The sequence below is a fragment of the Tiliqua scincoides genome, chromosome 4, assembly GCF_035046505.1.
Source record: "Tiliqua scincoides isolate rTilSci1 chromosome 4, rTilSci1.hap2, whole genome shotgun sequence".
Taxonomy (NCBI): domain Eukaryota; kingdom Metazoa; phylum Chordata; class Lepidosauria; order Squamata; family Scincidae; genus Tiliqua; species Tiliqua scincoides.
In genome coordinates this window covers 191,712,697-191,856,875 of record NC_089824.1, presented here as the reverse complement: position 1 = coordinate 191,856,875, position 144,179 = coordinate 191,712,697, and the positions used below count along the sequence as shown (strand labels likewise).

The window sequence follows — 144,179 nt, the reverse complement described above, 5'->3', positions numbered from 1 at the left end:
AAACTTTTTAGGTGTGCACCTTGAAGGTACAGTGTGAATCCAACAGACTCGTGCTTGAAAATGTGCATTATACAGATCCACTCGTCAGAGAATCGTGATTGGCTGCAGCTCCCTACTGAGCACACAGTAGTTGTCCAACCCGAGTTTGTGGATGTATCATGTGTGAAGCAGCCCTGAAAAGCAAGTGACGCTAACCGGCACAGAGATGGAACCCCTTCCCCAAGTATCCTGCATGTGCTTCTCTTCCTCTGTTACAGGCATTTGCCCGACATCTGTGGCAAGGCCTGACTGTCAGTCTCCTGAGCTTACAGCCTGACAGTTTTCATCAGCATTCAATTCATTTAATTTCAGTTTCAAAAAATGTGTCTCAATTTTCTCCAACATGTTGGACGCAGTTGACGGAGCCTGGTCTGTTTGCTGGAGGCTTAGCATGTAATTAAAACAGAGTGTGTGATAAAATGCGATTCAAGCATTCGCTCCGAATAATGAGTAAGCGCTACAAGGGCAGCCAGCCAGAGCAAGCAGAGAAGACACAGTCTGAAGTTTGCTCTGGGCTTTACAATGCTAGTTATACAATGCAGGCTGGCAGTGTTGAAGAGGTGCCCCCCCCCCATTTCTCTTTTTCTATGTGAGTATGGCATGCTTGCTTTAGCCACATGGGATGATCCTAAAAAGGAGTTTACACAGCCCTGGCCTGGTGCACTTTTTCTCTTTCTTCAACTCTGCTCAAACCACATTACAGACAGTGCACACTGTTGCACGGCTGATAAGCAACTCAGAACGACTCGGTACACAGGGATGAAGGTTCACAGGCTTTTATTGTATACAATTGGTCCATGGGACTCATGTCCAAAGCATGGACCCCGTCTGAATGCTTTATACCTCTTACAGCCCTTTGTCTTCAATTCTAGACTTCTCATTCGCTGAAGATTTGACATCATAGATGGGGCTAACTCTTAATAGGATATAGATAAGATACCATTTACATAAAAGATAGAAAATAGGTGGGCAATGAGTGGGCAAAACCATTGATTGGCTCTGATTTACATACAGGTGGGGTTTCACCTTAAAACTTAGCCAAAATTACACAATTTCCAAATGTTTTCAAAAACCAGTAGGGTACGCTATAATATCATTTTATCCAGTACTGAACTAGTACTGACCCTTGCTCGCATCCATCAAACCAATTAGGGACTTTCTTGACAGGTCTCTGTACCATCCTCATTAAGAGTTGACCATTATCTCTCTCCGCATGCCTTTCTCAACATATGCAACCTATGCTAATGTCAACATAGAAACACCTGTGAAGCCTTCCTGCTGTGTTAAGGCTTTTGTCTGTTCTTAAGACTTTTCTAAAATCAAGCATTTTGGTTCTTTAAAAACTACTTCTATATAACTATTGTGACCCTTTTAGTTTGGGTACATACCATACATTGGTTGGTCATCAAAGGTTACTTGGTCTCAATATGTATACTTATGCTCTTACAGCATGAAAGAATAGAATAAGTGAAAGGAATAGAGCACCACCAGGCAAGCATAGTGATGTCCTTGGCAAGATGTGTACTTCTGCCAAGATGAAGCCTCTCTTCATTGCCTTAGTTGCACTCTCTTTTCTCAATTCCATGAGGCCCCAAAGTCCCAGCTGCTGTGAAACTTCTGTGAAACAAACAGCTTCCAAAGTGATTCTTTCAAGCAGCTTTTCTGTGACACTAACAATTTGCTTTTTAGATACAGCCTTTGAGGTCCCAAAGTCAGTCAGACTAACCTTATTGCTTTTAAAATCAAGCAGCTCTTTACCATTGTGTGCATGCTATAGTATTACTGGGCTATCCAGTGGCTCTAGGCTCAAAGGTCACTGTGTTAGAGTTGCAACCCTTTGTCTGGTATAGAGTTGTATGGAACCTTGGATGAGCAGGCACACAAAACAGCATACACCAGCAGAGTTCTTTGAATGCAGTGGTTATATTTCAGAGCAAGGGTAATCACAGGTAGAGTAATCAGTAAACAGTCCTAGTCAGCACAATGAGCAGTCAGTCCATAAACAACAAATCCAAATCAGTTTTCCAAGATACACAGTCAAAGTTCATTCCATGGTCAGTAACATGTATATACTCACACCCAGCCTCCCAAGTTACTGGCAGCAATTCAGTACTCTCCTACTGCTGCACTGGAAGCACAACAGACCAAACATTAAGTAGTTGGAGTGGCCAATCAGTGTAGGCTAAGCCACACCCAGGGTGAGGCAGTCACAGGTGTTTGCTGATCCTGCTGACTCCAGCAATCTGCACCTGTTCCTGAACCACCTTGTTGGCTGTGTTTCTGCCTTATCCAGAACATAGACCTGACACACTGTGCCTCACACACTATAGGCTGAAATGTTATGCACATTTACCTAGGAATATACCTCACTGAACCCACTGGGACTTAATCCATTTTAGCTTTTGTTTGGATCCTGCTTCTTGCACTTCTGGCTCAATGCAAAAGCCACTCACAGGAAGTGCAGTGTCATCAAGTACTATCCATACTCAAGCTTACTTCTACAGCTCTAAGGACCATAAATGGCTGTATGTCCCATGTTCCAGCTGCAATCCTATACATACTTCCCTGGGAGTAAGTACTATTGAACTGAATCAGTAGACATGCCTGGGATTGTGTTGTAAATCACCCAGCCCTCAACATTCATAGCTCAACCCACTAGAGTGCCTCTTCCCATATGTTCCCTCAACTCAGATAGTCAGAAGGATTGTCTCCCTCCCCAATCTTCTAGATTTAAGTGGGGTGATTACAGAAAACAGTATCTTCTTCATAGTGGTACCTTCCATAGCCTTGTCTACCAAGGCTTGCCTTTGTCCTCATTTAACTGTGTTTCACAACCTGGTGGGCAGCAAAATCCCATGCCCCACTGTGAAGTACAGTGGCACCAAAATGGCTGCTGCTCTATCCTGTGGGGCCAAGGCAGCCACTAGAGACTCCTTGGGGTAAGGGAATTTTATTTCCTTATTCCATGTCAAGCTCCACTGGTGGCAATGGGTCTCCTTAGATCTGTGCTCACTATTTAGTGGGCACAGGCCCAAGGAGGCTTATATCGGGCTTTCAGATGCAGGAGAGGGCATAGGATTCTGTGGCAGACTCTGCTGCTGTTTCGCCTCCCTCCCAGGCCCAATCCTCCCCTCAGTCCACCCTCTCTCTGCCCAGTACCTCCATCTCCCTCCTGCCCCCCCCCCCAAAGCCTCACCATTAGCCTGTGGAAGCACTTACCACTGGTCGCGCCAGTCCGGCATCTTCCCAGCACTGAGGCTCAGCGCCAACTGGCACTGGCCTCTCCACCATTACAGAGTGTCTCCTGCTGGGGGAAAGTGCCGTACAGCATTTTTATGTTACCCAGTGGTGCAAGCATACTGTTGGTGCTGGGCTTAATAGGATTGGGCCCAAAGTCTTTTCAGGTTAGGATTTGGTTCCCTACCACTACTATGTCTGATTCTATCTTTGCAGAAATGTCATTCACAAGTTGCTTTCATTAATTTGGCTATCTTTTCTATTGGGTTTTAAACTAATGAGAAAAACCACCCTGAGAGTCTTCATCAGGGTATACCTTCAAGCCAGGATATACATTTATGAGTAAACAGGCTCAGATCTGCGGATCAGTTTGGCGTTTGAGGTTAATCCATATTGGGGATTTGCTTCCCAATTGCACACAGTGCACTTAGCCGTGGTGATCCCTCTGTTGTGTTCGGAGCTCCAATTTGGACTGCAGCAGAAGCCAGGCAAGGGACCCAGCCTATAATAAAGTCATGAAAATATTTCAGAGGGGAAAAAACCTGCATCCCTATAAGCCTGCAATTTGCGGAATATGACTGTTTCCCTCTAGCACCCTATATAAATCAAACACTTAACTGTCATGGCAAATTCTATTGGCTACTGATCTCATTTAGTGCTGATTTCCTAGGCACTCAGAAGCCTTTACAATTGAATTCTCTGCTCCTCTGAGAGATGCTCCATCAGACAGGATGTTGATGATACGAGGAATCAAGTATCCATTTCAGGTGAATATTTCTATCTCTAATGATTTTGTTGTGGCTGTTTAACCTGAGCTAGAGTTCTATGTGTTTCAAATAGCATCAATGCTGTTTAGGATCCATCAGACAGAAACCACAAATGGCAAGCAAGACTGGAGGGTGTCCATGTCTATTCTCTCTCTCCCTCTTATGTATATTATATAATAATATAATAAAATCATATTATATTATATAATAGTATAATACATAATATAGTATAATATAGAAATTATAATTATATTTATAATTTCCTGCCTTTCTCATGATGAAGCAAATGCCCAAGGAAGCTTACGAAGCTCTGTAATAAAGTAGAAAGAATCACAACAAGTAACAAAAACATCAGGCACTGAGGGTTCAATCCTATCCAATTTTCCAGTGTCAGTACAGCCATGCCAATGGGGCATGCACTGCCTCCTGTGATGGAGAGGCAGTCACAGAGGCCTCCATACAGCATGGAAACATTTGTTCCCTTACCTCAGGGCTGCATTGAGGCTACACTGGTGCTGGAAAATTGGATAGGATTGGGCCTGAAAACATGAATTTTAATATCACATGTAAACCAAAGTAGAGCCTGATCTAACAAATATCTGTGAGCCATTGGGGAACAAATAAGTCCAGGGAAGCAGTCAAGGCACAACCATATTTCAGAGGCACAGAGGGCAAATAGCAACCAAATGCCAGATGAAACAGGTATATTTTGAGCCTTTGCCAAAAAGCCATGAGGGAGCGAATAGTTCTCAATTCCCCCGGAAGTGAATTCCATAGTTGTGGCACATAAGAACATAAGAACAGCCCCACTGGATCAGGCCATAGGCCCATCTAGTCCAGCTTCCTGTATCTCACAGCGGCCCACCAAATGCCCCACGGAGCACACCAGATAACAAGAGACCTCATTCTGGTGCCCTCCCTTGCATCTGGCATTCTGACATAGCCCATTTCTAAAATCAGGAAGTTGCACATACGCATCATGGCTTGTAACCCTCAATGGATTTTTCCTCCAGAAACTTGTCCAATTCCCTTTTAAAGGCGTCCAGGCCATACGCCATCACCACATCCTGTGGCAAGGAGTTCCACAGACCAACCACACGCTGAGTAACCACACACCTAGAGAGTAGGCTTGCCCCCAGTCACTGGTGTCGCTAGGGGGGTGCGGGAGGTGTGGGCCGCACCGGATGACGCGCCAGGGGGGTGACGAGCCCTGGGGGGGAGGATGCACTAACTTTGCGGCCTTAGGAGCTACTGTGTCATGCTATACACCGTTGAATGCGGAATGGCCGGCGGAGTGCAATGCAAAAGTTAGAATTGAAATCGCTCCTTTCGTTCAAAGGTTATGGCCAAAAAACCGGAAGGAAAAAATGAATGGATCCCTATGGAAAATGAAAGTGAGCCGTATCGTGCGTTTACTCACGAGTAGGCGTACTTGCCATAGTACGTCAGAAAGGGCAGGCTGAGAGGAATTCAACGACATCAGAATGGTCCCGATCCAATGAATGCAGCCCAAAAAAAAACACCTGAGATTCTCCCCCCTCCCAGCTGTGAGTCTGAGCCCGAAATGAAGCCACATGGTCATGTTTACTTGCAAGTAGGCGGACTTACTTTAGTCAAGGCAGGCTGAGAGGACTGCAAAGAGGTCAGAATGGTCCTGATCCAATGACCATTGGATCACAATAGGACTCACTTCAGAGTAGATTCACTTGGTGGAACAGGACCAACTCCCCCTTATTTAATTATTTTATTTTAATTTAATTATTTATAATTATTTATTTTAATTTGCTTGATGATGTCACTTCTGGCCATGACATCACTTCCAATGGGTCCTGGACAGACTGTCATTCTAAAACGTGGGTCCCAGTGCTAAAAGTTTGAGAACTGCTGCAATAAGGTGTTAGTAAGTTGACACGGGTGTGTGTGTTTGAGACTCTACAAGTTTTCAAAATCACAAAAATCAGAATTTGGAGGAATAATAAGACCATCATGTTATATATCAATCAATGCGTAATTTCATGCAGAATGCAATGAAACAAACCACATGGAAATATCTGTGTTATAACAAAAGGTACAACCCAAAAACCGATGGGGGCAAGGCAATGATACATCACCATGCCCACCTGAGGCATTGCCCCGCCCACTACATGGGGTGATGCGCAGGCCTCCCTCAGCAGGAGACATGAATCCTAGTGACGCCACTGCCCCAGCTGCCAGCCCTCTCACTTGGAACAGAGGCAGCACTTGTAGAAAAGCCCCCTCAGATAACCTAAGAGGGCGGGCTGGAATGTTTGGAATCTACTTGTTTGTAGTACTACTTCAAGGTAATAACACTTAGCATTTGTGTGGCACTTTTTGAGTGTGCAAAGCATTTCAAGTGTGTGTTACCTTGATGTTGCATTATTATCTCCATATCACAGAAGTAGAGTTGAGGCTGAGTGAAAGTGCCTTGCCTAATGCAGTGGTGTCACTAGGGTTCGCATCACCCGGTGCAGAATGCCAGCGCGTCACACACACCCCCATGCAGTGGGCGGGGCAACACCCCCAGGTGGTGGGCGTGGTGATGTATCATCACTCTGCACCCACTGGTTTTTTGGCTGTACCGTTTGATAGAACAAAGATAGAACACATTCTGCATGAAATTACACATTGATTTATATATAACATGATGGTATTATTCTTCCAAATTATGATTTTAGTGATTTTGGTCACTAGTGGTGTCACACCCCCACCCCCAGGGTGTCAACTTACTAACACCTTATTGCAGCAGTTCTCAAACGTTTAGCACTGAGACCCACTTTTTAGAATGACAATTTGTCAAAGAGCCACGAGAAGTGAGGTCATGGTGGAAGTGACATCATCAAGCAAATTAAAATAAAGAAGTATAAATAATTAAAGTAAAACAAATAATTAAATAAGCAGAAGTCAGTCCTGTTCCACCAAGTGAGTTTCCTCTGTAGCCTGCCTGCAATAACACTCCCCCTCCAAAATGAGTAAGGTTTTCAGCCCTACCCAGCGCCGAGTTCAGTTGAGGAACTTCTGTTTAAACCAGATCACTGTCAGGATCCACCTGGCTTTGCAAGTCTCAAAAAGGTTCACCTTATCAGCTGAAGCCTCTGTTTTGATCCTTTTTAGTGGTGGGGGGGGGGGAGGCTGCCTTCTGGAGCATTTGTTGAGCTCCATTTCCATCAGATCAGGACCATTCTGGTGGCTTCACATTCCCCTTTGCCTGGCCTGACCACCAGCCAAGGCACATTTGCTTACTCGGAAGTAAACGCAACCGTGAGGCTTAGTTTCGCTTTCCATAGGGCTTAATACATTCATCCGCTTGGAGGGAGAGATTTCCTTCTCAGGTGTTTTGGGGGGTTGCCTTCATTGGATCAGGACCATTCTGGTGTCATTGGATTCCTCTCAGCCTGCCCTTTCTGATGAACTAAAGCAAGTTCGCCTAGTCGTGAGTAAACACGTGATAATGCTCAGTTTCACTTTCCATAGGGATCAATGCATTTTTGTTCTATGGTTTTTTGGCCATATCTTTTGATAGAAAGGACATATTTCACTCTGGCTTTTTGCATTGCATTCTGCTCTGACTTCCGTATCCAACAGTATATAACATGATAGGGTTACTCCTAACCACCACAATTTTAGCATGTCATCCCCCCAGTGCGTGTCACCCCCCATGCGTGTCACCCGTTGTGGCCCGCACCCCCTAACGACACCACTGCCTAAGGCCACCCAGGAAATTAATGGTAGGGGCAAGATTTGAACTCCAATGTGTTCATTAGAGTGTTCAACACCATTGTGGTGTTACTATCAAAATTAAGTCACTCTGAACCATTCTCAGGTCATGTTGTCTCTAGATGGTCATTACTGTTTTCCATTCTAATACACTGTTATGTTAGAGATGGACCCTGGGGTCCAGGGAGGAACCAGCATCCTTCTCCATTCGGCTTCTCTTTCCCAGTTCCTATGCTGTGAGAGGCAGCCGAATTGCATTTGTCTCTGTAAGAAGAACTACACCTGGATGCAAGTTCACCAGCAAACTGCAGTTTATTTCAGGACACAGACACAAAACACAAGACACAAGAAACCTGCCAGTGAAACTCTTTTACGGCCGCACAGGCATATATACAAACAGGCAGATCAAACTCTGATCATATTACCCAAGCTAGCTGTGGCCATAAAGGTGATGGATCATCCTGTCAGCCTTGAAGTTGGCCCCCACAGTGGATAGTGGAGGAGAGACCCCGAATCTAGGTGTGCAACCCATTTTCTTCGACCTCAACCTCTCCCAAGACTTGCTCAAAACCTCCCTCTTCCCCTGTGCCCACTGGCTCTTGTCTCGTCCAGGGTGACAATAGGGACAGTCAGGTGGGTGAAAAGAAGGGGCTTCCAAAGTGTCGAGGCTGATTCACAGGCTGGAATACACTGGCCAATTACCACATTCTTCTTTGGTCAAGGTGTACTCCTTTATCTCACAGCCTTGCCTCCTCTTACGGCCTCTGTGCACATACCATTGCAGCAATAGCTGGAGCTTTGTCTTTTTTCAGCATCCCCCTCAGTTCTTATCAAGGCGCTGTGGGCAGCTCACAAGCTACTGAGAAAACAGCATTACAGGCTCAGAGGAAAAGAATTCTAAAATGGCAAAGCTCTGGTTAAGTATGCTCAGGTCTTGCTTGGGTTCTGGCTGTTGGCTGATGTCATTTACAGACAGTGTTCTGCTATCTGGTTCCCCCCCACCCTGAACTCTCATATTAGGAAAACATCCCATTTCTGCATCTGTTTTCTGATTCTGGTTCCACTGGAGGTCCTTAGGGAAATCCATGGTGTTGCTTCCTTTCCATTCTCCTTTGAAACTCTAGCCTACTCCGCAATGAGATGGTAGACTCTGGAGGCAGAAGAGTGGTTTTTACCCAGACTCTGGGTGGCAGATGTTATTTTTGAATGCACTCCTATATTAAAATCCTCCCTTACAAATAAAAAAGCCTAGCATCTCTACAATAGGGCTGGACATCCTTCCTGATGTGCTAGATTTCTACCTGAGGAGTGTTTTTCCCCCCAAATGTGGAACATTCAATAACATGATCCCCCATCTGCGCTATGAAATGGTACAGCCAATCAACCACTTGGGGATGTTGTCATTTCATTCTTCTATAACTGCTATACAGTACGTGTAAAGTTTTCTGAGCCAAAGTCCTTCTCAGTTACAGTGGTCATTCATTCATTGAAAAATGTATAAGCAACAATCTTCAAACAATAACAGTACACATAAACAAAATCACATAAAAGAAGAAAGCAACCACAGAAATGAAGCCATCTAAACACTGACTAAAAGCTATCCAACCTGCAATCATCATATAGGACCATAAGTCTGGTGGAACAGGGTAGTTGCCCTTGTCTTCCTAAGATAGCGATCAGAGGAGGCTTCCTGGGGCATGGCTGCACAGAAGCCCCTGCCTTAAATCCACACCAGCTACACCTCAGATCCAGAGCAAGACCTTCTCCAGTGGCTTCAATGCATGGATAGACTTAGGCCCAATTCCAAGCTTCCCTGGCGCCCAAAAAGACAGTGGTGCTGAAATGGTCACTGCTGTATCCTATGGGGCCAGGAAGCTCCTAGAGGTCTCATCATGGTAAGGCAACAGTGGTTCCTGTATCCTGTGTCAAGCCTTGGTGGCCCTGATGGGTCTAATTGGATCTGCACCCACTTTTAGCGGGCACAGAACCGAGGACACCCGTGTCAGTCTCCATGTGTCAGGAGGGGCTATGGGATGTAGCAGCAGACTCTGCTGCTGCCCCCTCGGGCCCTATCCTCCCCTCCCTCTGCTCCGTTCCACAGAGGAACTTATCATTCAGCACTCCAGTGTCTGGTAAGTCCCAGCACCTACTACTATGGGCCTTTCCACCAGTGCAGCAGACTCACCACCAGTGCTGGAGTGCCTTATAGCACTTTTACGACACCCAGTGCCCTCAGTGAGGCAACACAAGATCCGGATGCCTGATGATGTAAAGCATTTCTTCAGGTATTATAGGCCCAAGCTTTATAGTGATTTAAGGGTAAAAAAACCTAACACTTCGGATTGAACCCAGAAGCAAACAGAGATTCAGCGCAGATCACAATGAATAATATGTGTTGGAAGAGCAACAGCATGTGAGTTGAGCTATCAACAGCCCTGAGACTATTCAAAAATCAGACAGTTGCTACCTGTGCTGCAAAGAACTGAGCTCCTGCAATTTGCAAGGTAGCTGCTAATTGCCCTGCTATCAGCTGAGCTCCTGCAATATGCAAGCTTCTGTAATTATAGGGAGATAAATGTTTGAGCATCTTTTTTTCTGGCGTTTCTTTTTTCCCCAAGTCCATCAATGACAGGTATTGGGAGCAGGTGAAAGCTGAGCCACATATCTACTGGTAACCCCTCAAGCCTTGAGGTTATTCATTAGGGCTATCTCTTTATGAGAAATGGATTGAGTTTTTTGTAAATAAATAAATAAAAATATTATTTCTTTCCAGATCACCTTTTTTTAAAAGTCTCGTAAAGCTAGATGGGTCCCAGTAGAGTGTGATTTTAAAATGTGGGTCCTGGTCAGTGGCAGACTTCCCATTCATTCTATGGGGTAAATGCCCTGGGCATGGAACCTCACATGCCTTTAGGGTGCCACAGAAGTCTCTCTGAGGTTCCTGATGGGATTGGAAACTGTGCTTCTGGTTTTCTGGAAGCACAGTTTAAGTGTCGGGGAACCTCAGAGAGGCTTCCCTGAAGTGTCCCTGAGTTGTGTGCAGGGTACAGTGACATCCCGTGGGGGCGGGGCGCCATCACAGACCTTTGCCCTTGGGCTCAGGGCTAGGGAGGTCCATCACTGGTCCTGGTGCTAAAATATTTGAGAACCACTGCTTTAATTCATGCTGGAACTATTCCAAAGTGGTTAGTCACATACCTATACAACACTATTGTGCATGTTTTTAGCACGAACAACACAGATTAGATGGACATTAACGTGTCCCTCAAATTGGCACTGATCCTTTGGCACGTCAAGTCCTCCATCAGAACATACGGTCAAAGAAACACTCAATGTGAGACGCTGAAGGGCTATGGGATTTCATGGTGGGAGAAACTTGTTTCAGAGTGCTTTACACTTGGAATCTGTTTACACAGGAGCATATGGCAGCCCAGGTGTTCTGCCAATGAATAACTGTTTTACAGGTGTCACATTTCAGGCAACAGGACACGGTTTTCTCATCACCATGCTGTGGTCTGATATAAGTAGAATTCAAACAGAAGGTGTAGGGTAGTGTCAGGTTCCAAACTGCATTGTCGGGGATATCTTTGGACATCCAGCATTTTACAATAGACACTGTCAGTTTCACCCACCCGCCACTTAATCTCAGACAAACACTGAGCACACCAAAGAGAACTGACAACTTTGAAAGGCTGTGTACTGATGATCTTCTTCAGTGTTTGTCTTGTATGGTGGTGGGATCCGCTGTTCTGGATCAGAGTTGCCATTTCTCTCGGTTGTGGGCTTGGTCCGGGTGTAGGTGGGTGATTTTCATGTCACCATGTAACATGTCAAACCAGCGCTGCTTTGGTCGGTCCTTTGGTCATTTGCCGTTGACCTCCAACTGAAGGCCTTCTGCACCAGTGTAACATCATCGGCACGCACAACATGCACTGATGATACTGCTAAAGAGTTTGTGCACTCACAATTGGTTTTGAGCTTTATTCTACCCTGCTAGGATAGTTGCTTGAATCTTTCTTGAGTGGTTTGTAACATGGGCTTCCCCACTAGCCAAGGTTTTCAGGCATTTAAGAACATAAGAACAGCCCCACTGGATCAGGCCAAAGGCCCATCTAATCCAACTTCCTGTACCTCACAGTAGCTCACCTGATGCCTCAGGAAGCTCACAAGACACCTGGATCCTGGTGCCATTCCCTTGCATCTGGCATTCTGAGGTCACCCAGCACTTCATGCAAATGTAAGACCTACTTGGGTTTCGAAATTCTCTGTTGCATTGACAGCATTCCTACTGATAGGAAATTTGTGTCCATTGCCTGCAAATTGCCCTATCACTGTGGTCTTACCTTATATCAATGCCTGGCCAGTATCTAGCATTTGACAAAAGTGCTAATGTTCCTTAATGGTTCATTGATGCTTCCTTAATGGGAGGTTTTTCCTGAAAGTGTTGTCCATGCAGCCAGGGCTTATAAGGTGACATCTCCTGTCCTGCCACTCAGCCAATGTGGGTGAGTGGGAGGCTAGTTTGCCAGCAAAGAGAAACCAAACAAAGCAACAAAGTGAAATCCAAAACATACAGTACATGTTTTTGTACAATGTGTAGCAAAGAAGTGGTAGGTGCTGTACTTGCTGCTTATCTGATCTCTAGGGGATGTTCATCTGGGACCTTCTGCATGCTAAAGATATACCACTGAGCTATGGCCCCATTCCCAAAGGTAGTAAAGATCCACTCTGTCTGCACCTGAAGGCTTCTTTAATTCTTGGTGGAACAATGTTACAATTGTACAATTGTACAATGTTACAACAATGTTGTAATGCATTACAAAGCAAATGCAGGAGAGCCCTGTATTTCCCTTGTAACACCAATGTGGGTACTCCCAGGGAGGAACTGGGTGGGAGGGGGTGCTTAACTCTTCCTATGCTCAAATTGCCTTCCAACTATTTCTACTGGTTTTCCTCACCAGCCAGACTCCCAACAGCGGAAGAAGTCCAGCTGTGCGGAAAAGCAACCTGGGGAAGCATTTGTCAGGGACAACCGATGGGCTCAGGAAGGGTTAGGTACTGTCCAGCCACCAGCCAATTCTCCCCTACCAATGCATATTCCCTCCAGCTGGATCATTCATGTTTACCAAAGAGATATGTGTTTGGGGAACATCAATGCGCAGGCATAGCCCTTATTGATGTAAAAGATAAGTGGACAGGCTGATACAAATACCCCAAAGAAACCAGCCAAGGCTTATTGGAAAACCTGCAAGGAAGGAGATTTTGCATCCTCCCTTGATGAAAAGTCCTTCAAGTTTAGACGCTTTTCCTAATAAGAAACCCAGGCTTCCTCTCCTCCAAAAGTGATTTTACTGCATCAAAGCCTAATGCGAAAATCAGGCAGTTACCGTAAGCAGGGCCCCCATTTTGGCTAGTCCCTTCTGTTTAAGGACAAATGCAGTCTTGTGCCACCTGGCTGATGTGCTTGAAAAGGCATAACTAGATTAGTGGACACTCAGCCATCCTGTGTTCTAAAGAAAAATGAGCACTGCGTGAAAAGGAGGCATATGTATGAAGAATTGCTCCTCCAGGTGACAGCTCTAAGGAGACACCTTATTGTACCTTTTATTTACTCCCTGGAATGCTACATGTCAAAGTGATGTTTAGGTTTGATGCTGGTTGGTTCTGCCTCAGGCAAGTTGAGGGCAGGCTGAATCACAGCACCAGGAGCTTGTAACTCACTCCTCTTGAAGACTGTCCCTCTGAAAGGGCTGTTTCACACATGCAGTTCCCTAGAGATGTTTCAGGCAAGCTGCAACAAGGTCTTCTCCCTGTGAGGAACGGGCACTGGAGACTTGTGGCCTGTTTGTAATATGGATTTATTTACAAGTACGCATGATGAGCACAGGGGAGCAAGCAAACCCCTTAACCTGCAGTCCTTGACTTTAAAATAGCATCAGTTCCTCCCAAAGCAAAGAGCATCTGCTTGAAGACACTGTGCCCACCCCAGTGGCATATCTAGGGTATGGTAAACCAGGGCACGTGCCCTGGGCGCTACTTGAAAGGGGCACCACTGTGAATGTGTACACGCTCCAGTCGCTTCCCAATTCAGGAAGCGAGTGTAGGACCAGGGCACTCACAGTGGTGGCTGGGACAATTTCAACCCAGATGCTGGGGTGAGAGCCCATAGGCTCCAGCTGCTTCAGACTCAGGAAGCAGCTGTGAGAATCTGAACATGATGTCACATGATATTGCATGTCATCACATGACTTCACAATGTTGCTTCCCAGGACACCACAGCTCCTGGGTACACCAGCGCCCCACCTACAAATTTCCTTCTTTCCAGTCAGTTGCAAAACTCTGACTTTTATCTCCTTTGCTAGCTACCTTGCAACCATTCAGTCGCAAGTGTTTTTCTAGCCCCCTCCCAGCACTCATGTGTGCCTTACTCAGTGCTCTTTCAAGTTGACAACATCTAGGCATCCAGGCCACCTTTTCTTGAGCTAGCACTAGAAATATTGACTGAATTAGCAAGCAATCCACTTTACAAAAGATGGTAATCTCTTTGCTTGGCACCACATGAGCAGTTCTGCTAAGGTTTTGTAGGGATGCTCTCTGAGGAAATTGCAGGCCTGAATCCAACCTACTTGTGAATGAATGGAATTCTCTCCACAGAGCTGAAGTGTTGATGAAGGCTGTATGAACAGCTGCCCTACTGAGCTGCTTGAAGCCAATATACCACATTGTCCTGTCATAAGAAACACTCTGGGAGGCTATTTCGGGAATTCTTCCAGCAAAGAAACTCTTTGCATTGTAGCGGCATGGGGAAATGGCCTCTTTCAGTGATGAGCTTGTATTTCAAATGCCTGTTTTAAAACCCCTGAGATATATTCTGTTCACTTGCATTCTGGCTAATGTCACAGCGAAATGCATTGTTCACAGCAGCGAAAGCCCAGGATCGAATTTCACTGAATAATAGTGCAAGGCCACACGCCACTGTGCTCCACTTGTTAAAGCATACTTCCACTTAAAATAGCATCTTTCATTACTTCTTTACTGGATCCTACCAATTTTGGTGCTTCTGTACCTTCTGCAAGATGAAATTCTTGGAGAGCTTTCGCCTTAGAAGTTTGCTGCTGGAGCAATTGGACTGCTATACTGTTCTGTAGAAGAGACAAAGATGCAAGGGGATTTGTGGGGATATTTACGTGGATCTGGGAAAATAGGGTAAATAGTAGGTGGAGGGGTGGACACAAGTCAATCAGAAAAATGGTGGGCGGGGGAGGAAGGGTTAAACTGCTCCTTCTATGGTACCACAGTCTTGATTCAATTCCCCCCCCCCCAACTACTTTTTTCTTATTCTAGGATGTAGGAGATCCTAACTATAGAATCTGTTGCACCTTCAGTTGCAGCACAAAGGTACATAGTTGCTGGAGAAGACAAGAAACAGCCCCTGGAATCTCCCTTCCCAACTCCTTTGTAAGTTTGACTTTGTGTACATTTTTTCTCGGAATAAACTGGTGCTGTAATTGGGGCGTAGAACCAAACCCACAGTTGGTGGCAAGCCACTCCCACTGCTGCCGAACAGAGTTTGCATCTAATCATGCAAAGCTTCTTGATTTATGACTGGGTTGCATAATCACGCATTTGAACTGCACTCTCATTTGCATAATATATTCTCCTCGTGGGAAATGTCAAAGAATTTTGACATATTGAAGATGCAGCAAATGAAGATTGCTGGACATCTGCAGAAGGATTTGTGTGACTTTTCATTATCCTGTGGATTTAGACTGTAATCTCCTTGGGACAGGGATCTGTCTCTTGCTTGTAGTACTCGGCGAAGAGCCACATACGCTCATGGCATCTCTTCTGTGTTGTTCAATTGGAACAAGACTGGGCTAGAGAGGCACCAGCAGTGAATCAGCTTCCTACTGTTATGGCTGCTGGCTGACTATTCTCTTGGTGGGGTTAACTGCTAGTTGTTGGTTGATGATTCTTCAATGGGAGTTAATTATTAGGTGATCCCCTGATACCTGGGATCTCTTTTGAGTATTTTGAAGAAGATGGCCATCACAGTGTGAAGGCTTCCCTTCTGTCCTTGGTAGGAGGAGGTATGCACTGCCCTTGCTAAGGGGAGGTTATGTACTACCTGTAAATAAAGCAGATATTTCAAAGGCACCTCAAGTTTCCTGTGAAATCAAATCCAGGTCATATTGTCCCTGGAATTTCTCATTGTTTGGGGTTGCAGAGAGTGCATGATATGTTCCCATAGTTTCTGGTGGTTTAAATCTCCAAGACGGAGGGCAAATATAGCAGGAATGGCAATTGGTGTAGGGGGCCACACGTGGTACCCACTACCCTTTCCCTTCCAGCCTCTAGCCACAGTGGCTTCTGCTGCTACCTGACTCAGACTCAGGGACTCTACAGAGATTGGGGGAAGGATTGCTCCCTGTGGGAAGAGAGGCAAGTTGGAGAAAAAAAGCAAAAGGAAGCAAGAAGAGGAGGGGGTGTTTCTGCCCACAGAGCTGGGAGCAGAGTGGCACAAGCCATAAAGTTGGGCTGGCTAGAGTGGGTGCTGGCTCTGCAGTGCTGCTGGCTGCCACAGAGGTGACCAAGTGTGAGTGGAGTGGGGATGCCTCCAAATCTGCCCAAATTCATAAGAAGAGCCCTGATGGATCAGGCCAAAGACCTATCTAGTCCAACTCCCATATCTCACTATGGCCCACCACATGTCTCAGGGAGCACACAGCACAATAAGACACCTGCATCCTGTTGCCACACACCTGGCATTCTGAGGTGGCCCATTTCTACAACCAGGAGGTTGCACATATCCATCACAGCTTGTAACCTGTGCTGGACTTTTCTTCTAGAAATTGGTCCAATTCCCTTTTAAAGGCCTCAAGATGTGCCATCTTGTGGCAAGGAGTTCCAGAAACTAATTTCATGCTGGGTAAAGAAATATTTTATTTTCTTGGTTCTAACTCCCATCACCTGAAGAAACTTGTTGCACTCTGCTGTATGGTACAGCCGGCCCTGCAGCTGCCCTTACAGTCACTGGATTTGCAGGATGGACAGCTGCAGTCCTGAGATTGAGATTCAGAGTAGCCATCCAGTCAGGCTCTTTCCAGGCAACCCAGGGATGCATTTTGAAAAAAAAATTAAAATTAAATCTAATAAAATGCATTATGGAAGAGCCGAAAGTGAAGTGGACACACTGAAGTGTCACAGAGCAATTAGCTGTGGAAGCAGGCAGGCTCAGCATAAATGATCCCGATTGCGAGGGCTCTAATCACCCTCCTGACGGGAATTCTTGTCAGTGATGAACTTGCACCTGACATTGATCGCTAACTGTTCAGACTTGGGCATCTTATTTTATTATTTTTTCAAAAGTGTGACACGAGGTATCGTTCCTCAGGGCCCGCCTAAGTGGTCCTCTGGGACTAAGTATCAGCAGAGTTCCTGGCAACGTTAAGTGAAGAGGACCCAGCTGCTTCTTTTGTTGGTTAACTTTTTCTTAGTAAGAGTATATCGAGAAGCGCAAATCCTTCAGCTCTGCCCCCTGGCAGTGTGAGAATTACCCAGGTTGCTTGGGTGAATCTGGGGCTTTGTGGAGAAAGAGGTGGCTTCAGGGGTGGCACAACCTAGAATGTTGCCTGATGCTGTCTTGGGTCCATGTCTTCTATGCTACAAAAAAACAACAACACCCTTACCATGCTCCTCATGCACTGTCATGACAGTGGATGTCCTGCACTCCCAGGTTTCATGGCAGTATGCAATGAGCACAGTAAGGATTGATCTGCATCTTGCTCAAGCCAGAGGGAAGCAAATCAACAAGGCTTGCATTGGCCGCAGGTTGGAGAGAGGTGGCAACAGCAGACTCAGGGTGAAAGGCACCCTGAATCCACCACCCCCTTGGACCCCTCACAATCTGCCACTGATATGCAACCCACTTTAGGTGGCCTCATGGATGGGCAAGCAGTGAATGGCTTATTATAGGAAGGGCAGGCAAGCCTGCAGGAGCCACCCAGGCACTGTCTAGGCTACAGCATATGGTCCTAACAGATCTCTAGAGGTTGCTTAGCTTGGAGTTGCTGACTGGGAACCCCTTGACCAAGGATTGTAAGGTCAACCTCCAAATCTGCTCAGCTTGGATGAGGTGGTGCAACCCAGATCTTTCGCCATCTCCGACAGGTTGGTGTTGATAAGCCGGGACCATCAAGGATGATCTACAGTTCTAAGGCAGGATGGAAATGATTAGAGGGGGAATGGCCAGTAGCTGGTTGTCTCTTCCAAGGAAGGAAACCTGCCCAGAAGGGAGGTGAAGCTGTAGAAAAGTTAGGACTGCTGCAAGTTTTATGTTACTTAATAAAAACAAAGATTGTTGCCTGTTTAAAATGTTTGCCTCGTATATTACTGTGGGGTATGTGAGCAATGTTTACTTCTCTGAGAACAGATTGGCTGTCTTGCCTTTCCATTCACAGGGCATCGACACTTTCTGTGCCAACGATGAGTGAGTGCTTATGCTCCCGTGTCGTGCTAAAAGCACTGCGAGGGTTATGAAGGGGCTCCTGGTTCCTTAGGGATGACAGAGATAAACATTATAATGCCATGATTAGAATTTATTTTCCACCAAGACTTTTGTACCAGTACAGCACCATGCATTGGGCAGTGGTGATCTGAGACCCCAGTAATGCTCACCTAGTTGGTATCAAAAGGGATGGCAAACATCCCCCCTCCGTGTATATACTGAACGTTGGAGGAATGTTGGAATAGGGCCATCACCCCCCCCCCGCCCGGCAGCTGCACATTCAGCATTAATATAAAAGAATGCCAGTGCACACAGTGGCGTAGCCTGGGTGTTGGACATCCATGGCAGGCTACTCAAAGTGAAGGGTAGACCTGGCCTCTGCCTTGAGATCCTCTGGTGGAGGCCAGGTCTACCTGTGGCTTTGAGCCATTGGTAGACCTGCCCTCTGCCAGGGATTGCAAGGTGGAGGCCAGCATTGCCCTTTGCTTTGAGCAGCCACTGAAAGCGAAGTGTTGAGCTCAGACGTGTTTGACACCCCGGGTATACTTGACTCCTGGGGCAGACCATCACCCTGCCCTGCCCTTGCTACGCTACTGCACGCGCAGGACCAAGGGGGACGTAGCCACCAGGTGCAGCTGCATCATGGCTAGTATCCTGTCCACTCCTGCCCTGTCAGTCTCTGAACATGCGTGCAGAGGAGGGAATGACTGAAGACGGTTGTACTGACACTTACCGGGGACTGAAAGAGTTAGGGTGCTATTTATTGATTCATTATAATGTTCTCCTGAGCTCTTCCCTTTCTAGTTTAGCATTTAAAACATGTTATCCCACCTGCCTGTGCATTCCAGACAGCATCCCACAAAGCAAAACACTAAGCAGCAACACTCCCCCCCCCCGCACACACAAATGTAAAATACAGCACTGAAAAGAATTAAAAATATTTTGCAACACGCTTTCTTCAAAGAGCTCAGGGTAGCAACATGCATTGTTATCTGCCCACCCCATCCATAATTTTATCCTCACAACATCCCTGAGAGGTAGGGCACAAGCCTAACCAGGTCTACTCAGAAGTAAGTCCTATTTTGTTCAATGGGGCTTACTCTCAGGAAAGTGTGGTTAGGATTGCAGCCATAGATTAAGTGGAGAGATCCTGCCCAGTGAGGATTTTTCAAATGTATTTTAGAACTTGGAGACCTCCTTTTCACCAACCCAGGCCCTCCAAGTGGCTACAGAAACAAAGTGCAAAGTGACTGAGAAAGGACAGTGCAGAAAACGGGTCAGCGATAGCAAGAACTCAGAACCAGAGCAGCACACCTCTTTTCAGGGATGTGTCTGCCTCACCTAAAGGCCCAGGGTAGTCAGGTGTCGATCCTGCTCATTTACATGGGAGCAAGTCCCAGTGAGCTGAAGAAGACTGAATCTGATCCTCTGGCCAACCTCTGCTGCATCCTATGGTGGGGGAGCAGCCCAGGAGGTCTTCTCTGGGGACATTTGTTCCCTTACGGGGGGGGGGGGGTTTAAGCCTCCATAGCATGAGGGGGGTCTACTTGGAACTGCAAAAAGCTAAATAGCTGGTGCAGGTCTGAGTGGATCCCTGCTGCAGGACTGGGTACAGGAAGGGGGTTAAGGATATCAGCAGCCCTGGTGCTGCCAATCTCACTACCCTCCTGGACTTGATCCACTCACCCCACCACACACCTCTTCTGCTGACTTGCATTGCTGGTGATTGGTGGAAGACATGAGGACACAGGCAGGGTTTCCCACTGACACTGCTGGCCGTACACTGAGCAGTGAACTGATGGAACCCCTTTTGCTACTGGCACTGACTGACTTTGATAGAAGTCAGATGAGAAGACCCAAGGATGTGTGGTGAGTATTGTTATGGTTATTCCTGTGCTGTTATTGTTTGTTCTGCTCTAAGCTCACTACTGTACTTCTGACGAACGTGCAGACCTTATAATTTCAAGAGCAGCCCTTAAATATGCCACAGACGAAACATGTCTGGAGCAAACTGCAATGGTTCTGAAAGGGTTGGATTTTCTCTCTTTTTGCTTCCCTGGCATTTAATGTTGAAAGACAGCAAGATATCAGTGCTGCTAACTGTTGCACGGATGATCAACCATGAAGTAAAAGAAGGTGAAGAGCAAATCTCTGGGGAAAATGAGCAACAACGAGCTGAGTACTAGTCCATACTAGTCTGGCTTGGTTTTAGAACTACTGGAAACCTGTCAGTGGCAGTGGTAGATGACCCATGTCAGGTAGGTAGAGAGGTACAAACCTGTTGATTCTCAGCAGTTTTGGTTGCTGTCAATCACGATATATGTTTTGGCTTGCTTTGCAGGGATGGGACTACGGAGCGTGTCATTCAGGTGGTTCCAGCTTGGCTGAAAAGTAGATCCCAGAAAAGGGCGCAAGGAGACTGCTATCCCAACTGTGCTACAAAATTTTGTCTTGTCTCTTCTGCTTTTCAACATCTGCATGAAATCTTTTGGCTGAGGCCAACTGGAGGTTTTGGCTGAGGTGCCATTATTTCTACCTTCTGATCCCAGGAACACAGGAGAGGTGGGAAATCAAGGTCAGTTGAGGAGTAAATGGGGTGAAGAGGCTGAAACCTAATTCAGACAAGACAGGTCATGTTGGCCAAGGATTCTGGCAATCTAGGAGAAGATTTACAATCAGGTCTAGATGGGTCTACTCTCATTTGGAAGGGGCAAGTATACAGCAGGGGAAGGGGAAGTCTGGACCTGGAGTTTCTCCTGGATGCACCAGTGCTGGCCATAGCCAGGAGTGCCATTTGTCTGCTTCAGGCTGGTTAACAAACTGCAACTTTTCCTAGAGAAGACAAACCTGCCATCAGACACACATGCTCTAGTAATCCTATGGTCTTCAAACTTTTTCATGCCATGACCCCCATCAATCAATCAATCCATCCATCCATCAAGAGACTGGAGACCCACTTCTGATCCGACCTCCCACCCAGGACCCAATCTCACCACCCCTCACCTCTGTCACCACCCACCCTCTGCCCCTGCCCACCCTGTTCCATGCCCTCCTCACCCCCATTCCGCCACAACCGCCATATGAAGAACACTGCTGCACATTATTAAAATTCCTATTTTTATATTTTCTGTTCATGACGATACAGGCTTGCTCAATAGGGTCCTTGGTCTTGAATCTCATCACAAAGGGGGATCCTCTCAATCCACAGTGGCCTTCTCATACTGGGATGCAGACCACAGCGTGATGACCTGGAGCCTGCCCTGCTCTCCATGACCTTTGGCTCTGGCACCATCCCCTTTCTCCATGTCATCCGGTGTGAAATAAATGGCACTCAGCATACTCCATTCATAATATTTAACCCATCTTCAAACAGGTTGGTGGAGGAACGAGATGGTGTAGGACCTGAACACAAGGGGTGGGGGCTCCTTTCTTCACTGCCCTCTCCTTGCCCATGAGGATGGGGAAACAGCGGCAGCAGTAACAGTGGTGGTGGGGCACATGGGCAAGTGAACATGTGCATAAGGTTTTGGGGGTGGGTGGGTGGGGTGTATACTAGCAGAGGAGACTGATCTGCCCCAATTCAGGTGGCAGATCTTCTCAGGTTGCACTTGGCTAACAGATCCACCCAGGGGAAGCTAGCTTGTCTTCTCATACCATGTAAAGATTGCACTGCTGAGCTGTTCTCAGCAAAGTGGCTTTGGACATCTGAAGCACTGCACAGAATTGTTCTGGGACCTGGCCATCAGACTGTACGGTTGACACCTGTGGGCTAAAGGGAGTGACCAGCACAGCAGACAGGCTGACAGAGTAAAGCCGGATCACTCAGGCAGAAAAAGAAAATCTGGCTTGATATGATTGGATACCCTCCAGTAGGCTAAAAGAGACTATATTTGGTAGATAGATGCAGAAGGTGAAAATATGCAATGTGTGGGTCTATTTTTGTGTGTGCCTAAAGGGTCTGTAACAGAACGGACAGCAAACCTTAAGTATCATTGACCCGTTTCTTACAGGAATGTTGCTGAACCTCACCTTTGCCTGTGGATGACCAAACAATTCTTGAAAGCAGAGTGGCCATAAAAGTGTAAAGGTTTGGTGCATAGAAAAACAAACTGAGGTTTTTCTTTCCATAGAATCCTGGACCAAGAGGGAGGGAGGGAATCCACAAGTGGCTGACTTTGAGACTCAGGGCTGACCCATCTGTGAGGCTGAGCTGAACCACTTCCACCCATTCATTTCAGTGTTCCTCCTCTTCCCAGTCCCTGGATTAGAAAAGGAAAAGGTGGATAGAGCAAAGGAGGAGCTGGTGGGTTAGATCCCCAGCCCTCTCTTCCTTTTTCAATCCAGGAAGTGAGAGGAGCAGAGGCTGGCATTTCACCAGGTAAGAGGGGGCAGAATCTGGCACAGTGTCTCAGGTGCCAGAAGGTCTTTGGCTGGTCCTGGTGAGGCTCATCTTGGACTTGAATCATCAGAAGTTTCCAATTGTTGGGTGTTTGAGAGTGAACCAAGGAGGGTGTACTTGGCCTCTCTTCCCTGACCATTCTGTGCTACCAGGCAGGGCCCATGAGAGGGGGGGTGCAGGGGTACTTTGTGCCCAGACCCAGGATCAAAAAGGCAGCCCAGAAGCCAAAGGAGGGGGCCCAGAAATGTCCTGGGATCTTGCATTGGCCTATCTCACCTGGACTCACTGCCTGGCAGGATTCTGGGGCAGTACCATGGGTGTATGTTGGTGGCTGCTGCCGCAAGCCATATGAAGTGGGTCAAGGAGTGCATGCAGGACAACACAGTGTCAAATCTGGGAGGAAACTAACCTGCTACAGTAGACCTTTGGCTACTAACGCTGCTGCAGAATTAAGTTTTGGTAACCACAAGATGCTTTCCATTCTAGTGTGAGCCTAAATACAATGATGCTAATATTTTGCAATGATTTTCTCTATTTAAAAGATTTTAGAGAGACTTAGGAGTGTGTTTGGTTCTCTGTATTAGTATATAGCAATTTATGCTTGCGCTGGTGGGTAGACCTGGGCCCTGCATGAGGAAGCCTGGTAGACCTGGGCTCCAAAGACTTTTCTGGCTGACTTTTCACCACCCTCCCCCACCCTGTTTTGCCCACCCACGTGACCACCCTCCCCCTGCTCTCTTTCACCGTTCCCCTACCCCTTTGGGAAGGGACCCAAAAGAAACTTTGTACCCTCTGATAACATTACTTTTGGAGGTTCTGCTTCCAGGGCTGTCCCCACCATGCGGAATGGGAGAGTGAGGCACACAGATCAGGCATCCTGTTTGAACAAATACTTCCCTGACAAAAGGAAAGGCTAGGCCAGTGCAAGGATGTGTGCCAGCCTGCTGGTGCTGGATCCATTGCCAGAGGTGTAAGTTTGTGCTGGCCAGAGTAGGTTGGCGGTGCACAGAGTGGCAGGAGGATAGACTGGAGGTGGGGAGATGTTTTTGGGCTGAGGGAAGGTGGTCAGGGAGGCAGATCGGCCCAGGGGAAGTGGGACTGGCTGCAGCAACAGAGGCCATATCCTAGCCCCTGTCCTTGGCCCAATTTGCCTTATACAAGCTGCTTGGATTTGCACCAATGATTTTGCTGGCACAGAACCAAGTAGCCCCAGAGGGGTGGCTGGAGTGCTGCACAGAAAAATACTCTCTTACCCAGAGTTGCCCTCCAGTCACCTCTAACCTGTGCTGGATGCAGAGCAGGTCACTCAGCCTGCCTGTTCCAGCACGGGTGAGGATTGTCCTTCTCATCATCCAGAGGGAATAGCAGTAGGTGCTATTGTTGCTGGCATTGTCCTGCCAAAAACAAGAGCTTTATGTTGGAAAAAAGAAAAACAAAACAGACGCATGTTAGGAAAACAATACCCACAGTTTCTGTAACTGGTCCATATGTCTGCTACTGCAAGGACAGCAGGAGGGAGAACTGTGAAAAAAACATTGTATTTATTAAGGTTCTATGAGATGCAGAAACAACTTGTTAAAGAGCCCATTTCCTTGCAGCTCTTGTTTATGTTGGACACCAGCTCAGAAGTTTTAAATTCTCCATTTCTTCCTGGTGAAAGGATCTCTCAGCCCTTCCAAGTGTACCCGAATGATCTCAACTATGCTAGTAGGAAAGCTCCATCCTGAAGGTTTCTTTCTTAGGATAATCCTCTGAGTAACATTCCAGGTTATTGAGAATAAAATGAGCAAGATAATAAGATCATCTGAGAATTCTCATATGACACTATTGTATGCTGAATCAGACCATTGGTCCATGCAGCTCAGGATTATCTATACTGACTGGCAATAGTTCTCGGGGGACCCTTCCCTGTCTAGAGAAGTCAGAGCTTGAACTAGGGATCTTCTGCAAACTACGTTTGTGTGCTTCCACTGAACTATCTCCCATGAGAACAATGGAAACTATTTTTTTTTTCTCACCATTTTTGTGTTTCTTTAAAAAAAAAAAACAACTATGAAGTTATAAGTCACATTGAATTATTCTGAAAGGGGGACCTAAGGGATAAGGCCAATCTGTTTTGAGAAACAACCATCCTACTTCTGCATTGCAACAATCATCTCTGTCACAACCTGCATGGCTCTATTCACCAATACTTCATCTTCCACTGGAAGACCTTAGGCTGCAATCCTACACACTCATGTGTGAGTAAGTCCCATTGAACTCAATGATTCAGTGTTGTCAATGGGACTTTCTTCTGAGCAGATATACATAGTATTGCACTGTAGAATTTATTTTCTTTCTGAGATTTTTTTCGTACAGAATACTATGGGTTAATGGAGAATTTATCCAACTACGAGTATATTTATGCTAAGGAACTGGGCCAGGACAAGATGCTCTTTGCAATCTTGATTTAGCCAGTAGAGTGATATCTTGCCTCTTGCTAGTTGTGCATGGGAGATATGGCACATGGTTACAGGGTACCTTTGGTGTGCTTCCTCCTGCTTGGGTGGGCTCACGTATTTGTTTTCCTAACTCACAGATTTCTTTTATTCATAGTGGATGAGCAGCAGGAACTATCCAGCTGAGCGAGACCATGTTCCCCCCTTCCCATGTTCCTCCCTTCCATAGCAATGCCACATGGGCCATTATGGAGGGGAATCAAGGTGGGCAGAAGCAACTAGATAGAATTTATTTCTTTATTTGCCCCATTTTTATACCACCCTTCCTCCAAGGAGCTCAGGGTAGTGTACATACCTCCCTTCCTTTTGTCCTCACCACAATCCCCCTGTGAGGTAGATAAGACTGAGTCATCCAGGAAGCTTTGTGGCTTAGCAGGGATTTGAACCTGGATCTTCCAGGTCTAAATTCAACTCCAGAACCACTACACCATCCCGGCTTCTTTAATCAACAGATTACTGATGCTGCCTGCCCATGAAGAATGAAAAAAACCAACATCCACTGACTACCACCATGTATTTGCCACCCCAAATAGCTGGCAGCTGCCAGTTGCTAGGTGGGCTCAGTCCTTTGAAAGGGTCAGGCATCTGGATCTTTGGCAGCTGTCCAATGGAGTCTTGTGCTGATGCCCGCTTTGGTATAGCGCAAAATCTCTGCACGTACTCAAGCACATCATCCGTTAGTTGGATATGCTCTAGTAGCCACCTCATTGTGCAGGAGGAGATCTAAAAGTCTAAGCCATGGCACAGAAACCCAATTCACCCATTGATCCCCATGCATGAATGGGTTGAACTTGTCACCCCCTCTCCTGTCCATGATGCTATCCTTTCTAAATGAACCCCCGACTCTCTTTCAAACACATTTTCTTTGCTCTTTCCTCACATGGTTTGCCCTCCAGAGTTGTTTCTTAGAACAGTGGTTCACAAACCGTGGGTTGGGACCCACTGGTGGGTCACAACCTGATTCTTAGTGCGTAGCCAAAGGGTGATGGAAAGATCAGGTAACTGATTGCTTCAAGCCCTGAGGCTATTCAGAAATCAGATACTGTAGCTGCTAATGACCCTGCAAAGAGCTCAGCTGCTGCAGTTTGCAAGCATGTGAAAATACGGGGAGATAAATGTTTGAATGTTTTTTCTGGTTATGTTTACTTATAAGTAAGTAAGGGCGCAATCCTAACCAACTTTCCAGCACTGACATAGCTCTGTACCAGTGGGACATGTGCTGCATCCTGCAGTTGGGGGGGGGCAGTCATGGAGGCCTCCTCAAGGTCAAGCAATGTTTGTATCCTTACCTTGGAGTTGCATTGCCCTTACCTCGGTGCTGGAAAATTGGTTAGGATTGCGCCGTAAGTAAGCAAGTAAGTAAGCAAGCAAGCAAGCAAGATATTATTTCTTTCTAGATCTCCTTTTAAACCTAGGTGGGTCCCAACAGAGTGTCGTTTAAAAAGTAGGTCCCTGTGCTTAAAAGTTTGGGAACTGCTGTCCTAGAACAGTGTTTCTCAACGTTTGTCCTCTGCTCTACTTCACATGGTCCACCCATTTGAAGTACCACTGGAAGCAACTGGCAATGACGTCATCACCAGTTACTTCTGGGTTGGGAGTCCAGATATGACGCGACAACCAGTAAGAGACTCAGGGTGGACGGGAGGGCTTTTTGAGCGCGGAAAAGCATGCTTTGGAGCCTGGTACCACGTTAGTTGTGTTGTGGGTCCTGGTCTTGCTTCTGGGTGACGGGGCGCAGGGGCCCCACTTGTATCACCAGACACCACCCCAAGTACCACCGGTGGTGCCAGTACCACTGGTTGAGAAACACTGCCCTAGAAGCTGTGCTCTTGTTCATCCTTTCCTGCACCACCACGTCCTTCAGGCAGGCAGCGCGTAGTGTGTGGTGGCCAAGATTGGAGTCCCTGCTTGTGAAAGGGGCAGCCTGGGAAGGCGACCCTGGGCTGGCCTGAAGAGGCATCTCTGGCAGGTCCAATGAAAGGCCCGGAGCTGCGCCTGCCAGTCACAGATCCCGACCAATCTGAGCGAGCCGAGGGCAAGGCGTCGCGGGCAGCCCCGAAAGTTGCTCTCAGGCTAGCCAGAGCGTCTCTCAGTGGCTGCGCGTCGCCTCCAACCACCGCAGGGCAGCCTCGCGCCTGGCTGGCACTGATCGCAGGGCACCAGGGCAGCCCGGAGGGGGGACGAGGCTCGAGGACCGGACTTCCAGCCTCCGCGCGAGCCGAGCCGAGCCCGCTGCCAGGATGCTGGCGTGCGCCGAGATGCTGACGATGTGCCTGCTCTCCGCCAAGCACTCCTACAGCCCCAGAGCCCCCGAGAGCCCGCAGCGCCAGGGCAAGGGACTCGCCATCTTCCACGACGTGAGTACCACCGGGGGCTTTCTGCTTCTCCTGCCTGGCTCCACCGAGAGCCGTGTGCGGATCTCCTCCTTCCTCCTCACCCCGGGCGTCCCCACTGCCAACTCCGCCCTGGCTCGACTTCCAAAAGCTGGCGGAGTCCCAGCAGCCTGAAGGCTGCAGGCTGAGCCACGCTTACCTGGGAGGAAGCCCCACTGACTTGCAGTGGGGGACTTACTTCTGAGTGGATATGCCTGGGGCTGCGATCCTATCTGCACACTTTCTTGGGAGTAAGCCCCATGGAACGCAGTGGGATTTACTTCTGAGTAGACGTGCCTAGGCTTGTGCTGCAAGGTGAATAAAAGTCTCCCGGTTTCAGTAGAGAAACCCTTTGTGCTGTAGTTTTGCAGGGGGGAAAAATAAACTATGGCTAGGTGTGCATGTGGACAGTACAGTCCCTGGCAGTCACAGAGAGAGAGAGAGAGAGAGGACCTGAAAGAGTTGGGTGCATGTCTTCCATAATGGAGATGGGGCTGTAATTCAGTGGCAAAGTATTTATTTTGCATGCAAAAAGCTCCAGGTTTATTCCTCCAGGTAGAGGATCTCCAGGTAGATCTAAGAAAGACCAGGTGCCAGGTGTTGTAGATGCCACTGGTCAAGGTGGACCAATGGTCTGACTCACTATAAGGCAGCCCCATATGCCTCTTTAGCACATTATGTAGTACTCTATAAATCCTAATTTAGTGAGTTTTTTTCTGTCTCTAAAATGGGAACAAGAGTGCCCAGCATTTAAACACTTGTAACCTTTCAGCTCTGATCTTTGTTGTTTCTCATAGTCCTGGTACTAGTCTTTAGTCTGTTCCTCCCTCCTGGGATTGTGAACTTTGGTTTTTAACATATCTTTTCCTTAAGATGAGGTTGAATTGGCACTCATGCGGATAAATGACTGAGGAAAGTGGAGGAAAATTGAGACTGGGTGGTGGAGGACTCAGGTTGAGCTTCTATGAAAATAGATGAGCCATTGAACTGTCCTAGTGAGTGGCCATGGCCCCAGGGATGACGTGATGTACATTGAACATAGATGCATTGAAGGCTTCCATTGTGGCAGAGAAGAGGAAGAACAGTGTGAGATGTCTGTCCCGAGAGCAGCATTTTTCAACCATGGCACATCAGTGTGGCACAAATTGTCCACAGGTGTGCTGTGGGAGTTTGGGGGAGGGTCGCTTATTAGTAGGGCTATTGGGGGTTGTGAGCCCTCACCCCCGCAGGCAGCTTGGTGTGCCTTGTGAATTGTCCAAAAACGGATGGTGTGCCTTGACAATTTTAGGACCTTTTCAGTGTGCTGTGAGATGAAAAAGGTTGAAAATTGAGAGCAAGCTTGACATTGTTGCCTGAGAAGAACAAGCAGTGAAGCACTGAGCATGGATGACTCATCTCATTTTGACAAAATATAATCATTAGCAGATGGGGGGATCTTGTTAGTCTGGATGCATCCAAATAGCTAAATCATCTTATCATCTGCTGCCATGTATACAAGACAGATGTGCAACATTGCTGCGTGAAGGAAGAGCTGATGTGATGCCAGGGCAGTGGAAGTTGCTGTCATGTGACCTCTCAGGCAGCCTCATGCGCTCCCACCTCACACAGCACCACACCTCTCATGCATGCCACTCACTGGTGTTGCAGGTCCAAGGCAGCATCTGAGGATAAGCACACATTGTTCCCAATACTTACCTTATATTGCTGAGACTGTGTGGATACAATGAGAACCATGGAGCACTTAGGATGTTTTAAAAGCTCCACGTTTGAGACCATTGACATGATGGTTTAGGCCATTTTTAAACCACTGTTTAAAATGGAAACAATTCAAAACAACATTTAACTATCTCAAATCACACTTCTGAATTTCATCACCTAAAAATCTAAATCCGTAAATCAAACATCTGAAGATGACCATCAAGGGCCCAGTTCAATTTTCCAGTGCTGGTGCACTTGTGCCAGTGGGGTGTACATTGCATCTTGCAATAGAGGGGCAGTCACTGAAGCCTCCTCAGGGTATAGGAACATATATTCCCTTACCACAAGGCTGCATTGTGGCTACACTGGAGCTGGAAAATTGATAGGATTGAGCCCTCTGTAGGTGCAAATATGAATACAGGTCTGCCCTGTTCAGCTTTGTATCTTTTCCCCTTCGCCCCGTGGGCACTGTGACTGCATGATTTTTTAAAGCCCAGGTGGTATTAAGATGAACTTTAAGATTTTGAAAGGGGGGGGGGGGAAATGAAGCATCTGTTATCTGGACTGGAAATCTTTTTTCTTTTTTTTCAGTTAAGAAATGTGATTCATTTGATAAAGTTGTTTTCTAACAATGTGGCATGGCCATGACGTTTTGCGGGGTAGCATGGTTGTTCTCGATCATTCATCTGAGACAAAAACATCTCTCTGAAATGCAATCAAAAGCTCATTTCTTTATCAGTCATCCATGACAGTGGGATGGATCTTTGGCAATGAAGCTCTGGGCTGGAAAATGTTTACCACCACCTAGTTGTAAACTTTTCCTGACAAAATGAGAATTAGCAAGACTGGATAAAGAATGCTGTTGTCCCCCCCTTTTCCCACTACAGAGTTGTGTGTGTTTTTTTAAAAATAACTACCAGATGGAAAACATTTGAAAACATGTTTTTTTTCTCCCAAATGCACAAAATATATATTAATTTGCATGTATTACTCAACCACTATGCACATAGCATGTGTCATGTGTAAAGAAATGAAAACTATTCTAAATAAGGACTTTGTATAACGACTGTAGTTATAGGTATACTTACCTAGGAATAGGCCCAATTGAACACAGTATGACTAAACATGCATTGCATTCTACAGCTGCATATGAATTAAGTAATACTGACAGCTTAGAACTCGCAACACTTTTGGTACGGGGCGGGGGGGGGGAATTCTACTGATGTGTTTTATTTTTACATTTAAAGCAATCTTTTGTGTTTGTTTTTCTGTTCCCCTGAGTCTATTTCTATAATACTGTACAGACACTAATTTAACGCCTAGAGGCTGATTGCACAAAAGTAGAGTTCATAAAAATTTTAAGGAGTTGAAAGTGACAGCCTCCTTGTGTCAGTGCTGTGATGAAACACTCATCTTTTTTCTAGACTAGATCCTTTCTGAATGACCTGGGCAGCCTGAGGAGTCCATGTCAGCCTTGCAGGTTTGGGAGGGGGCATAGGATTCAGTGGCAGATTCTGCCACCATTCCTGCCTCCTTCCTGGGCCCAATCCTCCCCTCACTCTGCCCAGTTCTGCCTTCTCCTGCCTTTTCACCACCCTCCCTCTGCCCTGAAAAGCCTCACCATCTGCCGGCAGGAACACTTACTGACCAGAGTTCCCACAGCATGTTCTCCTGGTGCTGAGGTCCAGTGCTGACTGGCTCTGGCCTCTGTGCTTGCACTATAGGTTTACCACTGGCAGCAACATGCTTTCGGCAGTGGTTCTTACACATTTAGCACCAGGACCCACTTTTTAGAATGAGAATCTGTCAGTACCCACTGGAAGTGATGTCGTGACCGGAAGTGACATCATCATACAGGAAAATTTTTAACAATCCTAGGCTGCAATCCTACCCACACTTACCCAGGAGTAAGTTCCATTTACTATCTTTGTTAAAAGAATATACATAGTAGCTTGTAAAGTCCTGTAATATTTCCCCAAATGCAGTCACATTCCATGATAGCATCAGGTCTAATATATTAAAAATAAAATATTGAAATGAATGGGGACCCACCTGAAATTGGCTTGCAGCCCACCTAGTGGGTCTTTTATTTATTATTTATAGAGTTATTAAGGAATTGAAGAATGAAGTTGCTGATCTCTTGACTAAAATATGGCCATGGTTCCAGAAGATTGGAGGATAGCAAATGTCACGCCTATCTTTAAAAAGGGAAAGAGGGGGGACCCGGGAAACTATAGGCCGGTCAGCCTAACATCTATACCAGGTAAGATGGTGGAATGCCTCATCAAATAGGATCTCAAAACACATAGACGAACAGGCCTTGCTGAGGGAGAATCAGCATGGCTTCTGTAAGGGTAAGTCTTGCCTCATGAACCTTATAGAATTCTTTGAAAAGGTCAGCAGGCATGTGGATGCGGGAGAACCCGTAGACATTATATATCTGGCATTTGACACAGTCCCTCACCGAAGGCCACTGAAAAAACTCCACAATCAGGGAATTAGAGGACAGGTCCTCTCATGGATTGAGAACTGGTTGAAGACTGGGAAACAGAGAGTGGGTGTCAATGGGCAATTTTCACAATGGAGAGAAGTGAAAAGTGGTGTGCCCCAAGGATCTGTCCTGGGACCGGTGCTCTTCATAAATGACCTGGAGACAGGGTTGAGCAGTGAGGTTGCAAAGTTTGCAGACGACACCAAACCTTTCCGAGTGGTGAAGACCAGAAGTGATTGTGAGGAGCTCCAGAAGGATCTCTCCAGACTGGCAGAATGGGCAGCAAAATGGCAGATGCGCTTCAATGTCAGTAAGTGTAAGATCATGCACATTGGGGCAAGAAATCAAAACTTTAGATATAGGCTGATGGGTTCTGAGCTGTCTGTGACAGATCAGGAGAGAGATCTTGGGGTGGTGGTGGACAGGTCAATGAAAGTGTCGACCCAATGTGCAGCGGCAGTGAAGAAGGCCAATTCTATGCTTGGGATCATTAGAAAAGGTATTGAGAACAAAACGGCTAATATTATAATGCCGTTGTACAAATCGATGGTAAGGCCACACCTGAAGTATTGTGTCCAGTTCTGGTTGCCGCATCTCAAAAAAGACATAGTGGAAATGGAAAAGGTGCAAAAGAGAGCGACTAAAATGATTACTGGGCTGGGGTACCTTCCTTATGAGGAAAGCCTACGATGTTTGGGCCTCTTCAGCCTAGAAAAGAGGCGCCTGAGGGGGAACATGATTGAGACATACAAAATTATGCATGGGAAGGAAAGAGTGGATATAGAGATGCTCTTTACACTCTCACATAACACCAGAACCAGGGGACATCCACTAAAATTGAGTGTAGGGACAGTTAAAACAGACAAAAGAAAATATTTCTTTACTCAGCATGTGGTCGGTCTGTGGAACTCCTTGCCACAGGAGGTGGTGATGGCGTCTAGCCTGGATGCCTTTAAAAGGGGATTGGACAAGTTTCTGGAGGAAAAATCTATTACGGGGTACAAGCCATGATGTGTATGCGCAACCTCCTGATTTTAGAAATGGGCTATGTCATATGCAAGGGAGGGCACCAGGATGAGGTCTCTTGTTATCTGGGGTGCTCCCTGGGGCATTTGGTGGGCCGCTGTGAGATAAAGGAAGCTGGACTAGATGGGCCTATGGCCTGATCCAGTGGGGCTGTTCTTATGTTCTTATGTTCTTGTGACTCACAGTTTGAGAAACACTATCTTATGGCATTCACACAACAGCAGTTACTAAGCAGTGCACCAGGCGACAGTGCTGCCCTGGCTTAAGATCAGACCCTAAATATCACTAAACTAAGCACTCAAGGATCAATTTGATATAAAATATTTGATTTAAAGTACTATAAATATTTGATATAAGGTTCTACCAAAGCCAGCTATCCATGGGGAAAATTAAATACAGGGCGGTTTTCATGGAAACACAATGAAATACTAATTCAAAAAAGCAAAGAAAGGATAACATCTTGGAGAAATTAACAATTTTACTTTCAAATGTATGACAATAGAAATCAGTCTCGAGGCTCCATGTTGGAAAAGACACAAGAAATTGCTGAAGTGAAATGAAAAATAATTCATTCAATGATGATCTATGAAGAAGTAGAATTAGCACTGAAAATATTAGGAATTTAAAAAAAACACCATATTGAGATATCTTTGATTTATGAATTGGATTTTGAAAAGGATAACCAATAGGCTGGCTGGCCAATCAAAAATCAAGTACCATTGCCAAATTAAATTAAGAAGTCAAATGCAACAGAACAATTATGGAAAAAATGTATTATTTATTCCTCTTTGGCAAAACAAAGCATAGCCTTTACTGAAATCCTCCTAACTCTAGACAAGGCAATAAAAAACAAGCTGAATTCCCTTATTAAGCTATTGAAAATCATGGATAAGATTTTTTTTTTTAATTACCATTTAATGGTAACCCTGGTGTCCATAGGAGTTCTGTTCTGAAACTCCATGGATATGGAATTCGCAGTTACTGGGGCCCAATTTTAAATCCTTTTAAACACACAAAAAGTGCCAAAATAATTTCCTTTTTGCTGCCTTTTTCCTTTACCTTTTTTGCAGCCAAAACATGCCGTTTCCAAGCCTATTTTTAGCCCTGAAAGACCCACCTCCAGGTTGCATGGAGGTTCCTTTCTCCTCCCAGACTTGCCCCAGAATGCCCTGCCCAGTGGGGATTGTGGTAACCATGACTGGTTCTGTCCCACATGTTGCAGAGCTTGTTTCTGGCCAGCTTGGAAGTGGTATATGAGCAAGGAACATTTAACACAGCCATTTTCAACCTCTGTGCCATGACACATTGGTGTGCCGCGGATGGTTCGCAGGTATGCCACAGGAGTTGGGGGGGGGGTAATTTATTAGTACAGCCATTGGGGGATTTGAGCCCCCTACCAGCAGCATAGTGTGCCTTGTCAATTGTCAAAATACTGATGGTGTGCCTTGGCAATTTTAGCGCCTTGTCAGTGTGCCACGAGATGAAAAAGATTGAAAATCGCTGATCTAACAGGAAGGGTTAGCCTGGCTCAGACATAGTTAATGAAGCCTGTACAGTGAAAGCACTCTACTTTGTAGCAGTTAATTAATCAGTCTGCAGAATTATCTTGCTAATTAGCTCTGAACATCTTGAATTTTGGTGAACATCCCTGCCATAATGCAAATTATATTTGCCACTTTAGCAGGCAGAGATTCTAGGATAGTATCAAGTGAGTTTTGGATTGCATTTTGATACTACGAGAGCATGTGTGCATATACATGAAATTAATAAGGAGAAGACAAAGTCTGTGAAGAATATTGCATATTAACAGCACAGTCCTATGCACATTTACGCAAAAGTTACTTCCATGGGGCTGAGTGGGGATTACTTTTCAGTTCAATGTGCATAAGACTGCAGCCTAAAAAATGATAGAAATAAGCAATAACATTTAATATTTATTTAAAGGTTTATATCTCACCTTTCTGGAGCTCAAGGTGGCTACACCAATTCATAAAATATCATCATAATAACATAGAATAAATGCATACATAACATCAACAATTAAAATCAAGTAAAAAACAATTACAGTCAATCAACACCTTAAAACATCAATGTGCTAGCCCCGTTAGTCCCCTGGGAGCACCAACCAGATGGGCAGCCCAATCCTGAGCTGCCCGGAACTGCGGGACCTGGCGGGTCCACGGAGGGCTCCCGCCGGATCCAGCGCCTTTCACGATACCGCGGGAGGCTCCTTGGGAGAAGGAGCTGATTAACATTCGTCCCCTTCCCCCGAGTAAGGGAAGCAGTCCCGCAATGCGACTACTCACTTTAGCGGCGACTGTTTGGTCGCCGCTAAAGGGAAGGCGCTCGTGTAGGGTGAGCAGCCCTGCCCAAGCACCCTGGATTCTGCGGAACTTGGCTCCATAGACCCGCCTCTCCCCCGCCCCCGACACACCTTCCCCATGCCCCCAGCCATGTCTCTCCGGAACGCCTCCCTCATGCCCCCAACCACACCCCCATCTCCCGTTCTGCAGCCCGGCAGTCATGGAGACTGTCGGGCTGCGGAATCTGGGTGCCCGCTGTGCGCTGGCTCGGCGCCGGCCAGAGCTGAGCCAGCTCCGTTGGGAGCCCAACAGTAAGCCCCGCAGAGGCACGGTGCAGAGGCACAGAGCCACAGAGGCAGGGTGCGGACCAGAGGATCAGGCTCTCAGTCTGCTGTTCTACACACACATACCTAGCAGTAAGCCTCATTAAGCTCTGGGGTTTCCTGCTGAGTATGCATGCATAAGATTGCACTATACCAATAATGTAGCCAAAGGAACAAACATCAGCATTTTAAAAAGTGATGCCTGCTGGTTCTGGTGTAGTTGAGATGCTAAAATATTTACATACAGCCTATTTTATCTGTTCCAAAGATGCAGCATAATAAGATAAGGAAGGGTTTTAGCTCAGTGGTACTACATGTGCTTTGCGTGTTGAGGGTCTCAAGTGCAGTCCCTCTTGTCTCCAGGTAGGACCCAGAAGAATTCTTGTCTGCAATCCTGGAGAGCTGCAGCCAATCAGTGAACATTACTGAGCAATGGCAACTTCCTGTGTTCTTATACACTATAACATTCATTCAGAAGAAGCTCTATGCAGATATTACAATACACATGTAGACTCTGTACATCCAATCAAGAACTAGGATTACACAGGGTTAATATCAAACAGAAGCCCTTACGCATATATCTGCATAAACACAGAGCCCAGTGCATACTTCTTTCTGAACAGGTGGAGATGGTCCCACTTCCAGTGGACATGGTTCCACTTCCCACCTCCACATATTCAATTAATGTTGTTTGAATGTGATAAGAGAGCTTATGCTATATCAGCTTTCAGTGTCACATTTTTATTCATCTGTGATGCTCTGGGAGAAGGGAGCCCTAGTGCTGGTGTCTCCCTCTTTTCTGTTGATCTTCCTCCATGCCTGATCCAAAATCAGTAGATTCCAACTACTGCCACCACAAAGACATCCAGTGCAGAGGTGGGACTTTTGTTGGGATTAGGCTGTTACTATGGACCACTACTCAGAACCTACTCAGAAACACTCCATTGTGTTCAGTGGTGTTTACTTCCAGGAAAGTGCATATAGGATTACACCCTTGCAGCTCAATCCTAAGTAGGACTAGGTTGCCCCTTGTGACAGCAGAACACTGGCTGGGGCATGGAGGGGGAGGAATGGGTGAGTTTCTGGGTGGGGAGGGGGGAGGCAAGGGGCAGAATGGGAAAGGGAGGGGAGGACATTAGCAGCATTGGCATGTGCTAGATCCTAACCCCTTCTCTCTCCTTACTCTCCTTGGACTTGCACCAGCAAAATAGCTGGTGCAGATCCAAGGAGATCCATTGGGGCAGCAGAGACTTGCTCTGGGGTAAGGGAGCAAAATACCTTGAGGAGGCCTCTGGACTGCCCTCCCCCCCCAAAGGATACAGTACACACTTCATTAGTAAGACTGCACTGTCAGGGGAAGATTTAATTAAGATTGGGCTTTAAGTCTAGACCAGGGGTGTCCAAAGTTTTTGGCAGGAGGGCCACGTCATCTCTCTGACACTGTGTCAGGGGCCGGGGGGGGGGGGGAAGAATTAATTTACATTTAAAATTTGAATAAATTTACATAAGTTTACATAAATGAATATATTAAAGATGAACTTATATGAATGAATGAAGGTCTTGCAATAGCTCTAGGCCTATAAAAGGCCTTGTGCAAAGCAAGGCTGGCCTTTCCTTTGCTGCCTCTGCTGCATTACAGAAGTGAAATTGCAAGCAGTGGCAGGAGCCCTCATCCCACAGCTCATGCAGAGGTCAAACAGTTGCCCTCACGCTAAGAGCAGCTGTGTCGGGCCAGTGGGGGCTCCAACAAATCTCCGGAGGGCCAGAGGCTCATTGGAGCCTGGGGGCTCCCTGAGGGCCGCATTGAGAGTCCTCGAGGGCCGCAAGTGGCCCCAGGGCCGGGGTTTGGGCACCCCTGGTCTAGACTCTTGATAGTATCATTATGAAATCAAAGAGTGGAAGGTAGAAAGCAAAAACTGTACATTTTCCAGCTGTAGGTTTGGGTAAACAGGGTGCAAACAATCACTTGGTCCATTGTTCACTGCCTCTGGTAGCAGATTGGCAGGGGTACCTCCTTTGCTGCTCTTTCTCACCCCTGAAAAGGAAGACAGAAGTAGACTGGAGAAGGAAGTGTGGAGGGTGTGTGTGTGGTGGGCTAGAGCACCTCTCACCCATCTCTTTTCCTCTGCACTTTTTCTTTCACTCTGCTTGCCTCTTTCTTTTCAAGGAGGAACTGGAGGAAAAGCAGAAGGGCAGCTGCAGGTGCATGGCTTGGTGAGCTGGAGGTGTGCAGAGATGGAAGAGTCTCCTTTCTACACAGTTCTTGACAGTAGAAGATCGTCTTTAAGGTCTAGGATCAGCAATCCTAGTGGCAGGCTAGGAAAGATACTGAATGACTCATCTTAAAGATAATGTATACTGGCTTCCTTTCTCAGCATTTATTACCCCCTGACCTTCTGTGCCAGCTCCACATCAGCTTCCTCAGCACTTTCCCATTATTGTGGACCCTCATGTGCCTTGTGCCTGGAAGCATTCACCTGTCATTCCTTGATGCATTTGTGCTTCTTGGTAGAGAGCACTGAACACTGGCAAACAAAAACAGTCCTAGAGCTGGCAGCAGGTGTGACAGCTAAGCAGCAAGAAGGAGGTTAGAGGAGGTAGCAAGGCTGCCAGGGGACAAAGGCAGAGAGGCTTGTATTGTTGAGATGTGATCAATGTTGTGGTTGTGGTGCCACCATTCTTAGAGTATAAAATGCTTCCTATTCTTGTTTGTTCCAGTGTTGCCAGCTCAGTTGGAGGGAGGGGCAGGGAGTTGTCAGCTTGAATTTGGGGCAGGACTCCTGTGTTCATAATACAGGTGCAGGAAGGAAAAGGTTAACATGCATCTTCTAGTATGTGGCCAGAGAAAAGAGGCACATCTCAGGTTCCCTGCCTTCACAGCTGTTAAGAGGCACAGGGACCCATTTCAATTGACAGCTATGCTTGGGGTTGTCGTGGACTTCTGATGTAAAGGTGACAAGTCTGTTCCTGGGAATTATTTGCACCTGAGAAATATTGACCCACGTTGCTCTTATACTGTTGTTTTGTTTTTCGATATGGTGGGAAACAATTCATGAATCAACTATTATAAGAAGGAAAGAGGCACATATATGCAGCAAAGTATGATTTCAGGCTTTTAAAAAGTGCCACTGAAACCAGATATCAAAAACCTAAACCAAAAGATCAGCTTCCCATGTATATCTAAGGTGCTGGTGTCTTTTGAAAATCTGCCCCTTCATTAGCCTACTATGTTGTGAATGAGCTCTTGGGAATAACCCTCTGACGATACTCGATATGGTGCCTTTTGTCTAGCTATGTGCTGTCAGCTCTGCTCATGGTGATTTTGTCAGTAGTCCAAGCAGTTACACCCCCAAGACGAGCGGAACAAATGCGTGGGTGCCATGTGCTGTCTTTCTCCAATCTGAGTGTTGACCGGAGCGTCGCTACATCTTAAGGTCAGCCTCTTTGGATAGCCCCGGCACTCACTCTGTCGGTCTGAGAAACCTGCATCTTTACAAGCAAAATGTGAAAGGTGTCATGAGACTGAATGTTCTGCCTCTTGCTTTGAATGCTTTTGAAGTTTTTGAAGTGTTCAAGGCACAGCTTTACAGCTGAAGGATCTTGCAACAATGGAGAGTGGAATGGGCACGAAGTGTTTCCCTTTTAGGAAATGGCTAAAAATGGAAAATTGTCTTTCTGTATAGAAAACTGCTATGGCTGCAACCCTAAACGCCCTTGTAGGGAGTAAGCCCACCTGAACACAGTGGGACGTACTTCCAAGTAAACATGCAAAGACTTGCCCTGTTTTGGCATAATCTTCAACTAGCTGCAGTCCTAACCACACTTTCCTGAGAGTAAGCCCTATTGAACAAAATAGGACTTACTTCTGAGTAGACCTGGTTAGGATTGTGCCCTAATGCGGGTGCAACAAATGCTGTGCTGGCCTAGGGTATTGCAAAAGTGCCAAAAAGCCCTTCACGACCCCCAGTAAGTAAGCAGCACCAGTGGAAATCCTTCCGTCATCCCACCAGTGCTGGACCCACAAGGAGTACCCACCGAGCAGCACAAGAGCTGGGGGGAGTACTGGGAGGAGGTGTAACTGGGTGGGGGAAGGCAGAGACAGGGGCGGATAGGGTCCAGGGGGGAGGCCCATAGCTTCCCCACCTCTACCCCATTCCTTCCGCCTCCCTGCCCAACCCTGCCCCCACCATTACCTTACCTGGCCCAGCAGGTGCAGCAGCAAAGTTGCAGTGCAGCTGCGTTTTGCAGCAGGACACACAAAATGGCCACTGACAGAACACTACATGCTCATTTGGAAACCATTGCCTTCTGCTGTTGTAAGAGACTCTGCACAACAGCCCAATCCTGCATAGGATGGGCTGTATGTAAGGAAATAAGGGTGCAATCCTAACCAACTTTCCAGCATTGGCATAGCTGTGCCAGTGTGGCATGTGCTGCATCCTGCAGTTGGGGGGCAGTCATGGAGGCCTCCTCAAGGTAAGGGAAATGGTTGTTCCCTTACCTCGGAGTTGCTTTGCCCTTATGTCAGTGCTGGAAAACTGATTAGGATTGTGGCCTAAATAAGAGAGTATTCCTGTTTTTGCTTGCACATGTCTCTTTAGGGCAGCCAGTGATATAGCCAGAGGGGTGCAAAAGACTAAGTTTTGCAGGGAGCCTCACCGCAGCGTGCAAGTGAACCCTCCCCCTCCCCTTCAGTGTCAACAGAGGCAAATGTCTCTGTTTGGCTCCCACCGCCCAGAATGTCTCTGAAGGGGTGGGGCTGATTGTACACTGTGTTGAGGCTCCCTGCAAAACTTAGCACTTTGCACCCCTTCTAGCTACACCACTGAGGGCATCAGCGTATTATTGACTGACTGCTCAAAGAGGATTTTCAAATTACTAGATGTTCTGCACTACACATCCATGATAATTCATATCTGGCAAAAAAAAAAAATACTTGCAGATACTGTACATCTACAAATGCCTTGTATTTTTTCCTCTGTGTGTGTGTGTTCCGACTAGAGCACATTGCCACCACTTACAGAGTGGTAAGCACTCTGTAAGTGGTAAGCGCTCTTGTAAACACTTAAGAGTTTACAAGTGGGCAACCTGAGCACATGGTGTGAGTGTAAGTCACTGTTATGGAAGAACATTAAGAAATAAAGAAAAGAATGAAGAAATGTTTGTGCAAAAATAGAAGTCTGATTCTCAGTTTCAGTTTCAGAAGTCTGATTCTCTTAAATGAAGTCAAACTGTGAGTTGGAAGGTGTAGGTGGCCGGAGCCTGACTGGGCCACTTCCAGTGTCAGTGGACAGCACTGAAATGTGTGATGCAGCCAAAGAATAATCTCTGCCTACATGAAAGGGAGAGATCAATCTTCAGTCGCTGCTTAATTTCTGTGAACCTGTCTGGTAGTGCTTGGGTAGGCTGCCGTCTTTCACGTATCCTTTGCAATCTACCGGTAATTCACTTCCTAGGAAACGGAACAGGCAATCCTGTTCTTCTGACTCAGAGACCAATGAACCTGGCTGGGCTGGTTATTTTGTGGTTGTTGCTCTTTGCATTGCTGGGCTGCATTTTAGATTTTGCCATGTGCCCGTTGATATCTTTCTGGGTCTTTGCCTTGATTTCTACGACTAAGAAAATCATGTTTTAAAGTATGATGGGTGTTTCCAAGTTGGATTAGAGCTTATGGCTACTTGGTGAAAAAACAAAACTCCAGATATGTAAAGGGTACAATCACTGCTGCAGCTTATTTCCCAGAAACAATATCACAATAGGGGAAAAGGGGTGGAGTGGGGAAGGAAATCTCAGCTGTGCCTCAAGATAATTTGAGGCTGCGTACTGATAATAGCTTTTCATTGGGAGTGCTCTTGTGGAGCCGTCATTGTCCTTGCTGTGCGCGATCATTTTTTTTCCCATCCCACCATGGTGTCTGGTCAAACTGCCTTTTCAGATTTTGTAGTAGTACTTCTAAAATAGAAATATTTTAGAATGACCTTGGGCATTGACTAGATATCACAAAATGACCCCCCCCCCCCAAATTTTGGAAATATTAACATATGAAGTTACACTGAGTCAGAGCATTGGTCCATTTAGCCAAGATTCCCACTTTGATTTGAAAGTGTGTGAACAAAATGGCCAAGAAGCCAGAGTTCGCACTCAAAGATCTCTGCATGTGTGGGTCATGCATGGTTGGCAACCTTCAGTCTTGAAAGACTAAGGTATAAGCCAGGGGTGCCCAAACCCCGACCCGGGGGCCACTCAGGGGCTCTCAATCAGGCCCTCAGGGAGCCCTCAGTCTCCAATGAGTCTCTGGCCCTCCAGAGACTTTTTGGAGCTCATGCTGGCCCAATACAACTGCTGTCAGCAAGAGGACAACTGTTCGACTTCTCACTTGAGCTGTGGGACGAGGGCTCCTTCCACTACTTGCTGTTTCACGTCTGTGATGCAGCAGTGGCAGTGAAGGAAAGGCTGACCTTGCTTTGCACAAGGCCTTTTATAGTTCATATAAGACCTTCATTCATTCATATAAGTTCCATCCCTAATATGTTCATTTATGTAAATTTATTCAAATTTGAAATGTAAATTAATTTGGCCCCTGGATACAGTGTCAGAGAGATGATGTGGCCCTCCTGCCAAAATGTTTGGACAACCCTGGTATAAGCCCACAGCACCTGGTATTCCCAGGTGGTCTCCCATCCAAGTACGTACTAACCAGGCCTGACCCTGCTTAGCTTCTGAGATCAGACAAGATCAGGTATGTGCAACTGGGAGGGGGGTCATGCAGATGCCTTGCCATGGCAGCATCCAGCAAAGAGCCTTCCTGAGTGAGACAAAACAGGCATATTGCATCTCACAATTTTCAATGTTTTTCTGCTGCAGACTGACCTCCATGGTCTTCGCCTCTTGTGATGTCACTTCTGGAAGGCTCTTCCAGGTTCTGTGGTTCTGTTTCTAGGGCAACTATCTGTAGTAACGAATTGTCTGTTTCTCTTCTTCTGCTGGGGGAAGGCAGTGATGAGGGCTAGATGGGCAGATCGGGTCCAGGAGGGGGAAGGATCGGCAGCACTGGCATGTACCATATCTTACATGCCTTCCCGTGCCTGATCCTCCTGCACAGATTAACTTGGCCTTGTGCCAGCAATATCACTGGTGCAGGTCTGAGTTGACCCACAGCAGCTGCTGGGGCTTACCCTTAGGCAAGTTGACAAATGTCCCCTTACCCTGAGGAGACCTCCAGCAGTTGAAATTTCTCTGTGGGTCTCAGCATAGCCCGTGCTATCACCACTGCATTGCTGTGTGGGAATTTAGTTAGGTTTGCGCTGTTAAATACTTTCTCTTACTATTGACTTGGCGAACTCAGCTTAGCAACATTTTTTGTGAACATTTTTTGGGGCGTTCTTTCTGACTCACCTATATTATCTGTAACAATAATTCTGCCTTTGGAGCCACTGTACTGATAATGAATGTACCTGAATAGAATTCAGTTCGTCATCCCAGAGCGATGTTGACTGTATAGGAACAGCAGGGGAAGAAAAAATAAAACGACATTCATCTTGTCTCATGAAATGAGAGTATTTGATGCAATACACACAGCAAAAAGGGCACTTTTCTTACCTTCCTGTATTTCAGTGGAAGCTTTGGCATGAGTGCTTTGGGAAGGGGATCTTAAGAGCAAACAACGTTATTTATTTACTTACATATTTACTTACCACTTTTAACCAAAAGGAATTCCCAAAGCAGTTTACATAGCTAAACAAATCAATAAATAGTTCCCTGTCCCTGAAGGAATTGCAATCTAAAAAAGATGCAGAAGGAACACCAGTCACAGCCACTGGATACAAAGATACAACGACAGTGGCATAACTCTGGCACCCAGGGGGATAAAAATTTTTTTACTCTCCCCCATACAACAAAATCTGGAAGTAATTACAGTGACATAACTACGTCACTGCCAATTACTTCCAGGTTACGCTGCGTTCCGAGTGGTTATGAACCACTCTGAGCAGCCAAAAGCTTTTTTTGCCTTTTCCCCCCTTTAAAAGTAGGGGGACAGATGGACAAAAAGCATAGGTCACCCAACAGATCAGTAACCAACAAAAACCTGTGGCCAACTTGATGACACTCACACAACTCAATAGGAGTTCTAGTATTCTCAGATTATTATTGTTAAGACTATTTATGTGCTACTTTTCAACAAAACCGTTCACACAAAGCTGTTTACAGAAAAAAATCAGATAACTAATTGTTGATCTTGTCCCTGTCCCAAAAGACTTCCCTTGACACCCCATCAAGGCCTTGTACCCTCCTGTACCCCCTTTGCTATTCCAGTGTCCCCCCCCATCTCCCCTGAGTTACTCCATTCCACCATGATGGGATGAGAGGGTCAGTTGCTCTCCCCCTGCTAAATATAAGAGGAGCACCACTGAAAAAGAGCCTTTTGCCCATTTAGCAAACCCATGTAATATTATTTTGACCTCCTTTTTTTGGTTAAGAAAAGCAGCTTCCAGTGGGGGCAACTGAGCAGAGATTGGGGTAGTTCTGAGTTGAGAAGGGAGAGAGTGCTTAACCCCTTCCCTCATCTGCCATTTTTCTGTTCCAAAATGCTTCTCCTGCCAGTTACTGTTTCTCCCTGTGGGGTGTCAGGTACCTATTGGCAGGGGTAAACACATGTCTGTAATCCTGCAAGGGGGGAAATAGCCTGAGGGACAACAGAGCAGGTGGGGAAAGCCTCAGGCACTCCCTTAATACCTGGCCATGGGGAAAGCTGTTCATAGGGCAATTGCCCTGTGACCCCATCCTAGAGAATACGCCTTTCCCTCAAGGCCAGGATGCCTGTCACCAAGCTTGGGCAGCTGTTCTCTCCTTTCCCTGTCTCTTGATCCTTTGCTCTTTTTTCCCCTTCTTTCTAGCCCTGGTGGAACACTATGGATCCAAGGGGCTTCAAACTGCCTCATTCTATAGATGAGCTTTAGTTGCAGTGGCAAACCAAAGCTCCAGTCATATTCCTGGTGAGTGGGACAGTGAACTACCTCTCTGCCCTTTCTACTACATATGGCAGTGCGTGCCTGTACTCACTCCATTGTTCCTCCATCCCCAGAAGACATCCTCCATCGTTTATGTTCCTCCATTCTCTTCTTCTATCCTTTTTGCTCCAGGATGCAGCATAAAGGAGCTGGAGACCCTACCTTATCTCCAGCTTCATATCCGTGGTTGATCAGACGAAATATGGCACATGTGTGCTGTGACAAGGGGTTAGGAAGCAGGTGCCAGAGTTGAAAGCTGGTTGTTGGCTAGTGATAAGGCTAGGAATCTCGTTGTCCATCTTCTGATCAGCTGCTTCAATGAGTATTTCACAAAAGCAATTAAGTTTTAAGTTTAGCAACTCCATTTTTTCTTCCAAACGCACGCATGCACACACGCACAAAACTTCCTGTGAAAACTTTTGTCACCAAACTAATATATTGAAACTAGATGCAAATACTTAACTATGTAGCCAGGGGCTAGTGTTGGCTGCTGTAGAGAGGATTTCAGCTGTCATTCACTGGCGCACTCTTAGACATCAAGATGGTGCTAATTGAGATTACTATTATTAGCAGGCTTTGTTCTAAGGAATCGAGATTAGATAGGATGGCAGGTTATCATTTCACTTGTCAGAATTTACACTTGCAGTAACTCAAGCAGTGACAGCTTGTGGAGTTCTTTTTCCTCCGTGTGATAACGCAGTCTGCCATCTCTGAACTGGCAGTCAGTCGGAAGGGAAATGGGGAAGAATGGACAGTGCAGGGAAAGCTTTTCCTCAATTGTCTGAGAGGCATAATCCTTGGAAGCTGTGGCACCTCATCATGAAACAGGCCTGCTGCAAAATTGACAGTGTAAACTTCCCATCACTGCCTCTGTCACTCAGTTCAGATCACTGTGCCTCTCTTTTATGAAGTTTTTTGCCTTTAAGAAGATTTTATGAAGTTGCAACTGGCAACTGGCAGGTACACCCACTGGGTGCTCCATGGTTATGGCAGTCTGAGACATCACATTTACCTATCAATTCAATGAAATTGGATGGAGACATGGCAGAGCAAATTCTTAATTGTACTCTTTGCAGGGCAATAATGTGACAACAGTGGATCTGAGATGTGAGAATCCCTGCAGAAATAGTTGGTGGTGACATCATCATGTCACCACCACCACTGCGCTTTGCACGGAGCACCATCTGCCCTGCACTTGTTACTACAGTTCACCCCACTGAGGCTGCAATCCTAGACACACTTTCCTGGGAGTAAGCCTCATTAAACATTGGGAGTTACCGCTGAGGAGACATACGCAGAATTGTGCTGTGAGTGGGGAAGCTTGCAGGGGGAAGTGGGGCCCCTGCAAAAATGTTTAGTGTCAGGCCCTGCAGCTCCTAAGGTTGGCCCTGATTATCATACAGTCTTGCCTGCTTTGTACTGTGTTGAATTTGTCACAGCACAATCCTAGGCATGTTTACTCTGAAGTCAGTCTTACTGTGCTCAATAGGGCTTACTCCCCAGAAAAGTGTGTATAGGATTGCAGCCCCAGACTCTTACACTGAAAACGATATAACCCACTACCCTTATTCTGACCCTGCTGAAACGCCATACACAAATCTGAGATTAAATGCATCAATCGATAACGTACTGTGCCAGTCGCACAATCAATGACATTGTGAAAAACTGTGGAAATGCTGTTCCTGAATACAGTATATGTAGCTTCATGGAATATCCCCCATCCACCGAAATTGCAATGTTGTATTTTGCTTTTGTTATTTCCAGCCCTTTCTAAGTAGATGGATATAACTGACAACACATATAAAGATATACAAATGGCTGTCAGCTTAGGTGACGGCTTCCTTGCTGTACCCCTATGGAAACAGAAGAAGAGAGGGTTCTTTTGCCCTTATGCCACATGGTTCTGAATGCACCATAGACAGGTAGTCACAGTTGGGGTTTGTTTGTAGGGTATGGCTCTCAGGCCTTGACCTGGCTCTGAGGGACACTGCTGCTGGGTGTGTCCGATTGCAGAACAGCCAGATGAGGGTGAGAAGGCTCAGCAGTGGTGGACCTCTCCTGCCGCACGCCCCAGGGCAGAGCTCTGTGATGGCGTCCCCTGTGGGATGCTGCCACCCCCCATGAGCAAATCCGTCCTCCCCACTTCCCCGGAGTGCACAGAGCCTAGTACAACTCCAGGACGCGTCAGGGAAGCCTCCCCAATGTTTTAAACTGTGCTTCCGGCAAACCGGGGCACATTTTCTGACACCATCAGGAGCCTTGGAGAGGCTTCTGTGCGGTCCTAGAGGAGCGCGAAGCTCCGTGCCTGGGGCATTTACCCCTTTGATTTAATGGCAAGTCTGCCACCGGGGCTCAGAGGCAGCAGGTGTGGTGATGAGCCAGATTAAGTAGATGAGGGTCAGAACAACCAGAGCCAGAAAACATGATTCTAGGCAGGCAGATGGTCAAGTACTCATTTTTGCAGGTAAGGCAAACCTGTTGCTCTGTTAACATCATTCAGACTGAGGAACCAAGACCGTAATGTGGGGTGCAACTATTGTATGGCACCAGCTAGGCCCCTATTGGTTCCACAAGTCATCTGGGCTGAAGAGCTGCACTACTGGCTTCAGCCACAGGGCTAGTAACATTTGGGGCCCATGACAGATTCCATAATGTAGAGAAAGCCCAACCCATTCACGAAGACAACTGAAGAAGTCGCCTCAGGCCACAGTTTGGGTGGGGGGAGCACCCATTTCTTGCCTGTTTGCCTCCACTGCTCCTTCTTCTTCCACTCACTGATTTGGAAAAAAAAGATGCGGACAGAGAGGAAGAGGAAATGTGGAGTACCAAGTTCCTCACCAAGATAGGTGAGGAATAGTGTCTGGCACATCGTTGGGTAAGGGGGCAGCATTTGGCATGATGCCTCAGGTGTCAGAAGGTCTTTAGCTGGCCCCAAAGTACAGCCACAATCCATGTGAGAGTCTGCATGAACAAACCCCAAACTTCTATTGCCACTTTTGCAGAAGTGTTGGCATCTTCTCTGGAAAAAAACGGGGAGGAGGGAGCTGAGAAAGAAATCTGAATGACTCCCTGGAATCCTTTGTAGCAGGAACAGGGATAGAGAAAGATTGGCTATATGTCACCCATGCTTCTTCTTTCTCCAGTTCCATACAACGAATGAGCCGGCACTAAGGTAATTTTCTACAAGGTGGTCTTTCCCTCAAACTACCTCAGCTTCATAGCAGCCAGACTCTAGCTTGACTTGACGGCTCAGCATCCCTCAAGAACCAACAGTTTAAGTTGAGGAGTCTCCTTTTTCCTAGGAGAAGCTCAAGCACTCCAAACAACCTGGACGACTTGCCTTGCTGTTTGGAGGATTGTGCATCAAAAGAAGGAGCAGCTGCCAGGCCAATTCATATTTAATAGTGGGAGGCATGCTGTGAATATAAAGGACAAATGGGCGCTTGTAAGGAAATGCCATCTCCCTGCCATGTGCTTCGGCAAGTGGTTTCTTTTTGTGCATCTGTGTTGTTCTTCAGCATTGCGGTGAGCCAGACAGTGTACAATAGAAAGATTTTTTTATTAGCAACTGAGGAAGAATACATCCCACCTGCAGTCTGCACCCTACCTGCACCCACATAGGAGATACGAAATGCCAACATGCTGTGAGATACTATTATTGACCAACCAACAGCTGCTCTTGCAGAAAAACTGATGAGCAGTCATTGTACACAGGAAGTAAACAAAAATTCAGAGCATGGAAAACTCTTGCTAGGAAAGGATTCCTCCCCTCCTTTTGCAGTTTTTGTCTCTGTCACATGGGACGTTATTATACTTTGAGGAGCCTAGAGTAGATGCTGAATCGCAGGTAGATTCAAACAGTGAGCTTTTGTGCTAGGTGGAGATATCTTTCTAAAAAGCTCCACAAGCATTAACTGACATCTCTGCACTACACCATCTTGACTCTCGTCCTGGCTATCCTAATCTTTGCAGCACATAGCAAGTTTAAAAAAAAATCTGATTGCTCATTGATATGTGATTTTTAAAATTTGAAACCTCAATATTATATGTAATATATATCTCACGTTATCATTTAAATATGTGCCACTTTCCTCCAAAATCCATTGACAAACGGCTGCTCTTACTGCAGATACATAAAACTGAAACCCATTGCCCAGCACTTCCGACAACTAATTTGGTTGGTTCCATAAATCACGCTAAGCTGTTATGGCATCAGATTCCATCCTTTCAAAAGGTTGTATGGTATCCTTTCAGTTTCAGAGTAAAGAGCAAATGTGACACAATGACTCTCAAGGTGGTTGACAATAAAAACAAATGGAAATCCTTCACAATAAAAACAATTCAAGCCTGACAATACATCTGAAAACCATTAGGCAAAAATCTAACCAAACAGAGGCAACAGCAGGATAATCAAAGCCAGGATAAGCACAATAATAAAATAACCTGCTTAGTTGAATTGAGCATTGTAAAAAGTGCCAAGTCTTCACTTCCTCAGAAGAGAGAGACTATGCTTGTTAAACCTCCAGTGGAAGGAAGTTTTTCACTGAACAAAAAAGGTTGATACAAATATTCCCTTTCTTTTTCAGTAACCTCCACACCCAAATCTTATTCCCATCTGCTGTTTTAGGCTCCGGTTCTATCCAATGTTCCAGCGCTGTAACAGCTATGCCAATAGAGCATGTGCTACATCCTGCAGTGGGAGGGTCGTGGCAGTCACCGAGGTCTCCTTAAGGTAAGGCAGAGGTTTTCAGACTGGGACGTCGCAGCGCCCCAGCCTGTGCATCCTGGCCTCTTTGCCTTTAAGGGTTGGGAGCAGCCAGGAGGCAGGGAGGAGGCAGTGGCGCGATCCCCAGGATCACACAGCTCAGGGGACTGCAGGGGCTTGGCTGCACTCACCACAGCCTCTTGCGGGGGATGCGGGGAGTGCACGGCTGTCCGCAGGGCTCCCCGAGGCTTCCAAAGTGAAAGTGGGGCGATTGCAACCTACCTCCGCTAAACCGGAAGCAGAGTGCAATCGCTCCACTTTCACTTCTGACGGGGCTGCAGGGAATGGGGTGCACTCACCAGTCTCTGCAGCAGCGTCCTGGGGTGCAGGGAGCCCTGCATGAGTCTTTACAGGGCTCCCCAGGTCAGCAGCAGTGAAAGTGGAGCGATTGCGCTCCACTTCTGGTTTTGCGGAGGCAGAACACGATCGCTCCACTTTCACTTTCCCTGACCTGGGGAGCCCTGCAGAGGCTCGCACAGGGCTCCCCGCACCCAGGGATAGCTGCTGCAGGGACCGGAGGGTGCACCTCAGTCCCTGCAGCCCCCCTGAGCAATCCTGGGGATTGCGTCGCTACCTTCCCCCCGCCCCTGCTGCCTCCCTCCCCTCCCTTGCAAGAACTTACTACAAGTTTCAAACTCCTGGAGAGTGTGAAAACCGCAGAGGTAAGGGAATGTTTGTTCCTTTACCACAGGGCTGCATTGTGACTGCATCGGTGCTGGAATATTGGATAGGATTGGACTCTTACATATTTCTTTTTGAGTCCCATTCATAACAAGTCTATACTGTATTTGCCCATAAGTTTTTACTGGTATACTTTCTTTCAGTGATTTTAAATATTTTCCTCACATAGGTAAAAATAATAGGTTTCAAGTCATAGTAGGTATTTGCAAGCTCTTGGTTTTAGAGGCAGGCTGCTTCTTGATTGCCAGATGCAGGGGAGGGCACCGGGACGCAGATTGTGTCTTGTGTGCTCCCTGGGGCATTTGGTGGGCCACTGTGAGATACAGGAAGCTGGACTAGATGGGCCTTTGGCCTGATCCAGTGGGACTCTTCTTATGTTCTTATGTCCATCAAGGTCATGTAGCCTAACTGCCTGTTTGAAGCAGAAAAATCATACATTGCCATTTTCCTGCAGCGTAGTGGTGTTGCCATTTTCCTGTCTGCATAAGACAGTGTTGAAGTCACAGACACTGACAGAACAGGAGAGATTGTCTTGCATTACTAACATTAAACGAAGAGGATTTCTTTTCTGAAATAAGAAGTCTGAAACTGTCCAATGTTTTACTTTCTCACAAATCAAAATCCCAGTGTATTGTACAAACTAAACGCAAGGCTTGAAATAACAAATCCCACTGGTAAGATATCAGGTGAAAAGGTATTTTCACCTGATATCAACAACATGCTATATTTGTGACAAAGTGTTAAGTTTTGTGTGGGAATCATTTTTTGACCCATTAATTCTAACTGCTCCTTCTTGGAAAGAGACATAATATAATGTTCAACAGGACCAAATCAATTCATGTTCTAATCTAAACCATGCCACGCTTTGGCAGTCTCATTAACTGATGGGCAACCCAGTGCTAATGTTGCCTTCAGCCAGTGCAGCCACACTACGATGGACTCCAAGTTGTGTCAGGCTTCGTAATTCAGTGGGAGGGCTATATGATGAGTGGGGAAGGCAGGGCAGGGGGGAGTTTCAGGATGGTTTGGGAGAGGAAGTGGATCCTGGTGGCACTGTCATGCTTCTTTTTCAACTGGAGCTTTCCTCCCCTTTGACCTACATATAGGGAGATAAAGGAAAAAATATTTTTCCCTGTCCTCCTGATCACACCCCCCTTAGCTTGCAGCATGTACCTCCATGACACAGTTGCATGCTACAGCGTGGCAGGGGATAGCATTGGGCTAGAGGTTCTCAAACTGGGTCATCTTGACACCCCAGCTTGAGGACCTCTGCCTGGATTTCTTTAAGGGGTGGGGAGGGGGCAATGCAGCGATGTGATCCCCAGGATTGCGCCACTGTTGGGAGAGGGGCCAGGGGTCTTTTACTTACCCAAGGCAGCTGCAGGCTCCCTGGGGGTGCGGGAGCCCCGAAGATGCCTCCGCAGGGCTCCCCAAGCCTCAGAAAATGAAAACATAACAATCGCAACCCACTTCCAGTTTGTGATCATGAAACCAGAAGTGGGTTGCAATCATTCTTCTCACTGGCTCTGCAGTTTGGGGAGTCCTGCGGAGGCTTCCACAGGGCTTCCTACACCCCCAAGAGCCTGCTGCCTTGTGTAAGTAAAAGACAGCCCCTGGCGTCCCCAACAGTGGTGCGATCCTGGAGATTGTGTTGCTGCATTCCCCCCTCCCCTGCCAAGACTTACTTTGGGAGTTTTACTCCCAAGAAGTTTGAAAACACCTGCATTGGGCTCTTAATCTAAAATATCTTTTCCATGGGGTTGGGGGGAGTTACAACTTCTGAATCCCCACCATAACTCATTAAAACCCATAGAACTGTAGCAAGTGCCGTGACCCATTTTCGAGCCTTCCAGCTAGGCACATCTGAGATGCTGGGGTCCAGCCAAGTCTTTTGCGTGGGTCTTCATAAAAGAGGGAAAGGAGCTTTGAAAAGATCAGTCACAACCACAAGAAGATGGTGTGCACTGTGGTGCCATTCCCTTAACCCCCTGCTTCACAGCCATATTTTCTCACATCAAAGCTACTCTTCAAATTTGCTTGCACCCATTCCATGGCTCACGGCTGGGAGAAGATCCTGCAGTTCTATAATTCACACAAAGGAACAGTAACCTTGGAGCAATTTCCTGCCCTTCTGTGCCTCTCATTTCAAGCTCACTGCGAGGATGGCTACGCTCTGTGCGCTGAAGTGATGAGGCATGCTGGGTAATAATGCTGGCATGAAACAATCTTACAGATATTGGGAGATCAGCAGATTTGGTCTCTGTTAAACAACAGAGGAGAAATGAACCTGAGAAAGGAACGGCTTCCTCGAGAGGCTTATTGTTGCACTGGCTGCAAGGAAAGAGGCAAAGATGAAATGATAGTGTTCATTGAGCCGCTCACCTTTGTTGTCTGTTTCTAAGAGCTTCTTATAATGTTGCTTTTGAGTTTACAGGAAAAGCAAGATTAGCTAACCATACAAAAGGCATTTAGCTCTTTTTGGGAACAGCACTGGCAACAAATTAGGGTCAAACTAGAGGCTACAATAGTCACACAAAAGATTGTGGGCTCCTGAGCGTGTGCACAACCATCTAGTTGTCTTGGTGTCGTATCTTTGCTGCACAATTTCTGCACAGTCTCTGAATCGGCAGATGACCTTATGTGTAAGTAACAGAACCATTTTGTGCTGTTGCTCCCCCCTTCTCCCCCTTTTAAAAATCCCTGCAATTGAGCTTGTGTACTGAGTTGGGACTAGTACACCCCAAAGTACAGATCTGATCAGTGTGCATCAACTGGGTGGCAAGAAGCTTCCTTCCCTAAGGCTGTTTTCTACTGTATTGATGTCTTTTGGATTTCTGTGGAGCTGGGAGGCAGCGTGATAGCTGCGTTGTGGATGCCTCTCGACATTGCTGCATGCGACAAAAGCTTCCATGTGGCAGAGCCTTCCCAGCATCATTTTACCATTCTTGTTTTGTCACTCAGAAACCTACCACAGCAGAGATGCATTGCTTTTATACCATCCATATTGGGAAAAATACTTTTTTTGCATCTTCCATTTCTGTATGTCTGTTAGACAGAGGTCTTTCAAAAGTAGCTTTTTTTGAAAGTTTTCTCGTTTCCTGTTGTTTCTCCTGCATTGTTAAAAGGAATATCTCTGTTGGGAATCTTACACCCAGTGGTGTTCTTAGGGGAGGTCCACAGGTGCATGTAACCCTGGGCATGCAGCCTCTCCAGCCCTCAGAAAGCCTCCAGACATGACCAATGGTGGTGGTGGGGGGAGTGTCCCCCAGTGTTTTTCAGGGAGGGGCGGCATTTTGCACAGGGGCCAGGATCACCACTGCTTAGGTTCTCCATTATTACTTAGCAAATCGGCTTCACCCTACTACTAGGTTCATTTATTTACCAGTCAGCAAAGGTGCCAGAGCTCTTCATATAACAGAATTTATATGGTTTCGTATACATATATACAGAGGGCATGTGTCTGTTGCTAAATAGAGAGAGACTAGAGCTTGTGGCAGCAAGAGCTCAGCCTCCCTTGATTGCAAAACCCCTCAGAAACTGAATGGAGCATGTGCACAATTATAGGGGACGCTGAGGCTATTTTCACTGGATTATTGGACAGGTGAGGCTCTGCCTCCACTGACTGCAAGTCCCCAGTAGGAGATTGTGTCTTTGTGTCAGAGAACATTCAAATACACAGCCCCCTATAGACACATACTATCATCCTCTGCTGTGGGTTCTGAAAGGCCTGACTCGTGATTATGCTACATATATAGATGCTTTGAGGCAGCATCTCCACGGCTCAGGGTAGCATTGGTTTTTGCCCAGCGCACCACTCACACCCTAAAATCTCCTCCACGTTTCTGTGGGAGAGTTCCAGTCATGCGTCAGTGCATGCGCTTGCATGCTGTGTTTATGGCTGTATATTCCTCAGTGTATTGAGAGCAAAGCATTAAGAAATAAGTGCTCCAGAAAGAAAATCCACTGGGAAGTTCCACCTCCATGGGGAGCGCTCTCTTCTAAAACCCAGAAAGATTGCTAGTGGAGGAAATTGCAAAATGTAAAACTCTTAAATCTGGCTAATGGACTTTTTGAGAGCGCCGAATGATATTTCATGCTAAGCTACCATCTTTGGATGATTCCACAGTTGTCTCCCACAGGTACCCATTACCTAACACTGGTAAGATGAGAGCAGGGTTATTTTCCTGCATCAGTTATGTAGATATATTTGTTCTGATGAAAGAATTTTTAACTACGTTCATGTACACTGCAAATCAAAGTAAAGGATCAGAAGTTGTTTAAGGTCAGGAGTTTTTCAAGTGTGATCAGCCTAGCAAAGTCTCAGACACCAGGACCACCAGAGTCACTAACACTATCTAGAGCAGGCCTCCGGGCCAGCTCAAGACCTGGACCCCTGAGATGGCATGCCAGATCGTCCCTCCTTACCTGATGATATGCCAGCCTCTACTTTTCCCACTCTCCAGTGTCACTCTCCTCCTCTCTACATTTCCTTTTCCTCTTTGTTCCCCTCTTCCTTTTCCAAACCAGGGAGTAGAAGGAGAAGGAGGAGCAGTGGTGGCAGGTAGGCAGACCGAGATGTGTGCCCCACCAATCTGCTGCTGGGCAGCCCAATCCTGAGCTGCCTGGTGCCCAGAGGAGCAGCAGTGCTGAAATGGCTGTGGCTGCATCCAGTGGCCACTGGTGGCTCCATGGGGGGAAGGGGACATTTCTCCCTGCAATGGGGCCACTTGACTCTGTGCTGGTTATTTAGTTAGTACCGAGTAAAGCAGCCCTGTGTCAAGTCAGGAAGCCTGACGCAGGGCTCTGGATCCACCCCCCTCCTGTCCTGCTCAATCCCCCACCCCGCTTTTCCCCGCCCTCCCCTCCCCCACCCCAGAACACCTTCCCTGTACCCCCATTCACTGCTCCGCTACCTGGCACTCGCCCATAGCTCTGGGCAATGTGTGACAGGATGCTGATGTGCCTTATAGCACATTGGCAACACTCAGCGCCAGTGGAGGGCCAGTGCTGGCCAGATAGGATCAGGCCCTTAGGCAAGCACTTCAGTTGTCATAAGAACATAAGAACATAAGAACAGCCCCACTGGATCAGGCCATAGACCCATCTAGTCCAGCTTCCTGTATCTCACAGCGGCCCACCAAATGCCCCAGGGAGCACACCAGATAACAAGAGACCTCATCCTGGTGCTCTCCCCTACATCTGGCATTCTGACTTAACCCATTCCTAAAATCAGGAGGTTGCGCATACACATCATGGCTTGTACCCCATAATGGATTTTTCCTCCAGAAACTCGTCCAATCCCCTTTTAAAGGTGTCTAGGCTAGACGCCAGCACCACATCCTGTGGCAAGGAGTTCCACAGACCGACCACGCGCTGAGTAAAGAAATATTTTCTTTTGTCTGTCCTAACCCGCCCAACACTCAATTTTAGTGAATGTCCCCTGGTTCTGGTATTATGTGAGAGTGTAAAGAGCATCTCCCTATCCACTCTGTCCATCCCCTGCATAATTTTGTATGTCTCAATCATGTCCCCCCTCAAGCGTCTCTTTTCTAGGCTGAAGAGGCCCAAACGCCGTAGCCTTTCCTCATAAGGAAGGTGCCCCAGCCCCGTAATCATCTTAGTCACTCTCTTTTGCACCTTTTCCATTTCTACTATGTCTTTTTTGAGATGCAGCGACCAGAACTGGACACAATACTCCAGGTGTGGCCTTACCATCGATTTGTACAACGGCATTATAATACTAACCGTTTTGTTCTCAATACCCTTCCTAATGATCCCAAGCATAGAATTGGCCTTCTTCACTGCCACCGCACATTGGGTCGACACTTTCATCGACCTGTCCACCACCACCCCAAGATCTCTCTCCTAATCTGTCACAGACAGCTCAGAACCCATCAGCCTATATCTAAAGTTTTGATTTTTTGCCCCAATGTGCATGACTTTACACTTACTGACATTGAAGCGCATCTGCCATTTTGCTGCCCATTCTGCCAGTCTGGAGAGATCCTTCTGGAGCTCCTCACAATCACTTCTGGTCTTTACCACTCGGAAAAGTTTGGTGTCGTCTGCAAACTTAGCCACTTCACTGCTCAACCCTGTCTCCAGGTCATTTATGAAGAGGTTGAAAAGCACCGGTCCCAGGACAGATCCTTGGGGCACACCGCTTTTCACCTCTCTCCATTGTGAAAATTGCCCATTGACACCCACTCTCTGCTTCCTGGCCTCCAACCAGTTCTCAATCCACGAGAGGACCTGTCCTCTAATTCCCTGACTGTGGAGTTTTTTCAGTAGCCTTTGGTGAGGGACCGTGTCAAACGCCTTCTGAAAGTCCAGATATATAATGTCCACGGGTTCTCCCACATCCACATGCCTGTTGACCTTTTCAAAGAATTCTATAAGGTTCGTGAGGCAAGACTTACCCTTACAGAAGCCATGCTGACTCTCCCTCAGCAAGGCCTGTTCGTCTATGTGTTTTGAGATCCTATCTTTGATGAGGCCGGTGCATCTTACCCGGTATGGATGTTAGGCTGACCGGCCTATAGTTTCCCGGGTCCCCCCTCTTTCCCTTTTTAAAAATAGGCGTGACATTTGCTATCCTCCAATCTTCTGGCACTGTGGCCGTTCTGAGGGACAAGTTGCATACCTTAGTCAAGAGATCTGCAACTTCATTCTTCAATTCCTTAATAACCCTTGGGTGTATGCCATCAGGGCCCGGTGACTTATTGATCTTTAATTTATCAATGAGGTCTGAAACATCTTCTCTTTTAACCTCTATCTGACTTAACTCCTCGGTTAGGAGGGGCCGTTCGGGCAGCGGTATCTGCCCGAGGTCATCTGCCGTGAAGACAGATGCAAAGAACTCATTTAATTTCTCTGCCATCTCTAAGTCTCCTTTTATCTCCCCTTTCCCTCCCTCACCATCCAGAGGGCCAACCGCTTCTCTGGCGGGTTTCCTGCTTCTAACATATTTGAAGAAGCTTTTATTATTCCCCTTAATGTTGCTGGCCATGCGTTCCTCATAGTCTCGCTTGGCCTCCCCTATCACCTTCTTACATTTCTTTTGCCACAGTTTATGTTCCTTTTTATTCTCTTCATTAGGGCAAGCCTTCCATTTACGGAAGGAAGCTTCCTTGCCCTTCACAGCCTCTCTAACTTGGCTGGTTAGCCATGTGGGCACCCTCCTGGATTTAGTGGAACCCTTCTTTCTTTGCGGTATACACCTCTGCTGGGCCTCTATTACTGTTGTTCTAAGCAGCCTCCATGCACTCTGGAGAGACTGGACTCTTTTTACCCTCCCTTTCAACCTCCTTCTAACCAGCCTCCTCATTTGAGGGAAGTCCGCCCGTCGGAAGTCAAGGGTTTTTGTTAGAGATTTGCCTGGTATTCTTCCCCCAACGTGCACGTCAAAACGGATCGCAGCATGATCACTGTTCCCCAATGGCTCAGTAACGTTTACATCTCTAACCAGGTCCTGCGTACCGCACAAAATTAAATCCAGAGTCACCTGTCCTCTGGTGGGCTCCGTGACTAGCTGATCTAAGCCACAGTCATTCAGCACGTCAAGAAATCCGGTTTCCTTATCGTGACCAGAACACAAATTGACCCAGTCAATATGAGGATAATTGAAGTCCCCCATGATTACAACCCTGTCCTTCCTTGTCACCTCCCTGATCTGTTTCCTCATTTCAAGGTCCCCATCAGATTTCTGGTCTGGAGGACGATAGCACGCCCCCAGTATTACATCGCTGCACAAGCCTGGTAATTTAACCCACAGAGATTCTACGGTGGAGTCAGACCCACCTTCAATCTCTACTTTGCTGGATTCTATCCCTTCCTTAACATAAAGGGCCACCCCACCTCCAACACGCCCCTGCCTGTCCCTCCTGTAGAGTTTATAGCCCGGGATTGCGGTATCCCACTGATTCTCCGCATTCCACCAGGTTTCCGTTATGCCCACTATGTCAATATTTTCCCTTGTCACCAGACATTCCAGTTCTCCCACCTTTGCTCGTAGACTTCGGGCATTCGCATAAAAGCATTTATACACGGAATGCCCCAGGATGGGCTGCTTATTCACTCCTTTGTCCCCGCATCCTCTCATTGTGCCAAACCGTCTATCACATCCCATCTCCCTACCTTTCCCAATTTCTTCTCCTACCCTGCCTTTGTCTTGTTGTTCTCTAACCTCCCCATCCTCATCCCATAGGGATGAGGAGTCCCGAACCGGATGCCCCTCGGCTCCTGTCGGCCTTCCCCCAGGGATCAGTTTAAAAGCTGCTCTGCCACCTTTTTAATGTTATGCGCCAGCAGTCTGGTTCCATTCTGGTTCAAATGGAGCCCGTCCCTCTTGTACAGGCCCCGCTTGTCCCAAAACGTTCCCCAGTGCCTAACGAATCTAAACCCCTCCTCCCTACACCACCGTCTCATCCACGCATTGAGACCCCTGATCTCCGCCTGCCTAGCTGGCCCTGCGCGTGGAACAGGTAGCACTTCAGAGAACGCTACCTTTGAGGTCCTGGCTTTCAGCTTCCTGCCTAAAAGCCTAAATTTGGCCTCCAGGACCTCCCAGCTACACTTGCCCACATCGTTGGTGCCGACATGCACCACAGCCGCTACCTCTCCCCCAGCACTGTCTACCAGCCTGTCTAGACGAGAAGTGATGTCCGCAACCTTCGCACCAGGCAGGCAAGTCACCATGCGGTCCTCACATCCGTCGCAAACCCCCCTCTCTATGTTTCTAATAATCGAATCCCCCACTACAAGAAGCCCCCGACCCCCCTCCCGCCGAGGAGTATCCCGAGTGCGCTCGGATACGGGCCCATCCCCTGGAGAAGGGATCCCCCCTAGGGGATTGTTTCCCTCCTCTCCAGGATGACGTCCTCCAGTCCCGAGACTTCCCACCCGGGCAGCCGAGGAGCTGCACGCCTGAGGTTGGGACGAAGCCTGATCGTCCCCAGAAGTCTCCCCACGGTCCTCCTCTGGCTGCCTGCGCTTCTCCAGGTCGGCCACCAAGGCTTCAAGGGAGCGGACGCGTTCCCTGAGACCCTGGAGCTCCTTGCACCGAGGACACACCCATGACTTATGCCCCAGAGGCATATAATCATACATGTGGCACTCGATGCAGAACACTGGATAGCCCCCACCCTGCTGCTGGCTGTCTGACTGCATAGCTTTTTTGTTGTTGTTGTTGTTGTTTTATTTAGGGGTCCTTTTAAAAATCGTACACTGGATAGCAGCCCTTTTCTCTAGGGAAGAGGAAGGGCAGCGTATGGGGCCCTGGCCTCCTCGCCCTGCTGCTGAACTCGCCCAGATGCTAAACTCTTGTGCCTTACCTGGCACTTAGTTCCCAGAGGCACTTGGTGTCCCAGAGGCCACACGCATCTGCAGAGAGCCTCACGCGATGGCCTGCCTAGCTTTATACTCCTGGCTGGCTCCTCCCCCCTCCTTCCTTCCTGATTGAAAGGGGGCTGGCCTTCCCAGGTGAGTTTACAAAAGCTCAGGAAGGCAAACGGCTGCTGATGGGCGTGACCTACTCTGCAGGCTCCTGAATGGACTGCTTGGATTAGCCTAATGGGGCTCTTAATGGGTTGGGAATTGGCCCTTCCCCTCCTAGTTCTGTTCTCTTAGGCTGGACTGTTTTTGTAACCTCAAGCTAGTTTTTATTTGGGTTTGTTTAATTATTTATTGCTCTCTAGATCCTGTGTCCCAATTTACTGACCTGTTCAGGTTAAGTTCTAACTTAGATTAGGTTTAACCTGGGTTAAGTATAGGTTTAACCCATGAGGTTTGTCCTCATGGATGGGCCAGCCATGGCAGGCATGCAAAACTTCATATGCTCCCAGCTGCCCCATTTTGTCTTTATTTTTTGCCTTATCAAAGTGTCTTGTTAAAACATTGTAAACCTGAATCGCTGCAGATTTAATCCTTAAGGGTTCAACTCCCCCTGCATAATCTCTACAACTTAAATTGTTGTGCAGTGTAGTGGCAGATGCCTCTTGTCACTAATGTACAAGCATGTAATCCATTAAAGCATTATGTAGGATGCAGCCTCTCATTTCACAGGGCACTGAGGTTCATTTTGACTTTTGGGTAGCAGACTGCAGAACAATTAAGTTTTGCAAGTAGACCTTGAATCTGAAGAGCAAGCATTCTCTTGATGTTTAAAGCAATGTTCAATGTCAGTAAGTGTAAAGTCATGCACATTGGGGCAAAAAATCAAAACTTTAGATATAGGCTGATGGGTTCTGAGCTGTCTGAGACAGATCAGGAGAGAGATCTTGGGGTGGTGGTGGACAGGTCGATGAAAGTGTCGACCCAATGTGCGGCGGCAGTGAAGAAGGCCAATTCTATGCTTGGGATCATTAGGAAGGGTATTGAGAACAAAACGGCTAATATTATAATGCCGTTGTACAAATCGATGGTAAGGCCACACCTGGAGTATTGTGTCCAGTTCTGGTTGCCGCATCTCAAAAAAGACATAGTGGAAATGGAAAAGGTGCAAAAGAGAGCGACTAAGATGATTACGGGGCTGGGGCACCTTCCTTATGAGGAAAGGCTATGGCGTTTGGGCCTCTTCAGCCTAGAAAAGAGACGCCTGAGTGGGGACATGATTGAGACATACAAAATTATGCAGGGGATGGACAGAGTGGATAGGGAGATGATCTTTACACTCTCACATAATACCAGAACCAGGGGACATCCACTAAAATTGAGTGTTGGGCGGGTTAGGACAGACAAAAGAAACTATTTCTTTACTCAGTGTGGTCGGTCTGTGGAACTCCTTGCCACAGGATGTAGTGCTGGCATCTAGCCTAGATGCCTTTAAAAGGGGATTAGACAAGTTTCTGGAGGAAAAATCCATTATGGGTTACAAGCCATGATGTGTATGCGCAACCTCCTGATTTTAGGAATGGGTTAAGTCAGAATGCCAGATGCAAGGGAGGGCACCAGGATGCAGGTCTCTTGTTATCTGGTGTGCTCCCTGGGGCATTTGGTGGGCCGCTGTGAGATACAGGAAGCTGGACTAGATGGGCCTATGGCCTGATCCATTGGGGCTGTTCTTATGTTCTTAATAGGAAACAGGCTGTTGTAGATTAAACCAGGACAGCAAGTGTAATAGAGCTTTTGGCTATGTTGCATGGGCAGTGATTTGTGGTCATGGAATAAGAATTGGGATGTTGCAAGCATGTTCCTCTTTTTCTTCTAAGTTTGTGTTGGAGGGTATGCAGCTTGGAATCTCCTGAAGTCAAATGATCACAATGGCAGATTTTTGCCACTGAATGCTAGTTGCTGGGAGTCAACCATGGGAGAAGGATGTTCCCTTCATACCCTGTTTGTGAGCTTTTCAGAGGGATCCAGTGCTGAAGATGCATGCCAAGATGACCTTGTTTTGCAAGTTTTTTCCCCCCTAAAGGCTATTTTATTGATTCACAGCTTCTTAACCTGTGCTGCAACAGGCAGTCCACAGGCCTGTGCTGTATCCAGTGCAGGTTTGGAGGTGGATGGAGTGCAACTCAGAGTAAAGAGACTTATGTCCCCTTTCCCTGAGTAATACACTAGCCACCGCAATGGGGCTATTTGAATCTGCACCAGCGAAATCACTGGCACAGATCTGAGCAGTCCAGTGCAATACTGGGCAGCTCCAGAGGAGGGTTCGGATCCAGCATAAGTGCCAGAGGCCAGTTCTACTCCCTCAGGCCCGGTCCACCCACTGGCTCTCCCTTGTCTACCCTCCTCCTGCCCCCAAACACCCAAGTTCCACCCTTCCCCCACCCTCCCCAACCTCCCACGCCGGCTTTTCTTGGCCAGGACAACCTTACCTTTCCATGACACTGCATAGGACAAATTTATTTGTGCCTTATGGCGTGTTTGCAACAGTTCCAGGCTGGCGAAAAGGACCTGCACCGGCCTAAAGAGCACTCTGAATTGCACTCATAGTCTGTCCTACTACATGGCATTCTTTCTTCCTCCACCCCACATACACACCCATTTCTGTGAAGTTAGTGAGACTGAACCCTGCGGTCCAAGTTGTCCCCAGGAGCATCCCAGCTGAACAGGGATACAAACCCAAGTATTCAAGTTCAACATTCTGGGAACAGTGCCACCCATGCTATGGCATTTCACCCCTGGAACACATGGTCTGTAGCCTGACTCTTGATCCAAGTATGAAGGTCATTTTTATCTGGTCACGACTGCACAGGATAACAGGTCTGACCCAGCAGCAAAATAGAACTCTTGAGTGCATTCCAGTGGTAAAGCAACTTGGAGCTTGGTCCATTATAATAACAGAGCCACTGTTTCAGCTTTTCCAGATGAACACAGTACGTCTTTTCAAAGCATCTGAACTCAGCCAATAATGTTTGGATTATCAGCCCCTTCCAGCAAGTGGAGAGAGGAGGCAGTTCAGTCCATCTGCTTTGAAGGTGTGCAGGGGGAAGGGGGATAGCCAAGAGCAAATTATTTTTCCATTCCTGCTTCTAACAATTCATATTCTTCAGACAGTCACAAAAGAGATCATTATAGATTACAGTGTATCGTGCTTGAAAACAGAGCTGGATTCATCCGTGACCTCATTTTCGCAGATAATTAGCTTTCTGTATTGAACACCTTAACTGCACAGTACTGGAGAAGGCTTTTGAACATACCCTTGACAATTGGTGCACATTCAAATATTAGCATGACCTCCCCAAGGGGACTGAGAATTACTAACGAGAAGGTGCTTGCTGAGCTCAGTCGAATTACAGGGGGTACGGAAGAAGGATGAATTTTAATCTAGTGACTCAGAAGTGGCCGATCGTGATCCAGCCAGAAGTTTTTTTGTTGTTTTTTTTTAATTCCCTGGCTCCCAGGGAATTGATTCTGCTCCCAGCATTAAATAGCAGCACAGCTAGCACTGAGATATCAAACAAAATGAATTTCTGGTAAATTAGAGTTACAACTAATTTTGGAAGACTTTGCAGATTCCACTGCCCACTTTTAATTCATCAGTTCATCTAATCTCTGCAAGCCAGGCAGTAATTGGGATCAGGACTGGCCCATACATGAGGCCAGCTAAAGTGGTCACATCATGCAGCAGATTAGTGGGGTCACCCATTACTGCTTCTCCTTCTTTTGCACCCCCTGGATAGGAAGAGGAGGATAGAAAAGCAGAAGAAATGAGGAGGGGAGTCCTAGAACGTTGCAGAGCGAGGGAAACAGAGGCCGGCAGATCATCAGATCAGAAGGGAGCATTTGGCATTTGCCTCTGAGGTCAAGAGCTGGCCTGGAGGCCTGCTCTAGATAGTTTTAGTGAATCTGGTGGTCCTGGGCTGATCACTTTGCTAGGCTGGACAAACTCCTGACCATAAACAACTTCTGATCCTTAACATCCTTGACTTGCAGTGTACTTGAACATAGATAAAAATTCCTTCATCAGAACAAATACTTCTACATAACTTCCTTCCATTTCCCATCCTCTCGCCATCCAATGGAAACACTAAGCTTAGAAAGTGTGGGAAAGCAATAAGTAGAGAAGTAGCAAAATACACATACTCAGACTGAAACTATTTTTTTCTCCTAACGTACTGAGATGCTGGGAATTTCTAGAGCCTCTATTATAATCTCCAGAATTGCTTTCAGAAGCCACCTGGAGATTGAGGCTGGCTCCTGGAGGCCCCTGGCTCATCTTGGAGGGCTGGCAACCTTAACTTAAGCAGAGCAGAAGAGTTGGAAGCATGTCAACCAGAGCCCAGTGAAACATGATATTTCCCTTTTTTTAGTTAGTGGCATTGGCATCCTTCAGTCTCGGAAGACTATGGTATCGTGCTCTGAAAAGTGGTTCTGGAACAGCGTCTAGTGTGGCTGAAAAGGCCAATTCGGGAGTGACAATCCCTTCCACACTGGAAGCAAGTGCAGTCTGTCCCTGGTGTGTCTCCCTGACTACGGGCCTTCCTTCTTTGCCTCTTTGCCTCAGTCTGTTGGCCAAGTGTCTCTTCAAACTGGGAAAGGCCATGCTGCACAGCCTGCCTCCAAGCGGGCCGCTCAGAGGTCCATTCCTCCATTCCTAAGGCCTTCAGATCCCTCTTGCAAATATCCTTGTATCGCAGCTGTGGTCTACCTGTAGGGCGCTTTCCCTGCATGAGTTCTCCATAGAGGAGATCCTTTGGGATCTGGCCATCGCCCATTCTCATGACATGACCAAGCCAACGCAGGCGTCTCTGTTTCAGCAGTGCGTACATGCTAGGGATTCCAGCTCATTCCAGGACTGTGTTGTTTGGAACTTTGTCCTACCAGGTGATACCGAGGATATGTCGGAGGCAGCGCATGTGGAAAGCGTTCAGTTTCCTCTCCTGTTGTGAGTGAAGAGTCCATGACTTGCTGCAGTACAGAAGTGTACTCAGGACGCAAGCTCTGTAGACCTGGATCTTGGTATGTTCTGTCAGCTTCTTGTTGGACCAGACTCTCTTTGTGAGTCTGGAAAGAGTGGTAGCTGCTTTACTGATGCGTTTGTTTAGCTTGGTATCAAGAGAAAGAGTGTCGGAGATTGTTGAGTCAAGGTACACAAAGTCATGGACAACCTCCAGTTCATACGCAGAGATTGTAATGCAGGGAGGTGAGTCCACATCCTGAACCATGACCTGTGTTTTCTTCAGGCTGATCGTCAGTCCAAAATCTTGGCAGGCCTTACTAAAATGATCCATGAGCTGCTGGAGATCTTTGGCAGAGTGGGTAGTGATAGCTGCATCGTCAGCAAAGAGGAAGTCACACAGACATTTCAGCTGGACTTTGGACTTTGCTCTCAGTCTAGAAAGGTTGAAGAGCTTTCCGTCTGATCTGGTCCAGAGTACTTCCTTCAAATACAGTTTAGTGCGAAGTGGGAGAAGCTCCCTTGTTGGATTCCTGCCAGAGTGCTTCCCTGGAGGTGTCTTTTTGTGGTCATTTGAGTGTACAGTAGCCACCTGAAAAGCCTGCATGTGGAGGATTCAAGACTGTGAGAAGCTGCCTGCACCTCCTGGTTTTTAGCATATTAGCATGGGCTGGGAAAATCATAAAATTGCTAAAATTTTTCAAGCTACTATCAGACACCCTTGGGTGTCTTGGATACTTGGGTGGTCACCCGAAGAGGGGTGATTAATCGATTCCTGTACTGCCTCTACTTACCCCTTCTTCCATCTGTATGTGTCTGTATGTCTAGATCAGTGATTTTCAACCTTTTTCTACTCATGGCGCACTAAGGTACTAAAATTGTCAAGGCACACCATCAGTATTTTTGAAAATTGACAAGGCACACCATGCTGTTGGTGGGAGGTTCACATTCCCCCAATGACCCTACTAATAAATGATCCTCCCCGAAACTAATGGGACAAACCTGCAGACCATTGCAGACAAACCTGCAAATGTTCAACCATGGCACAGTGGTTGAAAATGGCTGGTCTACTCTAGAAAGTAAACTTGTGTGTTTTTGTTTCTACAGCACCCTCTTTTACAGGTACTTAAGAAACCTCAGCAATGATGATGATGATGATTGATCCACATGGGAACAAAGAATGGAAAAAAAAATCATTGTGAGATTTTTTAAGGGAATTGGCAAAGTTTCCCTGATTTAAAAAACAAAACTTTCTTGAACAAAAAAAATCTCTCTGTAGATATCCAGATGGGCCTAATCCTATCCAATTTTCCAGTGCTAGTGCAGCTGTGCCAATGGGGTGTGCACTGCATCCTGTGGTGGGGAGGCATTAACAGAGGCCTCCTCAAGGTATGGGAACATTTGTTCGTTTACCTTGAAGCTTCATTGCAGCTGCACCAGTGCTGGAAAGTTGGATAGGATTGGGCCCTAACAATTTTATTGTGGTACAAATAAACTTTTGGAACTAGAGCTCATTTTGTTTGATACTTGGAGTATAATACTCAGGTTCCATGGCTGCACAGAAAATAATAATAATAATAATAATAATAATAATAATAATAATAATAATAATAATAATAATAATAATTAATAACAGGTATTTATATACCGCCTTTCTTGGTCTTTATTCAAGACTTTATTCAAGGCAGTTTACATAGGCAGGCTTCTTTAAATCCCTTATTAAATAGGGATTTTTACAATTGAAAGAAGGTTCTTTCTTTCAAGAACCACAACAGTCCAGGTGTTTCACTCTGATCTGGTTTCACATTCTGGCCTCCTTCCTCCCACGCTCAGAGCAGATGGAATAGCTCGGCTTCAGCTTGTCAGCTGCTTCAAGGTCGCACGGTGCCAGTGGCCTCGAACTGGCGACCTTGTGGATGTTATCTTCAGGCAGATGGAGGCTCTACCCTCTAGACCAGACCTCCTGAAAAAAGAAGAAGATGCGAACAGTGGGACCAGGAGGCCACAAAGATGCCTGTTATAGGATCTAATACATCAGCCATACCATCAGGGACTTGCAGCCCAATCCTATCCACACTTTCCTTGGAGTAAGCCTCATTAACACTAATGGGTAGAGTCTGAATAGACACGCATAGGATTGGGCTGTCAGTCACCTGCTTACCTTCCTCTGTTGTATATTGCCATTACCTACCAATACTTTCCTTCTGCACTGGACAAAAAGGTCTATTTTTTTGGGGGGGGGGAACTATGTTGATTTTGAGGTTCACTGAAAAGTGACCTGGGAAAATGAAATACCATCTTGTTAATTTCTGATTTATTTTTGATATCAGATTTGTGTCCAGTGCTGTCCTTTGGGTAGGTCAACTGGGGTGGGAACCCTGGGCCCCACGCTTTCATGACCATAATAGTTCATAATAGGCAGGCCCTGCATTGGTTGAGCTGTCATGGGCCCATACCCTATCTTCACTCTTCTAGGTGGGGCCCTGTTTGTGTCCATTTATTATCTTGAAAACTGGCCTGTTTGTCCTATGCAGAGAGCAGAATGTCTGTCTATCTGTTGATCTGTCTTTCTGTGAAAATAACACATTATGCACCAAATGATGATCAGGCTAGTTCACAAAAAGTGCCTCAGGGCTCTTTTGTTCTTTTTATCAAGCAGTTTGTATTGAAGGAGAAATCCTACGTCTTTAGTGTTCTCAGTCTTGGGGATTTTTTTTTTCTCCTCTGACAACAGAGTGCAGGAAGCACTCACTCTGGTATGTTTTCAGCCCAGTATGAAACTGCTGAAAATTTAAAGACAGGAGAGTCACACTAATGTAGCAAAGATGCAATTCCTTGGGCAGCTTTGTCTTGCACTCTCCCCTGTAAACTTGTAAAGGGATGAAAGGATGTTCTCTGAATGCTTTGCATGTTGCTAAATCATAAAGTCTCCTTGGGGACCTTGTGGATTAAAAGGTGGGGACAGCTCTCTGAATTTGCAAAAGAAAACTCTTTCCGGACAATCCTATCCCTCTCTTGATGGGCCATATTGGTGCTCTTTAGGATGAACTGCCTTGCAACAGAATGCCCATTTCAAGTGAGGTAATAGCCCATTTCAGCTGTTATTCCTGCATTTAGGCTGAATGTAGGAACAGAAATGAACTGGGTAGCCATGCCTCCATACTGATGTGCTTCAAAACCTCCCTATTACTGATTCTTCCTGGGTTCAGCACTTGCCTCTGACCATTCAGGCTGAACCCAGGGAGAGAAGGTGCATGGCTACGGGAATGTGCCAGGCTGGGGCACAGTTAACCCATCCCCCTTCTCAGCATTCAGCCCAGATATAACACTGTTCCTGACAATGTGCAAATATTGCTTTAAGGACACAAGTCGTTCTGTCTTGCAGGGCTATAATCCAGTAATTATCTGTGGATACAGTAACTTTGATGCGTTCATAAAGCTTCTGAGTCCACAAATGCTTCCCCGTGAATGTTTATGGAAGAAGCAGATAGATCTTTCCCCTGTAGATCTGCTGCTTCCACTAAGATGAATTCCTCCAAATGGTGCTCTGACCCTGGCAGGGCTGGCCCAGCCATGAGGCAGATGAGATGAGGAGGAGGGCAGATTGGATCTGCGAAGGGTGTGGTTCTGGCAGCAGCGGTGGCAGTGAACTCTAACCCCCTCCCCAGCTCCCAGTCCGCTGGTCCCTGTTCACATGGACCTTCACCAGCGATTTCACTGGTATGGGTCTGAGTAGACTCTTCCACACCATGGAGGCTTACCCCCAGGTAAGGAAACAAATGTTCCTTTACCCAGAGGAGACCTCTGGGACTGCCCCCCCCCCCACGGATGTAGTGCAAGCCATTTTTGGCATATCTGCATTGGCAGGGGAGGAGAGCATAGGATTGGGCTGTGTCTCGCTGCCAGATCAGTAAGTTAAAAAAGGTCAAATCACTTTGAATTGGGCCTGGAAGCAAATTGGAATAAGTACAATTGGTGCAAAATTGGAAGGCTAGTATAGCCTTGTGCTCTAGTGACAAACCAGGAATGAAGAAACCTGCACTCTTGGCATGCTCATAGTTAACATTCCCAGTGATCACAATGGACCTTGTTAATATGTGGCACATTTGTTTAGCTGGTTTGGTATACAGCAGCTACAGTTATATCCTAAGAACATAAGAACAGCCCCACTGGATCAGGCCATAGGCCCATCTAGTCCAGCTTCCTATATCTCACAGTGGCCCACCAAATGCCCCAGGGAGCATCCAAGACAACAAGAGACCAGCATCCTGGTGCCCTCCCTTGCATCTGGCATTCTGAGGTACCCCACTTATGCTTCAGGAGGTTGCACATACCCATCATGGCTTGTAACCTATGATGGACTTTTCCTCCAGATATTTGTGCAATTCCCTTTTAAAAGCATCCACGTCAGATGCCATTACCACACCCTGTGGCAAGGAGTTCCACAGACTAACTACATGCTGAGTAAAGAAATATTTTCTTTTGTCTGTCCTAACTCTTCCTACACTCAACTTCAGTGGATGTCCCCAGTTCTGATGGTCTGGTGTCATCCTATTTTTATGCTTTGCTTCACACAAGATATACTGAATATTCTTCACATACACATATATAAAATGGGGGTTTAATCATCACAGTTCTCTAAAAACAATTTATCTGTGTTTTGTCTTTTCAGATTTTCCGTCGAGCGGACAAAAACGGTGAGTGACCTGAATGACTTCTTTGTCCCTCCTTCTTATCCATGTAGTGTCCTTTAAATACATTGTGTTGTATTAATTACATTTATCTTGTATTTCACCATAACATGGTCTCAAGGCAGTTTATGTTAATAAAACCCACTGAAGTAGCATCCTCTTCCTCCCCCTCATCACATGGGACAGGATCCCATGTCTTGAGGGTCAGGATATGACATTTTGATAGGCACACAGAAGGTAGAGAAGGGAATACATTCCAGTGATTTAGTGATGAGAAAATTTGAAGAGAGATTGTCTTCACCTTGGTCCCCGGGCAAGTTGCAACTCCCAGCAGTTCTTTTCTGTGAGCCAGCTGTCTCTCTGTGAAGTCAGATGGATGCTTGGCACTGCCTTGCACCTTGGGGAGAGTGCCCAGCCAGCCTGTTGTGCTGGACGGGCACCTGAGTGATTGGATCTTTCCCGTTTAAGGATGCTCTGACTCAGATGCTCTGACTCAGGTGCTCTGACTCAGGATGCAACTATCTCGCCTCCCTCCCAAGGGTGTTGATTCCGAGGGATGCCGTTCTGGCGGTGGGCAATAAGCCCCTCTTCTCTGGGTTTCCTTTAGGAACTGTCCTGCCTGTCTCTGGTTATGCATCTGGGTGAAAGCATATCTTACTTTTCCAGGAGTTCCCCCTCCCTCCTTTTTCCAAGTTTACTCTGCTCTTCAGTTCATGTCCTTTTTCTCCTCTTATACCTTCCCCTTTCTTTTCCCTTTTCCACATCCCTTCTTCCCTTTCCCCTGCTTTCCTTTGCCCTTGCTGTCTTCCTTGTCTCAGCTTTCCTGTCTTTTTTTCCCTTGCCCTTCTGCTTTCTTCCTCATCCACCCCTTTTGAAGGACTGATACCAGCCTCCAGTCATCGTCAACTCCTGCTGATAAGTAGCTGTGGGGTTGTCAACCACAGCTGATTCAGCAGCTCCTAGTGATGACATCATGTTGTGCTGTGTCAGGCCTCAGCAACTCACAGAGCCAGTGAAGATCTTTTAACACTGGAGTGATGTTTGAAGTGTCAACCCCACTCAGGGTGACCAGATCCAAAGGAAAACAGAGTGCCTGTACCTTTAACCATTGTACAGAAGAGGGAATATTGGCAGGTGTATCCTTCCATGTGAGATACACTTGCCAAAATTCCCTCTTTGATACAATGGTTAAAGGTATATGTACTCCATTGGATCTGGTCACCCTGGCCCCACTTGATAGACCATCCACCACATTCTGCAACAGTATCTACAAAATTAGAGAAATTATCACATCTGAAAACTTATAATGGGTAACAGTCAGTTGAATAGAACATGGATGAATTAGCCTGTGCTTTAATTATTTTTTGTAGAGGTGGAAAAGATGGCCATACCCTTTAATTTTCATAAAACCCATCCCTTATCTACTATTTTTAGAAGACTGTAAAGCAGGGGCATGATTGGAGGAGGAGAATTTGGGAATACAGTTGGTCAGACTCAAGAGGTGGGGTTTGTGTGGAGTCCAGGAAGGATCCTTAATCTCTTTCCCCCTAATTCAGGTACATAAATTATTCTGTTAAAAACAGAACAACAAATAAAATTGGTCTTCCAAGGTTTTCTCTACAGCCATGTGCACTAGAAACTCTAATAAATGAAAGCCAAGATCCTAAGGCTTCCAAAATTCCCCAGACTCCACGCATTATGGGTTTCTTGGGTACACCTAGGCTTATCTATAGCCTCACTGACCCAGTTTGTAGCCTGTGAGTCATTTTTAATTCCTAGGTGTTAACCATATGCCTATGTCCATCACTTTGACACCTGCTATCTCATTTCCTGTATTCATAGCAATCCTCGCCCTTCTCATGCAAGCCCACATGTCAATCATTTCTTCTGCTTGTTACAATTCCACTTAATGCGGATTCTTCATTGACATTCTGGCATCTCCTCGAACCTTAATATCCCTTGGGGCTACTGGGTCAGCACTCCCAGGAAACTGATTTACATTTTCTGATGACATTTTTAGCTTTATGTACACTTCGCTTCGGGTTAAGTCTGTTTGACAATTCACTTTTGTTCCACTTTCAGTGCACTTTGCAATCTTTTTCTTAGTATCTCACAACACTGGAGATTTTCGTCACCCACTTACAGATGGTATACTGGGGGAAATAACTCTTCCCCCTTGCGCAGAGTAGCTTTTATTTTTAGTCCATTTGTGGTCCAAATCCAAGTCCTGGACACCAAGAGCAGAAGAAAAAAACCAAGAGAATTTTTAAGGCTCAGGGACTGGCGGGCAATCCCAGTGACACCTCTGTGCCATGCAGTCACAGAGCTGATCTTACCAAACTCTAGCAAAGTTTATCAGTTTGACCCAAGCATAAGCAAGAGCCTTAGGGCGCAATCCTAACCAGCTTTCTAGCACTGGCATAGCTGTGCTAGTGGGGCATGTGCTGCATCTTGCAGTTGGGGGGCAGTCACGGAGGCCTCCTCAAGGTATGGCAATGTTTGTTCCCTTATCTTGAAGTTGCATTACAATTATGTTGGTGCTGGAAAGTGGGTTAGGATTGCGCCCTTAATTGCAGGTCCAACTAGTTAGTCCCCTTAACCAACATTTCCTTTATCTCCTTTTTAAAATAAGAGTAATGAATGGAATAACTAGCTGAAAACACAGCTGCACACCTTACAGCAGTCTGCACTGCTCACTCTTCGCAAAGGTATAATTATTCCTCTCTTTTAAATGCAGATGATGGAAAACTGTCATTTGAAGAGTTTAAGAATTGCTGTGCTGACGGTATCCTCAGCTCTGAAGAACTGTGGGAGTTGTTCAATGGCATTGACAGACGTCATTCAGAGTAAGTTCTAGTCTACCAGTATTAGACAAGGGAATCTCAAGCAGTCTGTAAAATACAGTCTCCCTCCTCTAACAGCTGCACTGTAGCAGTATGGTAGATGGGGCAGCAGAAGTTCCCAAGGGCAAAATGGTTAGGATGTTGGAACAGGACCAGGGAGGCTTAAGAGCCAAGGGCAATCCCAGTGTTTACAAAACAGGATTGTTACAAGAAGGGGAAAAAAGTGGTGACTGGAAAAACCAATATTTGATTCTCAGTGGGGAGTATCTACAAGAGGGCTTGGGGAGAGAGATTATATTGATGACCTCCTTGAAGGTAAGTAGCAGTAAGATGTAAATAAAAATGGGCCAGTTACATTCATACTGAAATAATGGTAAAACTATCCCTTGGAATTGCTAGTTACCGAATGGAAGAAAGGATATTAAGAAAGATGGCATCAAAGATTTTGAAGTCATTGTCTATCCAACACGTTCTTGTTTGCATTTAAAAACCCCTGATTAAATTGGGCTTCATTGATATGTGATGTAAATCTCCATTTTTTACAATACCGAAGACATAATTATGTTGCGATGAAAGTAAACAATGATCTGTGCAATCATCTATTGTTGCATTCCACTTAGGTTTTTTTTTTTTTGGGGGGGGGGGGTCCTATTGCACTGTGTTGTTTCTGGTGTATGTAAAAGATTCTGCCTTAATTTAGAGTTAGACTAGATGACCTTCAGCCTTTGTCCAAATTTACAGAGCTCTGATTTTATAACTCGGTGGGACTACAGTATTGTTGGCCTATGAGTCACATAAGTCTGTTCTAAGCTTGTCTGAGAGGACCAAAGAGCTTGAGGATGCTACTTGGTGAGCCTGGGAATTAAAAGAGCTTTAAAAATAGTTCATATTCTGATTGTAATTAAGATAGCATGTTCACTTCACAGTCGCGCGTCTGAGTTGCATGGATCAAAATCTTCTTTGCTATTTTTGTCCAGAAGTGGATGAAACTGGCATGCACATTCAATGTGAAAGATGTATGCAAGATTTTTTTTTTTTTTGCTTTTGAGCAATATGACTCAATCACAGCATAACAGAAATGGAGGAGTTGTGCTGTGAGAAAATCAACCTTTCTGCTGTGTAAGCTCAGCTTGGATCCTTGGCCTGAATGGACAGCATCTAGACAAGAAAGGGACTTGAACAGCTTGAAAATGACAACTTCAGTACCATCATGACAGTGTTTATTGCAAAACCTTATAGTGGCCATCCCTGTTGCAAGCAGCAAGTCAGGAATAAAAAGAAATTTCTTCTTCCAGAAGAACGAGCAATGCCAGCCCTTGTTCTCAGCTGCTCCTCAGTGTTCAGAAGCAGGAGATTCTGGTGCTCTGCATGACTTCCTCTCTCATAGTTATGGATTCCTCTTTCCTGTTCTAAATTGTCCTATCTCTCTGCAATATCCAGTCATTTTCCCTCCAAGGATGGTACAATTTTTGTTCTTTTCAGCTTCATGCTGCTTCTGGCACTATGTTCCTGTCCTTAAAGATGGACCTTGCAGTGCTGGTGAAGCAGGTCCTCAAAATCCATGCATCAAAACAACATCTTACCTTCCTGGTGGAATGAAGATTTCATGTCTCCATCTGCTCTTCAGCCCTGCTAGAAGGAACCACCTGGAAGGGCATAATGCAGTGGTTCCCAAAATGTGAGCTGTGGCTCCATGGAGAGTCGCTGAAACCCGTCAGGGGAGCTGTGGAATCCTTGTGAGAAACCTGCCATCCTACACAATGTATAGGATTGAAGCCCTAATGGGGAGCCGTGGCCAGTGGCCCAGTAGGTCTAGAGAGACACCAGTTGAAAAAGTTTGGGAACTGCTGGCATTATGAGTCACCTGTATGTAGGCCACTGCCACCATATCCAGTAAAGGCACAAGGCAATAACAGTTAGGAATGGGCAACAACTTTATTGATGTTAGAATCTGCAGAATGATTTCCTAACCAAAACTCCTCCCCCAAAGGCATGCAGACTTAAATCTCTCCAGGCTCCAGGATGTTTCCATCCCTTTGTCTCTGTCCTGGGTGAATATCTGCACCTTGGCCAGAGCAGTTGGCCATCCATGTACTGGTCCTACTCTCTTTGCCTTTGGATAAGCAAGTTTCATGTCCATTTCATACCCTCAAGCTGAGAGGTGTTTGTTTCTGGTGAACAGGATATGATTACAGCCTAAGGGCCCAATCCTATTCAATGCTGGTGCAGCCCCAAAGAAAGGGAACAAAATTATCTTACCTGGAAGTCGGGTTTTTTTGCCTTCTTGGTCTGAGCCAGGCAGATGTCATGGACAGATGTCTGCAGCCTCTGCTGGGCTCAGAGGACCCTCCAGAGGCGATGGGAGCTCTGCTCCCTTTGCTTGCAAAGGTTAGGGGGACATTCACTGGTATCCATGGTTTCAGTTAACCACAGTGGGTTCCGGAATGGAACCCTATGGACATCGGGGCACTCCTGTACTCTATTTGTGGCCTTCTCCACAAGCTTGCATTGTACCAATGCTGGAAAGTCATCGTGGAGCTCCTTAGAATATAATGCTGTGAAAGGCATGTGTGTGTGTGATCACATGGCAATCCTTCTATAGGTTGAACATATCAAGATGACCTAGTGCTACATGCTGAGGCAGACATATGTATACACAGCTGCCAGTATTACTTTGCTAATCATTTTACAGATCAGCTTTTGACTCCTGATCGCAACTTACTTCAAAGCTGTCATTGTAGCAAAAACTCGGCACCAGATAACTGAAAACTGCCAATGTCACTTTTGAGAAGAGAAAAGTGCTGAGTCACATGAATTGGCCCCAAGTGACTGAAACCCAATTCCAGCTGGGATTCAGGGTAAAAGCTCAGGGGCCACAGGGTGTGATTCCTAGAAAGACTTGGGCCCTGTCACAGAATCTTGTGCAAATTACGCACAGAAACAAATGTGTTTCGGCTCATCTTGCTCAGTCAAGTGAGTGAAGAGCTGGCCTGTTTATCTTTTCCAGAGAAACTCATTTCATGCCTGTAAAATAAATTAGGTTTCAATAAGGGAGCAATACAGACTGAGGGTGTCAGCCTGAGTCAAATTTTGCAGTGTGTTTGTGTACAGAAATCCTTGGCTGAAAGAGTCAGCTGTAGGCATGAGGAGCTGAGCAGGTCAGGCTTGAGCACAAGGGAAGATGCCAACAAACACTGGTGACATTGCAACTGCAACTCTCCCAAAGTGCTGTTTCAGTGTGTGGTGTCCTTGGACGTCACCACAGCAGAGCCACTCATCCTTGTGTTGGAATAGAGACTGGAAATAAAACAATGAGTTCCAGCAAGTTCAAAGTTATTTGAGAGCAACTTTGTTCCCTATAGTGTACACAGATGATACAGAGAGATGTGGCATGTTCCAACAGGCCACACGTGCACTATGCAGCAGTCCCAGAAGAAGGGGGTTCCACGTCTTTGCCTAGGAGCATTGTGACACAGTAGAGGGGTATCAGTGTGCATGCTTGCTGTCCAGCCAGGTGCACCAGGATCACCACTAATGCCAATGGCCTGTGCCTGTGTAGTGGAGCACACCTATGTAGAGCTGATGCAGGTGCCATAGTCTTTGCAGCACCTGCTGTTAAGGGAATAGAAGACACCTTCTGTTATGTATAGTGAATGTGCCAAAGTGAATCTTTTACTTAGATTTTACTTAGTAGTTGGCTATGTTCAATCTCCTGTTCCATTATATTGAATATTTTTTCATACTTCTTTGTTACCCAACACAAAGCCAAATGATAAATCCAGCCTTTCATGTGTGCCTCCTTGGTTTGCTTGTAAGATTTCCTGCATATATCTTATACCCTCTTCTTATATCACCATCCAGCAGTTCCAGCCTCTTCCTATGTACCAGACACCCTCAGAAGCTGCAGCTACAACTAGTGCTTCTTTTGTTCCATTGTTGCCTCTGCTCAAACAGGTTTTGCAAGTTTTTGAAAAGCCTGTTGCCCCTATTTGCTGGAATCAAAATGAGATGAACCATATTCAAATCTCCCCCCCCCCTAAAAAAAAAAAACAACCATTGTCTATTGCCAGCCACAGACTGTAAGGGAACACACAGCCTATTTGATCTCTGCATTTTTCCACACCACAGTAGGGGTTCATTTCCTACCACTTGTTTCCCAGTAACCAAGCCGCAAGGAGGTTAGCAACCAAGAAGCCACCTGCAGGTTAGTCAACGCTGCTGCTGTCATCTATACAGATCTCAATATCTGCCATCGGCAAGCTGGTGAACAGGTATACTAACTCCTGTTCTTGGGGGGCAAGAAAGTGTTTTGATTCAGCATGAAAGCAGCCATCTGTTTTCCTCTTCTTGCACTGAATCTCAATGGTTGCTGTAATGTAATAACCAGTTATGCCTCCTGGGCATTTGTTGTTGCTGAAAGCACCCGTAGAGGCTGTGGAGCAAAAGCAAGTGATTCTCCTGACTGTCGTCTGTAGGCTGCAGACACATCAGGAGTTACAGTAGCTGTTAGCATGAACTGACTTGGGAATGGAGTGCGCTACCATATAATGCCTCAGTTTTTTGGGAGCCTTGTATATTGCATTAACTAATATGTGGAAACTGATACAATTTAAGCCCAGGAAAGAAAATCCTTGGCTTCCAGCTCAGGAAAAAGAAGCTTTCTGAGTAGACACTGTTTGTTAAGCAGTGGCCAGGATAGCTGGCCTTTCTCACCAGAGCACCATATAACCAGGGCTCCTCTAAAGGAGCAAATGAGATGTGACATCAAGCATGTTCTTTGGTCCTTTTTCAACAAATGTAAACAGGTGCAGCAGAGGGAGGAAGGCAGCATCAAGATCATGGCTGGAAGAGGGCCTGACCCCTTTTCTGCCACCATAATCCCAATCTGGATTGCCCCACAGCTCTTGTTTGCCGTTATTGCTTTCTGCCCCATACCAAAAGCACCCGCAGGTGCAGATGTAAGTCAGGACTGCAGGGAGGGAGAAGGGTTTAAGCCCCCCTCCTCCAACTTGCAGTTCCAATTGAGGTTAGAGGCATCCAATCCGTTAACAAAAAATTCTTTCAAAACACACACACACACAAACACTGACACACACACACAAGGTCAAGTCAGTGATTGACATCAGAATCTGGTTTGGCCTTGAGTAATGCTTTCAGTGTCTGGGGTTACTCCTGGAATAGGCAAAATAATAACAGCTGAGCTGATAGCCAATTACATAAATGTTAATAGTTAATCAATTGTGCATATGCATTGTCATCAGTTAATTTTCTCTTTGAATGTGTTCAGTTGTGTGTGGAAAAAAAAATGTTCCAAAGGAAGAGAAAAAGCCTTCTTTATAGCTGATGCATCCATGTTTTGCACCTGTTTAATTCAGGGCATGATGTTTGTCTTCAACCATTTGTATGTGTATGGACTATTGCTGCTGTCTCTGCTCATGTTTTGCTTGTTTTTGTTGTTAGACTTTTTAGTGTGCCAATAAGAGTAAGCTCCCTCTCCCTTCTCCCTCTGCCCAAAGGAACTCAGTAAAGCAGACTATAGTATACTGTCTCTATCCTATTGTATCCTCACTGCAACCCTGTGAGATGGGTTAGGTTGAGAGAGCAGTGCATAGCCCGAGGTCACCCACAGCCCAATCCTGAGCTCCCAGGGCTGCAGTGGCCCCAAAATGGCTGCTGCTGCATTAAATGGATGTTGGACAGCCGCCTGCGTCTCCCGATGTCTCGATGTCTTCTTGGGGGAGAATGTCACCCCCTTCCCTTTGGTAAGGGACAAAGCCTCTCAATGGGCTTCTCCAGTGGTTCCCAATCTTTAGGAGCTCACGGAGCACTGGGGCAAAAATGAGAATTATTGTGGACCACACTATTCCCCTGCACACAAAAAATACAATTAAATTCGTAATAATTAGAGAATATTTGTTAGAGATTTATTATTTATAGAGAAGATTTCTAGGTTGCTGCTTTTGTGGCCAGCCGTGGCTGCAGGTCATCTGTTCTCTGCTGTCTCTGGTGGTCTGTGAGGAAGCATCTCCCAAGTCAATGCCCCTCCCAGACTACTAGAGATGGTGGAGAATGGACTGCCCACAGCTATTTAGCCAGTGCAGAGTAAAGAAGCCCCATGTCGGCCCAGGAGGCCCGACTCAGGGCTTTGGATCCGGCAGAGCTGTCCCACCCCCTCCCACCCCACCTTCCCCTCGCTCTCCTCCCGCCCTGGAATGCCTCCTTCCATGCTCACTCACCGTTCCGTCACCCTGCGCTCTATCACACCACTGTGAAAAGGGTTTCCTTTTGCATACCTGGGGGTTGCTATGGCCCTCCTGATGGTGCCGGACCCCCTCTGCAAGCCCCCTTGCACCTCAGAATGTCCCCTTGATGCAATCGCAACCCACTTCTGGTTTTTGTTGTGAAATCAGAATTGGGCTGCAACTGCGTAAGGCAGCCGTTCTGAGGCATGGGGAGGGCCTGGACCCTCTGGAGGGCCATAGCGATCCCCAGATGTTTGGAAAATTCCTTTTTCATGGCAGCAGCAGGATTGCAGAAGTGCCGTCACCCCCCCCCCTCTGCAGAGGGACCACCCTTACAGTTGTACCAACTTTTGAGTAAAGTTTGAGAGCCACTGCCTTAAGCAATTTACACAGAGCTGTGCTTTGATTATCTACTGCTCTTACACCCAGTGCCATTGTGAAAGGGAAAAACCACTGTTTACAAATCAAATTATTGGTCTTAGCCTATAAAGCCCTTAACCTGGAACCAAGTTACCTGAAGGACTGCATTCTCCTACGTCAGTCTGCTTAGTCCCTGTGATCTGAATCAGAGGCCTTACCTTCTGGCCTGCCATTAAGAGATTGGTCGACAAGCAATGGTCCCAGATCTGTATAGCACTCACACTTTTTGGTTTTAAGAAGAAATGAAAAACATTTTTATTTGCAAGGTTTCCCTAACACTATAACTGTTTATGGGGTTTTAGGTTATTTTAGTACAGTATTTATATTTTTTTACAGGAATTGTACGTTTATGATTTATTTTTCATTCTAATTTTTTTTTTTTGTAAACTGCTTTGATCTCTGAGAAGAGCTGTCTAAAAATTTTAGAGCCATCTACAAAATTAAGTAAATAAATAAAAAGAAGATCAGGGCTGCCTGGGGCAAGATGGGAAATGGAGAATCAATCAATCACAGTCCTAGAGAAAGCAAAAGACAATATACTTGAGGAAACAGAGTGACAGAGGAACTGGTGGGAAGCAGAATGATGGGGTAGGGATGTACATGCCTGTCACAATACAGATCTAAATTTAGATAGAATAACAGTACCTAGGAATGCTCTTTTGTAAGTGAATTGAAAGAGGAAGCATGTGTCTCTAGCGGTTCATCCTTTAAGGAATCATGGAGGTAGGGAGGTGGAAACAGCACATTATGTTCCATGCATATTTCAGAGCTGAATTTTTTTCTGAGAAGGGCACCAACAGTCATGGAAAAAAAGATGTTGTATCCCCAGAAATGTTGCACCTCCAACTTTGGTGGTACTACTTCCATTAATGGTATCTCGATCCTGGCCTGGAGCAATTTTTCCAAAATAAATCATTTTTAACCTACTTTTAATCTTTAGCAACAAGAAACCACCTGAAAAGTAACTGGATGTTTATGAGATTGTGCAGAAAGTTTTTTAACTGTGTCTGGCCATGATGGAGGTGTTGAGTGCTGCCTGACTCTATTGGGAGTTACTCAAGGTAATCTAGGGAAGAAGAGGGCATACAGGAGGGACCTGTGGTTGTGCAAGTAAGATCATTCCTGGGGTTTTGACCTGGCAGGGTGCTGGTTTCCTAGAAAAGGAAGTTATTGTGCTTGAATGACTTTTCAGTGTCCTTGTCTAATGTGAAGGGAGGCTGAGCAAATGCAAACAAAAAACACATCTCTTGGAAGAGCTATTTGGTGCTGACACTTGTCCGATTAGCAATCTTTTTGCAATCAGCCTGACCCAAGGAAATTGATTTGGTCTGGTCTGGTGGGATTCATTTCCTGTGCGCATCGCAGAGAAGAACCCAGTTACAGTCACATATGAGATTTGTTTCGCCACAAGAGAAATGGACAGAGATAAGATGCAGCAGACTTCTTATAATATATGCATCAATGTCAGCAAAGAGAGAGACAGCCTACAGAGTTTTGGTCTACTTGTGCCCTCTCAGGTACAGTGTCATAGTTCAAAAACGGGAAAATAAGCAGGTATAGAAAGTTCAAACCATTTGCTTCAAAGTATCATCTTACCCAAAGCAGCAAAGAATCATCTTACACAAAAGTTCAGTGTGCTGATCCTTAGATGTATCTCCTTTACCAAATGTAGATGATAAAACCCTCTTTTCCTTCAGGGCAATTGGACACGTTCTGAAGTGGAAGACAAAATCTAGAAACAACAGTATAGTAATTTGTAGCAGAGGTTTCTGTGGGAACATAAGAAGAGCCCTCCTGGATCAGACCAGAGTTCCGTCTGGTTGAGCATCTGGTTTTGTATAGTGGCCAACCAGATACCTCTGAGTAGCTGAGTATTAGCACCTGCTAAAATTCCCTCTTCTACACAATTGTTAAAGGTCTAGGAGCCCTGAAGTTGAAAGTTTGGTCATGCTTGTCATGAAAAGATGGGATGCATCCCTCAGATTATATGGTGGCAGAATATATTGGGAGAGCCTTATCCCTGATGGAGTAATGTGTTGCTTGTGCACACTTACCTTCATTGTGGGTAGTCTTGACATCAATAATAAAAGCCAGGACAACCAAGCATAGTTTCGGAGATGGATTTCAGCTGTTTCCTTGTAAGTCATCGTCGCCTAGTATCCCAGTATGAGTTCTGCCCTCACAGCATCCCTGTAATGGGAAGAGCTTTGCATCAGTATGATTTATTGGGTGCGAATGAGACATAAGACAAGAGATGGATCTCTTTTTGGCTGGTGGGTATGAAAGATGCTGGTTTCATTTTCACTAGCAGATTGGCACAGGGGAAAAAAATACTGATCTTTAGACATAGCAAAAACCTTGACTGTACATGGGAATGGAGGGACTGGGTCAGAAAGGCTGGGTTTTATGCTTCCCAGTGTTCTTTTCTTCCCTTGGGGGAAAGGCTGACATCTGGGAAGATGAATATTTTAAATCCCTCATTCATTATATTGCCTTCTTTCCATGCACCCACAGAGAGTCACACTTAGCTTCCGTCTTTGATTGGATGCGGCAGTGATGATGGCTGGCTAAACATTCTGGCTAAGTAGATTGCATCTGAAAAAAATAAACATTTTAGAGTGTTTGTCCTGAAAATGTTTTTAGAATTCACTGTTGATGTACAGTGAATTCACTCAGAAGGTGGTTGGTCTGTGGAACTCCTTGCCACAGGATGTGGTGACGGCATCTGGCCTACATGCACTGGCATCGCTAGGGGGTGCGGGCCGCACTGGGTAATGCTCCAGGGGGGTGACACGCCCTGGGGGGAGGACACACTAACATCGCAGAGCGAGGAGCTACTGTGTCATGCCATACACCTTTGGATGCGGAATGGCCGGCGGAGTGCAATGCCAAAAGCAGAATCGAAATAGCACCTTTCGTTCAAAAGTTATGGCCAAAAAACCGGAAGGAAAAAATGAATGGAAAGTGAAAGTGAGCCGTACCGCGTGTTTACTCGCGAGTACCCATGCTTGTCATAGTCCATCGGGAAGGGCAGGCTGAGAGGACTTCAACGACACCAAAATGGTCCCAATCCAATGAATGCAACCTCCCCAAAACACCCAAGAAGGTCCAATCCCTCCCAGCTGCGAATCTGAGCGTGTGTGTTTGTGTGTGTGTGTGTGTGTGTGTGTGTGAGAGAGAGAGAGAGAGAGAGAGAGAGACTCTACAAGTTTTCAAAATCACTAAAATCAGAATTTGGAGGAATAATACCAGCATGTTATATATCAATCAATGCATAATTTCATGCAGAATGCAATGAAACAAACCACATTGAAATATCTGTGTTCTAACAAAAGGTACAGCCAAAAAACCAGTGGGAGCAGGGCGCATAGGGTAACTTGCAGGCCTCCCGCATCGGGTGATGTAAATCCTAGTGATGCCACTGCCTACTTGCCTTTAAAAGAGGATTGGACAAGTTTCTGGAGGAAAAATCCATTACGGGGTACAAGCCATGATGTGTATGCGCAACCTCCTGATTTTAGAAATGGGCTATGTCAGAATGCCAATGCAAGGGAGGGCACCAGGATGAGGTCTCTTGTTGTCTGGTGTGCTCCCTGGGGCATTTGGTGGGCTGCTGTGAGATACAGGAAGCTGGACTAGATGGGCCTATGGCCTGATCCAGTGGGGCTGTTCTCCTGTTCTTATGTTCTTACAGAGATGATGCAGGTGCGTTGATTTTGCAAACCACAAAATTAAAGTTGCAGGCAATTCTGGTGTCCACCGAAATATCCTATTCTGTGTATAGATCAATGATAGTAGAGCATGTGCTGGGACTTGTAATGAAAGTACATCATAGGTTTCCTTGGGATACTTTCCTGAGTATACTTACAGGTAGAAATTCTTTCTGAACATATAGTTTAAATCTGCTACATCTAAAAGCTGCATCATGATGGGAACTGCATCTTCATCTTTTCCCATTTTCTACTCAGCACTAATGCCAAAGGAGGCATATTTTCCATAAAGAAGGCACACATTTGGTAGAGAAGGCCATGCTATGGTAGGGAGGGGGGACAATCAGACAGCCAGCAAGTTGTAAGTAAAGATTTTTTAATTATCTTGTCATAAGCTACCTGATAGCCTATGGGTCTCCTCGGATCCACCCCAGCTCTTTTGCTGGAGTAAGTCCAAAGAGGGGAAGGGAATGAGGCAGGTTGAAAATATGGGGATAGGTTCCAGCATGCTCCTTTGCTGCTGAAATCCAACCTCTCTAGCCTGTTGCCTCCCCCCTGCCCCAGGCAGTGGTGGATCTGGGGTGGGTGAAACAGAGCAAATGCTCTGGGTGTTGAATCTCCCTTGACTCCAGGACCACGTGGGAAGCATTCTGAGACTCCTGAAGAGATTGGAAACTTCAGGGAAGCCTCAGTACACTTCCCCGGTCAGTGCTGGAGTCACACGAGGTTCTGTCTCTCTGGGAGATGGCACCGTGTGTGGGGGGTGGGGTGCGGCATCATGGACCTTTACCCCAGGAAAGGCAAGGGGTAAGTGTTACTGGCCCCAGGCTAAACCTCTCCCAAACCACCCACGAACCATTCATGAACCACCAATGAACCAACCCCTCCATCACCTTTACCTGGGCCAGCAGAGCATTTGGGCATGTGCGGCACATACATAGAGCCGCTGGCAAATTCCAGCAGCGTCTCCATCGTGCATAACAGTGCATAGGGCACCATCATAGGGCTATTTACATTAGCAGATCTTTAGATCTGTTGTAGATGACCCATAGGATTGGGCCGTCTGAAACCTCAGGTGCTCCAGAATACTATACCCCTTTGGTTGTCTGGGAATGTATTGTATTCGTTTTGTAAGAGCACTCTGGGCTTCCAGGGTGTTGGACCAAAACCCAAGAGGGGTTGGGGAGAGGGGAAATGCTGATGCTTGCAGCTCACCAGGAGGAAGTTTGGCAATGCAAAGAAACCGTCAAGCATTCTGTACATCAGTAGCATAGCCAGAGGGGGTAGTAAGTATAGCAGGTACCACAACTCCCCTGTAAGAGGCTCCTCCCAGTCTTCATCGGAGCTGTTTGGGGCAACAACAGCAATATGCAGGCACTCTCCATTCAGCGAGCGCTTGCGCATTGACATTGCTACCCCGAATGGCTCCGACAGTGACTGGGAGGAGCCACTTACATGGGGAGTTGCAGCACCTGCTGTACTTACCGCTCTGCCCCCCTTCTGGCTATACTACTGCTAGACACTGAAAATGTCAAAGGAAAAAATTAGGATCCAAAATGATACACAAGGGAAAGGCCAAATGGAATGGCTGTGTTTCTGTTGTAGATTCTGGGCTGTAAGTATTCTGTTTTGAAGTGCTGGGAATAACTCTTGCTGCCTGGTTTTTCTTGAGGTTCGCCTCGCTGTTAAATAATTCAGCGTTTTAATTATTAATTGGTTAATGTTTGTTACAAATTCAGGAGATGAAAAGGGCTACACAGGTACGAAATGCAGTTGGCTCTCACTGCCAACTTCTTCTTAGGAATGTCCACTTACCTTGTGATGAGATGGTGCCAGTGTTCTATTATTAAGCAGATGTCAGCCATCACGACCAGTTTAAAGAATGCCTTTATAAATCCTCCCAGCCTGGCGGCAAAGATTCAGTCATTGCTTGGAGGTTTTTCAGTTAGGCAAAGGACATTCTGTTTTTTTTAAAAAAATGATTATGCCACAGTGCATAATGTAAATAAAAGAAAATTAAATAAAAGAAAATTAAATAATCTGCTGCAGCCAGAACACTTGCAATATTGGAGGGGAAAAAAGGCATGGCCTCATTGGTTGGGTGGCCACAGAGTGCCAGTTAATAATGCAAATTCTTATTATTGCTATAGTGTTCAAAGCACTCCATAATCAATTGGTTCAGATATACCAGACCACAGTTTGTGCTCACTGTCGCTGAAATTCCAAACCATAATATACGTTTCATATAGACAGGTCCGCCTCGTTTATTCATGGGTTGGAACACACGTATCATGGGTTCTGAATCCGCTGTGGAGGGCCAGACCCAAGTTCCTGGACGTGACCAGAGGTGTTCTCTGGTCATGTCTAGAGGCCTTTTTGAGGCCCTCAGAGGCCATGCAGTGCTTCTGTGGGCCTCAGAATGCTTCCGGAGGTGCTGGAAAGGCACTTATGGTTTTTACACACACTCTAGACGCAACCAGAGAACATCTCTGGTCGCGTCCGGAGGACATATTGGAGTGGACTGGCTTATTCACTTATTCACGAGTTTCCATATCCACGGGGGGTTTAGGAATGTAGGTTTGTGTTCAACCTGCGGATGCCAAGGTCCAACTATATGGGCAAACTACGGTTTGTACAGTTTACCTTTTCCTCTAACTTCTGCAAAAATGCCAGAATGCTACCCCAAACAGAAGTCTTTAAGGCAGTGGTTCTCACTCCTTTAGCACCAGGACCCACTTTTTAGATAGAGAATCTGTCAAGATCCACCAGAAGTGAGGTCATGACCAGAAGTGACATCATCAAGCAGGAAAATTTTTCACAATCCTAGGCTGCAATTCTACCCACACTTACTCAGGAGTAAGTTCCATTTACTATTATTGTTAAAAGCATATACATAGTAGCCTGTTAAAAGTATAGATCTATGACATTTCCCCAAATGCAGTTACATACCATGGTAGCATCAAGTCTAATATATTAAAAATAAAATATTGAAATGAACGGGGACCCACCTGAAATTGGTTCACGATTCACCTAGTGAGTCCCAGCACACAGTTTGAGAAACATTGCTTTAAGGACATGGCAACACATCAAACCATGGTTTGTCAGTTCAGATATAACACAGTTTGGTAGCACTGTGGTTTCATGTCATGGCTTCAGATTCTGGCTTGGTGGCCAACAAACAGACCATGGTTGGTTTGATGGTGGTGTGCTGGACATTGCAACAAATCATGGTTTGATGTTACTTCTGAATTATTTCATTATCTCAGTACAACAACCTGGTAAGGTATATCATAATCCTCATAATCATGTGGATCATGATCCACATGATAATCATAATCCTCCTTATCATGTGGATAAGGAGTTAGTAGTTGGAGGATGGTTGAGGGGAGCAATGGTTTGCTGAAAGCAACGTTGTGTTTTCAAGAAAGAGATGAGACTGGAACCAGAGACTTCCAGGAAATTCACCTTTTAAGTGGGTGTTTTTCCTGTGCTGAACCCCAAACATATTGCTAGATTGTGCTCAATATCATTTTAACTGTGCAAATTGAATGATGCCTTGTTATGGATCAAATCATGTTTTCTTTGTTAGTTTAAAACTACCAGGAAGAAGGGAGAGGTAAATTCTAGGGGAGATGCTGAAGCTGATATGCATGTTTGCTGTGTGGACATGGCTGAAGGGATTGCTTCTAATGTGAGAAGAGATGTCATAGGAACTATCCAGTAGGGGCCTGTTATATTCACTGAACAAGATTTTGTCTTAAGTTTGCTTGATAGCAAAAGGAGAAAAATGGTATTCCCAGCAATCAAGAATAATTCTTGAGTTCTGGCAAAGTTAACGTATCCTGCCAAATGGGATGCAATCACTCTCGTTCAGCCCTGCAGCTAAAGCTGCTCAATCCCCTTCCAAGTCATGGACCATAAGTGGTGTCACTAGGGTTTGCGTCACCCGGTGCAGGAGGTCAGCACATCACCCTCATGCAGTGGGTGTGGCAACACCCTGGGTGGTGGGCGTGGCGATGTACCATCGCCCCCACCCCCACTGGTTTTTTTGCTGTACCGTTTGATAGAACACACTTCTTTCAGTGGGGTTTGTTTCATTGCATTCTGCATGAAATTACGCATTGATTGATATATAACATGATGGCATTATTGTTTTAGTGATTCTGGTCACTAGTGTCACCACCCCACCCCCCCCCACCCCCGGTGTCAACTTACTAACACCTTATTGCAGCAGTTCTCAAACTTTTAGCACCAGGACCCACTTTTCAGAATGGCAATCTATCCAGGACCCACCGGAAGTGAAGTCATGGCCAGAAGTGACATCATCAAGCAAATTAGAATAAATAATTATAAATAATTACAGTAAAGCAAAACAGATAATTAAATAAGGGGTGTCAGCCTTGTTCCACCAAGTGAATTTTCTCTGCAGCCTGCCTGCAAACCCCCCCCCCCCCGCAAAAAAAAAAAATCAGTCAGGTTTTGAGCCCCACCCAGTACCCAATTCAACTGAAGTTCTTCTGTCTAAACCAGACACTGTCAGGATCCACCTGGCTTTGCAAGTCTCAACAAGAAAGCTGACGCCTTTTTTATCCTTTGTAGTGGGGAGGGCTGCCTTCCGGAGCACTTGTTGAACTCCACCTTCATCGGATCAGGGACATTCCAGTGACCTCGTATTCCCCTTTGCCTGGCCTGACCAGGAGCCAAAGCACGTCTGCCAACTCGTGAGTTAACAGGACCTGCCGTGTGGCTGAGTTTCACTTTCCACAGGGCTCAATACATTCCTCTGCTTGAAGAGAAGGACCTCCTTCTCACCTCCTCAGGTGCTTTCTGGGGTCTCTGTATCTTTCTCACTTTCACTTTCCATAGAGATCCATGCATTTTTTGTTCTCCGGTCTTTTGGCCATGACTTTTGATAGAAAGGAGATATTTCATTCCAGTTTTTTGCATTGCCTTCCGCTCAAAATTCCGCATCCAACAGTATATAATATGATGGGGTTACTCCTAACCACCACGACTTTAGCGTGTCACCCCCAGTGCACATCACCCCCCTGTGCGCGTCACCCGGTGCAGACTGCACCCCCCGCACCCCCCTGGCGACACCACTGCGGACCATCATAGCTGATTTTCTGGAACTAGAGAAATAGATCCTGTGGATTTTCAGTGAGAACTTTTTTGGCTGTACAGCTATAGCACTATGTGGGGGTGCACTTGTGAGAATAAGTAGATTATGAAGACTTATGGAAGTTCCTGACTTCAAGGATAACCATTCCATCTGAATGTGAAATGTGTAAACTCATGTTCAGTAGAATGTGCTCTTGTCAGACATTGTCTTCCTTGGAGATGATGGTATGAATTCCGAGCTTTTCTGCCTTTCTGCAGACAATGAGGCCTCCAGCACATGTACACTTGGTACATAACATGTTTTATCAAGGTCCATCAGTTCATTTCCTTAACACTGTACCAATCTGAGAGAAACTTTCCCTTTTTCATGAGAGTTAATGTGACATACTCTGGAATTCAGCTTATTATACAGACAAAAGTTTCTTATCACTCAAACATTTATTTTCTTTCATTGCTGACCAGTCCTATATAGAAGATATTTTATGTGCATCATCAGGGGAAAGCTATCTTCTGCAATAAAGCATTAATCCAAACTAATTTTTGGTTTTTACTTCATGTATTTTCAGCAGGTATCACTTTGGGGCCTGTGTGATAGAGTTATTATGATCATCATCGTTATTATGACAGGGCTCCTAGCAGCGCAGCAGAATTCCCCTGCAATGTACTTTCTCTCCGTGTTCCTTGTAAAAAATTGCAGCCAAATTGAGGGATCTATTTTCAATAAGCTAGGTGGGACAGTGTCATTATCTAGATCAGTTATTTCAATCATTTTCATCTCATAGCACATTGACATGGTACTAAAATTGTCCAAGGTACACCATCAGTTTTTTGTCAATTAACAAGGCATACTAGGCTGTTGGTGGGGGGGGCGGGCTCACGTCCCCCAAAGGCCCCAAACCACCTGGAGACCATTCGCGGCACACCAGTGTGCCATGGCACAGTTGTTGAAAATGGCTGATCTCGATGCATGCCTGTAAGTCGCAGTATGGAAAACCAAAAAGCATGGTAGCAGGAAGCTCAAATAAACACAAAACAATTTGATCAATCACCCAGGAGGCCAGCGCTGCCCCTGGTAAGTTCAAAAACACTCCCTCACTCCCTGGCAGTGGTGCGATCCTGACAATCACATCACTGCCTTCATTCCTCCACACCCTTTAAAGGGGCAGAGACAAGGCTTTCAGTGGCTGGTGGGTCACCAATTTGGGAACCACTACCATATGCTAAAGTTGCAATCCTATGCACTGCCCTGAGAGTAAGCCCCAAGACATGCCCTGTGAATATCCTTCCCCACTTCTCATTCTGCCATGGAAGGAAATCATGGCGGCCATGGGGATTATAGTGTCAGTGGTAAGTCTCCAAGTCCAGGAAGATGTTGATATGGGTGAGTTTCAAATCTGCACTCTGAAGTTGTACAGCCCATGAAGGATTCCTTGCTCTTTAGCAAGATTTTTGATCTCAGTCTCAGAGATACAACATTCTTGGAAAAATCATTCTTTGAAGAATTTTGACTTCACAGTTCCATTCAGGGTGAATGCCATTTTCCATGTAAATTTTTTGTACCAGTTCTCATCAACCAGCTCTCATGCTATGCATGTATATTAAACTTCTTGGAGAGCTGGTGGCAGTAGCATAGAAGAGTGTTCATGTGTATAGAGAAGTGTATGCTCAGAAGAGTATGCAATTTATAGTCATGGTACCTGTGCATTACTGCATTTAGTGATTTGCTACTGATTAGTTGCTAAAGAAAATAAGAAACTACATATGGAAACAGTGAGAAAATGGTTGATGAGTACAGGAAGTTGAGACCAAACTAGTCGAGAAATATGTAATTCCATTTCCATCTTTTACACTAAGGGGGGAAAACAGGTAGAGGGGATCTGGATTGGGATATGGCGTGGGTGAGTTTTTTAACTCTTGTCTTTACAGTGTTTTGCTGACAAAAAATATCCCCCAAGTTGCATGAGGTTTCCAGTGTTTTCTTCTGGAGGAAATGGCAACTTAGAGCAGGGATAAACTAGTCAAGAAAACAGTGCATATTCTGTAGGAGGCTTAGGGCCAAATTGGACATTATGTTCTAGTCATGATGGCTGGATGTTACTACTTAACCCATTTCTGCCTGTACACATTTGGTCCCTGTTGCATATATGCAACATTGGGCAGAGACGGCTTAGGGCCCATTCCTATCCAACTTTCCAGCACTGGTGCCGCTGTAATGCAGGTCTAAGGTGAGGGAACAAATGTTCCCTTACCTTGAGGAGGTCCCTGTGACTGTCCCTCTACCACAGGATGCAGTGCATACTCCATTGGCACGATTACACCGGGAAATTGGATAGGATTCAGCCTTCAATCTGAAGAGGCACTGTGTCCTTGAAAACCTGTTGCAAGAGGACAATGGTGGGAGATGGAAATGCCCCCTTCTTCACCCAGTTCAGAAAGCTCTGTTGCGCCACCCTGAGGAACATGATGCTGAACTAGATGTTCCATTGGCCCAAACGTAATTCATATATTATACCTGCTTGGCCCTGTTGTGCTTGGTTTTTCTGTGGTAAGCAGTAGCTGTGGAGGCCTTGATTTGGATCTTGACTGCCCTGGAGAGTGGGGGGAAGGGAACTTCAATCCTTTGTCTTGGCAATAGTCCTGATCCGGATTCCACACTTCTCCATGGGCTGCATTTGACACAAGATCCCACTAGGTTCAAGTTTCACCCTAATCTCTTACAAAATGCAGCCCTTTTAAAGTGTTTGCATGTCATGTCCTTGTTTTAAAAATACCTCAAAATATGCTGCTTGAGCCATTTTTGAAAGGAAGATTTAATTTAGGGCCTTGGTGGGTAGTTCCTGACTGTTTTGCCACTTGCAGCAGATGTTTCCTTCAACACCAGACCATCAACAGTATGTTTTTTTTCTGTCTCTTGCAGAAATTTAGAGACTGAGAAGTTGTGCGGTAAGTAGGCCATTGCATTCCTTACCATGAAAAGTGAACTTCTTGGGAATATTATTTCACAATTCTCCATATGGAGAATGATTTTTGAAGTTGTTGATAATTTGAAATAGGCCAGTGGACAAAAGGTGACACCCTAGTGACACTCTGCGTTGTTGTATAATGTATTACAGATGCAAATTATGGTAGAGGTGAGATGTTTGTCTGATACTTACTCAGATGTCAAGCAAGGGACATGCCATTTTGAAATCATAACACATTCTTTCCTACTACAGATTATTTCTCAGAACACCTTGGAGAATACAGACACGTTCTGTCTGCTTTGGAGCAACTTAACACTGCTGTCCTATCAGCCATGGATAAAACCAAACTGGTAAGTGTGTGGAGCCAAGAATATATGGCTTTTATGGAAGGTTTAGTTAGCCTTAAGTGCCACAAGTTTCCACCAGCTGTTCTTGTGTGAATATTCATGGCCCAATTCACGGGCATCCAGCCAATGAGGTGTGATATATGCCATTTGTGTGAAGTACACACTTAAATGTGCAAAACCACTTCATTTCTGTACTTAAATGTGTATTTAGGATGAGAGAATTCATGGGGACTTTGCTTTTCGAGTCAGTTCAAAGCAGTTGGAACGTGTGTAAAAAAAAGTGTGACAGCTTTCCAGACCAGTGGTTTCAAACATTTAGCACCGGGACCCACTTTTTAGAATGCGAATCTGTCAGGACCCACCGGAAGTGATGTCATTCACCTAGAAGTGATGTCATGGCCAGGAGTGACATAATCAAGCAGGAACATTTTTAACCATCCTGGACTACAATCCTACCCACACTTACCCAGGAGAAAGCCCCGTTGACTATCATTGTTAAAAGCATCTGCATAGTAGCCTGATAAAGCACAGATGTGTAACATTTTCCCAAATGCAGTCACATACATTGGTAGCGTCAAGTCTAATATATTAAAAATAAAATATTGAAATGAATGGGGACCCACCTGAAATTGGCTCAGGACTCCCCTAGTGGGTCCCAACCCACAGTATGAAAAACACTGTTCTAGACCAATATTCAGTAATTGTAGATTAACATGACGTGCACACTCCCAATCACTCTTTTTGCTCCATTTAGGTCCCTTTGGGGAGAAAGGTGAGATAAAAGTACTGTAAACAAACATTTCCTAACACTCAGATCTAGAATATCATTCTTGGGAAGAGATAACCTCGCCTCGATGGAGGCTGAAGAAAGTGGGGGCTAGGTTGGGGCCGGTTTTGCTTGCAACATAACCGTCTTCCCAGCTTCAGTACTTAAAAGGTACTTTTCTTTATAAGATGATTCCATTCAGGTGTTTTGTTCATGGGCACTTTTCTCAAGAAGTGCTAAATCATTCTCTGGGAACCCCAGTTTGAGGGGAGAGGAAGTTTTGATTCACCTCTTCCAATGTTTTGACCAATTATAGTCCATTTCCAATTTATTAAATCTCTTGAAAGCCATTGATATCCTCTTTCTATCTACTTAGCCTAAGTTCTGTTTCTTAGGGCACAATCCTAAATGTGCCTTATGCCAGCCCAAGTCCCTTGGGCCAGCACAGGAGGGTCGCAAACGTGCCATAAAGCATGCTTGTGCCTCTGTGAGAGGAAGCCACGCAAGATGCACCAATACACGGAAGCTGGCAGAAGCCTCCGTGGTGGCTTTCTCGCCGCTGCTTGTGTCGGCGTGCCTGCGCCGACACAAGTGCCAACGGTAGGCGTAGGGGGACAGGGAGGAGGCAGGAGGGGGCATTTCTGGGTGGGGGGAGGGTGGGTGATGGGCAGCCCCAGGGGCGGGCATGTGGGGAGCCAGGGGCGGGGCTGGGACCTCGCAGTTATACTTCAAGCCGCTCCGCTCTTCTTGGACTTGCACCATCTCCAGCGGTGGCGCAGGTCCAAGGAGACCCATTGAGGCAAGCAGCCCTTACCCAGGGGTAAAGGGAAGAGCCTCCCCTTGCCCCTAGCTGAGCCGCTGCAGCCAATGAAACTGCGTTGGGTGCAGCGCAAGTCTCCTGGCTTGCCTGCTCCAGCGCAGGTTTGGATTGCACTCTTAGGCATACAAGAAATATGGCATAACCTACAAACAGGCTTTTTATATGTATGTTAATTCTACATATTGACATACTGAGATTAAAAAGGTGGAAACTGCTCAGACAGAAAGAACAGGTCACATGGATGCCAAATAATGCATATCAAAATTATTAAGCATTCTGTTTGGGGGAGTTTGAATCTGACAATTCAAAAGTTCAGTGAAATGCAATATTTTATAGAAAGCTTTGAAATTTGCATATTTTCTTGGGAAAGCAGCAATTTGTGTGATGCATTCAGACAATCTGGTTGCTTACATTCTTGGTTAGGATGGAAGAGACATCCAGGATTAATTATTATTTATACTAGTTATAATTTTTTTAAATGAGAATTGCTGGAACTAAACTGTCATGTGTATCATGTCTTCTACTTCCAGTGTAATGGGAACAGGGGCTACACAAATGTTCATCAGTTTTCTTTTTTTATGGTGAACAGAAGGCTTTGAAGGAACCTGAAATATTTCCTTCCACTCATTTTGTTTGCTGCTCATTTCTCACCCAAACTACTATAAATACTGTAGGTGCTTCCACATTATCATCTTCCTGGGAACATAATCTTAGCCAATCAGGGATCATGTAGTGAATTCGTATTATCATGGCCATCATATTGAATGTCGGTTCAGAGCCATTTCTAGATGATGATGATGATGATGATAATGGTATTTATATACCGCCTTTCTTGGTCTTTATTCAAGACTTTATTCAAGGCGGTTTACATAGGCAGGCTTTTATTTAAATCCCTTATTAAATAGGGATTTTTACAATTTCAAAGAAGGTTCTTTCTTTCAAGAACGACTACATTCAAGGTGTTTCGTTCCGATCTGGCTTCACATTCTGGCCTCCATCCTCCCACGCTCAGAGCAGATGGAATGGCTCGGCTTCAGCTTGTCAGCTGCTTCAAGGTCGCACGGTGCCGGTGGCCTCGAACTGGCGACCTAGTGGATGTTATCTTCAGGCAGATGGAGGCTCTACCCTCTAGACCAGACCTCCTGCCCAGATCAGCATTGCCCATACACTTAATGAGTGATTTTCAACCTTTTTCACCTTGCAGCACACTGATAAGGTGCTAAAACTGTCAAGGCACTTCATCAGGTTCTTTGACAAATGACAAGGCACTGCACTGTCAGCCAGGGGCTCATAGCCCCCAATCATAAATGACACTCCCCCTAATTCCCATGGCATAACTGCCAATGTGGTTGAAAATCTCTGCTCTAAATGGCTGAATGCTGTGCTTCTTTTCATCACCTTTCCTGAAAAATTAGCAAAGATGGCGGGGCATGTTTCCTGGCTGTTGAACATTTTAATGGAAATCGCGGCCCTTTTCCTTTGTTCTAATGGGAAATGTTTGTGGTGATTCAGTGTTAAGGGATAAGAACATTGCACAGCTGAAAATCACTCTGAACTTTATTATTACATCACGTGTCAGAGTTCATTCTTTTAATTGCGAAAAGGTTCTGGGGATAAACTCTTGGAACGTGGGTTAGCCAAGTATTTTTCTCACACAGAGTTCCTTTACTTTTGCCAGACACATAGGGCACAATCCTAACCCACTTTCCAGCACTGACATAAGGGCAATGCAGCTCCAAGCTAAGGGAAGAAACATTCCCTTACTTTGAGGAGGCCTCTGTAAGTGCCACCCAACTGCAGGATACAGCTCACATCTCACTGGCACAGCTATGCCAGTGCTGGAAAGTTGGTTAGGCTTGAGGTAATAGATGTTAATGAAATTTCTGAACCACAGTCATGAAACTTTTCACATAATTCATCCCTAGAATAAAACTTAGGGCTCAATCCTATGCATCCCACCCCCGCCAATGCAGGCATGCCAAAATGACTCACACTGCATCCTATCGGGGGGGGGGGGGAGACCAGTCTGGAAGTTCTCCTCTGAGTAAGCTCCACAGCATGGAGGGGTATACTCAGACCTGCACTAGTGAAATTGTGGCACAGGGCTGTGTGGATACAGGATTGGGTCTGGGACAAGGGGCTAGGATTCGGCAACCACCAAACCCACCCCCTTCCTGGAGCTGATCTGCTCTTCTCCACACCTGTTCTGCTCTCCTCCTGTTGCTGCCTTGTTCCACCTTCTCTTGCCCCGTTGCACCCTTCCCATCCCATCATATCCCACCTCCCTCACTGACTTACCTTCGTCATTGTGTCCTGACGGGGCCACCACTGCTCATAAGAACATAAGAACAGCCCCACTGGATCAGGCCATAGGCCCATCTAGTCCAGCTTCCTGTCTCACAGTGGGCCCCCCCCCCCAAAACCCAGGGAGCACACCAGATAACAAGAGACCTCATTCTGGTGCCCTCCCTTGCATCTGGCATTCTGACATAGCCCATTTCTAATATCAGGAGGTTGTACATACACATCATGGCTTGTAACCGGTAATGGATTTTTCCTCCAGAAACATGGCCGATCCCCTTTTAAAGGCGTCCAGGCCAGACGCCGTCACCACATCCTGTGGCAAGGAGTTCCACAGACCAACCACATGCTGAGTAAAGAAATATTTTCTTTTAACTGTCCTAACTCTCCCAACACTCAATTTTAGTGGCTGTCCCCTGGTTCTGGTGTTATGTGAGAGTGTAAAGAGCATCTCTCTATCCACTTAATCCTTCCCATGCTTAATTTTGTATGTCTCAATCATGTTCCCCCTCAGGCGTCTCTTTTCTAGGCAACCCAAGCATAGAGTTGGCCTTCTTCACTGCCGTCGCACATTGGGTCGACACTTTCATCGACCTGTCCACCACCACCCCAAGATCTCTCCCCTGATCTGTCACAGACAGCTCAGAACCCATCAGCCTATATGCGAAGTTTTGATTTTTTGCCCCAATGTGCATGACTTTACACTTACTTGCATTGAAACACATCTGCCATTTTGCTGCCCATTCTGCCAGTTTGGAGAGATCCTTCTGGAGCTCCTCACAATCACTTCTGGTCTTCACCACTTGGAAAAGTTTGGTGTCGTCTGCAAACTTTGCCACCTCACTGCTCACCCCTGTGTCCAGGTCATTTATGAAGAGGTTGAAAAGCACCGGTCCCAGGACAGATCCTTGGGGCACACCACTTTTCACCTCTCTCCATTGTGAAAATTTCCTATTGACACTCTCTGTTTCCTGGTCTTCAACCAGTTCTCGGTTCATGAGAGGACCTGCCCTCTAATTCCCTGACTGTGGAGTTTTTTCAGTAGCCTTTGGTGAGGGACCGTGTCGAACGCCTTCTGAAAGTCCAGATATATAATGTCTATGGGTTCTCCCGCATCCACGTGCCTGTTGACCTTTTCAAAGAATTCTATAAGGTTTGTGAGGCAAGACTTACCCTTACAGAAGCCATGCTGATTCTCTCTCAGCAAGGCTTGTTCATCTATGTGTTTTGAGATTTTATCTTTGATGAGGCATTCCACCATCTTACCCGGTATAGATATTAGGCTGACCGGCCTATAGTTTCCCAGGTCCCCCCTCTTTCCCTTTTTAAAGATCGGCATGACATTTGCTGTCCTCCAATCTTCTGGCACCGTGGCCGTTTTGAGGGACAAGTTGCATGTTTTAATCAAGAGATCAGCAACTTCATTCTTCAATTCCTTAATAACTCTTGGGTGGATGCCATCAGTGCCCGGTGACTTGTAGATCTTTAATTTATCAATCAATTAATTAATTAAATTTATTATATTAAATTATTTATTTATTTTAATTTATATTAATTTAATTTAATTCAATTAATTAATTAAATTTATCAGTTAATTTAATTTATCAATCAGTTGTCCACATGGCATGGACGTGGCCTTCCTGCTGATTCGCTGGCAAAATGCGCCTCTTAGTTCTGTCAGAACACCTTTTGCGACTGCGATAAAACAGTTGATGCTGTCAGAACCCCTGTTCTTCCAGCATTAGAGCCCAATAGGATTGGACTATAAATCTGCAAGGCCAGGAGTGTCAACAATTAAATTAGCACAGAAATCCTTCAAGTTCAAATAATCAGAAGTTTCAGTTGTGCCTATGGTTAGCGATATAAAATGCCCAGTGATGAACACCAGTGGTGACAAGGCTGCTGGCTAGAGAGGGCTAGCTGGCTAGCCAGTAAGATAGCCACAAGTGCGAAGAAGAAGCCAGGTTAATCAACCCCCTTCCTTTGCAACCTAATTGAGGCCAGTGGACTGGTTCTGCCTGGTGTAGGCTGGCCTTGGCGAAGCCTCGCCGCTACCCCCTTGGACTTTGGGGCAAGTGACCCCTGAGCATCGGAGGCCACCGCTGGGACGCTACGGGGGAAAATATTAATAGGCCAGGGTCGCATGGTCCTTAACTGGATGCTCAGTGGGCAGAGGAAGAAAAGAACATTCACCTCATTACATAGGACTGTGTAGCTGTAAAGGTTGTTCAGCATGAAACACTCTCAGTGTTGATAGAGAAGAGAGACTTTTGGATCCTGAAATGATTCCATCCCTTGGAGAACATACGATGGGCTCAACAATGCAGCAACAGATTAATAATGTATGCTGCCGCAGGACCCAAACAGGGAGCTATTGTATTAGCCTGCCACAAGTTTCCGCCTTAGGATGGTCCTAAAGTGAGATGAATAAATGAGATATGTCTCAAATAGCTTTTGCTTGAGTACCCCTCCCCCATTTATGGGAATTGCATTAAATGAGTTGCAGTAAATAAAAGAGTAAACAATAGATTAAATGAGTGCCCCCCCCCCCAGAATGCATGGGGTCAAAAAGAAATAAACAAAAAAACACAAGGAGGCAAATCTCCAAAGATGCAGAAGAAAATAATAAGTTTGATTTGCAAAAACACTCCAATTTACTGCCGTTCCACCTAATGCGTTCCATTTAAACTCTCCTAGTAGATGAGAGTTCCGACTATATTAAGCTTCCTTTGCTAAAGTGTTTGTGGCCCTGGCGCCCTAACTCACCCAGATGCTTGACTCACTGTGTCTGTATTTACCTGGCACTTTGGCCCGGTCAGTCACTGAGTCCCAGATGGCACACTTGCTGTTCATAGAAACAACTCACTTGCAAACAAATCTAGTTTTATACCCTTTTTAAGCTACTCCCTTTACCCTTCTGACTGATTGAAAAGTCTGGCCTCCAGGGTGTGTCCTCCAAAGAATTAGCAGGACAATAGATTGCAATTATAGCCCCAGGAGCTGCAAGGCTGTATCTGTCTTAGCTTGGTGGGAATTTACCCTTTCTCTAGCTTAGAGGAACCTTGACCAGACCCTGGCCCAGGAGCCATTTGCGGCCCTCTTGGATCCCAATGTGGCCCGCTGGGAGCCCCCAGTCTCCAATGAGGCTCTGCCTGCCAGAGACTTGCTGGAGCCTGCACCGGTCCGATGTGACTGCTTTCACATTGTGAGAGGGCAAGGGCCGCTTGTGCAAGAGGCGACTGTTTGAGCTGTGCAAGCTGTGGGCCGAGGTCTCCCTTCACAGCTTGTTGTTCATGTTTCATGTCTTTCATGAAGACCTTAATTCATTCGTACAAGTTCCACCTCTAATATATTCAATTATGTAAATTTATTCCTATTTTAAATGTAAATTTATTCCTTTTTTCCCAGCCCCTGACACAGTGTCAGAGAGATGATGTGGCCCTCCTGCCAAAAAGTTTGGATACCCCTGCTCTAGCTCCTTGCCCTCTTCTAAAAACGGACTGTTTGGCTGGACTCTATTTAAACCCAAAGCTTGAACCCAAAGATTGTATCATGGGAGAGGCAGACAGGAGCATCAGTCAAACTCAAGGCTGTGCATAGCCAAGCCTTTAGAATCCACCGCTTCTGTTCCGATATGCTACAAATCACCATTGCTTATGCCACTTGTGAACATCCATGACACAGCTTAGTCAACCTGTCCTAAGGCTACTGCATAATCTGGAGGAGAGTGTTTCTATGCTTTAACAGTTGAACAGAGGAGGGAGCTTTGGGAACAGTTTCCCTTGTCTTGTAGCAGTGTGCCATGGAATTCCCTTTTCCATACACCAACCTAAGCATCGTGCACTCTCTTCTCCAGTGGAAACATCATTATCAAAGGCTACCATGAAGCTGCCTGCTGCTCAGGGAAGATCGAGCAAAGCAATGTTAACATCTGTAGTTCTTTATTGATTTCCAGGTGGCTGCTTCTCTTTATGGCCGAGTGTTTGCAACAATTTATTTTGTTTTTCACATTTTTATACCGCCCTTCCTCCAAAGAGCTCAGAGGGGTGTATACAGCTGCCCCCTCCTTTCGACCTCACAACAACCCTGTGAGGTAGGTGCACAATGCACTGGAGCCCCTTTGATTGCTAAGCAGGAGGCTACAATACTTGCCCTAGTCCCAGGGATTATCAGTCCATTGTGGGAGATTTTTCCTCTGGAAATTCCCCATACTCCCCAAACTCTGTGCCTAGAAATGTTCCTCAATGTTAATTCTTCAAGATCCCTTTAAGAACCTTAAAATATTTAATAACCCCTCTTCTCAGATCTCTAGGTCATAGTGCATCTCCATAGGAACTAGAAACAGTCACGCTTAATAATACTGGGACGTATCCCTGGGATCTATTTTAGACACAGATGTATTGGAGAGATAATACAGCGTACTCAGCAGGAGTGTGGCAGGCTTCTGATATATACTGTGATTCAATTCCCCTATAGTAATAAGCATTGACCTGAAGTTCACATCTGAGCAGGGAGCCTGCTGTTTGAATGGGATTACCATCCCTTAATGCTTCTTTTCCACTTTTTGCTTTGATGAAGGCAGATGTGAATAAAGCAGGCCCATCTCTCATTTGATTTTGTGATAACCAAAGTCTTGGATGTGAAAGATGCAGATGACTCTGCCCTATTACAGAAAGGCATGTTAAGGATGAAATAGGCGTAATAGTGGCAGACAAAGGGTTTTTTTCACATATCTTCCCCATCTACGTGTAAAGCAGGTAGTGAGGAGAATCTTACGTTGACAGTAAAAGGAGACTGTGGGAGAAGGGCCCAAAGCCATCCCCTGCCCATGCCTTCTCTTACTACTTTATAATCAGAGCCTTCCTTCGAGGAGTTCAGGGCAGCATATACAGTATAGGGGAAACTATGGCTGGGGCAACAGGCTGTGAGGAATTAGAGTACAGAGGAGAGGAGGGTCCAGTTTCCTGGACCCTCTCCTGTTTGCTATTTACTATTTTACTTCATTTGGAATAGTGCTCTATAGCTCCATCACATCTAACGTAGCCCATAACCATTGTGACAGCATTGCAGTGGTGGGCCTGGGAGGGGTAGGGGGGCAAAAGCCCCAGGTGCTATGCTCGCCACCCCCTGCTGCTGCCTCTGCCGTTCCATCTACTCGTTAGAGCCATTCCATAGGCAGGCGAAGCCCTGCATGGCACTCCGAAGCACGAGAAAAGCCTTCCGCAGCTTCTAGCACCATCTTAAAGAGTACTTCTGGTTTTGTCAGGGAATCGGAAGAATTCTTTAAGATTGCACCAGAAGCCTCAGAAGATTTTTCGAGCATTGTGGAGTATCACACGAGGCTCCAATACACTTGGGTAAGTATCCCCTTGGGTGGGCAGTGTGATGGAACAGCATGTCATGGACCTGTGCCCCAGGGCGCGATAAGGGCCAGGTCCATTATTGGAAAGTTGCACTACAGACCTTACTAGAGCCAGCTTAGCTTAGCTCGATCAGGACCCTCCTGCTGTAAGTGGTGATTCTTACAGCATTCTGCCTTTTTGGATTGTAAACTCCATGGGGCAGAATCTAACGGTGTGGTCTGTGTGTTCTGAAGCTGTTTCATAAAAACTTGGCTCTCTGGCTGAAATCTCTAGGCCAGTCTAGGACAGAGGTTCTCAAACTTTGAGGGAGCTTTACTCCCTCAGTAAGTTCTTGCAGGGGAGGGGCTAAGGCAGTGACAGGATTGTGTCGCTAAGGGGGGTGAGGGGGGGTGCTTTGCACTCGCGTTATGTAGGCAGGGCTGCAGCAGGCTGCAGGAGGTGCAAGGAGCCCTGCGCAGCCCTGCACAGCGCTCCGTAAGGCTTGGAACATTCGCTGAAAGCGGGCACAAAGCACCTCCTGCAAAACGGGATCGCGTTGATACCTTCCTCCCCTTCCCCCGCCCCTTAAAGGGACAGGGAAGCGTTACACGAACTGGTGGGTCGTGACCCACCAGTTTAAGAACCGCTGGTCTAGGACCAAACTTTTTAGTGCCCGCTTTTTAAAATGATAGTCTTTCAAGTCCCACCTAGGACCAGAAGTGATGTCATTAAGCAGGAAGTGACATCATTTACCCAGTCATGACCAGAAATAAGCACTTTGTTCTCAATCAATAAGCACTCATTAACTAATTGCCAATGACGGACCGGGCTTGGCTTTGTCTGAGCCAGGCTAACAGGCAGGGTTGCAAACTTATCAGGGGGGAAACAATATATCCAGACATTTTCCATCACCCACCAGAAATTGGCTTCTGACCCACTGGTGTGTCCTGACTCACAGTTTGGAAACCACTGCTCTAGGACCTACTTGTTTTAGCATTCCAGTCAATTATTCTAGAATACTTCAACTCAGGGGTTCTCAAACTACTTACCTTAGCAATTCACTGCATCATCCTTGGTGAATCTGGGGCCTGCCGAGGCCAGGAAGCGACAACCTGGAACAGTGCATGGCCTGAATGTTACTTTCAGGTTGCACTGGTGTGCAACATGCTTCAGTGGCCATGGCATGCAGTGGTTCTAAAAATGTGTGTCACGACCCAGCAATTGGTTGTGGCCCAGTTTTTGGACCAGGAAGAGGCAAGCCGTGGCCACTAAAGCAAGTCGCACACTGGTGCTACCTGGAAGGAACTTCCAGGTCATGTGCCATTTTGGATTGCAGCTTCATGGTTGTGGGGCCTGTGACTCACCAAAAATTGGGTCATGAGGGTCACAGTTTGAGAAAACTGGTTTAACTTATTTCAGTCCACACAACGAACTGACTGATCAGTCTTTGTTGAGTCACAGGGCGCAATCCTAACTTGGGCTGGAACAGGCAAGCCAGGAGGCTTGCGCTGTATCCAGCGCAGGACTGTGGCCAGCAGTGGCTTAGCCAGAGGCAAGGGGAAACTTTTTACCTTACCCCTGGGTAAGGGCTGCTGGCCACAATGGGTCTCCTCGGACTTGCACCACCTCCTGAGGTGGCACAAGTCAGAGGAAAGCGAAGCGGCTTGAAGCCACTCCATTCTCCCCAGGAATGGGGGTTGGGATCCGACATAACTGCTGGATCCCAGCCCCGCCTCCTGCTCCCTGCCTGCCCACCCCCAGGGCCACCCATCACCCGCCCTCCCCCCGCCCAGGAACACCTCCCTCCTTCCTCCTCCCTGCCCCCCACGCCTACATTTTTCACTTGCGTTGGCAGGGAAGCCAGCACGGAGGTGTCTGTCAGCGTCTGCAGGCCAGCGCTTCTCGGAGCGCCGACCTGGCTTCCCCTCAAGGAGGTGCAAACGTGCTTTATGGCACATTTATTGCACCCACAGTCACTTTTCCAAGATCGGATGCCTAGTGTGTAGTAATAATCTCTTCCCATATGCACCTAACCTGTGCCCAGCATGAAAGCTCTGCTCCTTATGCCTTTATTTTTTTGAGGTTTGCTGAAAAAGGTTTGCTGAAGAAGACTGGCCTTTTGTCCATCACTACACCAGTTCTGAAATGTCTTCCATGGGGAGGGCCACAATCTTTCTTCACTTTCCTGAATATGGTGAAAACTGAGTATGGCTCTTTAAAGAGCTTTTGGGTTGACTGTGGCTTGATTGATTAGAACACTAGAGCTTTGATATTGCTGGGAGAAAGCATTTGCATCTTTTCACTTTCTTATATGATCTTTTTAACTGATTCCATTTACAGTTGATGTTGTGCACCTCCTTGAATATCAGAACAAACAGAAAGGCAATATGTACATTTGTTTAGCGGGTTAATTCTGTAGATAAATTACATCTGTGATATTAGATGCTGAGTGAAAGAAGCTACCTAGTGAATGGGCATAAACATATGCCTGCCCGGCCCGCCAACTGGCCAAGATTAACCCTGGCCTGTATGGAAATCTTTAAATAGATTGCATGATGGGGTAGAAAGATCAAAGAATAATTTAAGGAAATGGGGTTTCCCCATAGAAGACACTCTGTATGAATGTGGAGAAGAACAAATCACCCCACATATGTTACAGTGTAAACAGTGCCCTTCCACATGTATGGAGGAAGATCTTATGTTGGCAAGGGGGAATGCTGTTGAAGTGGCCCAGTGCTGGGTGAATGATATCTAGTTTTAACCTTTTTGTTGTATATTGTTATTTTGTATGTTTAAAATTACATCTCTGTAGGTGCTTCTGACATGAATAAAGAAAGGATATGTGATATTGGATGAAGTTTACCAGTTGTGCCTCTCTGACTGCGGATTTGGGACCTGAAGTTTTAACTAAGCGCAGGTTCCGAATCTGTGGATTTGGTCCAAATCTGTGGATTTGTGGGGCAGCCAATCTGGACACAGCAGAAGCTGTGCTCCAGTCACATCTAGATAACCGTCTGAGGACCAGGGAGGCCTCATGTGGCCTCCCCAAACCTCAGAAGGCTTTCTAAGGCCTCCAGAAGGCCAAAAATGATCACTTCTGGTTTTCAGTCTAAAACCGGAAGTTACGATTCTGGAGCACAGCTCTAGTTGCATCTGAAGGGTCTGAAGTGTCAAGACCTGCAAGAATGAAAGCCCCGAAGGTGCCTAGGCATGACAGTATTTGAATAGGAGCATATTTGAATATGTAGGAATGGCTTATATCTGTGGATTTTCGCATTTGGCATTTACCTCATTTGGAAAAACCTTTATTTTGGTAAAGATGTTGGGTGCACTGAGGCCAGAGTTAAGCACTTTTAACTCCCATTGATCCAGGGGGAAAAATCAAGAGCAGAAATCCATGAGGCATAAAGTGCTGCACTTTGCCTGGACCCAAAATACAGTCACAGCTGAAAAGCTGGATGTGTTTGTTTCTTGTATTTTTCCCAGAAGGTAAAGCTCATGCCTTGGCTTCATTTTAGTGGGTAAGATTGTAGAGTGTTTCCAGCATGCCTTGAGCTACTTGAATTTCTCATGCACATAAGTTGCTCCATGCTCTTGGTAGTCTTCCTTTCTCATCCAGAAGCGGTGGAAAGAGCTGAGTGAGGCTATCAAAGAGCCTCCCTTCCAGGCTGCAGTACTTCTTTGTGGGGCAGCCAAAATTCTGATGTGGTGCCCTCTGCCACGGAACAAGGCGTCGAGTTCCAAGCACATCCTCTCTGAGAAACCAGGAAACATTGATGAGCCTCCAGACAACACAATGTTATTAAGGACCTGTCCTTTGTACTCCTCTGGCAACTTCTGAAGGCTTTGGAAGGCCAAGAGGTGGAATCCGGGGGAACTCTGGTTGAGAAGATGTGGCCGAAAGAGTGGTTCTGGACAGCGAAAGCGCTCTTTATCCAGTGTCATCCAGTGCCCACCAGGGCTCTCAAAAGTCACAGGGCACAAGCAGGTTTGGTCTTGGAGATCCTTCTCATAGTCCATGGACACATAGCAATGTTGTCTCTTAAGCCGGGCCACTGTCTTTTTGTCCAGTGTCCCAGTAAGTTGTGAGTTGTTGGAGCTGTTTAATAGCAGGCTATGCAGATACTTGCACAGAAGCCTTCCAGCCACATCTAGTCGGTAGATGCCTTTCATCCAGGTTTGCCCAGAGTAGATTGGAGTGACATGGGAAACCCCAGCTCCTGCCTCCATAGCCAACCCAGTGAGTTTACCACAGGAGCAGAGGGAGAGGAATCCTGTATTGGCTATGTGCAAAGCTGGAACACCAAAGCCCTCAAAAAGCACCTCTGCTGTCTTCTCTCTGTTTGTTGTGGGACCAGAAGGAGAGTTGCTCATGAGTATTGGATGCTCTTCAGGGGACACTCTCAACCCGCAGTGGAAGAGATGACTCCACAAGTGTTCCATGGCTTCCCAGTCCTTAATGATGCCATGCTTAATGGGAGGAGCTCTGGATTCTATGGTACTCTCCTCACTATTGCTAGTGTGGGCAAGAAACTGGTCCTGAGTTGCCCCCAGAGCAACGGGTGGTAAGTATGTCGTTTTCATGACAGTCCTTGGCTTATCCTGTCCTGAAAAGCCTGCCCGACAGAAGGCGCTACCATTGTCTACCACTATTGCAACTTCCCCCATAGCGGGTCCCTTTCTGATGACCCTTTTCTGACTTTGTGGAAGGTGAAATATAAAGGCCAGAAGCACAGAAAGAGAAAAGCTGTCTCACCCTGCCAAAAATCCAAAATTATTAGTTACAATGTAACTTCGAACTCCTTCAGTAATCAATCATTTTTGTAAGGTTAGTACTACCTTGCAACTGAAACTGAGTGGCTTGCCCAAGACCGCCTTGTGAGAATTCAAACCAGGGAAGTTGTGATTTTCAGTTCAGTTTCTTACAGCCTAATCATATCTGGGCCTTGTGCAAGGCCCATCGCAGGTACGTGAAAGCTGGGCCACCATCACATGCTTCTAGGCCACTACCACAAATTGGCAGTGGCTCCCAGAGGTTACTCCAAGTACATTTGCAGAGGGGGCAATGAAGGAGAAGGCTGGAGGAGTTTCAGGGTGGGGAGGGCAGGGCAGGGGAGAGAGGGAGTAGATCCCAGCAGCACCAGTTGGCGTCAGTATCCTATCCCCCCTCTTTCCACTCATCCCTCCCTTTTTTGCTCCTTAGACTTATGGCAGCTATGCAGCTGGTGTGGGTCAGAGAAGACCCATAGGCGATCAGGGGGCCTATGGAATGGTAAAGAGAAAATATTTTTCCTTACCTCTCTCAGGCCTCCTGATCGCCCCCTCTTCCCTGGATGCAGCACACTTCTCCTTGGTGTAGCTATTTTGTTGCCAATGGCAACAGTGGTTAGGGTTGGATCTCAACGTGCAATTTTATGCATGTCTACTCAGAAGTTAGCCCCATTGAGTTTGCTCTAAATTACTCCCATGTAAATGTGCTTAGGATTGCAACCTCAGCTACTATGCTACACCAGCTTGTCATACCTTATAATATGTCTCTGTTTACCTTTAAATTCTGACCAAAAGTCTTTTGAAGAAAGAGAACTTTGGCATACACTGGGGCAATCCTCAACCCATTGTGTAAGGGTAGAAATCTTAACTTTGCTGGAAGTTCTTGGAATCCATTGAGGTTTCTCTTCCCACTCAGAACTTTTCTTCCTTGTGATGTCAATGGATTCTGTTATGTTCAGTTCAGAGCAAGGAGGGGACTTGAGTCTATCTTTAAAAAATGTTTTCAAGGAGAGCATCTCTGATGAATGTCAAAATCAAATCATGTAAGCTTCTTCTTTCATATAAATATCCCACCTTTTCTGCACAGAACAATGTTTGTGGGGTTGCCTAGTAGTCTCCCATCCAATCACTGCTCAGAACTAGTTTAGCATTCATGTTGACATGTCTTCGTGGACCTTCATACCATATCTTTTAATTTAAATTTTATTGAGTTTTTAACATTCTAGATACAACTTCCCCAATGAATCCCTGCCCGTATCCTTATTTTTCTTCTCCATTTGTGCAGTGATCACGTCCATCGTCTCACACATAAACTCTACTTGGCTGACTGAGAGCAGGCATGAGGAGACAACAGAGCCAGGCAGCTCAATCCATCAAGCCAGATCCAAAATATCAGTGGGATATCTCTGCCCTAGGCTACAATCCTAGGCACACTTTCCTGGGAGCAAGCCCCACTGAACATAATAGGACTTATTTTTGGATAGACTCACTTAGGATTGGGCTCCCAATCTCCACACTGTTCCTCCCCTTCCTCTCTTTGTATGCTACATTTAACCATTCCATGGCCCTGAAATGCAAAATTTGGAAGCTCATAATGCTTGCCTCAAAAGTTAGGCATTACTGTCCCCCAAATCTGTCTCTGTCAGTAGAATTGAGGAAGGTAGGAAGATCTCTCTCCTGCCTTCCCCCTCCAATTTCTGGCACGGTCTCTACTGCTGAGAACCAAATGTGTGCAACCCTGGGAAATGTAGTTTTCACAGCACAGCTAATTTCCCATTGATATGGTACCCCAATATGGGATCACTGGTATGATATGTTACTACTTGAAAGGCTTTTCAGTGCCATACAGCCCAATCCTATCCTTTCCCCCACTGTAACATGCAGGCGCACCAAAACAGGGAGTGCTTTATGCTGTGGTGAGGAGGGTGATCAGGAGGCTTGGGAGAGGCAAGGGAAAATATTTTCCCTTACTCCTCCATAAGCCCCTCAATCACCTATGAGTCTCTTTGAACCTGAGCTAGCTGTATAGCTGGCACAGGTCCAAGGAGAAAAGGGATGTGTGTTGAGAGGCTTTGAAGGGAATAGCACTCCGGTGCATGCTGCTTGCACCAGGCTACTCCTTCTCTTCCTCCCAACATGCCTCCCTCCCTCCCCCTAGTCTGTCCAGGTGCACCTCCTGGCTCTGTCTTTATGCACCAGGAGCAGCCAGCCAGCAGTTTCTGCTGTCAGTTCTAGGGCTCCACTCAGCAGTCTGCAGTTACGACAGTGGAATGGAACTTCTGCTGTTGTAAAGGGCCTGTAGGATTGGGTCATTCGTAAAATATCTGTGTGTATTTGATAACAAAGTAAGATGAAATTAGGTTCCCTTTCCATTTCCATCTCCATCTATCCCCTGAAAATTAATTGATGGCATCTGTTAATTTAGCTGCACCTTGTTCTTGTGGTGGTCAGCCAGAGGTAGGACCTGATCTTGTGAGAGAAGACCTATGCTCACTTTTGAGTTCCACTGGCTACTTTAAAATGGGCAGTGCAGCCCCAGGATTCAAAGAGTTATACATCCTAGGCTGGCAAATGTTAATTACTCATTTATTGAAGCATCTTAATATATTTCCTGCCTTCTTCATCTTTAAGCATACACTAAAGGTAAACAGCCATTTTTGATGCTCAAGTGGTTTTATTGCCCTCCCATGTCCAGGAGTGTTATGTTTCCAGCCTTTGATGTGGTCACATCTGTTGGTCACAGGCTGGGTTGTCTCCTCATGCCTATTGGGTGAATGGTATACCAATTGCCGGTCTTATTCCTGGTGGCCAAGGAGTCTCCATCAGCTTTGGCTTCTGCTGCCTTGTCAGCTTCAACCAGGAAAAACAAAGTCAGAATGTTCCGCATCTTCTTTGTTTTTCCATCTCCTGCCCCACGTCGGGCTACTGAGGGAAGTGGCAGTGGCGGGCTGCGGTGGTCTCCACGGCAGCTCCTTGGCTCGGCTCTGCCATAAATGTTTACCTTGTTTCCCAGAGGGAGACTGAACAAGGGGAGGGCTTTGCAGCTATGAGACAGCTTTCCAAGAGGAGGCAGCAGCACTACCTTGACCTGTAAGCAAAGCAGAACCTTCTTAACAAGCTGTAGTTTTCCTCTCTCAGGTGCAGGACACACTCAGTTCTGTGACCTGGCCCAGTCATGCCCCAGATTGGCACAGGCCCTGGACTGGCCCACATTCATTCCTCATCAGTCTTAACACTGTTGGCTTTCCCTGGTGCTGGTCCCTAGCTGCATGGTAGTAGTTAGTAGTAATGTCAGCAGTTAGTAGTAATGTCAATAGCTGCTCCCATTCTGTATGGGAGAGTACCAGTAGCATAGCTGGGAGGGGGCAAAATGGTAAGTACCGCAGACACCACAATGTTGTTTAAGCTGCCCCTCCTACTCACCATCGGAGCCATTCTGGGCAGCAATGACATCATGCAGGAGATGCTGTTTGGCTTGGCGACTGCCTGCGCATTGCTGTCACTTCCCAAAGTGGTTCCGACGATGAGTGGGAGACCACAGCATGTTGCCGGCCTGCAGTACTTACCTTTTTGCCCCCCTCCCAGCTACACTACTGGAGAGTATGATTTTTATGGTGAAAGGTCATCACACTGATGGAACTAACAAGATTCCACACTTACTGATATTATTTCAAGAAAGATGACAACTTGTTAGTATGCATGACTGGCAAACAACTGAATGAATGAATGAGATAAATCTCATCCTTTCTACTCATACAGTACTGTTATAAGAAAAAAATAAGAGAGGGCAGAAACCAAGCTGCATCAGGAGTCACTAAAGAATCAATCACTAACAATTTTCAGGTCTTGTAACTCTTCTTCAGGGTGTGGTATATAATCCATTCAAAGGATAACCACAGTGTTTTTCCACACTGTATCATGAAAAGCATGGGAAACTGTTTTGGGTGGAACAATGTCATTGTCCCCAAGGAAGAGTTACAAGATTTGAAAACCACTTTGAACTTTAGGAAAAGAAGTACCGTATTTTTCGCTCCATAAGACGCACTTTTTCCCCCCAAAAAAGTGGGGGGGGAGTGTGTGCGTCTTATGGAGCGAATACTGCAAAGCTGCAGGCGTTCTCAGGGCAGCAGAGCCTCCTTGGCAGGTGCTTCGGCCCCTGACCAGGGTCCTGCCTGCGCTCAGTGGTAATGCAAATGCAAATGCAATGGTAATGCAAATGCAAATTGTAATGCAAATGCCGGCGCTCAATGGTAGTGCAAATGTTCATTGCTTAGTGACAATACACTTGCAGAAAAATACTACAGTACCTCATTCTACCAGTGCAAGGATGATAAAGCAGAAAAGGCTAGCATATAAAATTCCTTTTAAACTAGAGGTAGTAAAATATGCTAAGGAGCATGGAAACAGAGCAGCGGAGAGACATATTTTATTACACTATTTGGTTCAGAATATTTTTTTTCCTGTTTTCCTCCTCTAAAAACTAGGTGCGTCTTATGGTCAGGTGCGTCTTATAGAGCGAAAAATACGGTATATAAATTCTTTAAACAATTAAGGCCAAAATCCTAACCAACTTTCCAGCACTGGCATAGCAGTGCCAATGGGATGTGAGCTACATCTTGCAGGTGGGCGGCTCACATGGAGGTCTCCTCAAAGTAAGGGGATGTTTGTTCCCTTACCTCGGAGCTGCATTGCCCTTACATCGGTGCTGGAAAGTGGGTTAGCATTACGCCCTAAATAAAATAACTGGTTTGTTTTTTTAAATAAATGAACTATGCTGAGGGATGGAACATGCATTCCAAAAAGCAAACAAAAACATAAGCAAACAGAAAATACCCTGTCTAAGGGCAGAGGAAGCCCTGTTCACTCATAACAAACTGACCTGAGTGTGAGGCTCATGGTCACCATGCTCTTGAGTCTCAGCATCTGTGCTCCAAGTTCTTAGCAGCAACTGGCAGGGCCACAAAAGTTGCCAGCATGATGGTCAACAAGCCATGTAGCCAGAAGTTCTCAATGTGATCCCTGGGAGAAGGAGCACTATCCATGGAGAGGCTGGCTGGCTATGTATCCCCTAGGTGAGTGTAAAATGTGTTCCAGCCCAATTGGTAGGAAGGGATGGAATAGGGAGCACCAGTGACTCTCTGGGGCAGCATCTCCATGGCAAGCATGCTCCAGCCCTTAGAAGGTCCATTAATGGATAGTTAGCACAGTTTAATTTAAGAGGGAAGGTCTGTCGCTTCTTGAAGATTTTTCTCCATTGCGCTCTGTGTTGTTTATTCCCTTGGGATTGTTTAATTGTGGCTGCTTTCAACTATGTTTTCTTACTGGCTTGTCAGTATCATATTGAAAGCTGCCTTGAGTCCTAGACTAGAAAGAACAGGGAGATTAGGGATCAAATCCCCAGTCTTGAGCCTTGAGGCTCACTGGGACCTTGGGCCTGTCACTCTCAATCTAACCTACCTCACAGGTTGTGAAGATAACGAGGAAGGAAAGTGTGTGTGCATGTATGATAGGTATGCTATCCGGTATAGGTGAGGACATCCATACCAAGATATCTCACTCATGTATATTGTGAAATTAATAACCAAACCAACTTGCCTTGTTGGGGTCACCAGTTTTAACACATTTTACTGCACTTGTGATATTGAGGAAGTTTGAGCTCTAAATTCTTTGCAGTGCACTGATGGGAAATCTCTATAATAACCCACAGGCTGTTAAACTTAGGAACACAAATCAGTCACCTTTTTGAACCACTGAGCGATGTTGGCTCAGAGAAGGAATTCACCATAATTGGTGTGACCTATAATGTTTTTAACACCCCTTCCCACTGTGCCTTCTGCCACTCTGCTCTCAGTGTTTCAGAACAATCTCCCTCTAAATCCCTTCTCAAAACCCTATTTTCCCCACAAAACTTCATCTGAACAACCATGAAGTCTGTGCTGGCCAATCCTCTCTTGTTTGCTATCCTGCCCATATTCCTTAGGTTTTAAGTCCTCCAGGCAGGAACCAAATCACTTCCCATTTGTACTTTGCTTGGCACACTAATGGCACTCTATTAAAGTTCTCTTTTCTTCTAGCAGTAATTTATGGAAGTCTGCTTCCTAGACACCGTACATAATGCTGAATAATGCCAATGCTAAAGACGGTAGACTGAAATGGTACAGCATTTCATATGGTGAGTCTACCTACTCATGGTACTGAAAAAGATGCTGTGACAATGGCCACTATTGCTATAGGACTAACCTCATTGCACAAGCAGCCCAGCTAGCATTATTTGGGACCCACCAATGAAGCTGAATGTGGTCTAGCTGAATGTGGTCTGAGAGATATGGGGATTATAAGCAAAGCTGCTTGGATCAAGTGTCCTGGACCACTCCTGACTACTACATCAGAAACAAAATTCTTCATCGTCTTTCTTAACTGGTTGCTTCTAGTCAGTATGGAGCTAGATCACATGTTATTTCTCCCATTAATGTGGAAGCGAGCAAGAGTGTGCTTTCCCTGCCCCCAATATCCCTAGAGATTCAGGGCTGCTGAGACCTGGTTGTGAGCCCGGCGCAAGATGCTTGATTGGGCCTCCCCTTTCTAATACAGAAATAAATTTGTTTTGTACTGTATAGTTTGTTTTCTCATGGCTCAGGCCCCCAGAAAGCCCAAGTCCTAGGGATTTTGTTCCCTGTCCCCTCCGCAGGCTTGCAGACATTCATGTGGGGCCACAAAGTCCACATAGGGCCTACATGCATAAAATCCAGTATACATAGGCTGATTTCACATGGTCAATTTCCTGGATAAAATCTGGTAATGGACTGTGTGATCTAGGGCTATATGTGGTGGATTTTTTGAATAAAGGCTGTATTTTAACATTATGGCCCCACATGGAGATCTAGTGATGCTGGCAGAGGTGCAGACATGCCAGACAGGCAGAGAAGACAGGTACACTCTTGGTCTGCAGTGTACATGTGGACCAGATTGGGGAGAGGTATCAGCTGATTTGACTCATTGTGGCATGGTCTCTACATAAATTGGTTGGCAGGAGAGGAGGAAATATATAAAATGTGCCTTGAGTGTGATCAAAATGTGAGGTACCTAGCTGTACAAGACAGAATAAATGATGTGGCATATTGAGGACTGCTTTGTAAATAGCTTGAGGAAGGTAGGATGTGTGCGGGGAGTATTCAGTAGATACTCACAGTGGCCTTATCTTTTTTCAAGTAGATCACAAGTCCTCCTTTCTCTTTGTCCTTTTCCTGATCTAGGAGCTTCTCCGTTTTTGTTTTTTTAATCCTTTTTTGGGATATGCTATTTCCCATCATGCCACTTCAGAGTAGTGGCCCCTCCTCCTTGGGAAGGAGGCTGCAATCAGATCAAAGTCGACACCAGCCCCTTTGAAGCTGATGAACTAACACATGGCACTATTGTGAGGTCATCCAAGATTGCAGGTTGATGCTACAACTGCTGAGCTCTGGCAGGGCTGTAACCTTTGACTGGATTTTTTTTCTTTTGGACATTCTTCTAGAGTGGAGCAACTTTAGCCAGGAAATTGGGATATTTTAGAAACCTGTCAGAAGGTCAAAAATGCCAACATTTCACACTTTAAAATAAGAACACATATATAACACCTCTGTTCCCTTACCAAGAATCACTGTCTGAGCCATGCAGACACCATTAGCTATTGCTGAAAGTTCTGCTCCACTAACTGCGCTGTACTGTATTCATTCGCTTGTTGTCCATTGATTTAAAGTCAAACACAGTAGTTTTTTTTTTCTTTGTTAAAAAGATACTATAGACATGTGTGGCAATCTCTAGGGCAATGTGGAAAAGAGCCAAGTCCCACTCTGGGACATCTGGTGCTTCTTCCCACCTTGAGATCTCATCAGAACTACACATATAGTCATGACCCAGCTGTACATGTGGGGTAGTTTCCATCTACCACCAGAAATGCAGGGTGAGGAGGTCAAGTTTCAACCCTTTCACCCAGACTGCCAAATGACAGCCCTCATGTGAGTTGCCTGAAGAGGCAGAAGAATGGGAGCATTTTTACTGACTACATTGCTTGGCCTCTCTCCTTCTCTCATCTTCACATCCCCTTAAAATCCCACATGGACTCAAGCCTTCTCTGGATAGCAGGCAAGGCTCAGCAATTGGGGGGGGGGGGTTAAAGCACAACTAGGCAGCTTGGCTTTATTCAAGGGAAAAAAATTATTGGGGATTGAAATGGGACAAGAAAAATCAGGCCATCAAATACTGTACTTGAACAAAAGGAAAAATTCAAAACAAATCAAGCAGAGATTCTAACTAAGACTTCCCTGACTTAAATAGCATCCACTTACAATATCATCCTCCTAGCACTGGAGGAAAAGCTCTTCCTAGAAGTTAGTTCTTTCCTAGGATAGCATCATGGCTTCCATCTTGGCTTGTCTGGCATCTTACAAAGTCCATCAGGCATCTTGCATCACCATCACTGGAGATAGCAGAGGGCAGGCAGACTATTGCTTTCTCAATGCAGCTAGGCAGTTCTCTTTTATCCCATTTTATGAATAAAATGTCTGATAAGCTGGTTTGAAATTCACAGACATTCAAATTTCCCACCCTCAAGTCAGATGAGCAGACTAGACCAATATCCAGATGTAAGTTAGGTGCTGGTCAAGGCTTTTGTTCTCTGGTGCTACTAGACAGGCATGTGACTACATCTGAAAGAGGAAGGCTGTGTGTTATGGATGACCTACAGCTCTGAGACAGGCTGTTTCCTAGGTCAGTTTCATTCTACACAGATAATTTTTAGAGGAAAGATAAGGAAATTTTCTCAGGAGAGGGGTGCCTGCTCATAACAACATGTTAGCAGTTCTAAGTATACTTCAGCAGCCAGAGCAAGTGAAATGGCAAGGCTATGCCCTCATGGTGCTTTAATATTTAAGAGCACAGATTTATATGCTTGTACGTCAGAGATATGATGCAGTCACATCCCACTCAGAGATCTAACATCCAGAGATCTAACTTCCCCACTCAGAGATCTAACATCTGGAGATCTAACTTCCTGGGGAGGAAACTGAACCCAGAAGAATGAGAACTCTAACAACATCCAACTAACAAAATGTTAACAAGGCAGTTCCAGAAGGGAAAAATAGGGAACATGATTGACCAGGGACAGGTACCAGAGAATGGGGAGTGCCCTGGTACTTAGGGATAGCTGGAGCATATGCAATGTCAGCTCCAAAAATAGCAGCACATTTGAATGGATTAAAGATCTTCTCCCACCTCCAAGTTGCCTGCAGCTATTTCCTGTAGGATAAAGGGCATTTCCTGGAGGCTTCTGTCCAATCTTATGTGGGAGGTGATATGCTGGCATCAAGCAGCATATAAGATTAGATGTACACTCATACAGTCATGCATATATTGTATAAATACACACACTGTGCAGTTCCCTGATTTTCACCTAGCTTCCTCTTTATTGCTTCACCACCATTAATGAAAGGGCGGAGAGGAGTTCGTCCATGTCACTGTTTCTTGGAGATAATATTGCTGTGGAGAGAGAGTTGGAAAGTCTGTTTCTCAGGACTCAGACAAATGGAATTTTGAAAGAAGGAGAATGCGGAAGAAAGAGATATTCGCATATTTATGAGGCTGAGGGAGCAGGAGGGGGAATCTCCTGCTGCCAGAGCTGGTGCACACCGGAGTTAGCCTTTTGCTCATGTTCCCCTTCTGCAGTGTTTTGGCTCCTAATGAATCAGTCTCCCCATTTTCTGGGTGATCATGCAGGGTTATTCTTCAGAGCAGCAACCAGGCAGATGCTACAGGCTGATGGACAATCTCATGGAATTGGACTAAGGTGAAGCTTGCCTCCCTGAAATGTCATCTCACTTTTTTCCTATCAGCTTATTATTGTGACTGATTCTGGAGTTCTTCCCTGTTCCATTCGACAAACCATTTTTTTTGGCCTAATTACTCATGGCCACTGTGTATTATTGAGTGATTCAGGCAGGAGGTCTGGTCTGGGCAGGAGGTCTGGTCTAGATGTTAGAGCCTCCGTCTGCCTGAAGATAACATCCACAAGGTCGCCAGTTCGAGGCCACCGGCACCGTGCGACCTTGGAGCAGCTGACAAGCTGAAGCTGAGCAATTCCATCTGCTCTGAGCGTGGGAGGATGGAGGCCAGAATGTGAAGCCAGATCGGAATGAAACACCTTGAATGTAGTGGTTCTTGAAAGAAAGAACCTTCTTTGAAATTGTAAAAATCCCTATTTAATAAGGGATTTAATAAAGCCTGCCTATGTAAACCACCTTGAGCTTGGTGTTCAGAGGCAGGATGCCACAGAATGCCGAATGTCACTGACATCCAGTTGCTGGAGAGAAACAGCTGGGGGGGTACTACTTTTTAAGTGCAGCTTGTGGGCTTCCCAGAGGCACCTGGTTGGCCACTGTGGGAAGCAAAATGCTGGACTAGTTTGCACTGTCATACCTGGGGGGTTGGGGGGGCAAATGCCCCAGGGTGCCACCCAGGGGCAGTGCCATGACCTCTTCCCCCCACTGCTAATTTTTTTTTTAAAAAACTGTCCTCTACAGGCTTTTCTACGGACTTTTGAGGGCCAGAGAGACCACCCATGGCCTCCTCTGCCCCCAGAAAGCCCTCCAATGTTTCCGGAGGGCCTTCTGAGGCCTCCAGAAGATCTAAAAAAAGTCACTTTTGGGAAACTGGAAGTAACATTTTTAGTCCTTCTGGGGGCATCTGAAAGACTTCCAGAGGCCTCAGAGGGCCTTCTGGGGGCCAGGAAGGGGGGCATTTTGTGGTCTTGGCCCCAGGCGGCATAGGAGCCAGGATCACAATTTTTAAGATGGGCGTCTGGTCTCATTCAGCTGGACTTTTTCTGATAGATTTTTTCAGTGGTTTCCAAACTCACTGTGTCTGCTGCGCCCACAGGGGTCCTGCGCAGCCACTTCTTCCCAGCTCACTGGGCTGAGATAGTACAAAATCTTGTGAGATCTTGTGAGAATCACAGGATCTTGGCCCCAGTGAGCTGGGAAGAAGAGGCCATGCGGCACCCCTGTGAGTGCACCCTGGAGTGCCCTGACAAACCGTTTGGTAACCGCTCTTCTTATGTATCCTAGTTCAGCTCCATACTTAGACTTTAAGATGCCTCATAAAAACAAATTTTTTTTTTTAAAAAAAATTTCAATTTACAGTTCAGTTGATGGTGCCAGACATATAGCTGTAGCTCCTATAGATTGGCCTTGATTTTAGTCAGTCAATCATGAAAATAGGCATCTCAACAGCTCAATTAGGTGTGCTTAAATATTAACTACAGTGTCTGTTTCAGCTGGTCTAGTGGCTGACTACTGCTTAAGCTTTGTGTAGCACTTCAGATTTACAGATTGCTTTGCAGCCAAATAAACCTTAAACACCACCTTGTACACTTCGTAAACCACACCACCACTTATTCCCAGTTTCCCAGTAGCAGTTCCTACAGTAATGTATGTGATAATTAGTAGTACAGGCCCAGCTTTGTTATATACGGTTTTTTATACACAGATTTGATTAAATAAGAATGGCACCTGCAAATGAGAAGGAATGTGCTGATCCCTGGAGAAGGGGAAAAATGCACCCCTTTAAAATTAGTTTAAAAAACTGAACAGTCCTTTAACAATAGCCTCCTTAATGAGAGAGGGGGGGGCAGCTGGCTGACAATCCATCAGTCTTTCTCTCTCTCCAATGGACCTTTCCCTTCCCCCTGAGCAAGTGAAAGAAAGGTGATCACTTTGCATTGGTTGAAGGGGCTGAGTGAAGCACTTGATGCATTGATTCATGGATTCAAGTGAAGCACTTGATTCATGGATTGTCTTCTTAATGACTCATCTTACATCACAAAGGTCAGCAAGGCTGTTTTTAAATCACCTGAGCAAGGGAACTTTGTTTTTTAAATGGATTTGCTTTAGTGCATTTTTTTGCCATCCACAGAACCCATGGAATAATGATGCTCAACCTGTAGTGCAGTGGTTCTTGAACTTTTCCAGCTAGAGGCTCCCCTGATCCTTGTAGCCATTGGCCACTGCTCCCCATTACAACACCTCGCCTCAGTTACCCCCAAAATGGGGGTGAAGGTGTTATAATTATGCACTAGAAACAAAAAAAACAGTTGCCAGCACTCTGAGGCTGCAATCCTAACCACACTTACCTAAGAGTAAGCCCCATTGAACAAAATAGGATTCACTTCTGAGTAGACCTGGTTAGGATTGTGCCCTGAGTTTGTTAGCAGTACACCTGGAGGGTTTTGGAAAGGGAGGGAGGAAGTGATGAATTTGCTGGGGGAGGGGAAATCTTTGTTTTGTGTGTATCTGCTAATTGCAAACTGATGCAAACTGAAACCTAGAGACTGTTTGGCTGCGATCCTAACCTCGCTTTTCTGGGAGTAAGTCCCATTGAACACAATAGGACTTACTTCTGAGTAGACCTAGCTAGGATTGTGCCTTTTGTCTTACAATAGCAGCCAACAGAGTACCCCCCCCCCCCCAAAAAAAAGAGGCAGGAGGAAAAAGGGGGATGGCTGAAAAGGAATGGGTATTTATTTTTTAATCAATTTTTGGAGACAAAGCCATCAAGAGTGGGTTTTGTTTTTTTTAACTTTTTGAAGGGGGAGGAAAAAGAGAAAAGTGAGGATCCTTGGTTAAGCTAATACAGATCTCAAGCCTATGTAGGTCTACTCAGAAGTAAGTCCCATTTGAGTCAATGGGGCTTACTCCCAGGAAAGTGTGGATAGGATTGCAGCCACCCAGAGCAAGATTACACCTCACCCCCAAAGTAGATGGGGGCTGCTCACACACATACACCCCAACATGCAGATGCCACCCCTATTCCCCCAGGCAAGACAGAGGAATGCAGGCTGGGGCATTTGGACACCCCCCCTCTAAGAGCAGGCTGGGCTCCCTCCTTCCCAAGCAGAGGAAAGCACTGTGCTGCTGTACTTACTCTTCCCTCCCAGTTTGAAGCCTGCCAGGAGCTTGCCCTGAGCTGATGAGATGCAGTGCCATTGCCCAACCGGCCTTCTCTCCCACCTCCTCCTGCCCCACCTACCTCATTCACAGCTGCAGAAAAGCAGCACGTGCAGCAGAGCAGAGCAGCACAGCACAGCTGCCTCTTTGCCCAGATGCCTCAAGGTGCCCCTGAAGGCTAGTCACGCCTCCCTAGGGAGGCAGGACACACAGACTGAATACCGCAGCTGCAGTGCCATATTCCTCTGGGCCCCCATGGCATGCCCTGCTCACTATTTGCTGGGACATTGGATACTACTGTTGCCACCAGTATTGAGGACTTTGCTAGTCTGCTGTAACTCTGCTAGCTGTTGCTCCTCACATGGGCTTTGACTGTATGTAGAAGTGGCTTACAGAGAGTGATTTCTCAAGGTCATGTTATGGCAGAGGTGGGATGTCAGTCTCAGTCTTTCCTACATCCAAAACTTTATTCAGTGAGTCATAGAGGCTCAACATCCAAGCACTTTGTCACAAAGGACGTCTCCTATTAATGTCCCACAAAACTCCATACGCATTGATCAGCATGCACTAATTAATTAATTAATTCTTCTATAGAAGGCACCCAACTGAATTTCACTTGTTGAAAATCCATGCTATAATTTATGGATCTTTGCCATCCTCAGCATCCTACACAATGTAGTTTCTGTTTAGAAATCAGAGCCAGGTGGCAATTAATCTCAGCCATGGAAAATAATTACAGCGCTGTTTCCACTCGACTATGAATTCAAGTTCAGACTACATCACAGCATATTGAAAATGATTAATAAAAATTTTGCTGTTGGAACAAAACCTGCACCAGCTCAAGTAGTGTTCAGGATTGCACCCCTCCCCCAAAAGGCACTCTGAAGAGTTCTTCAGACATGTTCATCTAACATGGAGCTGTGATGCTTAAACTTTAGGTGGTAAAGTGCACTGATGGAGAATGAAGAAGGGGTAAAATCTAGAAGTGATTATTTTTAAGTAGAACAACGGACCCTGTGCAGTGGTTCTCTTTTATGGCTCCATGGAGTGAAATGGCTCGTTGTGAGTCATTCCTTTCTTAAACATGCTTGACTCAAGGCCAGGCAGACATTAAACTGCAGAACATATACAGCAGACCCTCTGTACTCCCCCCCCCCCAGTTTTAATAAAGAAAAAAAAAGCCAGAAGCAAGAAGCTGTGAATCTGAGCAGAGGGAGGAGAGGGGCTGCCCAACCCTTCTGTCACTGACTTCTAGAACACACACAAATTGGCAAACCAGCAAAAGTGACAGCAAATCTCTCCAGGGTCTGAGGTGGTACAGTGCCACCCCCTTCCAGGTAGAGTGTGTCATGCATTTCCCCTCTCCCTCCTCCCAGCACACACATATATCTTGTATATCTCACCTAGCAACAAGCTAGCACTCTCAGCAGGGCTGCTCCTCTGTGTTGCATTCCCTGGGTTTTCAAAAGACTGGAGTGTGGAGTTGAGGGGTGTGTGGAAGAGAAGAGAGTACTAAGGTAGAAGATTCACACTGCTGGGTGAAGGTGAAGCCTGCTGGAGTGGAGGAAGGTGCTAGATGGGTAAAGGGCATACATGGTGCATCACGTGCCTCCTGTCTACCTCCCCAGTACCACAGGTCAGCCCTGAAATCATAGGTGTTAGGGGACCCATACGCACATACCTGCCTGTCACTTAAATAGCCAATGACTGCAGTAGAATTATGATTTGGGTTTTGTTTTTTTTCAGTTGCACTTGTGAGGAACATTGCAATTATGTGCAGCTAAGAATCTCGAGCTTATCTAAAGTATCTCGAGCCTTATGTCTGTGATAAACTTAAACAGCAACACAATACCAACAACTAGAAATCTGATTTTGTCACTTTGATCACTGTGTTGTTGGTCCATAGATTACAATTTCCTTTCCTAGTCTTGAAAAAGACATTGCAAGTTGGCAGAGGCCTGACTAGTTGTGATCAGTGGCGTGTTGGTGGGGAGGAGGGTAAAGCTGCCAAACAGATACAAACTGTGGGGGGAGGGATGTGATGGGCTGTTCAGCAGCTGCTGAACTTTCTCTTGTCCCTCCCTATACCCTTCCCTTCTGCTGTTCTCCCAACTGGCATCCAAGATCAGAAGACAGCCTTGAAAGAGAAGCAGTTGTGGAGGGGCAATTGGGAGGAGGAGGACACAGCTGGAGGGAAGGTCAAACGCCCCCTCGTTCTCAGTCATCCCTTCTCTGCTTTAAATTGTGCTCACAGTTCCTCTTTACACTTTACACAATCCATTCTGCAGCATAAAGGTTGTGTTGTCATCATGTCTAATTATGCATGTCTAGTTGCATTTGAAAAGATTGGCTCTCAACATGGACTTTAATGTAAGATAACTGAATCTACAATTATATAATCAGGTCAAGCCTATTAGGCTGATGTTCACATTAAGTATTTCATTGAGATGCACAAAGTTGTCCCTGTTTATGCAGATCACCTCTGTCTTGGTTCACTATACAGAAAAGCAGGGAGGAAGCTTCATCTCTTTGCATTATTACCTGGGCCCTGGTTACATGACTAATCAAGAATGTTCCATTGTGGGTGACAATAAAGGCCCTTGCAGCTTTCAGCATTGCATCCTGGATAAATAAAGTACTTTTATTTATTCATGTTCATTATTGCTAAGGGAAGCTCCGAGGTCTGTAAAACTGTTGGGAACTAATGGCATTAGAGTAAGTAGCACATCAAATGAAAGTAGCTAATAAAGTTTCCAAGTCCTGTTTATGGTATTCATTCATTCATTTTGCAAAAAAGGGCCAGTTTTCAGAATGTATACATGGTCAAGATCAGGGATGGATGGGCAAGTCCAGTGTAACTTGAATTGGTGGAGCCCTGCTCTACTGGATCCTATGCTCTATGTTGGGTTGAAAAGCCCTACACGAAGCTCCCTCAGTCTGTGATGGCGAAATAGCTAGAGCAGAATGAAGGAGACCCATTGCATGGCCTGCTCCCTTACCCAGGGGAAGGGGACAAATGGATGCATAGGATGTAATGGATGCAGCTGTTGCCATTTTAGCACCTCTGCTCCTCTGGGCGCCTGGCAGCTTAGGATTGGGCTGCCGGGCTCTAACCCCATATATTTGCCTAGGAGTAAATACCATTAAACTCAGTGGGAGTTACGTCTAAGTAAACATGAATATGATTGTGCTATAAGAGAAGAGCTTCCAGTTCAAAGATGAAAGATTTATTTGAATAGATATAGATATTGAATAGATATAAAAGTAGTACACACCAAAAATACCCTTTTATCCAAGAGTAATAAAGAAATATTAAGGATATCAATCTCTGGGTAAATAATAATAACTAAACATCAGTTAACCCTAACAGGTATGTACATTGCCTAATTTATGGTGAGTGCATGTTTTTCATTATGCATTTGTTACATCCAAGAAGATAAGAAATAGGATAAGAAATAGAAATAGGCTAGGAAGGAATCCTTACTCTTTGACCCCAGTCCCTAAGTTAAGACAGTGTGGGAAAGAGAGAAAGGAATAGGATGCTGGAGGGGAAAATGAAGGAGTTTAAAATCTAGGAACTGTATATCTATCAGAGTCCAACAAGGTTGGGAAGAATCTTGAGGGATCCAGAGGTTTTGGCATTTGACACAACATACACAAAGGGTTATTGCAACAAGATAGAATAACTGTTTGCTGCTTTGTAAGGGGTTTTGGGAAGGTGTCTACTAGCAGGGGATAGGTACCTGTCCTGTCCTAATTTTTGAATCCTGCTGACTATGCCAATTTGTCCCGTCCAAATATCTCAACTCCCTTCTAATGCCTGCTTTTTGGCTAATTTACACCCTCTTTATCTCTAGAACAACCGCTGTGGTGTGCAAAGGAATGAACACAGAACTCCTTATCTATAGCAGCTACCCAAATTTATTGCTATGAATACAGACACTCCCTGCAAGTCCTCTTGTCCAGAGGCTTTCCCTCCCCAAAACTCCACTTAACTCAGTGGGTATAGGTCTGAAGCCTCCAATTCAAGTCCAATCCAGTCTCCAAAGCACAGTCCAGTCTTCCCAGTCTTCTGTGTCCTCCAGCAGAGTCCTGGCAGTCTCCTTCTCCTGTAGGTCTGGGTCAGGTAGCCCTCTTGGTCTGGTTCACTCCGGGTCAGGTAGCGTCTCCCTCTGGGTCAGCTTCCGGCTGGGTCAGCGTCCAGCTCGCCTGGCCCCTTTGGTCCTTCTGAAGCTGCCTTTTATCCTTTGTGTCCCATTAAGTGCAAATGCAGCTCAGCTGTGAGCTACCTCCTTAGCTCATTCAAAGCCCCATCAAGGTCAAATGAAGCTCAGGTGTCCAACCAGGTCTCCATTGGCCTTGATTGATTACAGCTGTGGAGCCAGCCCTGCCCTTCCCAGAGCTATCAAACAGCTGTGAAAACATGGGATCACTGTCAACACCACATCATCCACCTGATGATCTTCTGATCTTCCATTACAGCACCTTAATCCATTTACCAGGCAGTTTGAGAGGACTCCAGAGGCTTCTGTACTAGTGTGTGAATATTTCAGTTGGTGCATGAATAGGGTCCAGGTGGCCGATGATATGGCTCTTGCTGGTATACAATGAAAAGAGAACATTTCTATATGAGGAAAATCATAATGCAGTTATAGAAAGGTTGTTGCTTGATCCAAATGAGGATGTGGTGCCGAAGGTGCTACAGCAAGGAGAACCCAAAGGTCAGTATGAAAGGATTTCAAGCAGGTAGTCAGGGGGTGACCTCCCCCAGGGCCCCTACTTACCTCTAGAGGGGAACAGCCCCCAGTCACGGATCCCCCTTTCCTCCTGGGACGGGTGGAGATCCCGTCCCGCCCTCTGCAGCACTGGTCCCGCCTCCCAGGAAGCGGTAGGATCGGGCAAGCCTGCGCCTGGATTGCCCGGCAGATGGGACGCGGGTGACCCTCTGCTTGGGCCAGCGGGCAGGCGGGCCACCACCCCTCCCGAACCAACCGCAGCGGAGGTGCGTCCCCGCAGTGACAACCAGGCTGCGGAGGACAACCCACTGGATTGCCTGGCAAGCTCAGGCTTCCCCGCCTGATGACATCAGTGGGTGACGAAGCTCACCACTGGCCCCAGATACCCAAAGGGGTGGGAAAGGCAGGGGCCTGGCAGGAGGTGCAAGCCACCAGCAGAGGAGGGTCCTTCAGGGGGATTGATCCCCCCGCAGGCACCGGGAAACCCCTTTCCAGAACCTAAGCCTGGGGCCGGACACTGGCCCTTTTAGACCTGCCAGGCCAGGAAGAGGCGGGGTTAGAAGGAGGAGCCCTGGGGCTTCTTAAGGCTGGGCCAGCCCATGATGACAGTCAGTCTGGAGAGAGCAGGCTGAGGGGAGGTAGGAGCTCCAGCCTTACTACCAGTGACCCCAGAAGGCTGCCTCAAACCCAGGGTGCTGTCAACCCCCTCCCCCCAATGGCAGTCTGAGGCCAGTCCAACCAAGACTGCTGGACGCTGTAGAGGGAGAGAGAAGCTGCACTGGCAGCTGGGCCTTCTGGCCCAGGGATCCTTGTGGAACGCCCTAGACCCAGCCCCACCAGGCACCAGGATCTGCGCACAGGTATATAGAAAGATTGTGTTCATTCGGGAGAACCAAAATTCTGTTGTACAAGGCACATTTCTAAATGGGTTGCTCCAAGGTCTAGCAACAGAGGCAGGATTCAGAGATTACGAACAGGAGTTACATGGAAAGTTTATATAGTATGTTTAAATAGGATACACTGTGATATGCATGGGGTGGCAAACTGAGTTCAAGATGGAGTATGAGTCTTGATCAGCGCTTCAAGAAAAGCAGTGTGCATTTGAGGTATGTGGGTTCACAGCAAAATATTCCATGACACAATGCTGGTATCTGTTGGGCAGGCAGGACTGCTTTGAGTGGTGCTTCCTGGCACCAATGTGCAGAGAGGACCCTCAGTATCCACAAAGGGTTATTTCCCAGACCCCCCACAGATACAATTTCCGCTTGTAAAGATATAGGAATTGGGTATAAGGTTGGCAAGTAGGATCATGTAGAAGGATATAAGGAAGATAGAAGAGCAGTAAATTTCTAGGATCGGTGCCTTCTTTCTGTCTTGCTGTTTTGGAAGGAAGGTGGTTGTTGTCAACTGGAGTATTAACTGAGTCATAGCGTTAAGATAAATTTTTCAGGAGAGAGGAAAGTGGTATAAAAGGAAGGGCCTAGGAGCCAGTGTTTATCTGTTCTTCTGTTTGTCCCTTGCGTTTGCTTCCCGCTATTTTGAACTCTGGAATTGGTAGTTTTTTGAGTAATCTGAGGTTTAGCAGTACTTTGGTAGGAAGGAGTTGGTTTTAGAGCTTTGTTGGGGGTTTTTTTCCTGGTTCTGTGCCTATCTTTATACTTAATCACTGAGAAAGTTCTCTCTTATGTAAAGTTATTTGTAGAATAAATATGTTTTTCATCAATTTTGTGTGGAGTGTATTGCCTGGGTTTTTTTTCAGATACATATTCAGTCTATATCCGGTGGCCTTGAATATTCTCGGTCATAAGGGTCCTGAGATGTGGCTACTGATCATCACTGATGTGGAAAGCCCTCAAAGGACCTCCCAGACATGACCGAATCCACCTTCCAGACATGTCCAGGAGGTGTCTCCTGAAGTCCTCTGAAAGGCAAAAGTTTTCAAGCGAAAGCTGAAAGTGATTTTTGGAGTCCTTCTGAGGCGCAGGGAGGCCACATGTGCCATCCCTGTACCTCAGAACACCTCCCAGATGTGAAGGGAAGACTCTTCTGGTCACATCTGGGAGATACTTGAAGCCCTTCCAATGCTGGGTTGGCATCTACATTGTGTCAAATCTGCAGGTGTCTCAAAACTATGAGATCTTGTCTCATGTTATTCCCTCACACGATTATTGGGAGGAAAAAAAGTAGAGGAAATGTGGGATTTAAAAAATTGTAATAGGTAGATAAATAGGTCGGTTTCTCCAGTGTGGCCTCCATCTCTGCACCTGGCTGAGGACCTGTGGGTGGTTGAAGGAGCCTTGAACAGAAAAAGGAAGATTGTAGCAGTTCTAGGAAAGCTTATTCACCATACTCAACTGTTCACCTATCTCCCCCTTGTTGCCCCCCCCCCCCAGGTATATGAGAGTTCCTCCAAGATGGAACAGTTTGTGACCCGCTTCCTGCTGCGGGAGACGATGAACCAACTGCAGTCACTACAAGTATCACTGGAATGTGCTGCAGACACCATTGAAGAACAGGCTGGCCAAGAAAGGTACAAGTGTCTGGGATGCATAAGAGCTACTTTTTTTAACAGCTACCACTGCATCCTACATCCTGGTGGCAGCTGCCAGTGGTCTTCTCGGAGGGGGGTGGTCTTTCATTCCCTTCCCCCAGGGAAGGCCCCAAAGCCCCCCACAATGGAACTTCTCAAGTCTGTGCTGGCTATTTTGTCAGCACTGAATTGAGAAACTCCGAGTTGGGCCTTCTGGCTAAAGTGCTAAGGGAAGCCACGTTACTGAATGTGTGAATGTATTAATACAATTACAATAGTTTATTAAAAAAAGTTTGCATGACTACTCCTAAATAGTATAATAATTGGGGGGAAATCACCATCTTAGATCAAATGAACACATAAGTACAGTGTGCTTAGGGTATGTCTCCTGAACCGGTTTAGTTTTTTCTGCCATGGGGATGAAAGGATTCTGCATGCCCCAACATATATACCTGCACCTGCACACCTGTATTGTCCTGATCTTGTGCTTTTAAGGAATGATGTCAAAAAGAAAGAAGTTTTCATTGGTCCACGTGCAGTAAAAAGATGTGGTCGCAGAGCTCAGAAGAACATCTGCTTCTCTCCTACAGATCCTTATTCAGGGATGCTGACTACAGGTACTGGAAGGGTTTCATGTTGCTATGGTTTGTGCTGGTATTATTGTGAGGCTGCTTGACTGCCGGGAGTAGAAGGCAGTTTCTCGAAATATGGAAACTGGAAATGTCTGAAAAGAAAATACAGTCACGTAAAGTTGTGTGCCGCATTCCTTGACAACTTTCAACAATGGACTGGTTCACACAATCATATACGCTGCATGATTTCTCATCATTTGGATAGATGACGATGACCCATACTTATGTTTGAACTAATAAACATAAGGAGAACCCCACTGGATAAGACCAAAGGCCCATCTAGCCAAGCTTCCTGTATCCACAGTGGCCCACCAGATGCCTCAGGGAGTATACAGAACACCTGCATCCTGGTGACATTCCACTGCACCTGGCATTCTGAGGTGGCCTGCTTCTAAAATCAGGAGGTTGCTTATGCCCATCATGGCTTGTAACCTGTGATGGATTTTTCCTCCAGAAATCTGTCCAATCCTTTTTTAAAGGCATCTAGGCCAGATGCCATCACCGCATCCTGTGGCAAAGAGTTCTACAGACTAATTACATGCTGGGTAAAGAATTATTTTCTTTTTTCTGTTCTAACTCTCCCAATATTCGGTTTTAGTGGCTATCCTTTGGTTCTGGTGTTGTGTGAGAGGGAAAAGAGAATCTCTCTATCCACCCTATCCATCCTTATTTTACATTACTTTATGCTTACCTACATTGAAATGCATCTGCCATTTTGCTGCCCATTCTCTGTCCATTCAGTTTGGAGAGATCCTTCTGGAGCTCTTCACAATCCCTTCTGCTTTTCACCACTCAGAAAAGTTTAGTGTCGTTTGTAAACTTGGCAACCTCACTGCTTAGCCCTGTCTCCAGATTATTTATGAACAGGTTGAAAAGTACTGATCCCAGGATGAAGCACACCATCCTCTCCATTACAAAAATGGACACCTCTCTCCATTACAATAATTGTCAATTGACACCCACTCTCTGTTTCCTGGTCCTCAACTAGTTCCTAATCTATGAGAGGATTAGGAACTTAATCCAACTATGGAGTTTTCTCAGAAGCTTTTGGAGAGGGCCTGTGTCAAATGCTGTCTAAAGACCCAGATATATATATCCATGGTTTGCCCACATCCACATGCTTGTTGACCTTTTCAAATAATTCGAAAAGGTTTGTGAGACATGACTTACCTTTACAAAGCTGTGCTGATTCTCCTTTCGCAATGCTTATTCATCTATGTGTTTGAAGATTTTATCTTCGATGAGGCATTCCACAGTCTTACCTGGAACAGATGTTAGGCTGACCAGCCTATAGTTTCCCAGGTCTCCTCTCCTTCCTTTTTTAAAGATCAGTGTAACCTCCAATCCTCTAGCATTGTTGCTTTTTAAGGGACAAGTTGCATATTTAGTCAAGAGATCAGCAACTTCATTTTTCAGTTCTTTAATAACTCTTGGGTGGATGCCATCTGGGCCAGGTGACTTATTGATCTTTAATTTGTCAATTAGGTTTGAAACATCTTCTCTTTTAATCCCTATTTGATGAGCAGCCCAATCCTAACCTGTGCTGGAACAGACAGGCTGGTTGGCCCATGTTGTATCCAGTGCAGGGTTGGAAATGGCTGCAGCTCAGCCCAAGGCAAGGGGAATCTGCGGGTGCAGATTCGAAGAGACCCATGGTCTACTGGGCTGGGGGGGGGGGGTCAGGATATGGCAGCAGGGTTCTCCACATTCCACCAGGTTTCTGTTATGCCCACTTTATCAGTGTCCTCCCTAGCCACCAAACATTCCAGTTCTCCCATCTTTGCTCGGAGACTTTGGGTATTTGCATAAACTTGTATATGGAGTCCCCCAAGATGGGTTGCTTATTTGCTCCTTGATTCCCTCAACCTTTCATTCTGTTGGACCAGTTGTTAGACCATCCTGCTTCTGCTCTTAATTCTTACTCTATTACTACCTTGTGTGCACAGCAATATAAGTGAACAGCGTTATAATATTTAGTGGTTTGAAAGTATGGACACTAATCTACAATGGCTCATTCACACATGCAATTCATGGTTTGATACTGAGGACATCAAGTGATGAGCATTCATGTGTGAACCAGCTCAGGACCCAATCCTATCCAACTTTCCAGCTCCAGTGCAGCTGCAATGCAGTCCCTAGGCAAGAGAACAAATGTTCCCTTACCTTGCAGAGGCCTCCAAAATTACCCTCCCACCATAGGAGGGAGTGCAAACTCCATTGGCCCAGCTGTACCAGGGCTGGGAAGTTGGATAGGATTGGGCCTTCAGTGTCTTCATTATGAGAAGCACTGTGCTTTTTAGACTTAAGGTTGACTTGTAGCAATTGAGTGTAACTAGATGTTCTAAGGGACACATGGGTGCCTCTGACCTACTTCTTCTTGGTAACATCGGGTCAAAATAAAACACAACATGAACTCCACTTTCGGCTTTCAGCTCACTCCAGTTCATTGGCTGCTCCTTGCAGTGGACAGGGAATGCTAAATATAACAAGGCTGTGTCACACTAGTTTTTCAGGTGCTACCAGGGAGAGAGAGCATCAGCTATGTGTCTGATTAGCCCCTCAGGCATAGCTGTAAAGGCAAACCTGGGGAAAGCTTGAAACAGCATTTTTGATTTATGAACAGATAGTAGGTCCAAGGCTTTCCCATTTTACAGTTTTCATCACAGTAGTGGCACATCCACAAATTAAAATGTGACATCAGAAGTTGCCATGGCTGCTTCCCAGACAGGAATCTGTAGCGCAGAGCACATTATTTATCCAGTACTTGTTATTGTAAGGTAAGTATTATGCGGAGTTAGAGGGAATGGAGCATTGGCTTTCTTTGCGGGATAGAATTAGGAGAATGAATAAAAGTTAAATAGATCTGTCCAACTTGTGCTAAAATGAAAGAGTCAGGGTAGGCCACACTACCTGTCTGTGTGCTGATCTCACCCTCTGATCTACTTCAGTGCATTCTACTTATGCACTGAAGTGCTGCTGCAAGTTCCTTGGTGTGACTTCAGCTCAAACATCTTTCTGTCTACATTGCATGCAGGTGTTTGTGTAGAAAAGGACAGCCAGTGGGCAACTGAGATTAACCGACTACAGCAACTCATCGACGAACTGGAATATAAGGTGGGTAGAATGGAGATTCTTCCTCTTGATACCTTCCCCCAAGCTTCTGGTTAATGATATGAGTATTTAGGCCAGGGCCAAAATACAGTTATGTTTGCATTAACATCATTCCAGCTTTTCAGAACTGGTTCTCTCCTGATGAACCTGAATCCTCTGTGTTTTTACTTCAAGGAATTTTGGAGTACAAAATCCTAAAAGTGGATCCACCCTGGAATCCTGTCTCCCAGCCCCACAAAGACTACCTATCAACTAGAATCCAAATTCTCCTTTACCTGTGGCTAGAAGGTTTATACTTTGAAACTTTTCTTAACATGTTTACGCAAAGCTGTATATGAACTAGTTCTAACATTTGCAGTTCCCAGGTAAGGAACCCTGGGAAATGTAACTGTGTTAAGGTATGAACACCCAGGTATGTTCATATATAAGGGATGAATACCCAGACTCAAAGGAAATGATGGTGAAGATTTATTTTAAGTTTGCTTTTATTTGCGGAAATAACAAGCATCAGCAAAGTCTGAAATGTATATGTAAATAAATATTCCTCTGCTGAGCAAAGAGTCACTTTTCAAGTAGTAGTAGTTTAGCAGGAGGAGAGTAACTGCCCCTCTTTACTCCAGTACAGTGTCTTCTTAAGCAGGTGTTGCGGGTGTTTCTACAGTCATCAAATGATGTGGAGGTGTACATGTGTTAAGCTCGCTCTCGCTCTCACACACACACACACACACACACACACACACACACACAAAATATCTGCGGTTAAAGTACATCTTACATATCGCTGGATACTAGTCAAAAATGTCTGGAGCTACCCTCAAAAGTGTTCAGATTCAGTCTCTTACAAGAGGGCTAGAGTGCAGACCAGGAAAGCCTAATTCTCCTACTCTTATACTTCTTGCTGTAACATCCAGCAGAATTTTCAGAGTTTCTGCTCCAACAAACAACAGTGACCACAGAGGTTTGTTTTATAACCATCACGCATGTCAAAGGATGAGAATGGTCAAGAAGCCGTTAAATGTTCCACTGCCTCACAGTACATTTCTTTCTTTTGCTATAATGCTGCATTTCTATTCATTCAGAGTCCAAGGCTGGAACCTCTGAAAGATGACATTGTTTGCAAAGGAAGAGATTTTGTAAGTTTGTAACGACCCCCCCTTTTTTTTTGCATTTAATGGTGAAACCTAAAAAGTGCAAATGCCTTGCAGACCATCAGCCAATAGACTAGGATAACTGAGCAACTAACCATTACATACTGGTGGCTAGAAGAGACACAGACTGAGTGACCAGATAGCATAGAAGATAGGATTTTTATATCTTTGGTAGTTGTGTAGAGGAGGGATTTTGATAGGTGCAGTTTTTTATTACTAGGACAAAAGAAGGTACATTGGTCAAAGCTGCCGCTTCTACCAACAACAGTCGAGGGTCTGTGGAACAGACATATGGTTCCTAGTTCCTGTGGTCAACCCATATGACAGCAGTTTTCAACCAGTGTACCACAGCATATTGCTGTGCCACAGATGGTCTGTGGGAGTGTGTTGGGGGCCATTTATTAGTAGGGGCTTTGGAGGATGTGAGCCCCAATGGAGCTGGCAGCATAATGTGCCTTGTCAATTGTCAAAATCTGATGATGTGCCTTGACATTTTTAGACAATGTCAATGTACCATGAATTGAAAAAGGTTGAAAATCACTGCCATTTAAAAAAAAAAAAAACCTGTTAATTCAAACTGGTGGTGGCTATCATTTGTTAATATCTGACATCCTGCAGGAACCTGGTGAGAAATGACCAAGTTTGTACAGCTTTCAAAAGTATAAGGAGTGACAAAGAAATTGGCAAGCACCATAGGGCCTTTAAAAGGTCAGTCATAGGATGTGGGGGAAATGGCCAAGTTTTGAATTAAAACGCCTATATATAACCTTAAACAGTCTGGACAAGTTACTTTTCCTGGAAATGTAATACTCTGTTTTGCTCCTGGCTGTTTTCAAAAAATTTCATTCATTATACAGTCAGTTCGTTAGGTTAGGTTCCTGGAAACCACATCACATACTGTATTTGCAGGTAGGGAGTCATTGATCCTATGGGATCAAAGGGGGAAGTGCCTGCAGAAGACCTGATGCTAACTCAACTGTCAGCTAAAGACCCTCAGGATTGCAGTGGAGATCCTCAGTATGTAGTAGAGACCTGCACTGACACCCAGGAGTAATGGAGCCCTTTGAAATGTCTGTGGGAAGCTTCAAAATGCCATGGATAGCTTCTCATGGTGTTTACTTTGGGTATCCCTGAACTACAGTGTCCCACCTCTTCTCCATGCTTCTTCTTTTGTTCCATACCCTCCTTTTTTGGAATCAAAAGGGTGGGGTGAGGAGGAGTGGTGAGGTAGGTGAAGATAGATACATGGAGGTGGACAGCTAGCTCAGATGGCCTCAGGGGTGGGCTGGCTCTGCATGTAGCATGCCTAAATAAGCTCATCTCCTTCCCCTTTCTGCAGCACATCCTGGTGGCACAGAGACAGATCTCAGTGACAGAAAATGGATTAGAGGCTTTCCGCCAAGCTCTAGAATCCTACACAGAAATTACAGCTAAACAGAGCAGCTGCCTACAGTAAGTCTTCTGATGCTTGACTTTTATTGGTTGCTTGGATGAGAAATGTGTTTAAAAATAGCAGTTGTGGCTACTGTTGAATTCTCCATCTTCAAGGTAGAAACCATAAGTCTCTCCCAATGGCCGGAGAGATATTATTTACAGCACACAGAGTATATACAGTGCTGCCTTATACTCTAAACCTGACAAACCTGTGTGAACTAATCTGTCCGCCTAACAGCCCCATAAAGCAGAAGGATATTGTAGCACAAGAGACAGAGCCTGTACTCATTATTCTTTTCCTATACAAAGAGCAAAACAATCAGAAGCATAGAAAGAGATTTTATTATTTATAATTTTGTGCTAATGTACTAGGGAATTCAGATTCCCTCTACCTGGTTCCATAATTAGATTTGCTATTGAAACGCAAACGTAGTAATTAAAAATATGTTAATAACTGCCTGAATTTTAGTTGCAAAATTCTGGAAGTAACAGAATCTCCTCTCCCTGGAAAAGCAGAGAAGGAAGATTTGGCACGCTTTGTTAATAAACAAAGGGCGCGATCCTAACCCACTTTCCAACACTGACATAAGGGCAATGCTGCTCCGAGGTTAGGGAGCAAACATTCCCTTATTTTGAGGAGGCCTTCGTGACTGCCCTCCAACTGCAGGATGCATAGCCATTGGCACAGCTATGCCAGTACTGGAAAGTGGATTAGGATTTGGGGCAAATTTGCATACTACAAAAATCTTTGCAAGTGTATGAAAGTTAACCAGTCGCCATTGTTGGGATAGTGGAGCAAGTAATTTGTTTTCTTGCTCCACTAGGACAAATAGTGGACAAAAATTAGGACAAAGCAACATAAAAATGAAAGAAGCCAACCAGTGAAAGAAGTTAGAGCTGCAGCCAGGGTAGGGCCAGCAACTGCACCACCACATCTAGAGCACTAGGTGCTTTTCCCTACCTAGAATTTTAGGAGAAAATTGATTTTTTTTAAATAGGTGAAAGGACCTCAGTTTTAAAGAACAGGAACAAATTGTTGTTAAAATGGCTTCAAACACCTCCTCCTACCCTTTCCATTGGAAAATGGGGGATAATCTGCACTTGCTAGTCCCACCTTTGCTACTATCATGTTCAGCCCCTGGTAGCACAGCTAGGAATTGAAACAGGGGTCTGAAAATGACAGCAGCCATAGCCTAAGGCCAGAATTAGATGTGTTCAACATGGAATGGCCTCAGAAGAGAGTAGCCCAGTGTCCCCTCCATCCTTTCCTTTTACCGCGACACTCTGGCCTTTGCCAGGCCATAAGCGGGCTTTGTGTTTCCCCACCCATGCTCCAGATGATTTGTTGCAACTAGCAGGGGTGGGAAAACAATATGGGGATGGTTCATGTGATACTTTAAGAGCTGAAGAGCCTTTCAAAATATGCACACTCATGGTGCACACATGACCTGGTTTCCCCCCCTCACTACCAGGTTAGTTGTGTTAACTGCACGGGAAGAGCAGTTCATCAGAATTGCCCCTTTCCACATGCTAACACTGCTAGCATAAGGTTGTTGAGAACCTTGGGGCAAAGCAGTGCATTGGACCTCTCATGTCTCAGCCAAGAGACTGACACAGCAGCTCCTCTTTCTCCCACCATCCCGACCAACCAATGGGAACATCCCCTGAAGGTCTGAGGGAGATGCAGGGACCTCTGGGAAATGATGCCATTTTTCGGTGGGGGTGATGAATGTAGCATGAGTAACCCAGCCAACTTGCATCCTCACTGCAACTGGACCTGTGGAGTTCAAGGGCTGGTCTGGCTGAGTAGACTATCTGGTGGGAATAGACCATGCAACCCTTGGAAGCGAGGGTAGTAACTAGGGTTTATCTTAGGGGATTCGTTTGGCATGATTTTAAGTATCATCCAGACTGACCCTCAAGTCATCACACTGAATGGAAAAGTGGGGAAACTTGATTCCATTTCAGCAGCTGCACTTTGTGAAGCATTGCATCTCAATGCCTCCTAAGGGGAGTGTGAGGCCAACACTGATTCCTATTAAAGAAGAAAGTCACCATGCCCAGTGTTTTTGTCACAGTCAAGGTGATGTGGAAGGTCAGAGCCTGAGATTGCTATCTGGTAGCTTTGGTATCTGCTGTGCAGTTAATAACAAAGCCATACATTCTTTTAAAAACACTGGCAGTTCTTTGACATTCACAGGAAGACTATTATCTTTTCTATGAGAAGAACAACAAAACCCTGTCCATGAGTCACTGCAGATAAGTCATTATGGTACAGGAGCTAGGCTGGCTGCAGATGTTCGAGTCCCATTTATATATACTGCACAAAGCCTGACATGTAATGATAATGTTTTCCCTCATGGCCTGTCCTCTTCTTTTCCTGTAGTGTGTCTGCCCACAAGCTGACAAGTGAAGCCTGTTTTATCCTCTATGAGTTTTGGCAAGACGTGGCTTCTTGGAGAAGGTTGGCCATGCTTTACAATTCATGTATTTGTAGAGTTTGAGGAGAAAAACTCACAGCTGTTGCACTCGACCATTTTATAGCAGGGGTCTCTAAACTTTTTGACTGAAGGGCCACATCAAATATCTGGCACAATGTTGAGGGCTGGAAAAGAATTACATATAAAATTTAAATAAATATGTTAGAGATGGAACTTAGATGAGAGTGAATAAATGAATGGGCTCAAATGTCTAGGACTTCTCCAAGCATGAACACAGCCCAAGAAATAAAGCACACACTTAAATGGACCCCCCTTTCTGCACCCCACAAGCACAGCTCTGGTTGTGTTTGGTCAGCTGGGCCAGAGGCTCTCAGGGGATCAGAGGCTGGCCGTGGGCCGGATAGAGGCTGGCCGTGGGCCGCATCTGGCCCCTGGGCCGGGGTTTGGAGACCCCTGTTTTAGAGGATAAGGTTTCAGCTCAGTGAATGCAGATGCAGGCTTTCAGCCTCCAGTCTTCACCATGCAGCCAGAGATCCCTGGACACAGAGCAGTGTGTCCAGTGGGCAGGCAGACTTAGCAGTTCCATTCCTCATAATGTCAGAAAACTTTGCTGGACTATAGAAAGGATGAATGAAAGATGGCAGAGAAACATCATTCACATTTTGTTAGGTGGGTGAAACAAGTTCCCCATGGGCTGAAAAAACTTTCATGGCATGCCTACTGTTCAAAGTCTCAGCACCAATCCACACAAGACAGGGTTCAACAGGACCTGTCAGTTATTGCTTTAGGGCCCAATCCTAACCAATTTTTTCAACACTGATGCAGCCACAATGCAGCCCCGAGATAAGGGAACAAACATTCCCTTAGCTCAGGGGTGTCCAAAGTTTTTGGCAGGAGGGCCATATCAGCTCTCTGACACTGTCAGGGGGCGGGGGGGGGAATTAATTTACATTTAACATTTGAATAAATTTACATAAGTTTACATAAATGAATATATTAAAGATATATTTTATATATATATAACTGGGTCCCTTTGGGGAGAAGGGTGGGATAAAAATAAAGTTTATTATTATTATTATTATTATTAACTTATGAATGAATGAAGGTCTTGCAATAGCTCAATGCCTATAAAAGGCCTTGCGCAAAGCAAGGCTGGCCTTTCCTTTGCTGCCACTGCTGCATCACAGATGTGAAAGAGCAAGCAGTGGAGGGAGCTCTCATCCCACAGCTCACACGAGATCAAACAGTCGCCCTCACGCTGAGAGAAGTTGCATTGGGCCAGTGCAGGCTTCAACAAATCTCTGGAGGGCCAGAGGCTCATTGGAGACTAGGGGCTCCCTGAGGACTGCATTGAGAGGCCTCAAGGGCCGCAAGTGGCCCCCGGGCCGGGTTATGGGCACCCCTGCCTTAGCTTGAGAAGGCCTCCATGACTGCTTCCTCACCACAGGATGCAGTGCATGCCCTATTGGCATAGCTGCATCAGTGCTAAAAAATTGGATATGATTGGGCCCTTAGAAACACAGAATGCCTGATGCACAAATATATACTGTTCCAACTCTCCCCTTTGCTTTTCAGCTACCTGCAATCAAATTCCAATAAGAAGTTTCAACGAGCCATTACTGACTTATTGGAATCTCCAGAACTCTTGACCACCATGCTTTTCCCAGGTGGGCTATTTTTCAGTACAAAAGAGCATGGACTATTATGTCAGAAACAGGTAGTTCCACATACCTGTTCTAGGCTCAGTTTTGTTGCAAATTTTAGAACTAACTTCTGTATAGCCTAATCCTATTATACGTTTACTCAAAAGTAAATCTTACTACCTGACTCAGGCAACTGGGCCTTGCACTGCTAGAACTAGTGTTCCAGCAGTGTTCTAGCAGCACAAGGTCCTTATACAATGGTGCAAAAGCAGTGGTGTCCCTGGCGTTAGAGCCAAGGGGCTACATGGTGCCAGGTGCTGAGGCATCTTACGGTGTCCCAGATGGCTCAGAAAGCCTTCTGAGCATCCAGAGGGCCCTTTAAACAGTACTGCCAGAAAACCGAAAGTGTTGTTTAAAAGGCTCTCTGGAGGCTCAGAATGCTTTCCTCGTGCTCTGGAATGAAACATGAGGTAAGAGCACCCAGGTAAGCAAGGAATGGCACCAGCTTCTGGAGTAGCACTCTGCAGCACTCCACAGTAGTAGCTCTGGGCATGACTTCACTCAGGGTTACCACTGCATGAAAAGTGAGCCACCACTGTGCACTTCCTGGCTCTGAGCTTCTGGGCCACTGCTGCAAATGGATAGCAGCACATGCAGCAGCAGCTCCAGAGGCCAGCATTAGCACCAGTAAGTTGGCAGCGGAGGCATGTCAGGAGTGGGGAAGGGAGGGCACAGACGGAGTTTTGAAGAGAGATGGGAAGGAAGAATCTCAGCAGCACCGGAATGCACCAGATCTTGCCCCTTCTTTCCCAAGTTGCCCCACTTCCTTCTTTTCCTTGGGCATAAGCCAGCAAAAGCCTAGTGTATGTCCTAAGAGACCCATAAGTAATCAGGCTGTCTACCAGCAGGTAAATAAAAAATATTATCTCCTGTTGGTGGTTCGATGTCTGCTTGCCCCCCCCAACCATTCAGTGTAGCACATGCTCTGTGAGCACAACTGCATTAATGCTAGTGGTTGGGAATAAGATTGGGCCATCAGTGCAACTTATTACCAAGAAAATGCACACAGGATCAGAGCTATAGGTTAATAATTTAAAGAGTAAATAGAAATGTCTGTACAGACAGCCTTAGCTAAGGCTTGCAGGAAAAAAATCCAAATGGACAAGACAATGCATAAGAGAAGTATATGTGTATTGCTTTATTATTATTTCAAGGAGATGAGACTGAAATAGACTGCAATGGTAGGGATCTTTAGCTTGCAAGTAGCATCAAGCTCCAGACATGGTCTGAAGATGCATGATGCAGCAAACTCACTGAAACTAAGCCAGTCTGGGCTGGATAGTGCCTGACTGAGAGACTGCCAAGTAACTCTGTGGATGTTACCTTGAGTTCATGCTTAGAGATAGGTGGGCTATAAATGTATACCTCTATAAAAACATTTTGAGATCAGATTGCTGGCATAACTTGTTAGTACATTGACAGCCCAGTCCTAAGCATGTCTACTCAGAAGTAAGCCCCATTACAGTCAATGGGGCTTGCTCCCAAGAAAGTGTGGATAGGAGTGGGCTGTCAGTGTCACAAACAGTAATAAAGGCAGGAATACTTCTGGAACCTTATTCCAGAAGATACCTTATTCTGCCTTTTTCTTCATGTGATCTTCCTAACTCAGATTCTCCAAATCCTCCATGGTCTCTTTAGGAAAAATGTCAATCCATTTTCACTGTGTCTGTCTGAGCTTTGTGAACTTCTTGCATTTGTTTTCTCAGCTTCCTGGTGGATTATGAACAATAACTAACCTCCCCATGGAGTTCCCTCAAGGCTACCAGCATGCTGATGGATCAAGCATTAGCCTTCAAAGACAGCCTCCCTTCCTGGGTTGCTCTCTCTCATTCCTTCAGTGTTGCTTTTCTCCTATATATTCATGTGAAATGCTTTTATCTTCCTTTCATCAGCTGCCACTGAAATGGGACAGCTGCCATCCATCCTGAACATGACCTGCACCTTCTAACCATTTAAACAGAAACCTTCCATCCAGAACAATCGCATAGCCTTTGCTAGTCGTTTTGGCTGTGAGACCAGACTGTCACTGAAACATTATGGATGGAAATGCAAAATCTGGTGGTCCATCCAGTTTAGAGGGATAGACACATAATTCATAAGAATTGTTGAGGAAGTTTTAGCTCTGAGATGAATGTTCAAAATGACATACATTATCATCCTACAAAACTCTGGAGAGGAATTAATGAGAAAGCAGCTCATTTGAGGTAGTTCTGGCTGATTCTTCCATGACTTGTATCTCAGAGTCATGGCCAGGTGCTTTGGAAACATCCTCCAATGAGGGTAAAATGAGAGAATCCCCATTCACTTACAAAGACCTGTGCTCTTTATACAGAGCTCTGTGTAAGCTGTGCTTCTGCCCAAGTACAAATAAAGCACACCTGCTAGGTGCTGTATCCACACTATTTGATTCATATTAATCTGCAGTCCCTTCCCTAGCCCAGATCCCCCTGATGTATTATGCAATCCTGGAGTACAACTTCCTGTTAATTTATTCAAGCATGTACATCAACAGCGTGTTCTTCACTAACGAGCTTGAAGGAAGCCTGTCCTCCTCCCTGCTGCTAAAGGTAGAATATCAGATAGATAAACTCAGAAAGTCCCCTCATACACACAGGATTGCTTCCCGGGCCAGAGTGGACAAAATGGATACATGTCTATCCACGGTATCACAGTCAACAGACTGAACTGACAGACTGTTTCCCCTCCTGTTCCATTTGGTTTAGGGTGGATGTTGTGTACAGAATCTTTGTGCAGTGCAGTCATATGTAACTTAGAAGTAAATCCTGTTGATTTCAATAAGATTTATTCCCAAGTCAGTTTGCAGGTTGTAAACAGCTGTGGAGCACAAAGTGGAGATTCCTCCCTGTGGAAATGGATCTTCTGGTCCCACAACATGCTATGTCAGGATCTGTGTTGGGACACACTTTGTTTCCATTGATATTCTATCAAATGATGGACTTAATTATCCTTTCCTCCCTCTGAGGAGCTTAGGGCAATACATTATCCTCCCTTACCCTTTTTCATCCTCACAACAACCCTATAAGTAGGTTAAGCTGAGAGAAAGTGATGGACCCAACACCACTCACTGACCTTCACAGCTGAGTGAGGAATTCATTTAGGAAAGTGAAGCAAGGAGACACACAAGTCTCATCAGTCTGGTTAGACACTCTAACCACTACACCACACTGCAGCCCAACTAGTTTCCCAAACCATTACTAACCAGACTTTTCTGTCCTCTGTTGGGCTTTGGGTACAAGATGACATGCTCCTTATAGGCTCTGTGATGCAGAATTCAATTGCGAATTTGCTTGTTTTGAATTCAAAGCATTGTAGAGGTTGGATTTCAGTCTTAAAGCCTGAAGCTTTGAGAACAAGACTCCCAACCACAACTGTGTAGCCCCAAACATTCTGAATTTTTCAATCCAGTTGTGAATTCTAGGCCATGAAGTGAAAGCCCTGAACATTTTAAAACTAGTTCTTTTTCAAAACAATGTTGTAAACATTCAGGCTTGCAGAGGCTGGAAATCAGATTAATTTAGGCTTGATTTCATTTTCGTAGCAGAGAAAGGTATGACTGCTGTGATATAGTAGTCCAAAGATGGTCAACTTCTGTATTGTTAGGGGCCACTCAATTCTTCAGGCAGTGGTCCAAGTGCCTGAGCATATTTTATTGCTACAACTGACTTACTAACAAGTAGTCAGGCTCTGTAATAAAAGTACTATCATCTGGTACTTTCAATTAAGGCACGCGTGCACTTAGTTGCAGCATTGTATTTTTCTTTCAGCTCCCCACCTCCCCCACATGAATGAAATGCTGTAGAGGTAAAAACAACTTGGAGTGGAGGGGTTTTTTTAGAGGTGAAGTTGTAAGGGAAAGGGTTAAAGGCTGATTAACCCTTCCCTCCCCGGCACTTCGCTTCAAAGAGTGTCACGGGTGCTTTGAATGGTGAAGGGGCTGTTAGGGCTCCATTACAGGCAGCTGCTGTGTAGTTTGTCCCTAAGAATGTGTTGTTTGGAATCCTTTGGCATGTGTATACACTAGAAACATGAACTGATTTAGCAGTTAGGCTGTTTCCCAAGGAAAAAAATGGGAGCTGTAGGTTTGAGGGAAGGTGAAAGAGTCTATAACAGAATTCTTGGCATCCTCACCAAACTAAAGTTCCCAGAATCCTTTGGGTATGTGTGGGGGGTGAGCTATGGTCATTATACTGGTATAAGCCCAGAATAGGTTTATAGTGCAGATATGTCCATTATCTCTTGTTCCCCCATTTCTCCAGATTGCTGACTTTTGTTCATATACAGTCTAGAAACACGGATTATGTTATAAATAAAATCTACATTAAAAAATATAGAAAATTGCATGTTTCGTGACAATCAGAACCTGAATTCTCTAAATAGCAATTTGATGCTTTGCAGTCTGCATATTGTCTTGTGTATTGTGAATTCCCCCCCCCCCCCCAAAAAAAAAACACCACAGGGAATTTGTTTTTTGTTTTTTTAAGAACTGGAAAACAAAAAGTCAGCCCAAGGAGAGATTAGTAGCTTTATCAATTTTACAAATGCCTGGTTATTTAGTATTTCTTTTTATGTATATGCAAGACTCTGTCCGTATGCAATAACTAAAACATGGCTATGTCCTGAAGTTTCCTTGTCTCTTAATAAACAATTCCACATTGCTGCACTGGATTGATTAGGTTTTAACTGGTCTCCTCTGATCAATTTTCCTAAGTGCCTTTATGTGAATAATAGAAACTAGGGACAATGCAATGCAACCTCTTAAAAGTAATGCTTAGAGGTATTCTCTTAACAGTTTTAGTGCTTTGCCTTTATACTCAAGGATTCTTTTGGGTGTTTTTTTTAATTGCATCACTTGAAAACGTGGTTAGTTTGAAAATTTTGGGGACTATAATTCAGTTGCTGGTCATGTAAGAAAGAATTTAAGACTTGGTAGAGGTGTGCAATAGGAAACATCTTTTCATTTTTTTTAAATTTGTTTTGATTCTTCCAATTTCCCATTTAAAAATTCATTATTGCTTTAATTTATTTCATTGCCCTATTTTAATTGTTTAATGGGAAAAATTGTACATAATGCAATTACTTGTATAGTAGCACTTTGTGGGCCCAATCCTATCCAACTTTCTAGCGCCAATGCAGCCATGCCAATGGGGTGTGCACTGCATCCTGCAGTGGGGTGGCCATCACTGAGGCCTCCTCAAGGTAAGGGGACATTTGTTCCCTTACCTTGGGGTTGCATTGCTGTTGCATCAGTGCTGGAAAGTTGGATAGGATTGGGCTCTAAATTGTCTCCAAGGTGCAGCAGTCTCTTGGTGGTGGCTATTTTTTAACCCATATAACCACTGATGCAGTGTCATCATCACATGATAGTGTGGGTTTAAAGAAAGGGCCATTAAAAAGGCAGTTGCAACATGTATATTGTTCTTAAGTTAGCTCTAGAATGATCAGAAACTGTGCACTGAGCAGGAGGTTGGACTAGCTGATCTCTAAGGGTATTTCCAATTCAATGATTTTGTCATTTCAGAAATGATTTTACAAATCATAACTTTAACTCAGGGAAGCAGGTTAATTAGTCCGCAGCTAATGAAACTCATTCTATTCTAAAAAATGTAGGAGAAGTGATGACAGGTATCAGACACAGTGAGCATGTGGCAGTGAACTTAATAAATTATCCCCTTATCCCCCCCCCAAACTGGCACCATTGCCCTGCAGCCTGTTTCCTCCTCAGCCACATTTTTATCAATAGTTCTACAACTTGTTAACATGTTTGGTTGCAATGAACCCTCACCTACAAGCCCTTGTTCCAGAAGATTTAATGTCTCTTTTGTGTCCTCCTTCCACAGGCAGGCAGAAAAATCAATCGCTGTTACATTTACATCAATTGCCTGTCTTTTTTTTTTTTTGACCTGGCTTGTAACACTGGTATGCATCTGTAGAATCATGTCTTGTGGGATAAGGCAGCTGTGAGAATCTTGATTCACTTTGATTCTTGAACTTTGCATGTACTATAGACACTATCAAAGAACAACTCTCCAGCTAACAGATACTTCTGACACCTGCATCCATTTTACCAGCACTTCTTTTATTAACCAATACAAAGGGTGTGTGTGTGTGTAGTTTTGCAAAGATATGAAAACAAGCTCTCCATTTGTGAAATTGCTGCAAAATAAATTTTTAAAACCTGACAATGACCCAAAGAGGGATGACATCAGGAATGTCTTAATAAGTGTTGTTACGCAAATATAAGAGGAAAGGCACATACAATGAGTTTTTATTCACTCCTTCAAAACGTTGTTTTGTACATACAGAAGTCACCTGTCTTGTGTCTGTATTAATGTCATTCAATATTGGTAGGCATATTCCCTTTTTCAGTATGGTCTGATTACACCATTATTACACCATTGTTAAAGCACACCAGTATGTTAAAGCACACTGGTGTGCTTTAACACAGTTCTTCTCAACCATAAGGAAATACTTTGCACCGATGTGTAGAATTTCAGCGTCTACATTGAACAATCCAAATAACCTGTTCACTGCAAGCCAACAACTTTCCTGATGAGGGGAGGGGGGGGCCAGGATGTCTTCTTTACAAGCAGAATCCAAAGAACATTTCTGAGTATGAGCAAATGCCATGACCAGACTGGATGGCTGAGTTGACTCATGCATGTTTGTCAAAACGTAATGTGATTGTTTCAACACGTCCCCAATGTTCATTTCAACCCATGTTGTGACAGGCCACCACAAAGCCTGTGTGTTTGACAAGAGCAGTGTTCTTCAACCTGCGGAACGTGGCCCCAATGGGATTGCGAAGCATCATTTGGGAGATCAAGCCTGTGCAAGAGGGCTTGGATCCAATCCAATAATGCCTTATCACAATGGAGTTTTTGATGTAATCATGCACAGCCTCTTCTCCCTGTCTTGCCCCACAGCTCCTGAGGCCAGCCCTCCTCTGGCTGCTACCTCACAGGGTTGTTGTAAAGGCACAAGAGGTCAGGGGAAACAGTGAGCAGGGGCAGGCTTGGGTGATGACAGGGAAGGGGGTGGGCAGCTGGAGAGTCATGGGATTGGTCCCCAGTCTACTTACTTACATACTTACTTACTTATTGATGCCATGGCATAAAAAAGGTTGAAGACCACTGGACTAGAGCAAAGCCAAGGCTACATAAATCCACTTAACACACTGTGGGCGCAATCCAAAGGAGCCAATGGGCCAATGCAAGTCCTTGTGCCAGCCCAGGAGGGTCACAAACATGCCGTAAGGCACATTTGCACCTCCTCAGGAGGAAGCCGGGTTGGCACTCAGGAGGAAGTGCCAGCCTGCAGAGGCCAACACAAGCCTCCATGCCAGCTTCCTTCTCATTTGTTGCGTCAGCCCGGCTGGGTCAATGCAACAAAGAAAGGTAGACAGGAGGAGGTGGGAGGGAGGCGTTCCTGGGCGGGAGAGGGCAGGCGGTGGGCAGCCTTGGGGGCGGGTGGGGAGCGGGAGGTGGGGCTGGGATCCGTCAGTTATGCCAGATCCCAACCCCTGTTCCGGGGAGAACGGAGCAGCTTCAAGTCACTCCGCTCTCCTCTGACTTGTGCTACCTCAAGTGGTGGCACAAGTTCAAGGAGACCCATAGGCACCAGTGGCCCTTACCCAGAGGTAAGGGGAAATGTTTCCCCTTGTATCTGGCTGAGCCGCTCGTGGCCACAATCCTGCGCTGCACACAGCGCAAGCCTCTTGACTTGCCTGTTCCAGCGCAGGATAGGATTGCACGCTGTAGGCCCAGTCCTAACCAACTTTCCAGCACTAATGCTGCCACAATGCTGCCGCAAGGTAAGGAAACAAACAGTCCCTTACTTTGAGAAAGCCTCCATGACTGCCCCCTCCCCCCTGCAGAAAGCAGTGCACGCCCCATTGGAACGGCTGCATCAGTGCTAGAAAGTTGGATAGGATTTTGGCCTAAATTGTACTGGGTTGTGTGAATTGGCCCTCACTTGCAGTATGTGGTCCAAGGTACCATGGAAGCCTCTGGCACAAGTTGACTTGCTGAGATTAGCAAACAATGATCTCATACTTAGAGTTGTGCTTCCCGTCAAGAGGTGCAGCTCTACTAAGTTATACACATTGGGGTTCTGTGAACCCTTTATTAGAGGAAAGACAGAAAATGCAGTGTTCACAACAACATTCAGCCAGAGCTGTAACTCTGAAGATTAATGAACAAAAAGCTTAGAATGTTAGTAGACACATTCCAATGGGTTTTAATAAAACATTTGATGACCACTTCTTCTAATGATACAGTGTTCCACAAGGTGTGCTTCTGACCTCATTGTTCACACTGAAATCACTAGGCCACCCTAAGAAGAGAGAACACATAGGTATTCAAAATAATAACTATGGAATGACACTGTCTACTTTAATGCTATACACGGGGGGGGGGGGGAGGTCCCAAAAGGCAGAACACTTGAAATCTGATCCCATTGCTTGTGATAAACGCACAAGGAGACATGGCACACAGCTAGGATAGCATGACACATGTAAGCTGGTGATGCTTCTGCTAGCATGGTGGCTGGCCAGCTACTCTTAAAAAGATTGTACTGTTCAACCCTAGGAGTTCCCTCCACTCACTATGCAGCATGAAGTTGGTGCTTTGCTAGATGGATGACTACTTCCCCAATATTCTACAACATGGCAACTACCAAATTCTATGGCCTTCGTGTACCTGAGAAACAGCAGTGTTGACTTTGGTCCACTTGACATTTAGAACAGAAGGTAACGTAATTCCTTCACTGAGCATGCCTAGAAGAAAGAAAAGCCTTGTCTCAGAATGAGTGTTAAGAACATAAGAACATAAGAACATAAGAACAGCCCCACTGGATCAGGCCATAGGCCCATCTAGTCCAGCTTCCTGTATCTCGCAGCGGCCCACCAAATGCCCCAGGG

General features: G+C 45.8%; 1 protein-coding gene across 1 annotated transcript; it reads left to right on the top strand.

Moving 5' to 3' along the window:
- The first annotated feature begins 27,316 nt into the window (after window positions 1–27,316).
- On the top strand, window positions 27,317–139,865 carry NECAB3 (N-terminal EF-hand calcium binding protein 3). The gene is made up of 13 exons (XM_066625134.1): window positions 27,317–27,539; window positions 68,866–68,890; window positions 71,622–71,730; window positions 90,138–90,163; window positions 90,436–90,533; window positions 124,636–124,772; window positions 125,268–125,389; window positions 128,439–128,518; window positions 129,595–129,648; window positions 131,003–131,115; window positions 133,484–133,561; window positions 135,114–135,205; window positions 136,948–139,865. The coding sequence occupies exons 1-13, from the start codon at window positions 27,423–27,425 to the stop codon at window positions 136,974–136,976; spliced, it is 1,080 nt and encodes a 359-aa protein (XP_066481231.1). The 5' UTR covers window positions 27,317–27,422; the 3' UTR covers window positions 136,977–139,865.
- The last annotated feature ends 4,314 nt before the right edge of the window (window positions 139,866–144,179 follow it).

Excerpts from the sequence above, each read along its gene's own strand:
- NECAB3 (XM_066625134.1), top strand. The coding sequence starts at position 27,423 with ATGCTGGCGTGCGCCGAGATGCTGACGATGTGCCTGCTCTCCGCCAAG. Across the intron at positions 133,562-135,113 it reads GACGTGGCTTCTTGGAGAAG|CTACCTGCAATCAAATTCCA; the intron begins GTTGGCCATGCT and ends TTTGCTTTTCAG. Across the intron at positions 135,206-136,947 it reads GACCACCATGCTTTTCCCAG|CTTCCTGGTGGATTATGAAC; the intron begins GTGGGCTATTTT and ends TTGTTTTCTCAG.